The following is a 144,179-nucleotide window of genomic DNA, read 5'->3' on the forward strand; positions in this document are numbered from 1 at the left end:
GCTCTGCGGTTTTTGGTATACACCAGTTTTGTATATGATGTGTTGCTGTTGCTTAAAACCTGACATACGTTTGAACCGTGGATGCTTGTGTTACAGTGTGTGGGGTCTGTCATATTCCATCTATCAGACCTGCGTCTGACATTACCTGCATTCTGAATAATTTCTCATTTGAATCAGTGTGTAGCGGTTTTGGACGGCCATACAGCTCCAGCAAAGTGTATCAGTGCAAGCATTGATAATTGGTTGAACTGCTACCTGATGTATACCTCGATGGGGAAATCCGAATATGGCTTGTATTGCGTGAAGGCGTGGATGAAATGGATAGATATATCGATGTTTGCATTAGATTGAGTGGCCTTCATTCTCTGGTAAATGTATTTCAGGTCGCCCGGGGAGTTTCTTTGCAAAATGAGCCCACTTGTTCCCATACTGTTCATGCAATTGAATCAGCAGGCACTCCTCTTCTAGGCTCCATCCTTCTCGCTTAATGTCAGGCTCAAATGTCGATACCAGGTTGTAAATGCTTCGTTGAACAGTTTGAGAATACCTCCGAAACTGGTTGCACAAATAATAGTCGCAGACCCACTGTATTCAATATGTTTTAAATATGGAATAAGCACCTCTTCGCTCGTGTTTTGGTTCCTCCGCGCCCTGAATATAACCACATCACATTCCAAATCAGGTTTTCTTCCTTCTCTTAATCGGATTATTCAAGAGAAAGAAATCAGATTATTCTCTTAATCTCTTATTTAGGAGTTCGATCAACGGCAGCAATAAAATGCAAGCAAAACAGATCCCCATTTGAACAGCGCACCATAACAGCATTCACACTCCATTTTTGGTGCCCTTACACCATCAGTTTCAAATTCTTGTGCGGCGCTTTCTGCTTTAAAAATCTTTGGAATCACGTTTACAATTTGTTTGCTTTTAAAAGCTCAGACATGGTATCTGGTTCCGTTGCCCACATTCCAGTTGACATAATTAAATGTTGTGTTGAATGGTAGCGCACCGGAGGTGTGATATGAACGATTGAATTTATTGTGCGGTGTTACATTGAACGCTTCCTCTGCTTTTCTCTGATCTCCCATGCGGTGGTAGACTGGTGTATTGTGTGATTATTGAATGTGTGGAGCGCTCCTTTTTGAACACTGCCTACTCTGTCTGAAGGGTTGCTGATTCTCATGTAAAGGAAAGAACATCCACCTATCTGCCTAACAGGACAGGTCCCGAGCTCCTTTGTTTGCATTATATGTGTTCTGAATGCATCCACCATATTGCCACCAACATCGTCGCGATAGAGGCGATTGATGAGAACGTCGCCTCGAATCAAGAGATTTACACTTTCCACAATATCAAGAAAAACCTCATTCTTTTTGTAAACTAGGCCTTCCCGCCGCCAACCGATAGCACCTGTAACTTGCAATGTAGCATTGGGTACGGGTTTGTCCGGTTGCTTGGATGAGAAAGGAGACCGAACCCCTTCTTGTGTGATGTAAAGCTTCAAAATCTCAGGAGAAAGATTTTGTGGGTAGCCAAAGTCCATGATCTCATCAAGAAGCTCGTAAATTAGCACAAAATTATTCCGGATGGCATCTTCATCGAATGCACCAAGAAAGTAGGATTTGAACAACGCCACTGCCTCAACCACAAACTTTAAGGCACAGGCTTCATTAGCATTGCTACTGACAACAATCACAATATAGACATTGCTGATTACAATAGGAGCAAAGGAGTTCCGGATGCCTGGAAGACCGAATTCCTCATCATTTTAGGAGGCTGAGATTTATTGGGGATCATTTGTACCACTGCTAAAAGATCAAGGGTGCATTCAGTAAGGACAAGTCCAAGCCTTTCATTCATTAAAATAATGTTAAATTGAATATTAAAACATGGTTACATAGTTTCATTGAATTTTGGTCATATATGAATGATGTTTATTGGGTTGATGAGCATCTGAATGATTTGAGTCATTGGGTTTAAGAAGTTATGAATTTTCCTATTGAGATAATTCCATATATGATGGCTTTTAATGAACGTAAGAAATCAATGGTGAATGATTTTGAACCACATGAAAGATAAGCTTCCGCATGCAAATGGTACAGTTGTGAAATTTCCAGCTATTGAGGTTTTAGATTTGGGTAAAAAGCTGAGATGCATGTTACTAGTCCGTTTTAAAGAACCTGGATTCTGGGAACTTGTTGCTGATGCTGATTTGAAAGTGAAGGAGTACTTGAAGGATCCAAGCAAGTCTGCAGTTGCTGTTGCCCCAATTGTGGCATTGTATTTAAAACCCATTATAGTGTCTGTCTACATATATTGATTCCCTGATTCATTTGCTACACATTTATACAAGATATTGCTGTGTACTATTACTTTTCTGCATAAAGTAATAATTGTGATCAGTTTTTAAGGTGTAAATCAGACATTGAAGAAAAAATGGCCAGAACCAGTGAAGTATTACAGTTCCTTAAAACTCTGATATTATCTACTGTTGATGACACATTACAAATCAGCAAAGGCTCTCTCTTAGAAATTCAGACATGTCTACAATATGCACAAGAGAAAATTGATTTTTTGCAGCTTGAAACACAGCTATAGCAAGAAGAATTACAACAGTGCAGTCATCATTCTGAACCTGTTTCTGTTCAGAACAATGAAACAGACTCCCATAAACAGCAAGACAATAATGTTACTGTTCATTCAAATAAAGCAGCAGTTTGTATATGCAGATGCAGAAACTCAGTCTGCACTTCCCAAGCCCATCATCAGACCTTGGGAACAGCTTGTCCACAACAAGCACAGAACTAGTCTTGGATATGACAAGGACTTGTTCTTTCATATTCCAGACTACTCAAAGCCCATTCAGTTTCAAAGTGCTGGATTCATTCATGACAGTTCACTTGCTCCTCATGACAGTTCACCTCCAGCTGTTCCAGACTCTGCCCCCCTTCCACAGCAACAACAACAACAACAACAACAGATCGTGAAATGCCAACACTATGACCGAGTTGGCCATTTGAAAGATCACTGTTTTGATCTTCATCCATGTAAGCACTGTCATAAAACCAGCCATTCTTCACACAGCTGCTTCAGAAATAAACGTCCTGCAAGAACAAAGATTCATCTTGGATGGATCGCTTCTTGGCAATGGGCATCAACAGCCAAGAAGATATTCCAAACACATGTCAGAACTTGTTCCAGAGTATTGAACAGTCTTGCAGTTGAGTTTTCTCCATCTTCTCACCTTGTACCTGACAGGGGGGGAAATGATGGTCATCTACAAGCTTCAAAGTCACATCAAGCGAGCCTGAGCCACAACCTGCCACACCAGTTTCAGAGTTGTAGCCAGAGACAAAGATGCCCCTGAGCATGCCTTCAGTTGGCAATCTAGGACACTTCCTCTAGCAGAAGACTTCATCTTCTTGCCAGTTTTGGAAGAGTTCCAGGAACAAAATTGAGAACACTTCCTCTAGCAGAAGACACCAGCTTCTTGCGAGCTTTGGAAGAGTTCCAGGAATTACATTAAGCATTCCAGAGTTTTTGGTTATCCTTAAACCATCACAGGTTGAGACTTCCCTTTTTAGGTTGAAGTTTTACCTTTGATGTGGGGTGAGACCTCCCTTTTATGGTTGAAGGTTTCCCTCCTTAAAACAATAGGATCACTTCCTCTAGCAGAAAACTTCAGTTTCTTGCCAGTTTTGGAAGAGTTCCAGGAACTGCACTAAGCATTCCAGTGTTGGTGGTCATCCTTAAACCACCGCCCTTTTTACCAACATTTCATAGAGCACATTCAGCCTAGTGCTGCCATGCATTTTTTGCACATTTTGTATTACAGCTCTCTTCTTGGACTCATACATAACCCTTCGGATTTAGGGGGGAATGTTGGACACCTAATCCTAAATGGGTTAGTGTGGAAGCCGAATAGACCAAAGCAGTCCAAGAGACCTTGGGATCTGAAACCCAAGAGTCATATGTTGTACTATATGATTTATCTTTCATATTATCTTTGCTTTCCATGTGTGTTTAACAGTTTAATGTTAATCCTAGGGCCTAATGTTATTCCCATGGGTTTTAGTATTAAACCTAAGATTTATAATATTAGTCATACAATTTATATTCCTAAGGTTGAATACTAATCCTAGGGTCTAATGTTATTCCCTTGGGTTTATAATCCCTTGTATTTTTAATATTAATCTAATGTGTTTATTAACCTCTTGGGTTTAATATTAATCATATGGTTTATAATATTAATGTTAGTGTTTAGTATTAATCCATTAAGTTTATTAAGCTTATGGTTTATGTTCCTAGGATTTAATATTAATCCTAAGGTTTATAATATTAATCTTAGGGTTTAATGTTTATTTTAGGGTTTATATCCCTTTAGTTTATAACATGAATTCCTTGTGTTTAATATTATTCCCATGGGTTTATAATCCATTGGTTTATTGCATTTATGATATCAATATGTTTGGTTTATTAACCTAAGGGTTCATATTCCTAGGGTATAATATTATTCAAATGACTTATAATAGTAATCCTTGGGTCTAATTTAAATCTATAGGGTTTATAAACCATTGGGTTTATAATATAGATTCCTTGTGTTTATTAATCCCTTGGTTTAGAATATTAGATTAATGTTATACTTTGAAATATAACTATTAATATAATATTATATAAAAACATAGTATTATATTAACATATAGTATAATATTTATACAGGCTTTTGTGATCCATGATGAATTAAGAAAAGTCTTTCGATAGAAATCACATAAAAAAAAAATTTGGCCGACACATTTCGAACCAACAAGTGTGGTTCATCATGACGACCAGATGAAGAGGCAGACCATGGCAAAGGCTTTAAAACTTAAATAGAGAGCAATGTAAAGACAAAAAAATTTCAAGTAACGACTATAATTGAACAATAATATTTAAATTATGATCAGATGTGGTATGATCGTTTATGAAATTGGTATTCCATATATGGATAAACGGTATCAAGCTGCTGAATTAGCGCTATTACAAAATACATGTATAAGAATGTGTATGCCGATACCACGAATTGTAGAGAAACCAGACAATTCGAATCAGATACGACGTATGCGCGAGCTACAACCCGACTTAGCCATCACCGGAATGGCTCATGCTAACCTGTTAGGGGCGAGAGGAATTGGTACTAAATGGTCAGTTGAATTTACTTTTGCCCAGATTCATGGATTTGCCAATGCGAGAGATGTACTCGAATTAATTTATTAATATATTAAAAACAAATATTATTAAGTAACGGCTATATTAAATGGTTAGTTTTTGAAAAATAATATTTATATTATGATATTAGTTTATTAATTTATTAAAAACAAATATTAATAAGTAACGTCAATATCATTTATATCATTATTAACAATTACAAATATTTAATTTTTAATAACTACTTACATTGTTTAGTAATCTTCGGCAAAATCACATAATCAATCTTTTGTCGACGTGTTTCGAACCAACCAGTGTGGTTCATCGTCAGGACAAGTTGAAGAACTGATCTGGCTAAGCTTGATTAAATAGAGTGTGCAGAGACCCCAACGGCTATAAAATTATTAGTTTGACTATGATCATCAGGTCAAAATTAGCCGTTGCTTTATAGCCGTTGGGGTCTCTGCACACTCTATTTAATCAAGCTTAGCCAGATCAGTTCTTCAACTTGTCCTGATGATGAACTACACTGGTTGGTTCGAAACGCGTCGACAAAAGATTCATTATGTGATTTTGCCGAATATTACTAAACAATGTTATGGATCACAGAAGTCTAAATTCTTTAATACTTTTACATTATATACCAAATAATTATTAATGCTTTTAATATAAACTTATGAAATTTATCAACCACATTTATTAATCTAGTTATAAGTATACTTTAATATACACCTATCTAAATATATCAATTACATTAATAAATATAATTATACTAATATATCTGACAACCATATTCTAATAATTAATTATAATTAATAACTGTACTAATATATATAACAACCCTATTCTAATAATTAATTATAATAATTATATTGTACAAGTAACTCTTTGGAACCTTTAAACTACATTTCGCCATCACACATGGCATGGCATGCGTGCATGTAGCACTCTACATTACGCTATTGCGTGAGTCGAAGGCAGGAACGAGTTACGGAAAAATTGTGGCGTTGAAGTTTGAGTCATTTTCAAACTTAACCCACCGTTTGAAGTATAAGTTTATTTAGTTGAGAGTCAGCAGAGCAAACGACGAAAAGTTTAGTCAGCGCAACGCCATGTTCAAACTTACGTCCATCATTTATGAAAGCTTTATATAGGAAAATACCATCTGTCTCCCTATATAAATACGCTCGGTTTACCTATGTACTATGTGGGATCGCCAATAACACACAACTACCACGTAGAAAATATGGCTAGTTGTTTTTACAGACATTTTTATTATAATAGACAAGTGATGCTTTTGTGGATGGAAGGTTATATGGTAGTTGCTTTTTCACAGATATTATTATTTTTTGAATCCGAGAGGAATTCAACAGTAGTAAATCTCAGTTTAAATCTCAGTTTTCGTAATGGCTAAATCTTTAGTTGTTTAGGTATTTTTACTTTAGCTTTTTTATAAATAGATCGTAACTTGTTTACAATGAACTTTAGATTTCTTAAAATTTTCAAATTTTATATTATTTTCATCACTAATTGAATTGCTCTTAAAATTATAGAGTTATCTTTAATATTAAAACACAAATAAATAATTGAACTAGAAAAAATATATAATAATAAATTTTATAAATATTATATACATTATAACTTATAAATATTATACTAAAAATAATTATAGTTTTTTAAATAATTCAATTAAGTTTAACATTTTTAAATTTGCTGCCCCTCTCTCTGTTCAGATCTCCCATTGTCATAAACGTTTAAAAAGGGCATTTTTTGCACCTGCGCCTTTATTGATTATTCTGTGCTCAGATGTGAAATAATCTGCCTCTGCCTTATTCCAGCACTGCCTCATAACGCATCTGTCCATTCTCAGAAGCGCTGTACATTAAATTTCTTCATAAATAGCGCTGGTTCATGACTGACAATGCTGAGTGGTGTATGATGAATCTGCGTTGAAATGGTACTTGAAACACTGACATGTTGAATGATGAGTCGTTTTGATGAACGTCCAGAATCCGCTCCTGTTGAGTGCGTTACGTCCAAAGTTGAATGCGTTGAATACTTTGAATGGGCTCTGCGGTTTTTGGTATACACCAGTTTTGTATATGATGTGCTGCTGTTGCTTAAAACCTGACATACGTTTGAACCGTGGACGCTTGTGTTACAGTGTGTGGGGTCTGTCATATTCCATTTATCAGACCTGCGTCTGACATTACCTGCATTCTGAATAATTTCTCATTTGAATCAGTGTGTAGCGGTTTTGGATGGCCATACAGCTCCAGCAAAGTGTATCAGTGCAAGCATTGATGATTTGTTGAACTGCTACCTGATGTATACCTCGATGGGGAAATCCGAATATGGCTTGTATTGCGTGAAGGCGTGGATGAAATGGATAGATATATCGATGTTTGCATTAGATTGAGTGGCCTTCATTCTCTGGTAAATGTATTTCAGGTCGCCCGGGGAGTTTCTTTGCAAAATGAGCCCACTTGTTCCCATATTGTTCATGCAATTGAATCAGCAGGCACTCCTCTTCTAGGCTCCATCCTTCTCGCTTAATGTCAGGCTCAAATGTCGATACCAGGTTGTAAATGCTTCGTTGAACAGTTTGAGAATACCTCCGAAACTTGTCGCACAAATAATAACTGCAGACCCACTGTATTCAATATGTTTTAAATATGGAATAAGCACCTCTTCGCTCGTGTTTTGGTTCCTCCGTGCCTTGAATATAACCACATCGCATTCCAAATCAGGTTTTCGTCCTTCTCTTAATCGGATTATTCAGGAGAAAGAAATTGGATTATTCTCTTAATCTCTTATTGAGGAGTTCGATCAACGACAGCAATAAAATGCAAGCAAAACAGATCCCCATTTGAACAGCGCACCATAACAGCATTCACACTCCATTTTTGGTGCCCTTACACCATCAGTTTCAAATTCTTGTGCGGTGATTTCTGCTTTAAAAATCTTTGGAATCACGTTTATGCAGTTAAGTCTCGTGTAAAGTAAATTGATGACCACAATTTGTCTGCTTTTAAAAGCTCAGACATGGTATCTGGTTCCGTTGCCCACATTCCAGTTGACATAATTAAATGTTGTGTTGAATGGTAGCGCAGCGGAGGTGTGATATGAACGCTTGAATTTACTGTGCGGTGTTACATTGAACGCTTCCTCTGCTTTTCTCTTATCTCCCATGCGGTGGTACACTGGTGTATTGTGTGATTATTGAATGTGTGGAGCGCTCCTTTTTGAACGCTGCCTACTCTGTCTGAAGGGTTGTTGATTCTCATGTAAAGGAAAGAACATCCACCTATCTGCCTAACAGGACAGGTCCCGAGCTCCTTTGTTTGCATTATATGTGTTCTGAATGCATCCACCATATTGCCACCGACATCGTCGCGATAGAGGCGATTGATGAGAACGTCGCCTCGAATCAAGAGATTTACACTTTCCACAATATCAAGAAAAACCTCATTCTTTTTGTAAACTAGGCCTTCCCGCCGCCAACCGACAACACCTGTAACTTGCAATGTAGCATTGGGTACGAGTTTGTCTGGTTGCTTGGATGAGAAAGGAGACCGAACCCCTTCTTGTGTGATGTAAAGCTTCAAAATCTCAGGAGAAAGATTTTGTGGGTAGCCAAAGTCCATGATCTCATCAAGAAGCTCGTAAATTAGCACAAAATTATTCAGGATGGCATCTTCATCGAATGCACCACCAAAGTAGGATTTGAACAACGCCACTACCTCAACCACAAACTTTAAGGCACAGGCTGCATTAGCATTGCTACTAACAACAATCACAATATAGACATTGCTGATTACAATAGGAGCAAAGGAGTTCCGGATGCGTGGAAGACCGAATTCCTCATCATTTTAGGAGGCTGCGATTTATTGGGGATCATTTGTACCACTGCTAAAAGATCAAGGGTGCATTCAGTAAGGACAAGTCCAAGCCTTTCATTCATTAAAATAATGTTAAATTGAATATTAAAACATGGTTACATTGTTTCATTGAATTTTGGTCATATATGAATGATGTTTATTAGGTTGATGAGCATCTGAATGATTTGAGTCATTGGGTTTAAGAAGTTATGAATTTTCCTATTGAGATAATTCCATATATGATGGCTTTTAATGAAAGTAGGAAATCAATGGTGAATGATTTTGAACCACATGAAAGATAAGCTTCGGCATGCAAATGGTATAGTTTTGAAATTGCCAGCTATTGAGGTTTTAGATTTGGGTAAAAAGGTGAGATGCATGTTACTAGTCCGTTTTAAAGAACCTGGATTCTGGGAACTTGTTGCTGATGCTGATTTGAAAGTGAAGGAGTACTTGAAAGATCCAAGCAAGTTTGCAGTTGTTGTTGTCCCAATTGTGGCATTGTATTTAAAACCCATTATAGTGTCTGTCTACATATATTGATTCCTTGATTCATTTGCTACACGTTTATACAAGATATTGCTGTGTACTATTACTTTTCTGCATAAAGTAATAATTGTGATCAGTTTTTAAGGTGTAAATTAGACATTGAAGAAAAAATGGCCAGAACCAGTGAAGTATTACAGTTCCTTAAAACTCTGATATTATCTACTGTTGATGACACATTACAAATCAGCAAAGGCTCTCTCTTAGAAATTCAGACATGTCTACAATATGCACAAGAGAAAATTGATTTTTTGCAGCTTGAAACGCAGCTACAGCAAGAAGAATTACAGCAGTGGAGTCATCATTCTGAACCTGTTTCTGTTCAGAACAATGAAACAGACTCCCATAAACAGCAAGACAATAATGTTACTATTCATTCAAATAAAGCAGCAGTTGTATATGCAGATGCAGAAACTCAGTATGCACTTCCCAAGCCCATCATCAGACCTTGGGAACAGCTTGTCCACAACAAGCACAAAACTGGTCTTGGATATGACAAGGACTTGTTCTTTCATATTCCAGACTACTCAAAGCCCATTCAGTTTCAGAGTGCTGGATTCATTCATGACAGTTCACTTGCTCCTCATGACAGTTCACCTCCAGCTGTTCCAGACTCTGCCCCTCTTCCACAGCAGCAACAACAACAACAACAGATCGTGAAATGCCAACACTGTGACCGAGTTGGCCATTTGAAAGATCAATGTTTTGATCTTCATCCATGTAAGCACTATCATAAAACCAGCCATTCTTCACACAGATGCTTCAGAAATAAACGTCCTGCAAGAACAAAGATTCATCTTGGATGGATCGCTTCTTGGCAATGGGCATCAACAGCCAAGAAGATATTCCAAACACATGTTAGAACTTGTTCCAGAGTATTGAACAGTCTTGCAGTTGATTTTTCTCCATCTTCTCACCTTGTACCTGACAGGGGGGGAAATGATGGTCATCCACAAGCTTCAAAGTCACATCAAGCGAGCCTAAGCCATAACCTGCCACACCAGTTTCAGAGTTGTAGCCAGAGACAAAGATGCCCCTGAGCATGCCTTCAGTTGGCAATCTGGGACACTTCCTCTAGCAGAAGACTTCAGCTTCTTGCCAGTTTTGGAAGAGTTCCAGGAACAAAATTGAGAACACTTCCTCTAGCAGAAGACCCCAGCTTCTTGCCAGCTTTGGAAGAGTTCCAGGAATTGCATTAAGCATTCCAGAGTTGTTGGTTATCCTTAAACCATCACAGGTTGAGACTTCCCTTTTCAGGTTGAAGTTTTACCTTTTATGTGGGGTGAGACCTCCCTTTTATGGTTGAAGGTTTCCCTCTTTAAAACAATAGGATCACTTCCTCTAGCAAAAAACTTCAGTTTCTTGCCAGTTTTGGAAGAGTTCCGGGAACTGCACTAAGCATTCTAGTGTTGGTGGTCATCCTTAAACCACCGCCCTTTTTACCAACATTTCATAGAGCACATTCAGCCTAGTGCTGCCATGCATTTTTTGCACATTTTGTATTACAACTCTCTTCTTGGACTCATACATAACCCTTCAGATTTAGGGGGGGAATGTTGGACACCTAATCCTAAATGGGTTAGTGTGGAAGCCGAATAGACCAAAGCAGTCCAAGAGACCTTGGGATCTGAAACCCAAGAGTCATATGTTGTACTATAAATGTATATCTCTTGTTAATAAAAAGTACTACATGATTTATCTTTCATATTATCTTTGCTTTCCATGTGTGTTTAACAGTTTAATGTTAATCCTAGGGCCTAATGTTATTCCCATGGGTTTTAGTATTAAACCTAAGATTTATAATATTAGTCATACAATTTATATTCCTAAGGTTGAATACTACTCCTAGGGTCTAATGTTATTCCCTTGGGTTTATAATCCCTTGTGTTTTTAATATTAATCTAATGTGTTTATTAACCTCTTGGGTTTAATATTAATCATATGGTTTATAATATTAATCTTAGTGTTTAGTATTAATCCATTAAGTTTATTAAGCTTATGGTTTATGTTCCTAGGATTTAATATTAATCCTAAGGTTTATAATATTAATCTTAGTGTTTAATGTTTATTTTAGGGTTTATATCCCTTTAGTTTATAACATGAATTCCTTGTGTTTAATATTATTCCCATGGGTTTATAATCCATTGGTTTATTTCATTTATGATATCAATATGTTTGGTTTATTATCCTAAGGGTTCATATTCCTAGGGTATAATATTATTCAAAAGACTTATAATAGTAATCCTTGGGTCTAATTTAAATCTATAGGGTTTATAAACCATTGGGTTTATAATACAGATTCCTTGGGTTTATTAATCCCTTGGTTTAGAATATTAGGTTAATGTTATACTTTGAAATATAACTATTAATATAATATTATATAAAAACATAGTATTATATTAACATATAGTATAATATTTTGTGATCCATAATGAATTAAGAAAAGTCTTTCGATAGAAATCACATAAAAAAAAATTTGGCCGACACATTTCGAACCAACAAGTGTGGTTCATCATGACGACCAGATGAAGAGGCAGACGATGGCAAATGCTTTAAAACTTAAATAGAGAGCAATGTAGAGACAAAAAAATTTCAAGTAACGACTATAATTGAACAGACCATGGCAAAGGCTTTAAAACTTAAATAGAGAGCAATGTAGAGACAAAAAAATTTCAAGTAACGACTATAATTGAACAATAATATTTAAATTATGATCAGATGTGGTATGATCGTTTATGAAATTGGTATTCCATATATGGATAAACGGTATCAAGCTGTTGAATTAGCGCTATTACAAAATACATGTATAAGAATGTGTATGCCCATACCACGAATTGTAGAGAAACAAGACAATTCGAATCAGATACGACGTATGCGCGAGCTACAACCCGACTTGGCCATCACCGGAATGGCTCATGCTAACCTGTTAGGGGCGAGAGGAATTGGTACTAAATGGTCAGTAGAATTTACTTTTGCCCAGATTCATGGATTTGCCAATGCGAGAGATGTACTCGAATTAATTTATTAATATATTAAAAACAAATATTATTAAGTAACGGCTATATTAAATGGTTAGTTTTAGTTTATTAATTTATTAAAAACAAATATTAATAAGTAACGTCAATATCATTTATATCATTATTAACAATTACAAATATTTAATTTTTAATAACTACTTTTACATTATATACCAAATAATTATTAATGCCTTTAATATAAACTTATGAAATTTATCAACCACATTTACTAATCTAGTTGTAAGTATACTTTAATATACACCTATCTAAATATATCAATTACATTAATAAATATAATTATACTAATATATCTGACAACCGTATTCTAATAATTAATTATAATTAATAACTGTACTAATATATATAACAACCCTATTCTAATAATTAATTATAATAATTATATTGTACAAGTAACTCTTTGGAACCTTTAAACTACATTTCGCCATCACACATGGCATGGCATGCGTGCATGTAGCACTGTACATTACGCTATGACGTAGTCTTTAACGCGACTTTTTGAAAGCCTTTCCGGCGATTTTTTCCGGTGAAAATCCGGCAGTAATTTATTGAAAACCGTCCCAGGGGTTTTTCAGGGTGCTGAATCCGAATATGCAGTTAAAAAACCATTTTACCTGCAACAAATCATGATTTCATCTCAATTTCTTCCGCCGGATTCCGTCACCGGAATCTCAAAAAGTCGCATTATAGACAACTCCTTACGCTATTGCGTGAGTCGAAGGCAGGAACGAGTTACGGAAAAATTGTGGCGTTGAAGTTTGAGTCATTTTCAAACTTAACCCACCGTTTGAAGTATAAGTTTATTTAGTTGAGAGTCAGCAGAGCAAACGACGAAAAGTTTAGTCAGCGCAACGCCATGTTCAAACTTACGTCCATCATTTATGAAAGCTTTATATAGGAAAATACCATCTGTCTCCCTATATAAATACGCTCGGTTTACCTATGTACTATGTGGGATCGCCAATAACACACAACTACCACGTAGAAAATATGGCTACTTGTTTTTACATACATTTTTATTATAATAGACAAGTGATGCTTTGTGGATGGAAGGTTATATGGTAGTTGTTTTTTCACAGATATTATTATTTTTTGAATCCGAGAGGAATTCAACAGTAGTAAATCTCAGTTTAAATCTCAGTTTTCGTAATTGCTAAATCTTTAGTTGTTTAGGTATTTTTACTTTACCTTTTTTATAAATAGATCGTAACTTGTTTACAATGAACTTTTGATTTCTTAAAATTTTCAAATTTTATATTATTTTCATCACAAATTGAATTGCTCTTAAAATTATAGAGTTATCTTTAATATTAAAAAACAAATAAATAATTGAACTAGAAAAAATATATAATAATAAATTTTATAAATATTATATACATTATAACTTATAAATATTATTCTAAAAATAATTATAATTTTTAAATAATTCAATTAAGTTTAACATTTTATTTTTATGATTAGATTACTTGCTTGACTAAAAAGTTAATATGTATTTACTCTTGTGAGTATCCCCCGATATAATGCATTATCAAAACCACCAATACTTAATGTATACTTTCTATTACTTTTTTCTATTTCAAAATTGATATACTTAATTTAAACTATCTAAATTGTTTTATATATATATATATATATATATATATATATATATATATATATATATATATATATATATATATATATCATTTATTTTTAATTTTAGTAAATTATATTATTTTTTCTCCAAAATAATGTTGCTATGAATAATTTATTTATTTGATTATGGGAATAGACCTATATTTAAAAGTTGAATAAAAAATTATAAAAATAAGCGAGAGTAATTTATTTATTTGATGATGGGGATAGACATATATATTTAAAATTTGAATCAAAAATTATAAAAATATGTGAAATAATAATGTCCTTTTATTATCCCCTTCAATTTTGATAATTTTAAATTTCGTTTTGATAATTTTAAATTCTCACGAAATTTGATAATAGTGATTAAACTCTTGTACATGGCATATGACACTGAACTTGCAAACCACAAATGAAGTCGCCCAACACTGCATGTAAACCTACGTAATCCCTGAGGAATAATATAAAAAAATAATTGTTAATCTTTATAAACACAACCCACTTTGTTTCCTCCTTTACTGCCCGTTGTTCCTATGTTTTTTGCCACGAAAATTCACAACTGCGACTGCCAACATAGTCAATATGGACATTGACGGTAGTTTAATAGAAGAAAGGAGGATCGAATGATTCGTGACCATCTGTTTTGGAGGATCGAATGATGGTTTATAACAGATTTCACATCACCTTAATTAACCCAGCCTGGCCAACATTGATCGATGAAGTAGCATGGTGTAAATAATGCATATCAGCCAGCTATTATTTAAAGTGGTCGTGCCACTCTAATTCTCCAACCATCTCTGAGAAGTCCAGGCAAAGTATTGACCATGGAGGGGTGTCTGAAAGTTTGTATTGTAACATATCTCTATTGTCTTGGCATTCTGTGAACCAAAGTTAACGTACGCAAAGCCTATGGCCACAACTCTGTACGTATTTGGAGATTCCACTGTAGATCCTGGTAATAACAATGGGTTTGCAACGATTGTGAAGGCCAACTTTCGTCCCTATGGCAGAGATTTCGTCGGCAGAAAACCAACTGGTCGATTTACGGATGGAAAATTAGTGACAGATATAATTTGTACTTCTACTCCATCTTTCTTTTTTCTTTACATAGTGAAGTAGAATGAAAACATATCGTCGCTTGGTTTGCAGAGATCGATTTAGAAACTAACAGTTAAATAAACACAATTCTAATATAGTTGTTATTCTTGAGTAGCAACGCTTATGTCTAAGTTTTCAAATTATAGTATTGTTATCATCCCTGGGAAATAATATTCATGTTTAGCTTTTCCAATTGTATAAAGCTGGATTGTTAGGCCTACCTGATACAGTTCCCGCATATTTGGAACCTGAATTCCGAGGGCCACGGATTCTTAAAGGCGCCAGCCTTGCTTCTTCTGCTTCTGGATACGATGATTCTACCTCATTCTCTGTTGTTAGTACACTGTTTACACGTGATGGTATTGAGGATATAGGGATTTAGATATTTAGAAAGGCGTTTCGTAGCCCAGATATAATTTGTGCTTGATTTCGTGCAGAATGTTCTAACTGTGAGGCAGCAGCTGGAGAAATTGAAGCTTTATCGAAAGCAAATTGTGAATATGGTAGGCGCGGAGAATTCCAGCAAGAAAATATCGGAGCCTTGTTTACGATAATTGCGGGTACCAATGATTTTGTCAATATTTATTTTCTCAATCCCCTTACTCGTGCACAGTATACTGTTACCGAGTTCCAAGATCTTCTTCTCCGCTCTCTCTCGGAATTTATGAGGGTAATCATATGGTCTCTGCGTTGAGAGTGACGTTTCATGCTTCCTGATTTATCAATATTTTAGTATATGAAGCATTATAAGGAATTGGTTGAATTGTTTTTCCCAAATTGACAATTACATGGTTGAATTGTTAGGAGAAAAAAATGGTAAGTTGGCAAATTTCTTTTGATTATAAGAATATTGGATGAAGATAACAGAATTTTATTGGGTGGTAAAAGGAAGGATGGGAGTTCAAAATAAAATGATTGTTATTCAGATAAATTTTGTTGTAATGACTTCAGACTTTGTTGTAATGAATTTCAAACCTTGTTGTAATGAATATTATAGTATATGAAGCATTATAAGGAATTGGTTGAATTGTTTTCAACAAATTGACAATTACATGGTTTAATCCATAGTTACCAAGTTCCAATTCGAATTCGGATTCGGATTCGATACGATACGATAAGATAAAAATTCGATTGGAAAAATTTCAATTCAGAAAAAATTCGAAAGTATATATCCTAAACATTTAAATATATATACTCTTTTTCTTGTAACAACAATGCGTTCAATTTTTCCCCATATCTTTTTCTTGTAACAACAATGCGTTCAATTTTTCCCCATTCATTTTGAAATTTAAATAATTTTTAATAATTTTAATCAATGTAGACAATTTTAAAATTAGAGTTTACTTACTAAAACTATAACCGCATTTGTCTTAGCTCCAAGATCTCTCTTCGTTTCAAAATTCAAAACTTAAGTTCAAATCTTATTTAAAAATATTTTATGATTAATATTTATTTAAAAATTAAATATTCTAAACTCAGAACTATTTTTCTTTAATTTTATCTAAAATCTTTTATAATTAATACATATTTAAAAATTAATCATCCAAAAATATGTTTATAACATTTCTCTTAATATAAATATATTATATTTAGAAAATCAATTAATTATTATAAAATTTACTTTCAAAATTTTGCTTCTTTCTTTTATTATCTAAACCCTTTAAAGCAATACTCAATTTAAAAAAGGAAATTTTCTCTACTCAAAATTTGTTTCCATTTCCTACTACAATCTTGTGGCCTTTTCATTTCTTACTGCAATAAGGCACCTATCTATTTTATGATTAAGGATTACTACTTTACTATTCTCAAAAACACAAATTAACAAAGATCACTGAACTTACTATTATGTGAGAGACATATTAACAAATCCTTACAATAAACTATAAATAGTGAATTCTCTGTTATCCAAGCTAAGTTACTATGAACCGAATCGAATTTTCATCGAATTATTCGATGTTCGAATCGAATTGCCGGTATTTATTTCTTTGATACGGGCGTATTTGGTAGCTATGATTTAATCGTTATGAGAAAAAATGAGCCAATTTCTTTTGATTATAAGAATATTTGATGACAATAATAAAATTTTATTGGGTGGTTAAAAAGAATGACTATGTTTATTTTGCACAGTTAAAAATGATGGTTTTTTCTTTAATTATTATTTTTAATTTCAAAATTTTCGTCAAAATTTTGTTAGATGGGAAAGAAATGATTATTATCTTCCTTATATGAAATAAACTTTGTTGTAATGACTTTTAAACGTTGTGATGGATTATACCTTGTTATCTATTATTGTCGATTAGAATTATCGATTATTCTAATAAAATTGTAATTGGAAATGACGATCTTTGTGGCAGACCATTTACGAGGAAGGTGCCACCTTATTTGCCCTCGTCCGTCTGCCTCCTTTCGGCTGTTTTCCTTCATAAATCACTCTGCACAACTTGACCAGTAAATCTTGCGTTGACGAATTTAATGACATTGCCATGTCGTTTAATCACAAGACTGTATCATTACTAGAGGCATTGTACCCATCAGCTCCTGGACTTAAGCTTGCTTATATTACCGTATATGATAAGGTGCTGGACTTCATAAACAATCCCAGAAGGTATGGTAATATTCTCTTTCCTTTTGATTCGTTCACGCTTTAATAAGTTTAACCGCTTTTATGTGCAGAAACGCAGAGGTTGCTAACCATTGGTAACTTATGAATAAATGTGTGGAAGGCTTTGAAGTAGTAAAGAGAGGTTGCTGCGGAACGGGTTTGCTGGAGACAGGTATACTGTGCAACCCACGACTCCGGTGTGCCGCGATCCATGCAAATACGTATTTTGGGAATCTTTTCATCCAACGGGCAAAGCTTACAATATCCTGGCGCAAGACTGTCAGAGAACACACTAAACACTCAAAGCTGGCTCCTTTTATTACTAAAGATTGTAATTTATATACATTTTTAGCTACAGACGTACAATAACTCTGCCCAATGATATTTATTATCTGTTGACTCTAGCCGACTATGTTGACTACTTAACATTGATTGGAGTCATCTAAACAGTGAGCGGCGTGGTTAGTGATTAATACCCTGACACCTCCCTTTAATCGCAACCTACATGTTAACTGCCTTGCTTGTCTAAGTCTCAGCTAGGGTTACAACATCACAACTTACTTCTACACATTTCAAATTTAGCCTTTCCAAAAGGCTTGGTGAATATGTGAGCCACATTTTCATTTGTATTACAATATGATAAGTCAATTTCTTTTGATTGCACTTTTTCCCTTACAAAATGATGTTGTGTGTCAATGTGTTTTTTCCTTGCATGATATAAAGGATTGTTTGCCAACTTTATGGTGCTTTGACTATCATATCTAATTACTTTAAGTGCTTGTTGTGTTTCTCCAACATCTTCAAATATCCTTCTAAGCCATATTGCTTCACATGTAGCATTGCATAATTATTTATACTCAACCGATATTGAACACGTATCGAGTAGTAGATTTCATGTCATCTAGATTTGTAGCCAAGTCAGAATTAGAATAACCTCCCAACTTAACATCAAATTCATCAATATACATAATACCCGAATTAACTGTTACTTTCAGATATCAAAGGACTTTCTTAGCTGCTCTCTAGTGGCTTTCACAAGGCTTAGACATGAAGTGACTAAGTATGTTGACAGAATATGCTATATCCGGCCTAGTAGTGGTGAGATAGTTCAAACTTCCGACTAGTTGACAATACAAGGTTCCATTCACCTATTTGGTTCCATCATCACTGCACAATTTGACATTATGTTATAAAGGAGTAGATATTGCCTTACATTCAATCATTTTGAACCATTTAAGGATTTCCCTTGTATATTTTCTTTGTGTGATTAGTGTCTTACCAAATTCCCTCCAAACTTCAAGACCTAAACAGTAATGCGATTCACCAAGATCCTCCATCACAAATACATGTGACAATTGAATTTTAATTTCTTCAATCAACTTGCATGCATTCCCTATTATGATAAGATCATCAACATATACAAATATCAAAGCAACATTCCCACCTTCATCTTCCTTGATGTACAAGTTAGGATAATTTTTGCTTCTCATAAAAGAAAGAATCAATTTTCACATACCAAGATCTTGGTGCTTGTTTCAAACCATATAAAGCTTTCTTTAACATGCAAACCAGATGCTTATGTCCTTGTTTTACAAACCCTTCAGGCTGAACCAAATAAACTTCTTCTTTTAACTAACCATTCAAAAATGCAGATTTGAGATCTAGCAGATGCATTTTCTAATTATATTTTGTAGCTAATGCAATCATGATTCTAATTGTGTTCAACTCAGATACAGGTGCAAAAGTATCTTTATAACCAATTCCCTCCTTTTGTGAATATCCTTTTGCAACCAATCTAGCTTTATTATTATCAATACTTCCATCAACATTAATCTTGGATTTATACAGCCATTTGCATCCTATGGGAACTTTGTTTTTAGGCAATTCTGTTAATTCCCATGTGTCATTCTTCATTATAGAGTTATATTCTTCATTCATTGCATCTCTCCATTCTTCATATTATTTAGCTTCCTCATAGCTTGAAGGTTTTACAATATTCATAACAAGAGATATTAATACATAATCTTTATAACTTATAGGTACTTGACTCTGACGTGATGACCTTCTTGGAGTTTTACTTCTTTCATCTTTCTTTCTGCTTTGTGAAGTCTCCTCTCCCCTTCTTGGAGTGTCATGACTGCTTGATGCTCCTTGCTCTTGAACTTGTACATGTTCCTGATTCTTGTTTCTATTCTTGTTCAACACATGTATCTAATTTGACATAATCATCAATATCATGCCATACACGAGTATTATTCATTTTATCACCTTCATTTGCATTCTCATGAAACACCACATCCCTATTTGCAAGAAATCTATGAGTATTGCGATCAAACAACTTGTATGCCTTTTTATCATCACAATAACCAATAAAGATGCACTTAATTGACATTGCGTCAAGTTTTCTTCTTTCATCTTTTGGAATATGAGCAAATGCCTTGCAACCAAAAACTCTTAAATGACTCACTTTTGATTTGTATCCATAAAATGCTTAAAAAAGTGTTTTAAGCTCTAAACTTTTGGTTGGACTCCTATTTTTCAAATAAACAACAGTTTTAATAGCCTCAACCCAAAAACCATTAGAAATGTTTTTACCTATACTACGTGCACATTCAACTAGTGTTATGTTTTTCCTCTCAGCAACTCCATTTTGCTGAGGTGTATGTGGCACTATAAATTTCTGTAGAATCCCATTGTTTTTATAATATTGATTAAATTCTCTTGATTTATATTCTCCCCCTAATTAGATCTCAGAATTTTGATGCAATTACCAGTTTGTTTTTGCATCGTACTCTTAAACTCTTTAAAGTACTAAAAAACATCACTCTTCTTTCTTATTAAATAAACCCATGTATACGTAGATCTATCATCCACAAAAATAAGAAAATATCATGCTCCACCAATATATCTAGTTTGCATAGGCCCACATACATAAGTATGAATTAGTTTAAGTATTTCCTTTTTCCTTTTTCCTCCATGTATAGGAAATTCCTCCCTATGTTGCTTGTCAAGTACACATGATTCACGTTCAACATGATCATTATTCAATACATGAAGACCTTCAACCATTGTTTTCCTTTGAAGCAATATTAAATCATTGTGAATTAGATGTCCATACCTTTCATTCCATAACTCTATTGTTGATATTGTTGTAGATTCCAACACTTGATGACTTTTCGTGGTCACATCCAACATATACAAGCCTCCAACTCTGGTATTTGTGGCAATAACCTTGTAGTGATCTTGAATGTCTTTCACTACACACTGTGATTTAACAAATTCTTCATTCAAGTCTTGGTCAGCAATAGTAGAAACATAAATGAAATTCTTTTTGATACCAGGAACATACATCACATTATGGATTTGTCTCTCTTGTCGATTAGGAAAATTCACACCTATTACTCCATAACCTTGAACTTTAAGTGATCTGTTATCTCTTAGATAAACATATGTTCCATCAATTTTTTCATAATATTCATCAAAGCACTCCTTATTACAAGACATATGGAGTGATGCACCAAAATCAATGAACCAAACATTCACATCATCGTTTTCCACAAACAATGCACCATCAGAGACAAAAAATTTAAAATTTTTAAATCCGTCATTGATTGAGGTGCTTTTGTCCACAAAATTTCCATTGTGCCTTTTGTTGCTTTGCCTAGACCCATTATATTTCCTTTTATAGGAATATTTAGAATGATGCCCAAGTTTTCCACAATAATAACAATCATCATTTCTCTTATCATGGATTGGAAATTTAGATTATGTCATACCTTTCTGTTTTTCTTGAAACTTGCCTCCTCTGTTCTTGTCCCATGGCATCCCTCTGTATGGATGTGTACCCTTGGCTACCAATGCCAAATCTGAACAACTCGAGCCCAAATTAAAGCTCTTCATCCTCTCCACCTCTTGTAGAATAATTCTTGTCAATTCATCAAATGTAGGGGGCTTCAATCTAGCTGAAAGACTTGAAACAAAATTTTGATAATCTTGGACTAAGCGATTTAATGTGATGGTGACTAAGTTAGTATTAGACACATTTTCACCAATATCTCCTAACTTATCACTTAAATATTTGACACAAGATATGAAATTGCTTATATTTTCATTTTCTTCCATTTTTTAGAGATAAAAGCTTAGTCTTCAAAACAAGATCTGGTTTGTATTTGTTGTTTTATGCAAAGCCTTCAACACATCCCATGTTTCCTTTGATGTTTTCAATCTCTGATGTGAGGAAGAATGTTCTCCTTTACGGACATACACAACAACACCCTTTGATTTTGTCTCCCTTTTCTCCCAATATGGAATAGAAACTAAAAAAGTGGGTTTAGGCTCATCCCCACTCACAATCGACCACAAACTATAACCTTCTAAAATAGTAAGCAACTTGAATTTCCAATTCACATAATTTACTCCATCAAGTTTCGTGGATTCATTCAAATAAGTATCAGCTAACAAATTTGGCATGATAACAAAAAAAATCTTTCTTCAATCACCAAAATGCAATCAAATCCACCAGATCTAAAGCCAAATGTGCCCAAATTCACCAAATCTCAAAAAACTTTCGTGAGACATGCACCATAAAAATCTTTACTAACTCCTTTTCACTATTAAAAGTTTTCACCAACACTCCTTTTTTTTAAAAGACCTTTCACCACTTTAAATAAAAGAGACAAATACTTAAAAACCTTATCACTCCTTATGAATATCTTCACATTAAAAAAAAAGACACCAAATTTTTAAAGTAAAACAACGGAAGGCACAATGCTCCAACGAATTACTGCCATAACCATAGAAGGCCCAATGTTGTCAAACTAGAACACAACTACTTCAGGTTTAAGCAGAACAACTACAAAAAAATTACAAGTAACTACACTTCTACCACACATCAATACCCACCTCAAGAATCACGCTTTGCACAGTAGACTCTCTCCACAAAGCTCTTTCACACAATAGTATCCACCTCAGGAATCATGCCCTCAACAACAGAAAAGCACATAACAAAGCCTTCACCACACTTTTGATGCAACTTTCACAACAATGACAACCTCACTTCTGCAACCCTCAAATCTCAATCAGACTTCACACTTCTTCACTATTGCAACCTCTACACTAGCAAGCCCTCACACTCTCGCTCTGATACCATATTAGAGAACACAATCAACACTCAAATCTTGCTCCTTTCATTACTAAACATTGAAATTTATACACATCTTCAGCTACAGGCGAACAATAACTACCCCGAATGATATTTATTATCTACTGACTCTAGCCAACTATGTTGGCTACTGAACAGTGATCAACATCGTCTGAACAGTGAGTGGCGTCGTTTGTGATTAATATCCTGAAAAAAGACATGTTCTCAAAGGTTTATTTGAGTCTTTTCGAGTAATACAACTGTGAGCAATTCATGAAAAAAGACAAATTGTGATAAGTCAATACGAGATAAGAATCCAGTCCAATAAAAGTGGAAGTCAGAAAAGAATCACTGTGTAATTAGCTCCGCATTACTATTAGGTACTATATAATTGTAATCGGGGGAATTTCTGAATATACATTTACAAATTTTCTCATTACGATCTAGTATTTGTATCAAGGGAGAAATAACAATCCAATATATGATCTTCCGTAGAATAATTCCACAACAATGGGTCTGTGAGATCTATTCTAAGATATTGCAGGGAGAGAACTTCGCTAATTGAGTTTTATTTCCCAATTAATTGTCCATAATGGCCAAACACAGAGAAAATGTGTGTTGGGAGAATTGGACAACACCATAATGAGGTCCATGTGATATAAAGGCCAGTGAGTTGACATGCCAATCTATGAGAATGAACTCCCAAAAAAGTTGGATAAATTCAAGCTCACTATGGGTACCAACGTAAAACAGTCTTCCGAAATGGAAAAAGTTGATTTCTGTTGAGGTTTAAAATTGGGTTTAGTCTAACAAGGTGTTTTTTTCCAAAGAAAACTTCTCTAGGTTGCTTCGAATTTAATCACTATATTTTCGGGGAGAGGGTGTTTTATTATTTAAATTGTATTTATTTTTTGGTTCTAAATTTAATTACTGTAATTATTGTATTACTATAACATACATGGGTTTTAAGATAATATTCGAGACAATTTTAAGGAGATTTTAAAACAATATTTAAGACAATTTTTAGGTAAATTGTCATAACTTCAAACAAAAAACACTTTTGTATAATCTTAAATATTGTCTTTATGGTAGTCTCTTACATTATTGTCTTAAAATTTGTCTCTATCAAGACAAGAGCCACATGGTGGCATGTCACTGTATTTTTGTATAAATGAATTTTGTGTATATTTACTTTTTAAATACAATGACATTGTACACTATTCCAAAAAAAAAAGTCACGTCAAATTGGAAATAAATGTATTATTCAAATAAATGAATTATTCAAGATGAGCATCTATAACAATGATCACTGGATTAAAACTTTATGGATCCATGTATTGAGCACTTAATTGTCCTTAAGGCAAACATAGATAAGAAAATGAAGGAATTATTGAAGGGAAGCACATACAACTAGGATCCATGTAGTTTTTATCACAAAATTTCTACATTTAAAATTAATGGATCCATGTATTAAGTATTTAATTGCTGCCACCAATGCCCACAAAGAAAAATTTTCATAATAGGAAAAAATAGGAATAATTGACATAAAATAGTAATAAATGAAAGATAGATAGTTGATTACTAAGCAGGATTGGATTGTGCACAAATCAATTCCATTAATAAGCAAGGAAATGTGAAACTCGATGTAGCTTCTTTAGTGCAAGTAGTGGATAACATTTATGCAAATTTTGCAAAACAAGTACATGTAATCATATATGTTAGTTGCAGAATATGCAGACACAAAATGCCGCATGTATTTCCCCAATAGCCAAGAAGATGGCTGAAATCAAAGAAGTTGGGATTGCGTTAGGAAAAACTGTATGATATAACATTGAGTTGTGTGAACCGTATTGAACCTTGTTGATATAATTGCAACACAAGGATTATTTTGCTATGATGAAAGCATTGGATGGTTTTTTCAGGAAGTTCCAAAACAACTAGAATTCCTTGATACAAATATCTACAAGAGACAACTCAATAATGAAAATGAACATATATAACTATATCAAAAAATGATTTGAAATTTATACAAATAGTGCAAAAGGAAAATTCAGTACCCCAAATACTCTAGTAGAAAATAAAGCTCTAGTAGTTTTCGCAACTACTTTAAATCGTAGTAATTAGTTTCTCGATTGCAATAGCTAAAATTATTGAAATTATGTAGTGTTATATATGTTAAAGCAATGTAATACTGAAAACAAAACCAACAATTGAACCAATTTTTATAGCTATAAAACATAATTATACCTTTTCAACCAAAGGTGAATCCACCAAGAACCATTGGTTGATTTGTGCCAAAATTGAATGTTGGTTCAACAACTTCTCTACTGGCAGGTATCTTATGGCCATCATCATCTTCTAACCAATAATTTTCAAGAATTTCTACTTATTTCTCATAAATTTCATTATTAATATTGAGCATTTGCCGAGGAGTAGTACTATTTTGGTTGGAAGTAGTGTTTGATCAATATTTACAGATTGTCCCAACTCCCAAAGAGTTGAGATTTTCATCACATATTCTTCCAAACGCATCTTTAGGAATGAAGATGGAACATGCTTCCTTTCCAAGGCATGGCTGCCCAAAAAAAAACTGAGTTAGCAGACCTGAAGTTTTCTCCTTGAAATCAAGATCATGTAACAAATGATTACCTCATGTAAATAACTTTAAACATGTACCTTCTCTACAATGGAATTTGAATTCACTATGTGGTAAGAGACCTTAATGGAAATTTCACAAAACCCACTTGGCTTTTGGAAGTTTGCGAAGGTTATCAATGATATGTGTTCCCCGGAGGAGCATTGGAGCCGAAACTAGCAATGCCAATGTGTTTTGTTATTGAGACATATGAGTGCAGAATTTGTAAATATAACTTGCAGTGAATGAAATTCTAAGGGGATCACCACCAAATCCTTCGAGAAGTACTAATGTGTTATTTGTTGGATACATCCATGAGCTACAATTATTGTGTTTGGACACACTTGAATATCACATAAAGGCTTAATGCATTCCTGATTCAAAATATATTTGTAAACAAAATCAAGAATCATTATTTTGTCTGATTGCATCAATTGACACAAGTTCTTGAATATCTACATCACACTGGTTGTTATCATCAAACACATCCCATTATATCTCATCTTGTAAGTTGACCTCTTTGTTAGATAACTCATTTTAGCAATGTTTGTGTTGATAATATATATTCATTAAAGACATATTTGATTTGATCATGTGTACCAAAAAAAGTAGCATTAGATATAGTCCATGTTGTTCCTTTCTTGCTATCAAACTCAATAGTTTGCAACAATTGTACAAGATTAGGAATGATGTATACATTGATCACATTCTGTAAACCAATGCAAAATCAGGATACATGAACTTAGACAACATCTTATAAGTAATAATATATTCAATGAAATGTTTTTTTTAACTATAAAGCAGTAGGTAAGGAACATGTATTTGATATTTGTCTTCTGCATTTATGTTTCAGATGGTTCAAGATGCTTCCTTCTTGATACCTTTCTTATGATTATGGGTCAATAGTGCTAAGAGGCAGGGATGTGCCTACTTGTGAACATAATTTAACAAATAAAACATAAGCATTCATCTCCAATTACAGTATTTTTGAGAGGGCAAAGTGTAGGGATAAGAATAGATGGAGATGGATGGATCTAGACGCAAAAGATGTAGAATTGAAATTTTCAAGTTCCTTATAGAAAAATAATAGCAATGGAAAACCTGTAATGTTTATGTAAAGACACAAATCTAAAAATAATAGAACACATTCTTAACCATAACATTAATGTCCAACGTAAAATAAATCTCTCTACAACATTAACAATAGGTAGAAATTCAAAATTGTTCATCAACTTTTGACTATTTATGCTTATTGTAGAATCTCAATCATTCTTCGATAAACAATAGCCTCAATCGCAGTGTGAATATTATCATATGTTCGGTCAGAAATATAAGACAAAGCCAAACAATAATTTGTTAAGACTTGTTCATCATTCAAATGAATCAGATATTCAAGTGCTAGTAATGTTGGCTTTGTCGGGAAGAAAATGATTTATGAAAATTTTAGCCCTGTAGAATGTATTTCTATGGACAAGGATGACAAATTCATAGAAATAGAAAATAAAAACTATTTAAAAAATCAACAGTAAAAATTTCCTACCTAGTCGAATGCATCTTGTGTCTTTCCTTGACATAAATTAAACAAGATACAAGTGTCATTTTTCAACATAGAAGTCTTAGGGTGCTCATTCAGTTGGGCAAGGAGTGGCACTATGACAACATGGATGAGAACTATATATATGCATTTGGGAGAGTCACTGGTCAAATTTCCCAATGCCCGAACAACCTATTAATGTAAAAGGACAAGATATTAAACAAAAATGGAATTATAGGCCCAAATGTAGAGACGAAAACATGGACTAAATTTCTTGGAAAAATGCTCTACTGTAGAACATAAATATTAGATAAAAACTTTGTATCATAAACAAAGTAAACAAAGATTAAAAAAGAGTTGTCTAACATGCTGACAAACATAATTACTTGGCGAACCTAGTAGTTGTAGAAATATTGGCATAGCTCCATAGTCAATGACAACTCGTGTATGCTATGATGTTCCTAAATATATGTTTGTGAAGGCCTATGCTACTTCAAACTATAATCAAGAAGGAAAAAAACTACAAATCCACTTTCATACCACCGAAACATTATTTCCTATAGGAGAAATAAAAAAGAATTTCTCAACTGTCTCATGAAATAATTGGTCAAGTACATTGCTCCTTTCTATCATGTATAGAAAAACAATTAGGGCCTTCACCTGTAGTTGTGGAAAATCATGTCTCGCTTGTACTTCAACAAGGCAAGGAATAATGCTTTCATAAATAACTTTTTGTATAGGAGGTGTACACTCTGTCAAAAGAACAAAACAAAAGGTGAGCTACCTGATGAACAAAATAGACACAAACAAAATGACAGTTCATTGACAATTAATACATAAGATTTGATGTAAATATCAATTAAAAGCAACTTTTAGAAATGGATTGTTTCTTCAAGTTGGAGGTTAGGTTCATCAAACCATATTCTTGCAACCATAGAAAGAAGACTCTCCAACTGCAAAAATAGAAAGAAAAATAAAAGTAATCAAGAAAGGAAACAAAACTGTCAAATAAGGTCATAGATGCCACGATATAGTGGTATATATTCCTCTAGGTACAAACTTTTTAGGTTCATTTATGTAATGGTATGAGAAAAAAGTCTAAATTAACACAATACGAAGATCTGTGGGGATACTAATCCCAAATCTTTCATTTACCCCCTAATCACAATATGCTTGACCATTTTGAAGATTCAATGTTGACAAATAGGACTATAACTTTAAGAGTAGATATCACAATCTAGGGGTACAAATTCCATTGAGATTTAATCCTTAAAACAAACTACCTAGACTAATTTAACTAGAGTTATCACAAGATATCACAACAACTGAATAGGGTGTCTCACAAAAATTGGACGTATTAACAAAACAACATATTCTAAGGGGGATTGGTGTTGGTTTACCATTTTACCATATCCAGTTTGGCTATCCATCAACAACTAAACTTGGTGTATCATAGAAAATGGATACACTAATAAAACAACACATTCCAAGGAGGATTGGTGTCGATTTATCACTTCATCACATCCAACTAGACCATGTTGGGTTCAAAACAAGATTTAATATATGGAATAAATCATCTAAACTTATTAAACTAGATTTATCACAACATATTGTAACATTTTAACTAGGCATATTACAACAATTGGCTACATTAGTAAAAGAACATTCTAATGGGGTTTTGTCTCGATTTACCACTTGACCACATGAAGCTTGACCATCTTGGCTTCAAGACAACTAAGTGGTATCATGATAAAATTCATTTACTAGGAAAGAAACATGCCAACCAAACTCGATTTCACAAATTTAATCAAGGTGGAGTCACTGTCATGAAAATACCTAGAGAAACATATTGAATGAGATGGAATTAGCGATAACTAGCAGCATGAATTTCAGATTTTTTTGACTTAGCATGTTAACAATGATTAATGCTACAAAGAAAAGTTTAAGAAACTATTAATAATATTATTAATCGGCTAGAGAATGACTAAGGAATGCTTGACACATTTATTCTTGAATCCTGGATGCATAGGGCATATGTAGATTTATTCCAAGCATAAAGAATTGAATTTCCATTCTAAGAGATTCTGATGCATGGAGATCCAAAATGTCAGAACTGTGAAACATGGAATGGAAATTTGAAAGCAAAAGATTTGAGAAAGAGGTTTACCACATAGGAGCTCCTAGTAATTGATGATTTTGATGAGCCTGTTGGGACAAATTTTTGCATGTGGTGCCAAATAAAAATGCTTGTAAATTCTCCTCTACAAAATTGCACAAAATTACCAAGAGGAAGTGCTCTCTTGGTTTCAATATTCCTTTTTGTACTTGATCAACAATTTTAACGCGGATGTTTCTTGAAAAATTCTAAATGCAAAGTCCAACCCCAACATTGCAACATTTAGATGACTCAAACATTTTACCATATTAAGTCCAAAATTTTTAGGATACAAAGATGTTTCTATTAAATTGTATAGTGAATGCCATATTTGCAATTACAACAAGAAGTAGCCTGAATAGCCTAGTAATTTCGAAATGTAGACATTTTATTCAAGTTATGTTTGCTGAAAGTTTTTTTTGTTCATTTAAACGAGTACAATGGTCATGAAACTAAGTTACAAAAAAGATTAGCACTATACTAAATGACCATAAAGGAATAATGTCATATTGTCAGCTTTCGCACTGAAAGTATAAAATTTGGAATGCCAACAAAGATCAGAAAATCACATTTAAAAGTCTTTGATTCGAGGCTTCTATGATTCATGATTTAAGAAAAATCTTCTGAAAAAATCACATTGACAAATTAGGGTCGACATGTTTCACTGTCACTAAGTTAAATATTATAAAATGAAAAATAGAACGTTATAGGATTCTAGAATTAATTAAAACAAACAAATTTTAATTTAATGAATTAATAATCTAATTTTTGACAATTCCTAATTTATTTATTAATTTTTTTCTATTTTTAATTATCTAATATTAATTACTATGGTTATTTAATAAAATAATAGCTATTCATAACTCAAATTTTAATATAATAATAAAATTCAACAATAATCAAAATTAACTAATAAATAAAATATATAAGTAATGATATATATATATATATATATATATATATATATATATTAAAATCAAATTAGATACTAGCATGGAGAAAATGGAAAAATGAATTACTAGAAAATGAATAACCATGACAAGACAAGGATAAAAAACAAAAGAGGATTAGGAACAAAGGGAAGGGACCCAAGAACCATTAATACTCCATCCATCATCCTTATTAAGAGTATGAACTATCTTCTCAATTTTGATGCCTTCCCTTAATTTACAGTGATGGAAATGGTCGCGAGGACCTTGGAGTCCTCTAAACAAATATGGTGTTTAGTATTTTGGGCATGTTCCTCTAAAGCAGAGGAGTGAGGATTACAATATCTAGGGTTAGTTGCGTTCTCTTGAGTCCTCTAATATATGTAACGACCCCTCTATCCAATAGGGGGTTCCACAGGAGCATGGAATCAAATAAAAACTCTTCATGTCTTCACGATCCACATGGCCTTTGACCAATATTAAATATCCACAAATAGTTTTTAAGGGTCTAAAGTTGGAAACGACCTTATGCCTACTGAGAATGCTGGAAATATTGTCCATAGTCCCTTGGATAAAGGGAAGCTTGACAGTAGAGGCCACCTCAATTAACGTTGACCCTAAGTTGTCAATGTGATTTTTTCAGAAGATTTTTCTTAAAGCATTTAAAAGTGTCAAGACAAAAGCATTTAAATGACTATGGATCTTATCTATTGTAAGAAGAAATGTTATAGTTTATAAAAAGGAAGACGAACAATGGGAAAATAAGTTTCAGGTACATATGGTGCTTGAGCTCTTTCTTTTGCAAGTTGCTTTTTGTAGGGAGGAAAATCATTAACATTGTGAACAATCAAGGAATTTTTTCTCTATTGACAAGTCAATCAATATAAAAAATTTCAAATGAAATTAGAGAACTACAAAGAGATAATGATATGCTATTGGCTATTGTTACAACTAAAGCATATAGCCTGAGATCACACATGTCATTAACTATTTAATAAGATAAGCATAGAATATTTCACAATAGAAAAATTATCTTTATCTAAAAGCTGACAATTGTGTATTAAGTGATAGTAGCTATTGTGTACTAGGGAAACAATTGTATGGTGTACCTAATAACATTTTTATTTTAAGAAACAAGAGACCTACATTTTGGAAGTATTCACAAAGAAACTTGAATTGGATACTCTAGGTCCAGGTGTTACACTAAGTACACAATGCATTTATCCTTATGCAATTATGAACTGAATAAATAAAGGAAATAGAACATTTAGTTATATAGACACTTCATTGGTTGTTTGTCATTTTTCATAGTGGAACTTATTTTTCAAATATATTTTGCTTTCCATTATTTGAAATTGAGATATTTTTTTAACAAAAACTCACAATTTTTTAAGTTGGAGTGAGGTGAATCTTGTGGGACATGTGATTATGGGGATTTTTATGTCTAGCTATACATAATGTAATGTGACGTGAACCTTGTGTTTTTGTGCTAAATTTTCACATATCTAAGGTTGGATGACATTCTAACCAAGAAATCAAAGTTTCAAGACTTAAGCAGAGAATGGGAGTGAGCTTGGCTCCTATTATGCACAGAATGGGAGTGAGCCTGCGTCCTATTATGTTCACATAATAATAGTGTCCTAGGATCACAGATTCAAACTTGTAGAGTATAATCTCACATAGAAAAAGTTTCCTTCTTGCCAATATAGTAGGAAAGAATTATGTGTTCGACTGGAGCTTGTGCATTGTCACTTCAAACTACCTAAGTAGACTACCATGATAAGAAAGAGAGAATCAATATTGAAACAATGTATTGTTGTTATAGTAAGCCCTATATTACTTACTTCAAGGGGTTTATAGATGTTACAATTGTGATTCTACTAACAGGGGGCAAGGTGGCACAGATTAAATTTCCTAGATTTAGATATTCAATTTAGATGCTTATGATTAAGGAAAGTTGTTGAATAACTTCAGCAGTAGAAGCAGAGTTGTTGGATCCTGTCGTAGTAGCAGGTGAACTGTTGCATTTATGCTAACTTACTTGTTAACTATTTTCATAAAATCAAGAGAAAACATTCATTTATACAAAGATCTCAACAATCATTTGTTTTTTCTTATAATAGGACTTTCTGTTCAATAGATACTCTATTTCCTATTATTCAAATTTAACACTAATTGTTATCCTAATATTGACATTGCATTTCTTGGGATTATCAAGGTCATTTATACTTACAATCGGTTCTAGAGGGCTTGGAACATTAAAGTCTTTTGCCCCCACTACAACATAGACAGGTGCAGTCTCATCTATACCTTCAATACAATTTGTTTTTTTAACATAAAATACACATATTTTAAGCATGAGAGGGATGAATCTCTTGGGACATGGCATCCTAGATATTCTTAGGTATAGTCATGTAGAATTCACTGTGAATTGAACCTTATTCCATTATGATAAATTTTGATAGCTCCAAGGGTGGATCACATTCCAATCAATAAACCAAAATTAGAAGTTTTAAGGAGAAAATTGCAGTAGGATTTTTCCCTATAGCACATGGTCATGGCCCCCCAGGGCCATAGATTCAAACTCATTGAATATGATCTCACACATAAAAAATATATTTTCATGGTAATATAAGACAAAAGAATTGTGCACATTTGTTAGCTATTATAGGGGATTTTATATATGACAGTTGTAGTGATACTAAGAGAAACCAAGATTACAATGGTCAAATTTTCTAGATCTACATATCCATTGTAGATGCCTATGATTAAGGGAAGTTGTTGAATTACTTAAGCAGTAGTAGGGCAACTATTGCACCTTATAGAGGCTAGTCAACGGTTGCATTTATTCTCACCTTCCTTTCAACTACTTTCATAAAACCAAGGGAAAATATTTATGTATATATAGTTCTTGGTACTGGTGTGTCCTTGGAGATAAGAGGACTTGTTGTACAATAAATATTCTATTTTTCACTATTCAAATTTTGCACTGGTTCTTTTTCTAATATTTCCATCTAAATTCTTTGGGCATCAGTATGGGAATGTATAGCCACAACAACTTCTAGAGGGCTTGTGACATTAAAGTATTGTGTGCCTAGTACAAGTTTCCTAGGTGTAGTGTTATCTAGTTTTTCAATACCTATGGGAAGGCCTATAGTGCCTATATCGAGGTATAATTGTGATCATCAAAATCATTGTGTAGACCATTCACACCTAAAAAATCATCTCGTACTCTAAGCCTAAGCCAGAGCAGTTATTTTCCTACTGTCCTCCTTTTTTCTATTAGAAAAATATCCTACATGATCTGTAGAAACTTACAAGGCTCTTGAGAAAATTAATTGTCCACAAAACTGCAATTATCCTAGTTTGCATTGGTACATGGGTAATGAATAATATATCATCTACATTATTTTGTGGGAATATCCCTCTTTGTTTAAAAACATGCACAAAGTGAAAGCATTGGTTTACACAACTCTGATTTCATTGATGTAACATTCTGCAATTTTTTCCAAAAGACTTTTTCTTAGATGATGGTAGAACATTTTGGCTGTCTCTCAATTCTACCTCGAATTGTTAACAAGGGTTGCTTTTAACAATTGAAAAGCTCCCATGCTTAATGAATTTATTCTTCACTTTGATTCTAGTTTACATATTATAAATGCATTCTTCCCGAGAAGTATTTTTTACCTACTGACCTTTCTCTATCCATACAACTTCTGGTCCTTTCACTTTTGAATTTCAAGCATTCATACAATGTATCTTCAAGGAAACGAAATCTATGAAAATATAGTTGTCTCAACTTTGGCTTCGAAAAGTGATTCTTAATATATTGGAATACTAAAAGAAATGTTATCTTGCATGCCAATTAGTACCCTAGTGTATTGCTTCACCTACATCAATGTTTCCTACTAGATGGCTAGTATAAAAATGGAAAATCTTGCTCAAATCATCAATAGTATATCCTCTACATTATTTTGTAGTAATAGCCCTCTTTGTTTCAAAGCATGTATAAAGTGAAAGAATTGGCTTAGACAACTAATTTTAGCATGGACATCTTGTTCAACAACAATTTTCATTGGTTTCTTTGGCCCCACTCTTGCTACTGAAAGGCAACTGGCATTGCACATGTTAAACAATTGGGTCAACAATTGTGTACAATGAGACATGTCCTTTCTCAACACAGTGAACACTATTCTAAAATGTTTCTATGTGAAAAATTATCTATTGATCATAAAAATTACCTCTCAGTGACATTTAACACAAGCATGCAACAAATGTACTTTTATCGAAGAGTTTGTTTAGTCAACGATAACTTTTACTGTTACACTATTATTTCTAATTAAAAAAAAAAAACTCTTATGCTTATATTTCTCATTAGCACGTGGTATGCTTTTTTTTCTCATTTTTATTAGATGCTTGTTGTTATAGTTTGTTAAACATTTCTCCTTGGTTCATCAATTATATCTCATAGAAAACCAATATGTTAAGCCCGTGTCAGATCCTTGATCATCATTACAACATAATGTTTGTACTTCAATGATTGTGATTCTTTCTCTTTTCCAAACAATATAATTTTTTAGTCTCTACTTTCCAAATGAAAATCAACTCATATCTGAATGAAACAGCCTCAAGAACTGAACAATCCTTAAGCATGCCCTTTGAAACAAAAGTAATTCAAACTATAACAACTTGGAAAGAAATTCAGAGGTAGCTACATGCATGAAAATAGTAGAAGCATTATAATCTATTTATCAACATTGCCCTGAAACACAATATCATGAATAAAAGAGTTGTTGTTATGAGACTCGTTTCTTTCATAACCAAAGGACAATGATAATATATAAAATATGTCTATCATCTGTATATTTGTTTTGAATTATGCATATTTGTGAAATAGACTTCCAATGGATGAATTGTCCATCCACTGTTGGACATCCACACATGAATGCCATCTCAAGTTAATTCAATAAAGTAACAAAGGAGTAATGGGCATGAAAACAATTGTCTCTCAAATCACAAGCAAGTTGTAACAACACAACTCTTGTAAATATTAGACAACTCAACAAGAAAACACAATCATCACCTTAATGACTCAAGATCAATACTTAATGACTCAAGCTCCCTTGCTCAATGACTCTATTCTTCACCTTGATTTTTGTTGTCATCTGCCTTCTCTTAGAATGACTATGATTGTAATATGTAAAACTCCGTGCAGCAAGTAATGTAGCACTTATTATAACAATAAAAACCTAGTTTGTTGTTGCTTTGGCTTTGCAAACCATCAACATAGTAAACTCAATAGCATGGGAAAAATACACAGAAATATTTGTGCATCCCACACCTCATGGGGCCTTAACCCTTAAGCTCTTAAGATACATAAATTAGCACTGAAGTTTTTTTTTAACATAAGAATCACATAGTAAAACACAATATAACTTATAATATCAAATAAAACACATTGAAAATACTGCAATGGGAAGAAACTAAGGTGACAATATTAAATTTCAAATCGTACACATAATAGGTAAATCCCAAGTAAAAACAGTGATAGATTTATTCCCATTGATTCCTTAGTTATACTACTCGCTTTAATAGAGCTTCTATGAGTTAAATACTTATGGATATTGTATTGTGATAATAAGGATATGCAAGCTTATTATCTTTGTTTGATATTAGGGGAATTTTGAGGTCTAAAATGGGCCTCCTAAGAAAAATGTACAACCAAAATAAACTTTATAAGAATGAATCGGATTCAATATGATGACATCAACCATGGAGGATGATTTTACAATTTTTGGAGTAAAAAAGTAAAAAGAATAAAAAATAATAAAACTAGATTTTCAACTTATATCCCTAAGGTTTTACTCAAATTTCGAGTGGGAGTATTCGTTGGATGAAAAATGTGATTCCTCATCCAAGAAGTACCCATGTTACATACTTTTGATGGACCTTGTTACACAAAAAATGAGGAAACATGAAAACACATGATTGCAATCAAGTTTTTCATGTATTTCTCAATTTTATTGTAGCGGGGTCCATCAAAAGTACGCAAGATGGGTACTCTTTGAATGAGGAATCAAATTATGTATCCAATGATTTTTTCCGCTTGAAATTTGAGTAAACCCATAGGGAGATAAGTTGAAAAAATAGTTTTTTCTTTTTTTCACTCTAAAATTTGATGATATAATCTAATCTTATTTTATTATTTCCACTATTATTTTATAATTTCCTTAGGAGGCCCATTTTAGACCTCAAAATTCCCCTAATGGTAAGCTCTCTACAATCACTAGTATATTTTATCTTATCATGTTGTTCCAATGAGCTATTAACATTGAATCCTATGATTAGTGATCTTCCTTTATTATGGCATTGATAATGTGGAATTATTTACAATAAGGTTTATACAATCCAATCATGTATGTGTAATACAAAACTTAGTAATTACAACTAGTATTATTACCCTTAATTCTTGTGATTAATAAGGTAATGAAACCACCAATGATGATTACTAAACTTCATATGCCCATATCTATGCTAATCACCTAAGTAATAAGAAATCACATTACTCCATATAGTTAAGAAGAGCAATACAAAAAAACAGGGACATGCCACCAATACATCAATGACCCTTTACAATTCCCTATGACAGCCTTAGACACGAGCTTCAAATACCTTGGTTTTTTACTGAAGGCCAATCTATACCTCAAATTTAATTGGTAATGGATTAATGTCAAAACAGAGAAAAAATTAAACACTCCATGCAATAGGTGGCTCTCCTAGGGTTCACACTTGGCCCTGGTTAAGTTTTATCCTCGAGGCCAGTTGAGTCCAGTTGAATATAATTTATTTTGAATGAAATCACTTAGATGATTTTCACACAATATTCCATCAACAAATTTTGTTCAGTGGATGCTTGTTTACTTATAGAGCACATAAATTCCTATGCGTGTACTCATACTTACGAAAAAAAACATATGTTCACTTTAAGATTATTTTTGAAGTTTTTTGTTATCCATGGAGGATAAGGCAAGCACTCAACAAAGTGAAACTAAATTAGAAATAGTAGTTAAAGACAATTTATTTTAGGGCTCAGAGGAGAACAAATATTTTTGTTGAGAAAAAGGCTTCAGTGAATCACGACACAAAAAACACTTTCTAGGTAATGGCCTTTGAGTGCAAGGCTTGTAGAAAACAAATATTTTTGTTGAAGAAAAACATTTAATTCATTTATAGTTATAGGTCTAGAAAGGAAAAGAAAGGTGTGAGGAAAAAAAAAGGAGTTCCATTGGCACCCTTGAAAAGGCTCACCATAGCCCTGTAAACTACAAGACACTAATGATCAACTAAATATATGAAAAGCCTACTATGAATTAATTGTAGACTAACTTAACAAGTATACTAGCTTCGCCTTGTCCATCTAATTTAATTAGAACCTAAGGAGCATCAGACTGTGTTGCCATTTGGAGGGGATTGGCTCTCTGGAACAAACCGTAGACAATGTTTCCATTTGGAGGGTTTTTGGGGGAGCCAGTGGAAGAAATTCACTAGGCTACCTAGAAGAAGGCCCCAATCCATCACCTAGGCCTGAAAACATGACACAAAACTCAACTACAATCTCGTACTCTTGTTCCCAAAAGCAAACAAAATCCCCATACCACAGAAGAAAACTTCCCTCCACGACTCTCGAAGAATCCCAATCACCCGACAAAGAATTCAAAAATGAAATTATTGTTATGACTATAAACAAATAGGAATAACGAAAATTACAAATATAGTTTTTTTTAATTATACTTCGAAACCATTCAATTGTGAAACTCTTAATTTCCACATACTCGTAATTTCTGGCTTGAGTACCTTTTATGTTCAACAACAATTTTTGGCGCAGATTGGCCGCTTTTAGCCAATTCAATTTGTGAAATGGAAAATTTTTAATTCCTGAAGTCGAGAAGACTCAATAAGTACCTTTCCATCAACCCTACTAGATCACCTAAGAAACAATGTTAACATGCTCCTTTCCATTGCACTCAACGCAAGTCATCTACTCAAAAAAATAAGCACCGACTATTTATGAAGTCTTCACAAATACGAAAAGAGACACATTTCGTGTTTTTGATAGTTTTCACAGAAGGTTTGTTTTTCTTTTTTCAAGAAAAAAGACCCTAGGAAAATACTTCCCTAATGTCACATACCCCCTTAACAACTTAAAAAAAAAACACATACTCTTGGGACATACCTCCTTGTTACTATAATAATAACCACATAATATGTTCCTTCACTAAATTTAATTTTGATTAAATTTATATTCAATAGTTATCCCATGCATCCGTCTATAATCATCCCATAAAAAAGTTAACACAGGCAACTATACACATATGCTGAGAGATTCAACAACATAAAAATTAAGAGGTCAACATACAAAATATCCATGCCATTAAACCATATTAACTACAAGGACTGTCACTTGGAAAACCGAGCACCACCACCCAACCTAGAACTGACTTCCTCCAGTTCACCCCCGAGCCGAGAGTTCTTTCCATGGATTAACTGCCTCTTGTTGATCTCTTCAATGGGTATTTAATAACCTCTTTCATGATATGGTTTCCATTAGTGGCGTCTCACTTTTATGGATTTTTTTTATCCATTTACCTATGCTTTTCCTAGAAAATCTCCCCTTTATCTCCCACAAGGCTTATGCTCATAAAAGATTTCCTTTATCTCCCCTAAGGATTTTATGTTTTTTCTTAACTTAGCATCTTTCTCTAGCTAAGTAGCTTAATGGATATTTATCTCCAAATCCATTAAGATTATCTAGATTTGGACGTAGAAGTCTTCTCATGGAAGAATTATCCATTCCCATTCACCAATGGGATTTGGTAGGAATCTCATCTCTTGGTGCCTTGCTTCTCGAGGTGATTAAATTATTTTATTTAATAATAAAGTATTTACTTTCATTGTTACATATCAAACCTAGATTTTCTTAGCTTAGGTCAATAGAGTGTTACATACAAAGAAGGGGTGTTACATACTCCCCCATTTAAATTTACATCGTCCTTGGTGTATTACAACATCTTGCAATTTATTTCCTCATCCACAGGTAGTTGTTTCTGATTTTTCAGGTTCTTGTGGCCTTGCCTCCTCAATCAGATCTTCTGATACATCCGTTATAAAGGAGTTCTACCAACAATTTCCTTCCATCGCTACCTATACATTTGTTTCAATCAATTTGGTGAGAGATTTTCATATGAAAAAAACTCATTTTTGTTTGTTACATAAGCAACCATGGGTTAATGTTTCCCACCCTTTATCTATGATTCCTTAGTTTCGAGCTTATTTAAATAATAATAAGAAATGCATGTTCCTCCAATGCATTTGTGTTCTTGCTGAACACTTGCTTCCTGTCATTTCCCTGCATTAGTCACAACAAGTCAAACTAGCACATTTGACAAATCAACATGTATAAAATATCATAACAGGTTAGCTCACACATAACCATCAAAATCATAACCCTTATGTAACCACCATAAATCAGGATCATATGTCATATGTATACTAAGACTGAAATAAAATATTGATACTTATCCTTAGTTTCCACCTTTTTCTTTCCTTTGTACGCACTCTAGATCGATTTCCACACCAGGCAATCATCCAGTGACTTCTCCTCAACCATGTGCACCTACACATGGTGTGCATGACACACATATGCAATACATGTCATATATGATCTTGCACTTCATGCATTCGTACCAGTACCATATGTATCATTTGTATACAATACCACCTGTACAGCTGTACCCAATACCAAATTCCCATAACATCACCTGCACAACATATACTTCATCCACATGCTTTCAACCATGTTAGTATTATGCTAAAAATTTCTGTAATTTTTCATTCACACTACTTTTAGGTAAGTCCAATCAAACCATGTTTGGTTTGTCGATTGGAGAATAAGGAATTCATGGACTCGTTCGACTTCTTTTATTTAGCTAATATTTTTCATGTATCTTGTGGTTGCAAGAAATTTTTAGCAAATGATAACATGGATGCATAATACAATTTTACAAAACCAATAACCTTGAGTTTTTGGGATTGAATCTGTCCCATAGACAAGGATTTAATAAAAGCAGAATATGACCTTCGCTTGATCATAAGGCAAATTATTGACTATGATAGTTACTCTAGTATGGAATTCAATGTTATATTTGAGTCTCGTAACCTTACCATTGTCTTTATCCAAGAAAATAATCATTTGGTACACAAAAGTACTCCACATATAAATTGGTTATGTCATATGATTTCATGTTTTCTCTTTTTAACACCACTTCCAACACCTTGTTGGTTGTGACTAACTCAATGTATATTAAAAATCAATCGAACAATTAGTATGTAAATACACACACGTCTTATAAAATAGTTATGACTGAAGGTTATAATGCTTTCACATTCCCCAATCTCTTACTTCCCACGGTAATTTGTATATCACGGTGTAATCTTGAGCCCTTATCATGTTGATACCCCACCTTAACACTAGATCCTGACTTGCTAGAATGAAATTCATTTCTTGGAAACAAAGTCAATTGTTAAATTCCATAAATCAAATTGTTTATGCAATAATTTTTATATTGTCCTATTCAAACCTAGACAACACTATCAATACAATCTAACAAGTAGAATTTTCCCATATTGCTTGTTTTCAAATTGACAATTGCTAGATATCACTTTATTGAAATCAATTATCTTTGTACAACACATTCTTGTTTACGAATACCACTTAGCCATCCAATATGGTTAAAGCATCCTAATGATTTAACAATGAGTTGTTGCATGGTTTATTATTGTCTCTCTTCTAGAACCTTTTATATGTCACACATTATCTGGTGCATGTATTATTTTATTACTAGCATAAGATCCTTAGATCATCATAATATGTATTAATGTGAAACATTTTCAGTTTATCAATAATTTGTCTATTAATTCATACAATCATGTTCTGAATCTATTGCATAATTCTCGTTATTCATTAGGCTTCTCTGAATTTCTCTATTTCTACTTCAACTGCATTTAGCACCACCACATTAAATTTGTTTATCATTTCATAAAGAATGTATAGTTTGTTTATATATAGTTGAAACAAATACATCAGTTTAATCTTATCAATTACCATAAGAAGTACATTTTCAATATCTAAAATCCTTCTACAGATTTGAAAGGTTCCTATTTGTGAGGTATTAACAAAACCCCATCTATATCTCGATGGATATGTACATTAAGGTACACCTTAAGTTGCAAAATTTCACCCATTAGAATTTGAATGAGTTGTTGGGATGGTACTCTTAAACTTAATACTGTCTTTCTGCTTGTTGTGGCCACAACCACGACCCTATCAAAACCTACCTTGGTAGAAATTTTGAATCGGTCCCCTAAAGTTGATCTCTCACCTCTTCGAATGATCTGTTTTATCCCAGAGACTTTAACTCGTTGCTAAGTCAAATTGTCAATTCCTAATGGTTGAGCCCCCCTCTTTGAATATCTGCTGCATGATTCATCTCTAACCCTTCCTAACCCTCCATTCATTTCCTCCATTTGAACCTTTCGAATCCTCAAAAACCTTCTATCGCATGTTATTCCCATTATAACCCTTTACAATGGAAACGCTTCACAAATATGCATAAATCACCCCTTTTTGGCCTATCGCAATCAACATTGTGCACTTCTCTCTTCCAGACCCGACGGCGTCATCAACCCAAATTTATATATTCCAGGTCTAGAGCCATATCGTACATCACTATCGACAGGTCCGGGGCTTATATAAAAGGCGTGCCAGTATACTTCGGGCCCAATGGCATTATTAACCATAGTTCATATATATCGGGTCCGAAGCCATATCGCATATCACTATCGGTGGGGTCCGAGGTCTATATACAAGGAACACCGCTATCATCCAGACGCAGCGATGATTATAGATCCAGGCATATAATATTTCAACTTTGGCCTAATGGCTAAACACGGGTTTTTCCATATATTCTTTTATTTTTCAAAAAACGTTGAAGTCCCAATTTTTAAAAGGCAAGCCTGTTATTGCGGACCCGTCGGTAGTATTAACACACACACACACACACATAGATATATATATATATATATATATATATATATATAGACACATGGGGTTCAGAGCCCTATCATGTATCGTAATCATCGGGTTCCAGGGCTTGTATATAAGGTAGACCACTACATACCAGACCTGCCGATAACTATCAATGCGGGTGCATAAATTTTCAAGTTCGGCCCTTAGGGTCCGGCCATTGTTTTCCTATGTTTTCTTGTGCATTCGATAATATGTTGTTTGCTGAGGTTTTCGAAAGGGAAAGCTTATGTTGCAGATCTGAAGGGATTATTAAATGGGGCTCATAAAATTTGAAGTCTAGCTGCATGGCCTAGCCATGGGGTTTTCTGTGTTTTCCTATGTCAAGTCCCTCCACCGTTGATCTATCCTTCGTGGATCCAGCAGTCCATTCGTATTTTGGGTGAACAAGTTGCTTGAGGAATACCCACCTAAAAAGTGGTATCCTCTTTAATCATAGCTGCCACGTGTCACTTGAAGAATGGAATCGAAGGATTCCTCGCAATACCGGTTACCACTTAGACCCCTTCTGAAATACCACTTGGGGTACGAGAAACCACTTCCTCCCTACGTCGTTAATCTTTTGCTTTTCGTTAGATTTACTCTTAAACACTAGTCTCTCTACTCTTCACTGAAGTAATGTGTTGCCTAGAATATTTCAAGTCCAGGTTTCAGATCCAGTTATGTGTTATGCAATGGTTTTCAGTGTAAATTGGATTTTCTCTTGCGGGACTTAATCAATGCATGAGTTAAAAACTAGGGGGCGATTCTTTCACGCTTGTTCCTTTTGATGTTATAAAGGCTTAATGAAGGCAAGATCTGTGTTTTTTAAGCATTTTTGTCACATTCACATAATCATAGCTGATATTAATTATTTATGTAGGTAAATTCAAGCAAACCCAGTAACGGATAAATGTAAGCTATATCTAGATGACACCTTCGCACCACCAGTGTCGATATTGAAAACACACTTTGCAAAAGGGAATACAGACTGCCATAGTGAATAATGGAGGAACAGATGGCGCGGGTGCAGACGTTAGGGATAACTTCCCGAATCTGGCGACAATCTCTTCAATGTCCAGGTTAGCTTCTCTTTCAGGTTTTCTATGCATGTCAGTCATTAACTGATAGCTTCATTTATTCTTCTGGACCCACAAATCTTGCTTAATTATAAAAACATTGGCTTTATTCCACTTGGGTTGTAATTCTAAAAGAATTATGCCAAAATACTATAGGAGGCCTTAAGGAGAGATTATATATCCAAACCACTCTATCGACGGCTTTATCCACACAGTAATTCTTAAAAGAATTGCTTTATAATACCATCGGAGCAGTAATTCCAAAGGAATTACTTTAAAACATTATTGGTTCTTTATATTGTCCCTTTCCTTTTTTCGCCGATGTGATATCGCATCGGCGATAGCTATCGGCGGAATCTATGGTGCAAGGCCTCTGAAAGGCCGCGGACCCGATGCCTCTTATACTCCCCTCTATATTGAATTCAGGTCTGATGTATATCGGCGGTTCCCCTTTCGGCAGTTCGCTAATGTAATGGGCCTTGCGGACCCGACGACCCCCTTCAACTGCTATGCATAAAATTTCGGCTCCGTTTATGGGCGTACAATCCTAACCCTTGCAGACCCGATATGCATGAAACTCCAGTCTATTGTATTTCAGCTCCGGATTTCGGAGCTCGCCCACTTGGTCGTGTTACGGGTTCCTTTCGGACCCGAAACTCTTATATGCCATGTTCTATAATAATTCGGCTCCGATATTTCGAAACTTGCACAGTCCACTGTTATAAAGCCTTCCGATGCGATGCCATATTGGTTCGGACCCAATAAGGGTAAGAACCAATATTGATAATAATTCCCGTCTGCTACAGTGGCGCTTAAAGAAAAATTGCATGAATTCTTAATGTAAACAGAAGTATATGCGGAAATTGTAAAATATGATTGAAAGTCTGTGGATGCATAAATGAAAGGGGAACGACTCTAATGTTTAATTACACAGTGTAGGCATCATGCGGAAAACAGTAAAACGATTCAACACGGTAAATGCACAAGATAATAAGATATGCATGCATATTATCAGAAACCAATGGATTATAAATGCAGAGAGAAACGTTTCGAATAATAATGCTTTGGCACTCGCTCCTCTCTTCTCTGATAAGAGTATCGCTGTCTCTTTATTTATAGTTAAAGGATAGGCCCTCTCGGTCCTTATCCGTTACAAAAGCATGCTTTATAGGAATGATTTAAAGCATGAAAGCTTTACTATAGCATGTTTTATTTCTTGAATTTATTCTATCTTTAACTAAAAAAACATGGAAATTGCAGGCTAAAGGACCCCACTCCCTTGCCTGTAGATTTTTTTGGATTTTTCGAATAAGTTGGAAGAATTTTTCCCTCTGAGTCACATGCTCCTGCATCAGACTCCTGAGGACAAAATTCTTCAAGGGCTTTTGTCCATGAGTTCGTCTACAGATTTGCCCAGTTTCTGTAGAACGTCTTCTGTAACCCAAGTAGCTTCAGCGATTGGCTGTCCCTTCCATTTTACTAGATACTGGAAGTACTCTCGTCCCCTTGTCTTCTTATGCACTTTCTTGTCCAGAATTCTTTTTGGCTGTAAATTCTTTGCTGTAGGTAACTGTTTTACCCAGTTAATTTTTGGAGTCCCCTGATCCTGTGCTGTATCATCTGCAGTTTCATTCTCATACTTATACAATTCTGCAACATTAAAAATTGGTGATATTCCCACATCAGGTGGTAATTCAATCTCATAAGCATTTGCAGAGAATTTCCTCAGTATTCTGCATGGTCCAATTTTCTTGGATTTTAACTTATTATACTCCCCCTTTGGAAATCTTTCCTTTCTGAGATGTGCTAAAACCAGATCCCCAACTTCAAAGTTTACTTCTCTTCTCCTCATATCTGCTCTAGTTTTATACCTGGTGTTGCTATCCTGCAGCTGTTGTTTCACCTGTTCATGTATCGCCTGCATTATTGAAGCAAAGTCTTCACCCTCTACACTTCTCATTTCTTCTTTTACCAAATTCCTTAATTCAGATATTCCCCTTGGATGCATTCCATAAACAATATGGAATGGGCTCTATCCTGTGCTCCTGTGGTGAGTCATTATAGGCATATTCAACTTGTGGTAACACTTGATCCCATTGTTTTGGATGTTCTACAGTAAGGCTCCTCAAAAGATTGCCTAAACTTCTGTTCACAACTTCAGTCTGTCCATCAGTTTGTGAATGATAGGCAGAACTGAAATTTAATTTAGTTCCCAGCTTCTTCCATAGTTTTCTCCAGAAATGTCCAACGAACTTTGAATCCCTATTTGAAACAATGCTTTTGGGCAATCCATGCAATCTTACAATTTCTTTAAAAAACAAATTAGCAATGTGAGAAGCATCACTAGTTTTATAACATGGAATAAAGTGTGCCATTTTTGAAAATCTGTCCACTACAACAAAAATTGAATCATAACCTCTTTGAGTCTTTGGTAATCCCAGTACAAAATCCATACTTACCATATCCCAAGGCCAATCTGGAATTGGCAATGGAATATACAACCCCGTGTTCTGGCTCCTTCCTTTTGCATATTGGCAGACTTTACAATTTCTTACATACTTCTCCACTTCAGATTTCATTTTCGGCCAGAAATAAAATCTGTTGAGTTGCTCAAAAGTCTTTTCTGTACCAAAATGTCCTGCAAGTCCTCCACTGTGTTTCTCTTTGATTAAATTCTCTCTCATTGAATAGTTTGGTATGCACAGCTGATTTTTCTTAAATAACAGTCCATCTTGTAGGAAATAGTCCAGCCACTTGCTCCTATCTGCTAGAACAGGATTTTTACAAGCCTCAAATGCCTCTTTAAAATCTGAATCGGTCTCATATAATTCCTTAAAAAAATCAAAACCCAACACTTGGATTTGACTTTCTTGAAGCAATACATTTCTTCTACTTAAGGCATCTACAACTTTGTTTGACTGCCCTGTTATATGCTTCAGCAAAAAATGAAAACCTTGAAGATATTCTACCCATTTAGCATGTCTCCGACTGAGTTTTGGTTGTTGCATTATAAACTACAATGCATGGTTATCTGTATAAAGAATGAATTCTTTTGACATTAAATAATGCCTCCATTTCTTTAATTCCTGTACAACTACGTAAAACTCCTTATCATAAGAAGAATACTTCTTTTTTGCATCATTTAGCTTTTCGCCGAAATAAGCTATTGGTCTATCTTCTTGGCTTAAAACTCCTCCAAATGCTTCTGCGCTGACATCACACTTAACTTGAAAAGTTTTGTTAAAATCAGGAAGAACCAAAACAAGCTTTTCAGTTATTTTCTTCTTTAACAGCTGAAAATTTTTCTCTGCTTCGGCAGTCCATTTAAATGGTTGTTTATCCTTATTTATGGTCTCAATAATAAGTGCATTAATCTTACTAAAATTCTTAATGAATTTTCTGTAAAAACTAGCAAGACCATGAAAACTCCTTACCTGAAAAACACTTTTGGGTGAAGGCCACTCCATAATTGCTTTGATCTTTTCTGGATCCATCTTCAACCCTTCAGCTGAAATAACAAATCCCAAGTACACCAGCTCCTCTTTCATGAATAAACACTTCTTCAAATTCAGTAATAGTTTTTCTTGTTGTAGCTTCTGTAAGCATAATTTAAGTGCCTCAAGTGCTCCTCCTTGGACCTGCTATAGACTAATATATCGTCCAGATATACTATTACAAATTTACCAATGAATTCTTTAATAACTTCATTCATAAGCCTCATGAATGTAGTTGGTGCATTTGACAACCCAAAAGGCATCACTCTCCATTCATATAATCCTTCATTGGTCTTAAAAGCGGTTTTCCATTTATCCCCCTCTCTTATCCTTATCTGATGATACCCACTTTTAAGATCCAATTTTGAGAAATATTTTGCTCCAGACAAGCAATCCATTAAATCTTCAATTCTGGGTAACGGAAATCTGTACTTGATTGTGATTTTATTGACATCTCTCGAATCTGTGCACATTCTCCAGCCTCCACCTTTCTTTGGGCTCAGCACTGTTGGCACTGCGCAAGGACTCAGGGTTTCTCTGATCAGTCCCTTGTCACTTCTTCATTTTCTACAGGAGTCATCCTATATGCTGCTTTGTTAGGTAGGCTTGCTCCAAGAATAAAATCTATATGATGACTGATTCTTCGAAGTGGCGGTAATTCATTAGGCAAATCATCAACAATAATATCACAATATTTCTCCAGCATTTCTTGAATTTCAATGGGTAAATCAAAAACTTTAGTAGAAGACATTATTACCTTGGGCTTGCAAATTACAGCAAAATTTACCTCATTTTCTTCAATCTGCTTCAAGTATTCCTTTCCTCCACGTAACAGAGTTTTTGGATCAGTCTTCTGTCCCGGTACATCTTCTTCTTGCAGAGGAAACAACGTATGATTAACACCATCCTTTCCAAACTTGTAGGTGTTTCTTTTCCTATCATGTATAGCTCCTCTATCATATTGCCAAGGTCTTCCAAGCAATATGTGACACACGTCCATTGGCATCACATCACAAACAATTTTATCTTTATACTTGCCCACTTGAAATTCCACTTCACACTGTTCACTTACTAATAGTTGATGTCCCTTTTGCAACCATGAAACTTTATAAGGTGTTGGATGCTTCATTGTCTTCAGCCTCAATTTCTCCACTACTTTTGTAGAGACCAAATTATCAGTGCTGCCACTATCAATGATCATCTGGAAACATTTCCCTTGGACTTTACATATTGTCCTAAATAAAGTCTTCCTTTGTGGTGGTTCAGCCACCTCCTTTGCTGGCTTAAGTAGAACTTTGTTAACTACTAGAGATTCTCCTCTTTCTGGTGTATTTTCTTCTTCCGCTACTGCTGCCACTAGTACTTCTCCCTCAGCTTAAGCAACAATTTCATTCCTATGCTTTGTTTCTTCATTCTCTAGGCACTCGAAAGCTCTATGTCCCAGCTTGTTACATCTGTAACATCTTATTTCTCAGCCTCTTCCTCTGCCTCCTCTTCCTCTAGAAAAACTCCCTTTGCCTCTTGCGTCACCTCCTGTGGGTGCATGCTGGGTTGAGCTATTGCTAGCTCCATCTTTAGGTGTTGTAGATCTTCCTCTACCACCTTGACTTCCTTTTCCTCTGGAAGTCCCTCTCCCTCTGGCAGACTGCTTCCTCATGAGTTTTTCTTCAGCTTTCAGTGCTATCTGATAAGCTTCCTCTAGTGTTTTAGGAGACAACAAACTTATCTCATCTTGAATGTCCATCTAGAGACCATTCATATATCTGGCCACCTTCTCATCTGTATCTTGGGCTTCTCCAGCTCTTATGCTGACTTTATAGAACTCTTCTCTATATTCTTTTACTGTCAAAGATCTCTGTCCTAGATTTTGCATTTGTATAAACAATGTTTGCTGATAATTACTTGGCAAAAACTTACCTCTTAACTTTGTTACCATTCTGCTCTAGTTCTTGATTGGTTGCTTGCTAAGTCTCTTCCTTTCTGCCTGCACACCATCCCACCAGAGCGCTGCATGGCCTTTTAACTTGGTGACAACAAACTTCACTTTCTTCTCATATTCTGTTTCTTCATAATCGAAGAATTTATCCATGCTATTAATCGAGTCTATCAATTCTTCTAGATTCAGTCCTCCTTGGTATACCGGTACCTCAGTCTTTGGCCTGGTTGTGGATTTCAACACTGACTGAAAGAACCTCATCTCAGGAGTAACCTGTACAGCTTCCTCCTCTTCTGTAGCTTCAACCTCGGGTTCACTAACATCTCCATCGTCTATGTTTCTATCTGAAGTTAACGCATCCAATCTAGTTTGCAGCTCTTCTACTGTTTCCATTAATTCAGCGTTTGTAACAGGTCGTCCTCTTCCACCACGTCCTCGTCCTCTTCCAACTCTAAAAGGCATCCTTCTCCTGCTCCTGAGATTCAATTCAATGTCAGTTGATGGCTCTGATACCACTGATGATGGCGCGGGTGTAGACGTTAGGGATAACTTTCTGAATCTGGCCACAATCTCTTCAATGTCTGGGTCAGCTTCTCTTTCAGGTTCTCTATGCATGTCAGTCATTAACTGATAGCTTCATTTATTCTTCTGGACCCACAAATCTTGCTTAATTATAGAAACAGTGGCTTTATTCCCCTTGGGCTGTAATTCTAAAAGAATTACGCCAAAATACTATAGGAGGCCTTAAGGAGGGATTATATATCCAAACCCCTCTATCAGCGGCTTTATCCACGCAGTAATTCTTAAAATAATTGCTTTATAATACCATCGGAGCAGTAATTCCAAAGGAATTACTTTAAAACATTATCGGCGCTTTATATTGTCCCTTTCCTTTTTTCCCCGATGCAATATCACATCGGCAATAGCTATCGGCGGAATCTATGGTTCAAGGCCTCTGAAAGGCTGCGGATCCGATGCCTCTTATACTCCCCTCTATATTGAATTCGGGTCTGATTTATATCGGCGGTTCCCCTTTCGGCAGTTTGCTAATGTAATGGGCTTTGCGGACCCGACAACCCTTCAACTGCTATGCATAAAATTTCAGCTCCATTTATGGGCGTACAGTCCTAACCCTTGCGGACCCGATATGCATTAAACTCCAGTCTATTGTATTTCGGCTCCGGATTTCGGAGCTCACCCACTTGGTCGTGTTACGGGTTCCTTTCGGACCCGAAACTCTTATATGCCGTGTTCTATAATAATTCGGCTCCAATATTTCGGAGCTTGCACACTCCACTGTTATAAAGCCTTCCGATGCGATGCGATATTGGTTCGGACCCGATAAGGGTAAGAACCAATATTGATAATAATTCACGTCCGCTACAGTGCCGCTTAAAGAAAAATTGCATGAATTCTTAATGTAAACAGAAGTATATGCGGAAATTGTAAAATATGATTGAAAGCCTGTGGATGCATAAATGAAAGGGAAACGACTCCAATGTTTAATTACACAGTGTAGGCATCATGCGGAAAACAGTAAAACGATTCAACACTGTCAATGCACAGGATAATAAGCTATGCATGCATATTATCAGAAACCATTGGATTAGAAACGCCGAGAGAAAAGTTTCAAATAATAATGCTTTGGCACTCGCTCCTCTCTTCTCTGATAAGAGTATCGCTGCCTTTTTATTTATAATTAAAGGATAGGCCCTCTCGGTCCTTATCCATTACAAAAGCATGCTTTACAGGAATGATTTAAAGCGTGAAAGCTTTACTATAGCATGTTTTATTTCTAGAATGTATTCTATCTTTAACTAAAAAAAACATGGATATTGTAGGCTAAAGGACCCCACTCCCTTGCCTGTAGATTTTTTTGGATTTTGCGAATAAGTTGGAAGATTTTTCCCTCTGAGTCACATGCTCCCGCATCAGGAACTCCCTCAGTTCAGTAGAAGCACACATGACAGCGCTGATCTATCAATATGTCATCACTTCCAGATACATCACAAAGCATGCCAGATGTGGGATGATGAGTGCAGCATCTTTAGTTTCCTTCAGGAATAGATAGAGAATAATAGCCACTCCACATGGGTCCAAAGAAATGATACACAGTCTTTCTCCATTCCAAAGGCATCCATTCATTCCCCTAGGAAGTAGAATGCTCCACCAAAGTTGACCTTGATGTGTCAGCAATTTCACCGACCGTTCTCATATGTATATGTTGATCTGTGTAATGAAAAGAGGGGAAATGAAAGGTCATGGAAGACTAAGGGTCATTCCCTATTGCATAAGTATTACCTCTGAATAGGAGAGTAGGGATTTTTGTTTGGAGAAAAAAACTTTGATTTATTATGAATAAAGAGGATTGTTTGGTTCAAGAATGAGCCAGTTGTTTCAGATTTATTTCCCTTTTCTCTCATATGTTTAGAATCAATGTGTTGTTGCTAGTACAAAGACAAATTTGATTTTCTTTGTGCATATTGATAACTAGCAGTTCATGGTTATTCCTGGTTATTTGAATGTAATTCAATAGCATTGATAATTCATGAAAGGTTGCTGATTCCAGACTTTGTTAAACATCAATTGTAAGTGTTATTTGTATGGAAAGGAATGTATATTCCTGTATAAGTAATTGGATTGTGATTAGGATTTAATACAACCTTGTTCTTATGTGGACCAGTAATTGATTCATTTGGACTTGGGATTTATATATGATATTTAACCTCTTCTTTTGCTCCTGTAGGATAGATTAGGATAGTTAGGACTAGATTAGAGTATCTTAAGTAGTTTAGATAGGATTTGATACATATAGGTTAGTTGTTTCCTTTTGTTGATTTAATTGAAGTCTTCCTCCAGGAAGCAATCTCTCAACATCTATAACAGTTCACGGGGTCCTTTAAAACCCGTTGGAATTATCCACTCCAAACGAAAGCAGATCTAATTGGGGTCTGTGATCAGGTTAGTTCCCCTTGTTGGTATAGTAAAAATTCGCCATGTCAACAAGTTGGTGCTAGAAGGAGGCCCTGAACCACCGTCCACAACATTTTATGATTTCATCTATAAATGTTGTGCATGGACTCGAAAAGATTAATGCATGGATCATGAAGGTTGAAAAGACCCTTCCTCTCATTTGTAAAAGACTCATTTCGAAGAAGAGACACTATGGGAGTATCCTGTCACTCAGGAACAACCAGTCAGAATACTTACTCGGGCTTACGCTCGTTCCCTCTCTCAACTCCCCATCTTTGATTTTTTACCTCTGACAACTAAAAGAAAGCCAAGGATCTGTTCCATAAATGAAAAGACATCTGTAGCCCCGTCTCTTGAAGATATTGTTCTTGAATCCTTGCAAAGTATTGACACTCCCTGGGAAGAAATTCCTGAAGATCCACTCTTTGAAGGTAATCCCTAGCCCAATTTAGGAAATCCTAATAAAGAATGTCTCAAGTAAACCTTCAACCAAAACAACACTATCCACAATATGGCTAACATTCCTCTTCCAGGTGGGAATCAACTTCAATCGGGTGGAAACCAACTCCCACCTCCTCTGGGAGCACTCCCTCCCTGGCTCGCTGAAGATGCTGTAGCAGTACCTGGGTAGTAGCATCCCTTTGTTATGAAACTAGCTCAAAAAAAGATAGAATGGATAGATCAACGCCTTAGAATTCAACCTCTTTAAGGGTGTAACCTCCTTTACATTACATAAATGAACAATTCTTGGATGATTCAAATGACAAAACCTCCTTTCTATATATAGGAGTCTAAGGAGTCACAATATAACCCAGCCGACCTAACAATAATAATATAAAGCCACAAAAATAAAAATAGAGGGATTCTATGGGGCACAGTAATAACAATATGGGAATGATAAGGGCACAACTACAATAGTAATGGGTAATCACTAGTATTATAGGGACCTAACATGCCCCTCTCCTTCAAAAAAGTGTTGTCCTCAACACTTGAGTTGTTTTGGATGCTTCTGTATAAAATTTTCATCCTCCCATGTGGAATCTTCAGCGGATAAGTTCTTCCACTTGATAAGATACTTTGAAATTGATCGATTTCGTAGCTATCGATTCCTTGTTTCTGTGATGGCTTCCGATTCCAATATAACTTTTCCTTCCTCATCAAGTTCTGGCAATATTGTTTGAACTGGGAGCTTGTCCCCTATAACCTTCTTTAAACATGAAACCTGGAAAAATCGATGCAATCGAGAAGTTGCAGGAAGCTCCAATTTGTAAGCCATATTACCAGTATTTTGCAACACCTTGTACAGACCATAACACTTTGGCGATAATTTATTATCCTTCTTAGCTTGCTTGAGGGACATTTTCTTATATGGTTGTATCCATAGGAATACCCAATCACCTACATCAAAACTTCTTTCGCTGTGATGTTGATCTGCCTGTTGTTTCATTCTATTATGTGCCAACACGAGGTTATCCTTTAAGAGTTGGAGGACTTGTTGTTGACGTTCGATGTGATGTTCCACTGAACCTTAGAATTTTCTCTTAAATATGATGTGATGGATGGTGGCTGATATCCATAAAGTGCCATAAATGGGGTCTTTTTGTTGTTGTATGGAAGGAAGTGTTATACCACCATTTAGCAAGAGGCAAACATTTGATGCTTTGTGTCTGTTTATCAGATACAAATCAATGAAGATATCCTTCCAAACATTTGTTTACTATCTCAGTTTGCCCATCAGATTGAGGATGATAAGATGAGCTATGAGCTAACTGAGTACCAAGACAAGAAAAAAATTATGTCCGAAAATTTCCAGTAAATATGGGATCTCTGTCACTTACAATAATCTTTGGGTTTCCATGTAGCTTTTGAATTGTTTCCATAAATGCAGTAGAAACTGTACTGGATTTAAATGGATGTGATGATGCACAAAAGTGTGCATACTTGGTAAGTTTGTCAACTACCACCATGATGACACTCTTTCCCTCAGACTTGGGCAAACCTATGATAAAATCCATTGGAACCTCCTCCCAACGTTGGCTTGGAATAGATAGAAGTTGTAATAGACCCGGTATCTTAATTGTTGGATAGAAGTTGTAATAGACCCAGTATCTTAATTGTTTCAACTTTATTTTGTTGGCAAACCAAAAATTCCGCCACAAAATTTTGAATATCCGATTTAAGGCCATCCAAAAAAAAATCCCTCTTAACCCTGTGGTAAGTTTTTAAAAATCTTGAGTGCCCTCCTAAGGGAGAAGTGTGCAATTCCATAAGAATCTTTTGTTTTAGTTGGGAATTCTTACAAAGGTATAAGCAATCTTTATACCATAATGAATCATTTTGCCAGCTAAATGTATCAGATGTACGGGAGTCTTGTTGTAAGTTTCGAATAAGTGCCCACACTTCTTCATCATTCTTCCATTCCTCCCTTGCTTCTTTTATCCAATCTGGTTGGTTAATAGAAATGGCGCACAACAATGCTTCCACATCATCATCCTTTCTTGAGAGTGCATCTGCCACCACATTTTGCTTCCCTTTTTTGTAGATGATTTCAAAGTCATAACCCAACATCTTTGTGACCCACTTTTGTTGCTCTTCAGATGATAATCTTGGTTCTAAAAAGTGTTTAAGGCTATCATGATCCGTTTTTACCTTGAAGTGTCTCCCCATTAGGTAGGGTCGCCATTTCTTAAGTGCATGGAGTATTGCCAACATTTCCTTCTCATAAATAGCTTTGTGTAAAAACTTTCCCTTGATTGGACGACTTTCAAAAGCAATGGGTCTTTCATCTTGCATTAAAACAACACCAATTCCATTTCCTGAAGAATCACATTCCGCAATAAAGGTTTTTGTGAAGTTCGGTGTAGCTAAGACCGGTGCTTGGCACATTGTTGTGGGGAAAAATGCCTATTTAGGACGATCCTATCCACCTAAGGTGTGACAACGCCTTAGCAACAAACGAATACAGTTATTATGATTTCTTCCTTTATGAAATGTGAAAGAGGGGAGATTGGCAGACTTACCGTTGTCTTCCGGTTGTCCCTCGATCTAGATCCTCTTCCCCTTTGTGTGTCTATAGCTACTCGCCTCCTCGCTTGCTCAAGAGAACAGCTACTTGAATCCCACGAGGTCACAAGAGAACAGCTACCTATGACAAGAGAACAGCTACTTGAGACAAGAGGAGAACACAATACAAAGGCACATATACATATTCATAAATGATTCAGGATTAGAAGTAAATCAAATACACTAATGCAATCATACAAAATACACCAGCATATAGGAAAGAATCAAGATAGCTTTATTGAAAGTAACAGGGTTCAGGAAGAGATACAACCCATGGGGCTCCAATCCAGCATCTCCTTCCCAGCAGAATAGAATTCCCTCTTCAGCTCCCTTCAAAGCATAAACACCCAATGTATCCAGCCACAAACCAACAACAATTCTTTACATTCACAAAATTCCAGCCTCCCTGACCTCATGGAGAGAGATCTATATATAGGGATATTGGAGAGAGGATGAGTCAGCTTGAGACTGGTCTGAGACTGACTAGTGTCCTCTCTCACTTCAGTTCTTGAGTCCACTTGGAGGTTCTTGCTTCCACTTGGAGATTTGGAACCTCTTACTCATCACCAGTCGAATTCCTTGATCCAAGTGTCATTTTGGAAGCTTCCTGGGCATTGACACCTTGAGGAATGACTTTGCCACTTGTCCAAACTCGCTCAGCACAGGTAGCCTTCTTTGCAGTTGACATTCAACGTAGGTAGACAGTGGAGTAGTTGACATTCAGCGCAGATGCTCAGTGGTGCAGTTGACATGATCCAGAATTGCCTTGTTTTTGAGTGTTTTCAGGTGGAGAACTTTTGTGAATTGCTGTGGTTACTTGGCCTTGTTCCTCTAGGGGTAGGAACAACATGTTTAGGGACTTTAGATCCCTTGATTATTGATATTTCATGCTCAGTGATGCCAGGCACAAAAATGTCTATAACAGTTGCCCCCTAAAGTATGAGGCCGTTTATCGGGTGAAATGCTTTATCCAGGAGGGTCCGAAGTTCATCCATCTGCTGGGAGGAGACCTGTAATAAAATACAATACAATACATTATGATTCATACTGCTTTCATGATCTAGCTGAGGCGGGCATTCCCATGCTCAGCTTTATAAATTCATTTTTGTACATAGAACAGAGGATCGTCTGATGGTAGACTGATAATTTTGGTGAAAATTATCATCCTTTGAGTAGGATGATCATCTGCTGCAATGATGTACATGTCAAATGTCTTTATTTTTCCTGAATATATATCGCAGCCCGGATGGATGAAACTAGATCCGGGGTCTTCATACTCGTTCGATCTTCACTCTAAGTACAAGTCGATCCATGTGAGAATTGCGCTGAAGTCGAACATGGAAAGACATCGCTTGATTACCGGTCAATGATGTAAACCGTTAACAAGCGCGAGAGGAATCACCGATAATGATAATGACCCTCAAGGTACTGTAGTACAATTCACGTGGTGTGAATAAAGGACTTGGCGTTGAACACCACGCAAAATCTTCTGGTCGAAGGTCATTGATGTATACCTGTCGCCGGAAGTGAGAAACTTGCCATTGAGGCATGCAAGCTTCAAAGTACTGAAGGGGGTGTTCCTAGATCAACTTCTTGGATAATGAGCTGATGTCGACAAGAAGCGATCTGTCACAGGAGGGCCTTAATGAATCCCACCAGTGACACGGAACGGAGCTAATGACTTTAATGGAGGTGAAAACAATCTGAGACATATGATTCAGGGTGGCGGTCATGAATGGATGAAGGATAATGTATGGCAGTGGATGGGACCCGGTTGACTCTTTCCGAACGACTTCTCTTGAACATATGGAGACACTGATGCGATGGATTGGTAGCATTACCCCAAATATGGATGGTATGGCAAGACCATGGTGATGTGACTAGTGAATGAAACAACCCAACCCGATTGTGGTACGGAGGAAAAGTGTCATGTTCAAGAGTGACCTGCTACCATCAAAGTTTTCTTGATTTTTCCCAATTTTTCCCCAGTCATTGCTGACCAGTACCTTTTTATTTTTGTCAAGCTTGAGGAGGATAACATATGCTTGTTCTATAACCTGCCCTTCGGGCAAGCCCATCGCTATGTTTTAACGAGCCTAGCGATAGGGAAACTCGTTCTCGTCTAAAGACAAGTTTGTCGCTATTTAATAATTTTAACGAGTCTAACGACAAGGATAACTCGGTTCTTTTTATTTTTAGAGAGTCTGAAAAGATACATAAAGTCAACTCCAAAATTCCTTTTTCGTCATCTAATCCCTTAAGTCCGAAAAAGTATAAAACAATACAGAAGGGATGAGTTTTCGATAACTTTAACGAGCCGAATAAAACAAGCGCTCGACCTTTTTGTGCAATAATCCCTCAGGTCCAAAAAGATTAAAATCTAGAGGAGGGATAGCTCTTCCTGTCCTTTTAACGAGCTGGAAGGCCAAAACTCGGCAATCTTTTCATATTTTACAAGTCAGTTGAAAAGAGCTTAAAGAAGACTCGTCTTTTGAGGAACGAGTGATAAACAGGGATAGCAACTGATTCCAGGTACAGGTTGGAATTTTCCAATCATGGCAGTGTCACAAGGATGGCTAGGTGAAATCACTCTTCGCAGCTGTTCCTCAAAATGGGTAAACAATCATATGGGGGTGAATGATCGGCCAAATGAAAGATGGAGGTGGCAGGTGCAAACACGACCAAGGTTTTTATGGCTGATAAATTTACGATCACAGTGGTTATTTACCGGGATAGGTTCATTTTTTAGATAAAAATGAGCTTAAACTCTGGAGGAAACATTGCTCACTGCTTATATTTATTTTTTAACGAGCATGAAGACCGCGTTAAAACTGCTCGGATCTTGCGTTTATTTTTTAACGAGCATGAACTTTATGCTAAAACTGCTCGATTACCCAGTCATAAGATAAGAGTGTCTCATGAAAGATCCCATTTTTTATAGAGCTTGCGCCTTACCAAAGCTATGCTCACTCTCCTTTCTTTATGCAAGTTAGGAAACGGCTAATCCAAAAAACAGATAAATAACTGCTCTTTGCTTGCACTCCAAAAGGTTTGCATGCCCCCAGGTATAAAATATGATTTCAAGGTTACCCCTCAATTTGCAGATAAAACATTTGTTTTACCGGGAGAGACCTACCTCTTTCAGGCTACCCAAAGATTGTTCTGTTATTCTTTCAATGGAACACTTCCTCGGCAATGTCTACCGAAATAGACAAGGGTGAATGACCATTGTCAAACACGTAACCTTGACAAAAGAATCTTATTCTAAAACAACCCTTCTTCCACCCACGGACGGGGTACGGACTAGTCATATTCTCCCGCGGAAACCTACCCTATACCCAAAGTTTCCCTGCCGAAGCAGGCCAGGATGCATGCCCCCTGGGTTCCGGTCATATCCTCCCGGATTACTCGCGCTCATCAGGAGGATGGACCGTGGGTTGAGACACTTCTTGCATGAATAGACCATTTAGGGATGGCACATGACTATTTGCGATGCGTGATCCGGGAAACGAAAGTTGGTCTACGAGCTTGACCATTCTTCCTTCATGCAGAAAACACATTACTCTAAAGAGTGAGGAGACTACAGCTCCCATGCAATATATATAGTCTCGTCCAAGGAGTAGGTTATAATCCAAGGGTCCTTGAACAACCATCACGTTCATTTGAACGGTCTTCCCTTTCAATGTTATAGGCACATTGGGGAGGATCCCTAAAGGTCGACTGGTTCCTTTATCAAAACCTGATAGATTTCTCATCTCAGGTAAGAGCGCTGGCGAACCAAGTGCTCTCCAAGCAATAGAGGAAAGGATACTCACAGATGCCCCCTCATCAATGATAGTGCCAGCCATTACCATTCTATATATTTGACAAATAATTTTGAATGGTATACTGGCTGGCAACCGGGGTCTGCCTAGTTGGTTCCAATCAAAGGACACAACCAGGTTGCTTGGTGGTGGGACCGAATATACGGCCGGATAGCGCTCTGATGAACTTCCTTCCTGCGATAAAGGAATGGTGGCATTGCCCCCTTGATCATCAAAGTCAGTGCTGATGAAGAGAATCTGGACGGTGTCATCTTGATTCTCCTCTGTGATGGTGTCATTCGAAGATGGAGCCTCTGAAGGCAAAACCGGGTCAACTGCCGTATCAACCTTTTGACTTTCGTCAGGCATGGATCCAGACGGTTCATCTTCAATGACAGGTGCTTCGGCCGACCATCTAAGTGGCTCAGCCGGATTCTCAACTAGTGAGGGACTTGGCAGGAGTATTTGATATCCAGGAGGAAGATTCGCTCGTAAAATCGGGCGCTCTTCCAGAACTCTTTTCTCCTCGTCTAAGAAGGGACAACGGTGGATGGCGTGATCGCCTCCACACAGTCTGCAGGGAAATTTAGCTTTCCCGCTTTGTCCTGGAGCTTCACTCCCACTAGTTGACATTGAGCAGTCGACATGGCTATCAGAGGTCGACGCTACCGAATTGTGCAGACGGGGGGACCAGTCTCTTAGTATCCGCGGGATACAGGGACAATCTCTATGGAAGTGGTCTCCCCTGCATATGACGCATGGTGATTTAGGCCTTACGAGTGCGGTGTGTGGATTTTTGTTAGATGACACTTGTTTGCCCCCAGTCGCTTTAGGCTCCTTCTTCTTCTTTTCTTTCTTCTTCTTCTCCTTCTTCTCCTGACGAACCCAATTTTTTGATCGACCAGTTCCGTCAAGCGAAGAGGAAGGAGGGGAGGAAGATGAAGTGGAAGGCTGGGAGGCAACTCTTGTCTGATCTAACTGTTGACTCGACTGTTCAGGAGTGGTGGTATTCTGAACGACGTTGGTCGAAAAGAGCCAAACTGGTAGGCCAATTGTCAGTCCTGGAAGCGACAATGTGGCCATGTGGGGCGCACCAACATCTCCCGAAGAGGAGAAGGGACTAGGATTTCCACCCAAGGGAACTCCTTGGTTGGTGTGCTCCATATTTTCGACCTAAAGATCAACGCAGGATTAAAGGGTGATTGTTCTGTTTAAAATAAATTGTTAACGATGCTTTTTAGACACAACTTGCTTTTTCAGTTTTAAAGAGTCGAGAAAAAGCTAAAGATGACTCTAGTCTCCTTCGATGTTTTAACGAGCCTGAAGTGACAAATGCTCGGATGGACTTTTTCTGTTATAGAGTCTGAAAAAGGCCAAAAGAAACTGCTCTGGAGATCTAGGCAGAGGGTGTGCCAAACTTTTCGCAAAACCACAGAATACGTTTTACGGTACGGGTGGTCGATCTTCGTGAATGCTGTGTTCACTGCATTGCGATCAGTAGGGCGGCCGACACGGTTTCCTAAGGATAAAAGATATATGCCTATAGGGGTCTCCCAATATATACGCGACGGTACGTGGGAGCACAAATCCGTATTAGCGCTACTGTCTCTTAGGAGGAATCACCCACCTTCTTAGAGATCGACAGTCACTATGTTTAACGACGCCGGAACATGTCTCTAGCCTAGACCTCTATGTTGTGCGTTATGTTACAAAGCGTTGTTAGGTTCATTTAGTTTATTTTAGGTTGATCTTTTTAAATTTTGCCTTTCAAGGTTCACCACGAGATGTATGATACAAATTCCTAAATGCAGTCTAAGATGATAAGCAAGCTTTACAATCTTTCAACTTTGAAAATCCTAGCTACTAAGGGAAAAGAGAGCGACTATCTTTTCTCAAAGAGAAATCAGCACACTCTAATGCACTTTCCCTAAATCCAACATGCAAACTATCAAATGCAAAATGCACAATGCAGGTGTTTGTTTTCACTTTCTTAGTATAAATGCCTACAAAGAAAGCTTTTTGCACAACTTTGAATTTGCTTTTACAATGATCAAAATAAACAAGTTCACTTTCTTCGAAATCAACAAGGGTAGAAGAGATTACAATCACTTTGTGATTTTCGAAATAAAGACTTGTTTTGATACTTTGAAAGAGACAAATTCAAACCAATAAGCAAAAGTAAAACTATAATCAATCTGAACAAACAGCCAATGAACTCTCTTCTAAGATCACTCTCAATCAGATCCGAATCAAAGGCTACAGAAAGACTACTTTACTTATGCAAAGGAAGACTGTAAATGACACCACAAACACATAAAAACATTCACAATCTTTTTGTACAAAAATGGGGCGGAATTCAGGCAAAGAAAAGGGTTATCAGGCTAGTACCTATGCTGGTTAAAGGCTGCAAAAAACAGAGATCAAAACAGGGCAACAAAGGACAAAGAACCCCAGCTGCTCAAGGCCACACTGGTTCAGCGCAGGTCCAACACTGTCAGTTTGACATTCAGCGCAGGTAGCCCCTTCGGGACCTGCGTTGAAATGCAGACTGCCTTCACAGTGCCTGCGCTGAAGAGAGAAACTCTCGTTTCTCTTGGTTTCTGGGTCACAAAATGCTCAAAAATCAACTGTTTCAGGCCAAATCAGAAACACAAGCAAGGTATAAACAGAGGGATGCTTTGATAGGGTACTAAAGACTATCACAAGGATCAATCAAATCATTTGTGGATCTAGTTTAGATCATAGACAAGTCCAACATACTGGATCAAAGCAACAACTTTTACTTTGCATCCGGGAAAAATGCAGTTCAAGAATTGTTGTCAAGTCTATGAAGTAAACAAATGACGGAAACACAAATGAAATGAATAAACAAGTTCTTCCCCAGCGGAGTCGCCAATTTGTTGTGGGGAAAAATGCCTATTTAGGACGATCCTATCCACCTAAGGTGTGACAGCGCCTTAGCAACAAACGAATACAGCTATTATGATTTCTTCCTTTATGAAATGTGAAAGAGGGGAGATTGGCAGACTTACCGTTGTCTTCCGGTTGTCCCTCGATCTAGATCCTCTTCCCCTTTGTGTGTCTACAGCTACTTGCCTCCTCGCTTGCTCAAGAGAACAGCTACTTGAATCCCACGAGGTCACAAGAGAACAGCTACCTGTGACAAGAGAACAGCTACTTGCGACAAGAGAAGAACACAATACAAAGGCACATATACATATTCATAAATGATTCAGGATTAGAAGTAAATCAAATAGACTAATGCAATCATACAAAATACACCAGCATATAGGAAAGAATCAAGATAGCTTTATTGAAAGTAACAGGGTTCAGGAAGAGATACAACCCATGGGGCTCCAATCCAGCATCTCCTTCCCAGCAGAATAGAATTCCCTCTTCAGCTCCCTTCAAAGCATAAACACCCAATGTATCCAGCCACAAACCAACAACAATTCTTTACATTCACAAAATTCCAGCCTCCCTGACCTCATGGAGAGATATCTATATATAGGGATATTGGAGAGAGGATGAGTCAGCTTGAGACTGGTCTGAGACTGACTAGTGTCCTCTCTCACTTCAGTTCTTGAGTCCACTTGGAGGTTCTTGCTTCCACTTGGAGATTTGGAAACTCTTACTCATCACCAGTCGAATTCCTTGATCCAAGTGTCATTTTGGAAGCTTCCTGGGCATTGACACCTTGAGGAATGACTTTGCCACTTGTCCAAACTCGCTCAGTGCAGGTAGCCTTCTTTGCAGTTGACATTCAACATAGGTAGACAGTGGAGTAGTTGACATTCAGCGCAGATGCTCAGTGGAGCAGTTGACATGATCCAGAATTTCCTTGTTTTTGAGTGTTTTCAGGTGGAGAACTTTTGTGAATTGCTGTGGTTACTTGGCCTTGTTCCTCTAGGGGTAGGAACAACATGTTTAGGGACTTTGGATCCCTTGATTATTGATATTTCATGCTCAGTGATGCCAGGCACAAAAATGTCTATAACACACATTACCTCTTTAATATGTTTGAAGGCCTTTGTTGCTTCTGGAGTCCATGAAAATGCATCTTTTTTCAATAATGTTGTTAGAGGTGTTCTTATTTTCCCATAATTCTTAACAAACTTCCGATAATACCCTGTCAACCCGAGAAATCCTTGCAGATGCTTTATGGATGTGGGGATTTTCCGTTCCTTAATGGCTTTAATTTTGCTAGGGTCTACCTTAACTCCTTCATGAGATACAATATGACCCAGATATTCCACCTCTTGTACTCCAAAGAAGCATTTGGTTCTTTTTGCATATAATTGTTTCTCCTCCAATAGTTGTAGCACCCTGTCAACATGTTCAACGTGATCCTTCCAAGACTTGTTGTAGATTAGTATATCATCAAAAAATACTAACACAAATTTTCTAAGGAAGGGTTTAAAAATGGAATTCAACAAACCTTGAAATGTAGAAGGTGCATTGGTAGGGCCAAAAGGCATGACCAAGAATTCATAATGAACCTCATGAGTTCTAAATGTTGTTTTCAGAATGTCTTCAGTCTTCATTCTGACTTGATGATATCCTGAATGAAGATCCAACTTGGTGAAGTAAATTGATCCATGCAATTCATCTAGTAATTCATCAATGGTAGGAACGTGAAACTTATCTTTAATAGTGCGCTGGTTCAGCTCCCTATAATCCAGACACATGAGTCATGATCAATCCTTCTTGTGCACCAATACTACTGGAGTAGAGAAAGAACTTTGACTAGGTTGAATTATACCTTCCTTTAGCATTTCTGCAATCATACATTCAATTTCACTCTTTTGGGCATAGGGATATTTGTACGGCCTGATGTTTGGAGGAACACTTCCTGGAATCAGATGAATAGCATGATCATGATCACGAATAGGTGGGAGATATTTTGGAGTCTCAAATACCTTTGAACGATTGTCCCAGACTTTTTGGAGATCTGGAGAAATATATGATTCCAATGTGGAAACATCTAGCGAACATAATTGTGCAATTACACCTCTTTGTTCCTTTTTTAGAAGATTTGTCATACCGTTAGAGCTGATTACCTTTCCTGGTTTCCCTCCAATACCCCTTAATTCAATTTCCTTTCCTTCCACAAAAAATTTCATGAAAGGTTCTTGAAAATTAAAAGCTATTACACCCCAGGATCATAGCCATTGCACTCCTAGTACAACATCAACACCTCCCATTGGAATGGAAAGCATTGGGCTATTCAATACATATTCTCCCATGGATAGATTGATATTATGGAAATTTCCAGAGAAATTTATTGTTCCTCCATTTGGAACCATCACTTGACACTCTAGTGTTGGATATAAGAAGCAATTCAATTCTTTTGCTATCTTACAACGAATGAAATTGTCGGTACTTCCTGAATCAATCAACACTATTACATTTTTCTTCTTGATTTTTTCTTTTATCTTGATGGTTTGAGGAGTGGTAATTCTAGCCAATGCATTACAAGATATGGTCGGATTCATTTCTTCTTTATCTATGCTTTGTTCCTGGAGTATATCCTCTTCTTTTGACCTTTCTTTCTCCTTTTCTTCTTCCTCTTCACAATTGATGTAGAATAATTTCTTCTCAGCACACTTATGACCTTTAGTGTATTTTCTATCACAAATGTAACAAAGCCCTTTTGCTCTTTTTTCTTCCAATTGCTGTGGTGTCAAGCTTATAGGTTGTGGAAGACTAGGGGCAACAAAACTTCCATCTTTATAGTTGTGAGTGGTATGCTTCCTGGTTGCCATATTTTTGCTTTCCATTTTTCTTGCTAACATGAATGCCTTCTCTAATGAATCAGGTTACCAAAGGTGAACATCATGTTGGATATTATCCTTTAAAGTCCCTATGAACACATCAATCCTATGATCCTTTGGAATATTTTTTACCCTTATGTTCAATTTTTGGAACTCCTCAATGTGCTCCATTATTGAACCATTTTGTTTGAGACTTATCAATTAGCTAAAAAAAGTGTTTCTTTTTGTATCCTCATAATGTGCTGTCAATTCTTCCATAAAAATTTCCCAAGTGATAACTTGTTTACGAGAGCAAAGCCCTTGATACCATACAAACTGATTTGATTCCAAATATAAAGTTGCAATATGTACCTTTCGTGTGTTTTGTACATTATTGAGATCGAAAAATTGCTCCATTTGTAATATCCATGTTGCAGGATCCTTGCCATCAAACTTCCTCATATCAGTTTTTGGAATATGGTGGGTCTTCAGTCCAACATTAGATTCTATGAAATCATGACTAACATTTCTTTTGTTCTCATCATGAGTTTCCTTTACAACCCTTTCACCATTAGTAAGAATTTCTTGTTAAAAATTTGTCAAATCTATCTTCAAATCTGTCTTCAAATCTTCCATGCCTGTCTTCAAATCTATCTTCAAATCGTCCATCTTAGCTTCCATGCCATTCATCTTAGCTTCCAAGCCTTTTATCTTAGATTCCACGTGATTTATCTTAGATTATGTTAACTTTTGTGAGAGTGACAGTTGTTGCACTTGGTCTTGTAATTTTGATACATCATGTAGCATTTCTTCCTCTTCTTCATGAGTCATGCTAGGGCTTTCAGGTTGCTTGCTAGGTGTTTGCATTTTCTTTCCTTGGGGCATCAGCTACCAATCATAATGCTCTACCATGCCCTTTGAATTCTTCAAAATAATTTTTCAAACCAAGCATAAGAAAAAATTTAAAAAAAATATACACACCTTTTTTCACTTTGTAGGAGCTCAATATTGCCTCTGACATGTCTCTGTAATTTCAGATCATCTAGTTCTAAAATTGCAACCTACAGTAGTCCTCTATGTCCTCTTTCCAATGCCACTAGTCTGATCCAAATTGGATTCTCCAAGGAAGAGTTCTGCCAAATCTCCCACAGTGACCTGATTATAGACTAGTTCAGTAGTGCGAAATTGTACGATGTTCCACAAGTCACTGTTCAGACCTTTTTCTCTGAAAAATATATATACAAGAAACTACAGTCTGTCCTATTTATGTACCTTCTTATGAAATTTCAATCCAATGCTCAGAGAGAAAGTTATGAAGATTTTCCCCAGGTCACCTGTTTGGAATGTAATTCAGGAGTCTGCAAAAGGACCAACTTCCTCACATCATATCTCCTTAAATATAGCACGAAAAGCTCTGAAATTCGGAGCCGAGGTTCAGTGCGATTTCTTCTCAAATTGGTTTTTGTTTTAGCTTCTGAAACATTGCAGAAAAAAAGTTATAGTGAAAATTCCATGATCACCTATTTGGAGCAGCCAAACCCTAGAATCCAAAGCTCTGATACCAAATGTTATGAAACCAACTCAAAAAAAGATAGAATTGATAGATCAACGCCTTAGAATTCAGCCTCTTCAAGGGGGAAACCTCCTTTACATTACATAAATGAACAATTCTTGGATGATTCAAATGAAAAAACCTCCTTTCTATATATAGGAGTCTAAGGAGTCACAATATAGCCTAGCCGACCTAACAATAATAATATAAAGCCACAAAAATAACAAAGAGGGATTCTATGGGGCACAGTAATAACAATATGGGGACAATAGGGGCACAACAATATTAATAAGGGATACAACTAAAATAGTAATGGGGTAATCACTAGTATTATAGGGACCTAAGACCCTTACCCAAGAATGCAGAAAGAGTACTGCCTAAATTCGACCCTAAGAAGGGAGACACCGCTGATAACCATATTCACTCTTTCTTCTTGGTTGTGCACATGTAGGGGGTAGCCAGTGAAGATATAGTATGTCGCCTATTCCCTTTTACTCTAATTGGTGCAGTCTCCACATTGTACTTTAGCTTGAGAAAGGAATCGATCACCTCATGGGCTGCCTTTCAACAGGCCTTCTTAGACAAGTATGGCAATGACAAAACACTTGCGGCCTTAGTTTTAGAACTATCCCATTTGAAAATGGAAACCAAAGAAAAGGTTAAGGATTTTAACATTTGGTTCAACACCCTGTTGAACAGAATCCCGGATAATGCTAGACCTACTGAGTAGGTGCTCATGGAATTCTACATCACTGCTCTCCCTGTCCCTACTATGATGTGGGTCAAAAGGAGTAACGCACAAACCTTACAGGGTGCTATCAATGAAGCAATCAAATTCGAGAATGAAATGATTAGTCTCATAGCATTTCATCATACAACCGGAGAAAAGAAAGCCTCTCAGTCATCAAAGAAGAATAATGCGAGTGATAACAAAGTGGCTGAGGGCAAAGAAAGGGACACCACAGATGTGGAAGGTTTGCATCAAATCATTAACAAGTTGACAAACACAATCATCGATATGAAAAGGAATTCTGGAGATAGTACAAGCGGGAGAGGAGGAGAGTATAACGAGAAAAAATCTTTCAAACCTTTCTATCGTAAGAAGACAGAAGGTGGTCATGCTCCACTTGCGTTACCTGCTCCACCCAATGAAGGGAATTTAAATACAGAAGAGTTGGATCTTATTGGATTGCTCCTTAACCAAGAAGAACCTATAGTGGAGCTAGAGCCAGAACAAGAAAATGAGGAAGAATACCAAGTAGAAGAACACTTGGATGAAGAATCTCAAATCAATGTATTTTGGGATTTTTACACAAATGAGAACAATGACGACGAAGGAGATAGTATGGCAGAAATCCACACTAATGAAATCCATACATGAATTAAAGGGCCACTTTTAGGTGTGATTAGGCTTGTAGACTAGACAAAGAAATATGTTCACCCTTTGAAGGCACCCTCTCCCAAAGTTCCTATTGAGAAGGGTAGACCTAGTGGTCAATCTTGGAATACCCCAGTGCTAAACCATCCAGAGAAAGATAATACACCTCCCCCCGTGACGAAGGCGACTCAAAATGGTAAAATCCCACCTAAGAACAACAAAACTGGTATGTTTACTCTTCCCTATCCTATTTATAACATTGATTTTAAGAAATCTAGGGCTAATATCACATACTTTGATTTACTAAAATTAATGCACCAAAGAGATTTGCTCTTGAAAGCTATGAATGAGTGGAACTGCAAAATTCCCACCATCCCAAGCAGCCAAACCAAGAAGTCAGTGTCCAGACCTATCAACACCTCCATTACAGCCCAAATGCCATCAGCTATGGAAGCCACTCTGTCCAAAATGAATCGAAACCCCCAAGATGTCAGTGCAGCCATGATAGGGAAAAAATCAAAATCCATGACTCCACCTTTCCTTATCACATTTGAAATCCTCAACATGAACGTACACAATTGCTTAGTATATTCCAGTGCCTCGTCCAATGTGATGCCTTATGCTATTGCTAAAAGACTGCATGCAATACCCAAGAAATTGGGACTTGAATTATGCAACTAGACAGGACAAATGTGAAAGTAATTGGGGAACTGAAAGCTGTGTTTATTCAGATGGCTGCTAAACCAAAATACACAAAAGTCATTGATATAGTGGTAGTCGATATACCCGAGGCTTATGGAATGCTACTTAGTAGGGACTGGTCAGCAAAAATCAATGGATATTTCTCAACTAATTGGTCCCATCTCTTGCTGCCTCAGAAGGGAAAGGTTGATATGCTAAGAGTTGATCATGAAAGATACATGAAGTATGTGGTGATGGAATTAAATGGCTCCAATGAACCTGTAATGTTTACCAACTCTATCCTTGGGAATTAAAGTTTCAACGTTTGTGCCACAGAAACCTATTTTGGAGAATTCGATGCAGAAACAGTTGAAGAAACTGCAATAAACACATGGCTGGAAGCTCTCCCCCATAGTCCAACTGACAAATCACCCTGTAATATAGTAGATGATAGAATTAGTCTTGTAGGAAGAAATTCAGTTGATGTAACATTAGACACTATATTTTGGACACTCTATTTTAATGGCTCTAATTGCCTTAAAGGTGCAGGTGCTGGGAGCATTCTTATTGACCCATAAAGGAACCAACATCTAATGGCCAGCTGGTTGGAGCTCATGTGCACCGACAACATGGCAGAATGTGAAGGCTTGCTGCAGGGCCTGAAAAAAGCCATTGATCTTAAGGTAAATTTTTTTAATGTTTTTGGTGATTCACATATAATTGTGGACCAGGTAAGGAAAAGGATACACTGCAATGTGCCACACCTGGTAAGGTACTAGCATGAGGTATGGAGCTTAACTGACAGTCTTGATTCTTTTAATATCACATACATACCTCGAGAGAAAAACCAAGATGCTGACCTAATGGCTGGTATGGCTGCAAAACATTTGCCTGATTTTAGATTAAAGAAGAATAAATGTTATGTTGAATTGATTTTTAGACCTTCCGTACCTAATAACATCTGAAATTGGCAGGCATTTGAAGGTGACAAGAAGATCCTTAAGCTCCTGCATTGCGAGAGGACATTCAAAAATGCACTCATTGATGAAAAAGAGCATGACATGCCTGTGAATGAGAATGAAGACAAGGTAATATCTTTCATGGAGAAATTTATCGTCAACAGGTTTGGCATCCCTGACATTCTCATGTTTGATAACGCTTCTTATTTCTCATCAATAAGTTGACTGAATTTGCTATCGATAAATCAATTCACATAAGGCATGGATCAAGCTATTACCTCAGGGAAATGGAGTTGTAGAGTCCTCAAATAAAAACCTCATCCGCGTAATCCATGGATTTCTTGCTGACAACCAGAGGAAGTGGCTCAATGCTCTAACAAATTCTCTCTGGGCTGATAGGGTCACCCTAAGGGGTAAGCACGCAAAACTTCAACACTTATTGTTGGGCCAGTTCCAAGTTGAGGAAAAAATTGGTCCTGGAACTTACAGTTCAAAAGATTTACAGGGAGACACTGAGAAACTCCCTGTTAATGACAAACCTCTTAAGAAATACTTCCAAGAGGCACCACATGGTGGTTACCTCCTGAGTGCTAGAATTCATTTTTCTTTTGCTGTTAGTTTAGTTACATTTCCATCTTGTCCTTTTTGGTTTTTCTGCAAAGTTTATTTTCCCTTCTATTTTGAATTGCAGTCCTTTTCAACCAACTGATTTCGGTCCTCCAATCTCATTTTACCTTTTTCAAATTGCCCCCATTCAACACCTTCAGCTTTTGCCTTCCACATTAACCTGCTGATGAGTCTGCTCATTCTAAATCCATTGTTGCCTTGCAAATCAAACAAATTTTGAATCAGCCCATGAGAACTTGAAAATTAGCTGTGGAATTCAAATCAAATCCACTAATTGACATCTGTTGGGAACTGGGTAAGATCTGTTGATAACTTGGATATCTGGAGCGTGGAGGGGCATCTTTATAAAACAAAAAATATATAACTACAGCTAGATTGGCATGGAGGAACACTGCATTTTGAATAAATCCCACTCAGACCTAGCCTATACTTTCCTGTGAGGTTTGCAGTCATTCTCCATTGGTCCCATCCACCACACTAAATTATCCAATACCTGTTATCTACAAGTAAATTTCCTTTCATGCACTAAACTCACTATCATATACCATGTGGCAAATCCAATTGTGCTCTAGTCCTTGTGCCTGAAATTGGAAGGACTTATGTAAAACAAAATGAAATGTCAAGTACTTGTGCCAATCTAGAAGGATTGGTTGTTTGGGAAGCTGGTTAGAGTAAGGACTATTGCTGGGCTTAGAGTACCGGTTGACAGAACAAGCCAAACCTTGCTTAAGAAGTTTAAAAATATGGCATGATCCATGACTGTGCCCCATTCAATCATATGAAAATATAGCACTGAAATTCTCATATAAAGTGCAGATAAACATATCTACATCAAGTTTGATGAGCAATAAAGAGTTGAGGTACACACCTAAACAGGTATTGACAGACCAATGATGGTCCCAAAAGGACTTTTGAAAGTAAGAAACAGGTAAAGGAAAGTTAGTAAATCCCATAATACTACGATTGGAGAATGCCTATCAAAACCCTATCAGTAAGTAGAAGCTATTTGTCTCTATCCCACCTAAAGCAATTAATGTTGAAGTGGAACCCATGCCTGTCCATCTATATAGTTTGCATTTCAAGTTTATCTTAACACCCTGATGTTCTAGTGATCCAAGGTTTATTTGGAAACAAAGATAACTAGTTCGCCCAACGCTTCACCATTTGTTGTGGCCACAACCACCACCCTATCAAAACCTACCTTCGTAGCAATTTTGAATGGGTCCCCTAAAGTTGATCTTTCACCTCTCCAAATGATCTGTTTTATCCCAGAGACTTTAACTCATTGCCAAGTCAAATCGTTAATTCCTAATGATTGAGCCCCCCACTGTGAATATCTGCCGCATGGTTCATCTCTAGCCCTTCCTAACCCTCCATTCATTTCCTCCATCAGATCCTTTCCAACCCTCAAAAACCTTATATTGCACCTTATTCCCATTATAACCCTTTACCATGGAAACACTTCACAAATATGCATAAATCATCCCTCTTGGCCTATCGCAGTCAACACTGCACACTGCTCTCTTCTGGACCCAACGATGTTGTCAACCCAAGTTTATATTTCACGTTGAGAGCCATATTGCACATTGCTATCGGCGGGTCCGGGGCTTATATAAAAGGCACGCCATTATAATTTGGACTCGATGGCATTATTGACCATATTTCATATACATTAGGTTTGAAGCCATATCGCATATCATTATCGGTGGGGTCCGAGGTCTATATATAAGGCACACCGCTATCACCCGGACCTGCCGATGATTATAGATCCGGGCATATAATATTTCACGTCCAGCCTAATGGCTGCATGTGGGTTTTTTTGTATATTCTTTTGTTTTTCAAAAAACATTGAAGTCCCGGTTTTTCAAAGGCAAGCCTATTATTGCGGACCCATCGGCGATATTAACGCACACACGCACACACACACACATATATATACGTCGGGTCTAGAGCACTATCGCTTATCACAATCGGTGGGTTCCGAGGCTCGTATATAAGGCAAACCACTACATACCAGACCCGCCGATAACTATCAATGTGGGTGCATAAATTTTCAAGTCTAGCCCTTAGGGTCCGGCCGCTATTTTCCCATGTTTTCCTGTGCATTCTGTAATATGTTGTGGCCAGCGTTTTCAAAAGGGAAAGCTTATGTTGCAAATCCGAGGGGATTATTAAACGCGACTCATAAGATTTGAAGTCCAGCTGAACGGCCCGGCCATGGGGTTTTTCGTGTTTTCTTGTGTCAAGTCCCTCCATCATTGATCTATCCTTCATGGATTCAGTGGTCCACATGGATTTTGGGTGAACAAGTTGCTTGAGGAATACCCACCCGAAAAGCGGTATCCTCTTTCATCATAGCTGCTACGTGTCGCTTGAATAGTGGAATCAAAGGCCTTCCTCACAATACCGGTTACCACTTAGACCCCTTCTGAAATACCACTTGGGGTATGGGAAACCACTTCCTCCCTACACGGTTGATATTTTTCTTTTCATTGGATTTACTCTTAAACACCATTCTCTCTGATCTTCGCTGAAGCAATGTGTCGCCTAGAATATTTCAAGTCTGGGTTTCGGATCCAGTTATGTGTTATGCAATGGTTTTCAGTGTAAATCAGATTTTCACTTGCGGGACTTAATCAATGCATGGGTTAAAAACCAGTAGGTGATTGTTTCACGCTTGTTCCTTTTGATGCTATAAATTCTTAATGAAGGCAAGATCTGTGTTTTTTAAGAATTTTTGTCACATTTGCATAATCATAGCTGATATGAATTATTTCTGTAGGAAAATTCAAGCAAACCCGGTAACGGATAAATGTAAGTTATATCAAGATGAAACCTCCGCACCACCAGTGTCTTTTACACAAAATATTGTCACGATGACTATTTGCAGTCAGTATGGATCTATCATCACTTATACTATCCTCCTAAGCAAGTCTCAGACCTCAGCTCTTCATGTCAAGCTTTGAAAATGAGAGAAAGACCTTAAAAAACATTAAAGTTCTGGTTTCACACTTTCTCTCACAGTTGCCTACTGTCCCGCACCCCCTGTTCACATTACCTGCGGACCTGCCCGCTCTGTCTCTAAAGGAGTGGGTGCGGACCCCTGTGAAAGTAAAAAAGGTGCAAGTTTATTCTAAAAAACTCACTTTGGGTTAATTCTAGATGATTCTAGAAGGAATTTTGACGTGGATGGTTCGCTCTTTGGTGGTTCATGCATCCCAAAAGAGAAGGAGCTAATCCCTTGATGAGAGGAGCTATCCCTTTGAAGTAGGGCTTTATCCCTTTGAAGGTGGACCTAATAACTTCCCTCCATTGCACTATAAATTAAGGCATTGGGCTGGTTGCTAGAGAGGTTAGAAGCTGAACATTTTTTAGGGTAAATGCTGGTGGAATTGAGACTTCCTAGTTGAGCTTGAGAGGAGAGATCGCAGACCTTTTGGCTTCATTGGGAAGAGAGTGAAACTTGTCAAAGTAGAGGAGACTTCTTGTTGGACCCTGGGAGGAGCTTGTACAGCATCAGGGCACAGGTTGTAAAGTTCTTCTTTGATTTGAATTAATACAATCAGATTCATTTTTCTCAACAAATTGTCTTATGTCATTTGTTTCATGAATTCCTTGATCATCATGATAAGTATGCTTTATGATATTGGCTTTTCAGGTGCTATTTAATTTGTGTGCTTGTTTGTGTTTGTAGATTCGCTACAAGGGAGCTCATTTGGAAAAGGAGCGAGGCTTCCACAAACTTGCATTGGACCCAAGGTAGGCCTAAAACACTTGTTTGCCTTTGTTTATAAATTGCATATTTAGAGAAAGATAGAGTTTGATTGGCTTGCTTGTCACTAGATATAATTAGATATTAGGGAGGTCAATCTTATCCGCAAGAACGACTCATTCCGTGTGACACAATGGTGACTCCGCTGGGGACTTGATTTCTTGATTTTCTTTACTTTGACTTGAGAAACTGTGTTTTGGTTTCTTTTTTTGGCTTGTTGTGTGTGGAATTGAGTAGATTTAGTAGATCTTGGATTATTTTTTGTTTTTCATAACTTTGGGAGAGGATCGCACCCTCGGCTTGCAACACAGTGCGGACCTATCCCCACTTTTGCTTTTAACACAGAGCGGTACCGCACCTGTGTGAACTGTGGGCCTGCGGACCCTGTCAAAATTTTGGAAAACTTGAGATTTTCTCTTTCATTCAGCTTAGTTTTTGTTTAGATGTTGTTATCCCCTGTCCAGACCTGTGTGTGACTTGTCAGGAACTTTTCTTAGGTTAATTCCATTGGTGTTAGGGTTTTAGGTGAAATTCATAGAAGTTTTGGTTACCGGACTTGATTTTCATTTTGGTCTTGTAGTAGCTCAAAGCTTAGAAGCCTTAGAAGCCTCATATCACCTTGGTTTTTACTGGCCTTCTTATGAGTCTGACCATTTGCAAAATCTACCTTTCTTGAGGAATCCATATTGTGTTTTCTCTTTGCGAAACTTCGAAAGACTTGTGTTAAAAGTTCGCATTTCATTTTTAGAAAAGAAAAAAAAATTGGTTGTTTTTTGACTGATTTGTGATTCTGGACAAATTAGTCCTTAGTTTGCTTATAGCTAAGTAAAACATCCTTGAAAAGAAATCTTGTAAGCTTTTACTTCAAATAGTTCTTAGAATTTATAGATCTCAAGATTAGATTTTTCCATAGTTTTGAGTGTTTTATAAAAATAAAAAAAATCTCTTTTGGAAAAAGTTTGTTTTTGTAGTATTCGATTGTTTGAAAGAAAAGGGAAATTTTTGTGAGCATAACTAGTTGTCTCGTTTTGAGTGCATTGGAAAAGACACAAAAAGCTCTTCTTTTGATTTGTTTGTTAAGGAAAAGATTTGTTTTTACAAGCATTTGCATTCTCAACTCTTTCCTAGCTAGAAATTCATTGAAGGGAAAAGATTGCTTATCATCTTAAGTGCATTTTTTAGTGATTTCGAGTCGAGTCTTCACACCATAAGTTTCATCTCCGCACCTCTTGACTTAAAGAAAAAACAATAAAAATAACGCTAGAAGTAAAATCTATCTAGTAATATTTTTATTTCTAGGGCTCTATTACACCAATATAGCTTAGGCTAGTATCTTGGAGTAGGGAGTAATTAACTCTCCAAGACAGTAAAACAAACAAGTAGCTGTATCTTGCGGTAGGAGAAAAATCCAATTGTTACATCTAGGCTCTGGGAAAACTCCTCTTAAAGGAGAAGCACGAGATCGTGTCTGAACCAATGTGGGAATCAATCCTTCCTCATTGGGAATGACACCAGATATTCACGTATTAAAAATGGTAAACCTCGGATTAACCATTGTCGAGGAGCCTGGGGTCACTTGTTGGTAAACCTTGGATTATGTCAAGGAGCCTTCAAGGGGATTGAGCTTGTTACTCTGCCCTTGTGTGCGTATCAGATCGTAGACTGTTCCCCCAGGTATATTTGTTTCCGTTGGTAACCATAGTGACCATATTCTATAGGATTCTTTCCTAAGGTGACGATGGCAGGAAGATCCCACTGTACCTGGAGCAGACGTCGGCTAGACTCACTTGGATTTTCTAGGGGGTTCTCTTCACTCGAGATGGTTTAGTGGAGAAACTTGTGCCAGTCTATTCATTATGCAGGTTTCCGGGTAACTGTTCCAACCGCCATTTCTATATTGAACTCTGCGACGTTGGATTTCATCACCAACTAGTGTTTTTAGTACGGAAAGTTACTATTTGTGTGTGGTTTGATCTCCTAGATTCTTTAGGCGTGTGATTCAAAATGTGTTTGGTTCTTTAGAGGCTTTAGGTAGTTTTCATTGAGATTTTTCTTTGTTTGCTTGTGAAGTAGTTAAAATATTTAATCGTGGCTGAATTACCGAGGAAGTCCCATAGACTTCGGGGCCAACCTCTTGAGTTTTCACCAAGCCAGCCTGAAGGGTTACGAGCCCTTGTAACTCCTAGAGACAGTAGAGTTGGATCACCTGAAGAAGGAGAGTCTTCTTTAGTGGTACATCCAGATTATCAAGCTTTAGTAGCAAATTGTAATCCACAATCTGTTTCTGTTTCCAAATTTACTGGTATTTTTTCATCTACTAGTGATTTAGGTGAGGAACCTGAAATATCTGAACCTGAAACTGAATTTGCTGCTACTCCAACATCGGGATTTACCTCTCCAACTTCTAGTGGTCCTGGTTCACCCAGGGTAGAAAGAATAATTACCCAAAATCTTCCTTCTGGACTTATAGCTATTGAAGAACTTGCTACTCCGGAAGAAGAAGGTATCCCTATCCCTGAAAATCAACCTGTTATAGAACTTAGGGAGCGTGAATCGATCTTTTATAGTCCACCTAGGAGCAGTGCTTGGTATCTTTTGTTGACCAATTTTTTGGAAAACCCGGGACTATGTTTTTCACCACCTCGCATTCCTTTTCACCCAAAACCTACGGGTTACTATCCTCCGTTAAATATGTCAAGACAGTCGTCCATGTTTTCTCAATCTCTAGAAACCTTTTTATAAGGCGGTCCTTTTGTCCCTCTAGGTATCAGTCACTTACTGGTACTTTTTCGGGAGCATCTTCTCAACCTATTGAACAAGGGTTATTAACTGGAAATAATGGAACTAAGCCGTTGAGTGTAGAAGATATTCTCATGATGTCAGGTACTATTCTTAATCCTCAACCTCAAGGTGGCCAGTTACTGCCTGGGGGAAACCTCAAGGTACCCAATTTGCGCCTGGGGGGCAACCTCAAGGATAGTACATACCTACGGGACAGTATGTTCCTCAAGGTCAACCCCAGACTCAATATGGACCTCAAGGTCAACCCCAGAATCAATATGTACCTCAAGGTCAACCCCAGTATCAGTACGTGCCTCAAGGTTATCAACCTCAAGGTCAGTACTCAAACCAAGGTTTCCAACCACCTTCCGGTACATCATATGTCCAAGGAGCTGGAAATGTACCGTTGAATTATCAACCCTACCCTCAACTCGGTTATGGTCCTCAATATTCTCAACCTGTTATGGGTCCATACCCCGAAATGAACTTAGTGTGGGATCCATCTCAAACTCAACAGGTCTTGCAACCGAATGTATAGTTGTCATCTCAAACTGGACAACCCTTGGTTTTTGGTTCACCCCAGCAACTTGTCCAGTCTACTCTTCAAACTTCTGCACCTTCTATAGTTTCTCAGTCTGGGCCTAGTACACCTCGTACTCCGCCTCAAACGGCTGCTGCAACTACTGCAACATCTGTTCAATCTACCCCACCTACTTCTGGAGTATCGACACCTCCAGTTTCTACTGTCCTTGTATCAACTCCTCAGACATCTTTACCTCATTCTGGATCCACAGTTCAAACTTCGGTTCAGATGCTTGTAGGACAACCTGGTCTAAGTACGGTTGTCACAAGTCAACCTCAATTTACTTATCAACCGTACCAGGGACAATACCAATTCGGTCCTGCTGTGCAGCAACCAGTCTATCAGTATCAACTATACCCTGGGTATACGTATCAGCAACCTCAACAACCCCAGTACAGTCCATTTAATCCTAGTTTTCGGGGAGGATATAATAACCCAAATGAAATTCCAATTCCTAGTTATCCTGGATATCCTCCTCCTGGAACTGGTCTCATGACCCAGGGTTTTAGGGACCCTAATCGTCAGTTACTATTTATCGCAACTTTGGATTTTCCTTACTTGTCGCGCCTTACGAACGATCCAATTAACTATCTTCCGTTTTGGCCACCAATGCCGAATAAGTTGCCTAGTGATATTCCTAAGTTTGAAGGCAAATCAGGAGAGGACCCATCGAACCATGTGATGACTTATCACCTCTGGTGTGCATCTAATTCCATTTCAGATGATTCAATCTATTTAAGGCCTTTCCAGCACACTCTAATTGGTCTTGTGGCCAAGTGGTACATTGAGTTACTGCGAGCCACTTTTTATAATTTTAGTCAACTAGCTACTTTGTTTTTAACTCATTTATAGTTTCCAGTCAGATATGACAATGGCACGGAATTATTAACTTCATTAAAGTAGTCAATGCCCACCTACATTTCAGATCGCATTCATGAATGGAGACGTCGACGACGTTTAGTGAAGCATTTTATCCCGGATCAAATCTTAGCTGAATGGTTTGTAAAATCTTTGTTAACGAAGATCACTGAAGATGTAGCTAAGGCCGGAGTCGTCACTGAGGAGCAAGTAATTGCTCAAGCTCAGTACCTTGACTTAGTTTATACGCAGTCAAGTACGTTACAAGAGAAAATCCTTGATCTTCCTAAACAAAATCAGATAACTGTAGCTCCTTCAATGTCTCATGCCACTGATGGTATGGTTGGTATGATTAATACCAAAAGTAAGAAGAAATCTTCCAAGAATTCTTCTCCTATCATAACTTTACCAGATTCCCCAACAGGAGATTCTGCCACAAAAATTTCCGCCGATATTAATGTTGTAGAGTCATCTATAGCTAAATAAAAATCCAGCGGTAAGGAGAAAGGGAAGAAGAAAAATAAAACAGATAAAAATTCGAAAGAGAAACTAGAAAAAGTGGAATCAAATGATGAGAAACGCAAACCTCGTTATCCTTGTCTCATTTGTGACGAAGAGAATTTTACAAGAGATTGCCCTCATCGTGCAGAGGATGCGAAAATTGTCAAAGGTTCCTAAATGCCTGCTGTTTTGAAGGATCCTTTTCCAAGTCAAGACAGTAAGATGATAGGTTATTCCTCAAATGCCTCCGAGGAACCCATAATGATGATGTCCCATGTTAGGATTGCAACTCGATCGCGTGATTATGGAAGTAAAAGTCCTGTTGATGGTAAGGAAGCAGAATCGTCTCATTCGAACCCATGAACCTCAGCTCCCGGTTCCGATCCGCTACAGATCGAGAAACCTAACCCAGACTTAGTAATCAAACCGCCCGCCAAGGGTATACTTTGAAAGTCACCTTTCAATCCATATGCGAGAGCGGCTCAGAACTATAACATTGTTGAAGATTTGGTTGTTTCACCTTCAGCAATGTCAGCTTTGGAAGTGCTGCAATCATGCCCAGCACAGCGTAAATTACTATTGTCAGCTATAGGAGCTGTTGACGTTCAGGACTCGAACCTTATAATTTTCGATCTAGAAAATAGTACACTGTGCTTACCTCATCAAATGGCTTTCCAGATCCCAGTGTTAGTCAAAAACAGACCTTGTTATTGGACTGTGATTGATGAGGGAGCCTCAACGTGTATTATGTCGATACAGTGTTGAAGATCGCTTAGTTCTCCTTCGCTAAATCAATCCCCGACGATTCTAAAGGCCTTTGATGGTCGTGGGTTTCATCCTTTTGGTATTCTATAGGATTTACCTATAGGGGTTGAAGGCAAAACTGTTAATCTAGATGTGGAGGTGGTTGATGCCCCTCTAGATTACAACCTTCTCTTGGGTCGTAATTGGTCTTACGCTATGACAGCTGTCGTTTCATCGGTCTTTCAGCTTATAAAGTTCCCTCATAATGGAAGTATCATAACTATAGACCAGCTAACTTACTTTTCATCCGACCCTGCCTCTTCTGAATGTATTCAGCATGTCGACAAAACAACTATCCCGTATAAGGATGTTGGAGTAGGACTAGTTAAAGATTCTGGTTCACTGAGAACTTTTCCTTTTCCTCCTATCAACGCATCGTCTTCTACTGCAACCATTCATATGATTTCGTCAGACACTATCTTTTATGATGATCCTTGGATCGTATCTTCCGAATCTGAGATAGACTCATTTGGTGATGTTATGCCTTTGAGTCCATATGAAATTGCATATCAGACCGGGCAGTCGTTTACCGACCCATCTTCAACCAAAATTGACTTAATGAATGTGGTCCATGACGAATCACTTTCAACGTCAAACTCGGATTCAACAACATTTTCCAAACTTGTTCACACTGATGAGCAAATTCGTGAAATCCTATGTATCGATGATTTACCATGGGAAGATCTTCATCATAGATCTTCGTTTTTTCCTGAGAGTGATCGTTTTGAAAATGATTTTTCATCTCTTTTTACGACTGAATATGTCAAGGAACCTCAGAATCCAATGAAAAATCCTGATTCAGAGTTAAATTTGGGAAACATTTCTAGAACTATTCCTATTGATACTTCGGTTAAGCCTGGAATTGTTGAAAACATTCATATAGGTGCCTCTTGTATGGAAGATGAAATTCAAACATATAAGGCCCTATTTCAAGAATTCTGTGACGTGTATGCCTGGTCATATGAAGAAATGCCAGGAATTGACCCAGCAATTGTTGTTCATGAAATCAAAACTTACCCGGATGCTAAACCTATCCGGCAACGTTTGTGTCAGATCCACCCACGAAAAGCTGCTGCTATTAAAGCAGAAGTTGAAAAATTACTCAAAGCAGGTTTCATTTATCCGATTCCATTAACGGATTGGGTATCAAATATTGTTCCTGTTAAAAAAAAGAAAGGGACAATAAGAATATGTATCGATTATAGGGACATTAATCGAGCCTGTCCAAAAGACAATTACCCAACTCCCTATATCGATCAAATCATTGATGATTGTGCCGGCAGTGAAATATTTTCCTTCATGGATGGCTTTTCCGGATACAATCAAATCAATATTCTACTTGCTGATTGATGAGCCCCAAATTTGGTAACTTGTTGGGCTCATTTGGCCTAATTATCCTTGTTCAGTCCCTGTTCAATCCTTCATTTTTCATAGCTTATGCATTATTTTTCAGTATGTTTATGTCATTTGTATGAATAAGGGTAGTCACTCTTTCTAGGTGGCTAACACGTGCTCATTTCAGGTTTTTTGACACATGTTGGAGCAAAACCAAGCAATCATGGGCTAGAAGATAGCCAAGATTGAGGTGAGGATTCGTAGGGTGTTGTCTATGGCATTAAATATCCCTTCCTCGGGATCTTCACCCCCAACTCCAAGCTCCAAAATCCACCAAAACCGGATCTAGAAGGCATCCAAGCAGATTTTGGAAGGGGCTGTCTACTCACAGTTTGGACAGCCAAGTCCCATAGATCTAGGAGGCCAGCTAAGGCCCTCGGGGTGTATAAATGTTAAGGCCTCAGCCTTCGTAAGGGACTTTTGAAACCACTACATATTTTTCACTATAGTGTTTTTAGCTTTACTTTGTTCTCTTGTAGCCCTTTTGGCATAACTCTTGACGTATGACTATTTTTTGATAATGAGAAGCATTCTCATTTTATATCAACTCTGAGTTTTCTATAGGAGCCATATCTCTCAGGGTTGGGCCCAACCTAAGAGCATAGGGCTTCCTTTTTGTGCTATTACCTTTCCCTTATGCATCGTTGTTTTCCTTTTATGCATTTGAAACATATTTCTGTTGGGCAAATTTAGTTGTGTTGGTTAAATAGGTCACTGTTTATGAATAGAATTGCTTCAGATGTTTAAAATAGATTGGTAGGATAATAAAAGGAAAAAAGCTCCAAGAAAAGGGTCAACAACACTCTCAGTTTCACCTCATCCTTATTGGATCAGGGGCTGGAATTGAAGAAACAGTGATGCCCCAACAAAAAGCACTAGTTTGCTTGACCATGCAATCCTTAGTGTACTGTTTTCATTTGTAGAGGTTAGTTATGGGTTCAGATCTCTGAAATGTTTCTTTGCATGATTGATTTACATGGTCTTCTTTCCAAATAAGGCCGTTGTTCATTCGTTTTATTGACGACTAGATTAGATTAGCTAGGACTTTGATTAGTTGTAAGACTTTGTTGATTCGGTTAAATGTACACCATGCAGGGCATCTCTACCACTCTCTCATCTACCTAAGCTTCATCAAAGCCAGCTGTTCCATCTCCTAGCTAGGTTCCTCATCTCACACCTGTCCTTTTGCTCATGTAACCCTACCTTCTTGCTCCATCATTGTCTTAGCCTTCTTTAAGCCAAGTCAGCCTTCTACACCCTCTCACCACTCCATCCACCAGTCCCTGGGTCACTCCAAGCCCCTACCCTACCTCCCTATCCATTCATGCATCTTCCCTCGCTCACCCATCCTCTAAAATCAACTTTTTAAACATTCTGTAGAAATTTCTGAACATCCTGTAGAAATCTCTGAACATCTTGTAGAACCCCTGCAGACTTCCTCTAGAAGCTCACAAATGAGGTTTCTTGATAGCCAAACTTTGTGAAACTCTCTAGAAGGGTGTTAGGGACTCCTTAGACCCTCTCTGAACCTTCCCAACCTTTTCCAAGCATTTCTCCTCCTTGATCCACCCTTGCATAGTAAAAAGCCAGTTAAAAGCACATGCATGATAATTCTAATAACTTATTCAAAAGTACAAAAAGATGTTTTCTTCAGGTAGAGGTAGTTTAGACACATGTATTTTACCTTCATAGAAGTAATGGCATCCCTTCCAGTAGTTTGCATTCTCTCCTTTGCATCAGTAGGACTAGCTGGTAGAATTAGGGTTTGCTAGGGTTTGCGTTAATTTTTGGCTTTCAGTTTCTTTCCGCAAGTAGATTAGCTTCCTTTGAGTTAGCTTTCATCCATTAGTTAAAAAGCTTCTTCTAAGAGCTCATAGAAGTTGGCTTAAGCCCCTAGCGGACTTGTGCCAGCTGACCAAGTGACAGCTGTGGCAAGAGCTAGTACTTGTGCATACAGCACCGTCGCTTCCAAGTTTTTTACGAACTACCAGGTTGATAAAAGTAAAGAAGGGAGTCCCAGGAGTTGCAGCATTATTGCTGCAATACTGGAGCCCACCATATTTTTGGTGTCGTTTCCGGGGAAGCATCAGAGTATTGGTGATTGTTGCTTTTCTTCTATTTTCTCCTACAACCTTCCGCTAAGTAGTTTATTTCATTTCATTTCTGCAAAAGTAGAGTAGATATTTCCCGCTTTCATAGATTAGCATTTCAATTCCGCAATTTCAATTCTGCAAGCGTAGATTAGCATTTCAATTCAGCAAGCATAGACTAGCATTTAATTCCTGCAATTTCATTTGAGCAAAATAGATTAGTCCTTTCGTGCTTTCATTTCAATTCCGCATTTTCATTTCAGCAAGATAGTTAGTTGCAGTTCAATCTATTTTAGTTTTGCAGGTACTAGAAGAAAAAAAACAAAAGCAATCAAAAGTCTTTCCATTTCATGCCTCGTAGTAACAGAGATAAAACAGGCAAATTCTTACTCAACACCCCCACCACATCACTGAGTCAACCTTCTCTCTTCTCTGGTGACAGTGAGCTAGAAGAACCTATAGGTGAACTTCCTAAGATATACGAATATCCTATAACAGAAGAAGAGTTAGAGAACACTCCATATAAAGACATGGATGAAAATTGAAACAGTAGAAGAGAAGATGAGAGAATAGAAGGTGCCTTTCCCATCCGAGAGACCAATGGAGACATGAAAACGAAAAACATAAGCCCCTCTACTTTACCTCACTTCCATGGATTGACTACTGAAGACCCTGATACCTTCCTATTTGAGTTTGTTGTCCTTTGTTGAACTTATGACTATGCTGAGGATGAGCAAAATTTGAAACTCTTTCCCTCTACCCTCAAGGACGTAGCATTACGCTAGTTCATGGGGTTACCTGGAAACAGTATCACCACTTGGGCTCAAATGCAACAAGCTTTCAATACCAAATACCGGGACTACTGTAGATCCAAGGAAACTAAGGGAGAAATCTTTCAGATGACCATGGGAAGCGATGAATCTTTAGAAGACTACGAGGAAAGTTTCCAACTGAGTTATAAACGGGCCAGGTGCACACTTGACCCGAAATCTCTGAAGCTGGTTTTACTCTGAGGAGTCCCTGAAGACCTTCTGGACACCCTTAACATGTTGACTGGAGGAGACATCTACCAACTACCTTATGAGGACATAAAGACCATGTTTAGAAACCATTCTAGGGCAGCCCGGAGGAGAGGTAGGGGGAATCATCTTTCAGCTAGTACCACCTTCTCCAAGCATGAGTTTGCTAACCAAATGGAAGACCTCAAGAGTGAGATGAGATAGACTATTGCCATGCAACTTGATACCTTCCGAATTCAGCAAAAGAAAGAGGAAGCTGAGAGGGCTTTGGCCATTTTTTGTCCTAGATGCACGAGGAAGCATCCCAAGAATGAGTGCCCATTGCACTCAGTAGAGGTATGTTTCGTTTGTGAGGAAGACCACCCCACCAACCAATGCCCTACCTTGCCTGGATTTAAAGCCATGTATCTAGGGGCTGAGGTGGCTACTGAACCTCTCTACTTCCTCAACCAGAGGAGGCCACATGGACCCAGACCTTACTAGCAGGGGATGCAAGGGACATCCCAAGCTTATTATAACGCCAACCAATCCAATCAGATACCTTCTTGGGGCCCCCCTCCTCATCCTTCCTGGTCCACACCTCCTTCGTGGTCTTATCCATCTCCATACCATACTCAACCTCCTTCTCATTCGTTTCACTCACATGCCCAGCCACAACCTCAGTGGAATGCACCTCAACTGGGGTGGAGGCCCCAGTACAACACTCCTCCCGCCATTTTTCCTCCACCACTGGCTCAACCACAACCATTACCTCCTGCTCCTCCAAGACAACCCCAGATGCCTGCTCAACTGAACCCGAACCCAAACAACAGATAGGCCCAACAGGTATATACTGGGGAGAAAACATGCCCTACCTATGCTATGGAGATCCAGGAGATCAACCTGCGATCTGGGAAGGTCCTTCCAGAGCGCCAACCTCCTCCCCTAGAGGAGGAGGAAGAGAAACAGGAAAGTGAACCCCAAGCCATTCCACCCTTTCTTGAGCGACTCACAGTAACCACACAACCAAACCCAGAAGAGAATGAGCTTCTGGGAGAACTCAAGCAGTTGTGTGTGAAAATACCACTTCTCCAGGCCATAAAAGATGTATGATATACAACAGCTTGATTAAGGAGAAGTGTTTCAGGCACCCAGGCAGGCGAAAGAGAGATGCCTCGACCATCAATGTCATAGGACAACTGTCCGATCTCATGTTGGGGCAACTAATCTGTCCAAATTATTTGGACCCTGGGAGTCTTGTAGTTGATGTTCACATCAATGGCACCATCATATCCCACACCTTGATTGATCTAGGGGCCACCATTAATGTGATGACCAAGGACACCATGCTTAAGCTCAACCTTCAGAGTTCCTTAAGGAAGACCTCGACAGTGCTGCAATTGGCAAGCCGCTCCACCGTGACTCCCGAAGGGATTGTGGAAGATGTCTTGGTCTCTGTTGACTCCTAGGAGTACCCTGTGGACATTTTGGTCCTTTAGCCGAAGGCAAAACTCACGGGATATCCCGTCATTTTGGGAAGGCATTGGCTGGCTACTGCAGATGCTTACATCTGTTATCGAGCAGGAAGCATGACCATCAAAAATGGGCCTATGTCCAAACAGTTGGTCCTATACCCTCCTGCCCAACCTCTGTTAGAACATGACTTACCCCTAAGGTTGGAAGAAGGAGAAGAGGATGAGGTCTACTCTGCACCATTATGCACAGTAGAGGCCACCAGGGGAGGTCCTCAAAGCGAGGATGATTTGATTGAGAACTTAATCCAAAATCCTCCCCATGGTGCACTATCCTTGGAAGAGTTGGTGGAAGATACCCAAGCCAATGCTTTAGTGGACCTATGTGCGACTGATCCGACCACTCCTAGAGTTAAGAATGTGGAGTTTGGCCCTGAAAGAGCTATAAAGATTAGCTCCTCTCTCTCTCCCTCTCAGGAAAAGGATCTATGTAGCCTCTTGACCCACCATTTGGAGGCTTTTGCCTGGAGCTACAAGGAAATGAAAGGAATCCATCCCTCGGTCTGTACCCATCATATTTACATTAAGGAGGACTGCAAACCAGTCAGGCAACCTCAGAGGAGAATGAATCCAGCCCTTAAGGACATTGTTAAAGAAGAAGTGCAAAAATTGTTGGATGCAGGATTCATCTACCCCATATCGGACAGCGAATGGGTTTCCCCTCTGGTGTTGGTACCCAAGAAAAATGGGAAGTGGAGAATCTGTGTGGACTATACAGAACTGAACAAAGCCACCAAGAAAGACCACATCCGTCTGCCTTTCATAGATCAAGTGTTCGATGGACTGGCAGGAAAGAAGTTTTTCTCTTTCGTAGATGGGTTTAGCGGGTATAATCAGATCCAAATTAGCCCGGAGGACCAAGATAACACCACCTTCACTTGTCCATGGGGTACCTTTGCCTACCGAGTCCTTACCTTTGGGCTATGCAATGCCCCTGCCACTTTCCAGAGAGCTGTATTGAGGATCTTTGCTGAGTTGGTTCATGACTCGATGGAAATCTATATGGATGACTTTACTCCTTACGGGTCTAGCTTCCAAGAAGCCTTGTCCAACCTGGGAAAAGTTTTAAGCAAATTCATTGAGATGAACCTATCCCTTTGCCCTTAAAAACGTGAATTCCTAATGACTGAAGGGACTGTGTTAGGTCATACCATTTCTCGCCAAGGATTAAGGTGGATCCTAATAAAATTGCTATCATGAAAAAGGTTCCACCTCCTCAGAAGGTAAGAGATGTTCGGAGTTTCTTAGGATTAGCGGGATATTATAGAAGATTCATTAAAGACTTCAGTAAGCTAGCCTCGCCATTGTTTGGCCTCTTAGCAAAATATGTTGAGTTTAAATGGACTGATGACTGTCAGAGGGCTCTGAATAAATTAAAGGATAAGTTGGTGTCCGCCCCAATTTTGAGAGGCCACTGGGCCCTACCTTTCCACATCCACACTGATGCCTCGAACAAAGCCATAGGGGCAGCCTTAGGACAAGTTGAAGAAAAACTTCCATATGCCATATACTTTGTCAACAAAAACTTATCCAAGGCAGAAATGAATTATACTGTAACTGAGAAAGAGTTCCTGGTCGTGGTCCATTCCCGGAACAAGTTCTGACACTACATCACTGGCTATCAAACATTTGTACATATTGACCATGCTACAATTAGATATTTAATGAATAATCCTGATGTGAATGCTCGTATTATTAGATGGTTACTTTTGTTGCAGCAGTTTGATTTGACTATCGTTGACAAACCAGGTAAAGAAAATGTTGTTGCTGACTTCTTGTCTAGATTGGATTTGCTTGCAGGTGAAGAAGGAACAGTGGATGACCAGATGCCAGATGAAAATCTGTTTGCTATCTCAGTACTCTCTTCGTGGTTTGCTGATATAGCAAACTATCTGGTCACAGCACAATTCCCTCCGCATCTATCCTCAAAGGAGAAGAGAAGAATTGTGAGGAAGAGTGCCTCATTCACTTGGATCGGGGGCAACCTGTTCAAACTTGGCCCCAATAAGATCTTAAGGCATTGTGTAAGGGAGGAGGAAGTCTTTCACATCCTCCTAACCTGTCACGATGGGCCTTGTGGATGACATTTTGCAGCCAAGAGGACTACCTCCAAAATTCTACAGGGAGGCTACTATTGGCCCACTCTTCATCAAGATGTTAGAAGATATATCAACAAATGTGACCGATGCCAAAGGATGGGGAAACCGACTCCAAGGGAAGAAATGCCTCTCCAACCTCAAGTGACTCTTGAGCCATTTGAGAAGTGGGGTATGGATTTTGTGGGTCCTATCAACCCTCCTTCAAGGTAGAGGTTTTACATCATTGTGTGCATAGACTATCAGACAAAGTGGGTGGAAACCAAGGCAATCAAAGCAGCAACAAAAGAAAAGGTGGCTGAGTTCTTAAGAGAAAACATCTTCTACAAATTTGGCTACCCAAGAGAGTTAGTAACCGATCAAGGAAGCCACTTCACCTCCAACTTAATTAAAGACTTGCTCCCTCATCACAAGACAAAGCATACGACTTCCACCCCATATCATCCTCAAGCAAATGGGCAGGTGGAAGTCACCAATAGAGCATTAGAAGGGATTTTGAATAAGGTGGTGAGCAGCAACAGAAAGGATTGGGAAGATCGCCTGGTTGAGGCCACTTGGGCCTACAACACCACTTGGAAGACCACAACCAGTTTCACACCTTATGAGCTGGTCTGTGGGAAGAGAGCTTTGCTGTCAATCGAGTTTGAGTACAACACATTAAGGATGGCAACTCAGCTGGACCTAGATCTCAGCCATGCTCAACAAGAAAGGTTATTGCAGCTGAATGGGTTAGATGAACACCGAATCCAGGCCCTCCTCCACTCAGAAGTGGTTCAACTTCAGAGGAAGATATGGCATGACTGGCAAACAATTCCAGCTGAGAGATTGGGTGCTGCCGTATGATTCCAGACATAAGGATTTCAAGGGGAAGCTGAGGAAAAGATGGCTAGGACCATATGCAGTGGAGACGTGTAATGACAATGGTTCTGTCCTTTTTCGGACCATTGATGAAGAAGCCATCCCCATGCTCGTCAATGGGCATCGACTAAAGATCTACAAGAAACCTCTTTCGAGGCAAGAGTTCATCAAAACTGTGGAAAAATTAGTGCTGGTCATAGAGAAGGGTTCTGCCTCTGTTTTGGGCACACCCTGAGCATCATTATATATATATATATATATATATATGAAATAAAAAAAAATCCTTGGGTGAAAACTTTTCTGAGGCACCCAAGGCAGATGGTAGGGGTGAAAACCTCATTGAGGCGCCCCTGCTGTCTCTATGAAAAAAGAATCGGAATAAAAAGATCCTTGGCTGAAAACCTCTCTGAGGCGCCTAAGGCAGACAGTAGGGGTGAAAACCTCATTGAGGCACCCCTGCTGTCTCTTAAAAAAAAAAAACAAAAAGAAAGAAAAGGAAAAAAGAAGAAGAAGGAAGAAAAAAAAAAAAAAAAGTTTAATCTCTGGAAATTGTTGCAGGTTGCAGGAACACAATGCAGAAAGGAGGCCTCTTAACTCAAGGACAAGGGTCCCTACCAAGCTACCAGGCAACCTCACATACACTCCCTCCATGAACACTCATTTTTTCCAAGGTTTGGACACAATCTAGTCATGGTTTAGCCTTCTACAGGAAGCTACAGGACTTTCTACAGGAAGTTCTGTACTTCTACAGGAAACATCCTGTAGAGCCTTCGGGCAGTCCAGGATCGATTTTGGAGAAGGATTTGAAGCTTGAAGTCCGTTGAGGAGGCATGCAACCACTCTTTTCTTCCATCCTCCACTTGTTTCACCACCTTTCACCACCATTGCTGCAATTTGGTCGAATATACCTGCACAGTCATACCAGAACCCTGTTTTCTCAAATATTTTTTTTTAAAGTGGGAAATAAAGCATGCAGAGGCTCACACACTCTACCTATCAAGGCAACCTCAGGACCCTACACCTGTGAACGCAACTCATTTATTTCGGCATGCACCCCAAGAGGAGAAACGGCTACAGGATGTCCTACAAGAATCCTGTAGTAGCTGATCCGGTTGGAGCACATACCATCGAGACACCAGCAGCTCATGAAGCTAGTGCATGCAGCATTCACCACCAGGAAATTGGGTCTGAAGGTCTCGTAGCCAGTAGCAGCCAATGAAGAGGACCTCCAGCACCCGTGCACGAAGCAACAGCAAGTAGATCCAGCATTCCTCGTCCCGAAACCTGAAAAAACCACGTCCACGGCCGCACAGGTAAGTGCCTAACCTTATTTCATCAAATTACATAAGCTATACTCTAAATGTGCATGACTGTGAGAATGGACGGATTGAACAAGTCTGGTAGCCATTCAACTGGCCACCACAACCAGTCAGACGACCTCGTAGGATCCGAATGGGCTTGGTTATATAGAAGCGATGGGCAATTGACACATGGGAAGTGTCCAGTCGGGGAGAAGCGGCAGTATGACAGGAATGGCGACGGTGAATGCAGAGGGAAGAATTCGGTGGTCAGGGACATGTCAAGGAATGATGGCTATGACGTCGGCCAACGGATCGACTGGGATAGCTCAACCCCGCGACATGAATTCCGCAGTAATTCAAAATCGGCCAGTCGTATAACTTATGATACACTGCAGTCATTTACACTCACAACCGTTTTGGAGCCAAGTACACGTCCTCCTCCTCTGCAAGTTGTTAGCCCGAGTTGTTAGTCTGTTCCAACGTCCTGCTGCTGCTCAGACTTGTCCAGAACCACTGTAACATCCTCCATAAGCTGTGCACAATTTCTATAGGAAGCTGCGCTACAAGGAGCTCGGCATTACGAAGAAGGTTGGATTGTTCACGTCGAGGGTAGCAATTCTCAGTGAGGTAGGCCTCAACATAACTTTCCCATGCAAATAATTCAAAAGGTGGTGAATTCAACATGTTTAGGGGGTAGGGAAAATGTGAATGCAAGTCTGTCTATGAATTAAAAAGCCGTTTTCTTATCGCTGCATGAAATTTTCTTCGTAGTCTGCATGCGAGATTTTCTCCAAGGTCTTGAAATAAAATCCCTCCTGTAGAAAAATTGAGACACTATCAAGGCTCACCGGTGAAAAATTGTGAATTTTATATGACTATGTGCATAACGGAGACGTAGCTCTGCACTCTGTGTAGAGAAATCCCGAAGTCCTCCTTCTGTACACGAGCAAGCAAGTTCACAACAACAAAAACAGAGTTTTCGACCATGCCGGCAGGGTTCATTAGAAAAGAACCTTCGGACTCCAAGAAATTACGGGAAACCCCTGAGGTGGTGGACTTGTTTTCCCGTGCACACTGGATGTCATTCTGTGACAAGCTTCAAGGTCACGATGACGAAATTACAGAAGAATTCCTAAGGTCCTTGAAGCCAAATTCAAAGACATTGGTCATTGTCAACTTCAGAGGATTGACCCTCAGACTCACCCCACAGCTCATTAGCAGAGTAACTGATCTACTGATGGGGGTACCCTGGGATAAGGAGGAGAGAAAATTGGGTCAGAAAGCTAAAAAAGAGTTCTTCTTGCCAGAGGAACAATTTTCAGAGGACAAGAATGGAGTTCAAAGAACTAGCCTACAACCATTCTGGAGTGAAGTCAGCCTCCAAATTATGAAGTATATTACATGTGAGGGGCGATTTAGCATCGTGTATGGCTATCATTTCCAGTTGCTCACAAAACTCAGGCACCAAATGGACCTACCCTCAGAACAAAAATTGAGCATTCCTTACTTCCTCCTGCAATCCATGATTGAGTGTGCCACCAAACTGAGAGAGGGGACACCAGACCAGCTAGCCCATCATGGGCTTATCAAGCTCCTCATGGAAGATGCACTCCACACTTACACTGTCCCTCTCTCCTGGGAAATTTTTCGGAATATGTCTAAGGATGATGACATCCGAATTTTGGCCGAGGAGTTCACTTCCTCCAGTAGCGAGGAGAAGGAGCACACTCATGCAGAGAAGAAAGCTAAAGGACAAGAAACCCCAGGCAAAACACCAAAGAAAGAACAGCAAGCAACACAAGAAAAAGGCCAAGCTGCCAAAACAGGGGGTGGTAAAATTACACCAACACCCAGGGAGAAAAGACTACAGAGCAGGGTAGAAAGGACTGAGAAAGTCCAAGCTAGTGAGGGCACCCCTAAGGCAGCCTCACCCAAGCTATAGGAAAAAGAACCCTCATCCAAGCAGGCTAAAACGGTGCCATTTGCTTCTACAGGAAACCAAAAGGCTATTTCTATAAGAAGTTTAAAAACAGCTTCTACAGGAAGCCAGAAACTAGCCACTACAGGAAGTTCTACAGGAAGTCCGGAAAAAGGACAACAGAAGGAGAAATCAGCCGAAATTCTAGCTAGGGAGGCAGTAGCTGTGCTGGCCACCCTAGGTACCTCTCGCAAGCCAAAGGAAAAACAAAAGAGGGAGACTCCTCTGTATTTTAAATCAAGAAGGAGTGTGAGAATTAAGACTGGTAGACCCCAGCCTCCATCAAAAGAGCCAATCACAATTGTGGATACCCCTACCACTCCAAGGGATAGGTCCCCCTCCAAGGCATTCATTACTTATGAGCAGGGGAGCCCGAAAACATCCTCATGGAGGGAAAGGATGGAGAAATTGAACTCGGAAGCCTCTCTACAGGATGCCAAGGCGGTTCTATAAGAAACTTTGGCTAGGCTGAAGGAAACTGAGCAGATGGAGGAAAGAGCATCCAAGTCACCACAGGAGGAGGAGAAGACCGATGTCATCATGGAACCAAGCCCCCAGCCCAGCCTGGGCTCTTATTATAACTTTTTGGAGGCTGGCAAAATTATTCCTCAAAAATTCACAGTGCCACTGTTTCTAGCACTAGAGGAAGAAAGAGTATGAACCCACACTTGGATGAGGATCGCTAAATCCAAGGGGGTAGCAGATATAGGGCCTCTAGAGGAAAGGCTCAAGGAAACACAAAGGGAGTTGGCAAGAGTACAGCAAGTGGAAATCTCCCAACAGGCCAAGCTAAGAGAAGAGAATGATCTGCTTAGGCAGCAACTACAGCTACAGGGAAAGAGGAAAGAAGAGGACACAACAGCTAAGGACACCACAACAGAACCTCAAGAAAAAGAAGGAATGCAAGCTGATCTTGAGGAACTAAACCGGCAACTACAGGAAAGGGAATTACAGGCAGGCATAGAGATACAATCTCTAAAATAGCAAATGCAAGAAAAGGAGGCACAACTGGCTTGCATGGCTAGTTGGGCAATGGAAGCTCTGCAATGTAGGCAGCTGGCCAAATCCTATGGCCAAATCCAAAACCCCCAGTAGTTCATGGATTTATGTAACAACAGTTCATCTGAAGATAAGGCTAAGCTTTCATAGTTTTACCTTCATAGTTTGGCCCTTCCAAACATAACCTCGTGGGACCCCAACACAGTAGTAAGGGACATGCAGCTGATGGCAATGACCTCATGGTTAAACCACGAAGAAAAGAGAGCGACAGAGGTCAGAAATGTCATGAACTGAGAACTACATGAACCACTGTTGATTAGAGCAGAGCTAGGGGACCCCATAGCATTGATATCTGCTCACCAGCACCTAGCAACCAACTCTCAGGCTTTATTAGAGTACATGGATCGGCAGGCTCAGGCCATAGCACACTTCAAGGATATGGAGCGATTATTAGGGGACAATTGTGTTCATGCTTGCACCCGTAGGTGGAACACATTGTCCCACAGCCTCAAAATTAGGGAATATCACACTCCAACTAGAATGAGGGAGGCCTTGGCATGAGTGCCTCTCTACAAGAAGTCTATGCAGAACCTCCAGGCTAGCTGGATAGGCCTCAAGCTAAGTCCACCTTTGCTTTTGGGATTGTTAGAAGGAGGCACAGAGGAAGAAGAGCATAAGCAGTGGGAAGAGGTGGAAAGGAAGGCCAGATTCCATGACAGTGAGGACGATACTACTTTAGAAGCCTGGGATATGAGGGTGGCGATTAAAGCAATGAAAGACGAGGAGTTGGACTAGTTGCTCAGAGGATGAGAAACCCTTTTAGCAGGGGGGTGATGATGAGCCCCGTTGGTAACTTCTTGGGCTCATTTGGCCTAATTATCCTTGTTCAGTCCTTGTTCAATCCTTCATTTTTCATAGCTTATGCATTATTTTTCAGTATGTTTATGTCATTTGTACGAATAAGGGTAGTCACCCTTCCTAGGTGGCTAACACGTGCTCATTTCAGGTTTTTTGACACATGTTGGAGCAAAACCGAGCAATCATGGGCTAGAAGATAGCCAAGCTTGAGGTGAGGATTTGTAGGGGGGTTGTCTATGGCATTAAAGAGCCCTTCCTCAGGATCTTCACCCCTAACTTCGAGCTCTAAAGGCCACCAAAACCGGATCTAGAAGGCAGCCAAGCATATTTTGGAAGGGGTTGTCTACTCACAGTTTGGACAGCCAAGTCCCATAGATCTAGGAGGCCAGCTAGGGCCCTCGAGGTGTATAAATGTTAAGGCCTCGGCCTCCGTACGGGACTTTTGAAACCATTTCATATTTTGCACTACAGTGCTGTTAGCTTTACTTTGTTCTCTTGTAGCCCTTTTGGCATAACTCTTGACGTATGACTATTTTTTGATAATGAGAAGTAGTCTGATTTTATATGAACTCTGAGTTTTCTATAGGAGCCATAGCTCTCAGGGTTGGGCCCAACCTGAGAGCCTAGGGCTTCCTTTTTGTACTGTTACCTTTCCCTTATGCATCGTTGTTTTCCTTTTATGCATTTGAAATGTATTTCTGTTGGGCAGATTTAGTTGTGTTGGTTAAATAGGTCACTGTTTATGAATAGAATTGCTTCAGATGTTTAAAATAGATTGGTAGGATAATAACAGGAAACAAGCTCCAATAAAAGGGTCAACAACACTCTCAGTTTCACCTCATTCTTATTGGATCAGGGGCTGGAATTGAAGAAACAGTGCTACCCCAACAAAAAACACTAGTTTGCTTAACCATGCAATCCTTAGTGTACTGTTTTCATTTGCAGAAGTTAGTTATGGGTTCAGATCTCTGAAATGTTTCTTTGCATGATTGGTGTGCATGGTCTTCTTTCCAAATAAAGCCACTGTTCATTTGTTTTATTGACAGTTAGATTATATTAGCTAGGATTTTGATTATTTGTAAGACTTTGTTGATTCGGTTAAATGTACATTGTGCAGGGCATCTCTACCACTCTCTCATCCGCCTAAGCTTCATCAGAGCCAACTGTTCCATCGCCTAGATAGGTTCCTTGTCTCACACCTATCCTTTTGCCCACGTAACCCTACCTTCTTGCTCCATCATTGTCTTAGCCTTCTTTAAGCCAAGTCAGCCTTCTACACCCTCTCACCACTCCATCCACCAGTGCCTGGGTCAATCCAGGCCCCTATCCTACCTCCCTATCCATTCATGCATCTTCCCTCACTCACCCATCCTCTAAAATCCACTTTTTAAACATCCTGTAGAAATTTCTGAACATCCTGTAGAAATCTCTGAACATCCTCTAGAACCCCTGCAGACTTCCTATAGAAGCTCACAAATGAGGTTTCTTGATAGCCAAACTTTGTGAAACTCTCCGAAAGGGTGTTAGGGACTCCTTAGATGCTCTCTGAACCTTCCCAACCTTTTCCAAGCATTTCTCCTCCTAGATCCACCCCTGCATAGTAAAAATCCAGTTAAAAGCACATGCATGATAATTCTAATAACTTATTCAAAAATACAAAAAGATGTTTTCTTCAGGTAGAGGTAGTCTAGACACATGTATTTTTCCTTCATAGAAGTAATGGCATCCCTTCCAGTAGTTTGCGTTCTCTCCTTTGCATCAGTAGGACTAGCTGGTAGAATTAGGGTTTTCTAGGGTTTGCGTTACTTTTTGGCTTTCAGTTTCTTTCCGCAAGTAGATTAGCTTCCTTTGAGTTAGCTTTCATCCATGAGTTAAAAAAATTCTTCTAAGAGCTCATAGAAGTTGGCTTAAGCCCCTAGTGGGCTTGTGCCAGCTGACCAAGTGACAGCTACGGCAAGAGCTAGTACTTGTGCACACAACACCGTCACTTCCAAGTTTGTTATGAACTACTGGGTTGATAAAAGTAAAGAAGGGAGTCCCAGGAGTTGCAGCATTATTGCTGCAATATTGGAGCCCACCACTGATCAACCAAAAATGGCTTTCATTTGTCCATGGGGGACATTTGCTTATTGAAAATTACCTTTTGGGCTCAAGAACGCTGGGGCAACTTTTCAAAGGGCCATGTCTTACGTGTTTCATGACATCTAGCACATTGTGCAACCCTATCTCGATGATTTACCTGCTCATTCATTACATCGAGCTGATCATCTCATCCATTTACGAGCAATCTTTATGAAGTGTAGGCATTATCAGATTAGGTTGAATATGCACAAGTGTGTTTTCTGTATAGAAACGGGTCGGTTACTGGGGTTTTTTGTTTAAAAAACCGACATTCACATCGATCCCTCGAAGGTTGAAGCTATTGTCAAATTGCCTCCTCCTTCGAGTCTTTGCCAACTCCAAAGTTTGCAAGGGAAAGCAAACTTTTTACGTCGATTCATTCCTAACTACGCTGAGATCACAAAGGGTTTTACTAGGTTGTTGAAACAGAATATTCCATTCTTTTGGGATGAGATAGCTGATAAATCTTTTGATGCACTAAAGCACGCGTTGACCCATGCACCATTATTGCATCCTCCCAACTACAACCAGGACTACTTCTTGTATCTCGCCGCCTCCCATTCCACCATTGGAATGGTGTTAGTTCAAAAAGACGAATTCGGTACTGAACATGTGATATATTACCTTAGTTGAACTTTAAATCCAACTGAGCTAAAATACTCACATGTGGAGAAATTGGCATTGGTAGCTGTTCAAGTTGTCCAACGTTTTCGTCATTACATTTTACTACGTAAAACTACAGTAATTTCTGATTGCAACCCTATGATCTATATTTTAACCAAGCAATTGCTAGGGGTCAAGTACTCCAAATGGATTGTGATCCTGCAGGAGTTCGACCTGGAATTTGAAAAGTCTAAGTCGAAGAAATCTTTGGTTTTTGTGGAGTTAATGTGTGACTTTTGGCATGCTGACACAGAAACTGTGGCGGAGGAGCCCATTGTGGACGAATCCTTGTTTCTAATCACCACTTTAGATCCATGGTATGGGGATATCATCATTTATCTCCAGACTCAATCCTTTCGGCCAGAAATTTCAAGGTCAGAACGTCGAAAAATATGATTCCAATCCCAAGAATTCAGAATTATTGGAGATACTCTTTATCGCCGTGCGGCAGACTCTGTTTTTCGACATTGTTTAACTCATGAGGAAGCTGAAAGGGTTCTGAATGACTGTCACTCTGGAGCGTGTGGTGGTCATATGTTTGGGTTTGCCATAGCCCAAAAGATATTGCGCGCTATCTACTTCTGGTCATCTTTGTTTAAAGATTGTATTAATGCGGTCCAAAAATGCCACAACTGCCAAATTTTTGATCGAAAGATGCGCGCTCCACCTGCTCCTCTCCACCCTATAATTGCCGTAAGTCCGTTTGCAAAATGGGGTATCAATTTTATTACATGTAAACCTCACTTGGCCGGGGGGCATGCGTATATCATCCTTGCGGTAGATTATTTTACCAAGTGGGTCGAGGCGATGCCTACATTTGAGGCAGAGGGAAAAACAGTTGCGATTTTCGTGTTCAATCATATAATTGCTAGGTTTGGCGTTCCACAAGCGATTATCACTAATCATGGGCATCATTTTCGAAACGTTATGATGACTGAACTTACAGGCCAGCGTGGCTTGTGTCACGATAGTTCAACTCCATATTATCCACAAGCTAATGGTCTGGTTGAAGCCATCAACAAAGTTCTAGTCATCATGATCTGAAGAATCATTGGGATTCATAGTTCGAATTGGGATAACATGCTATTTTCAGTGCTTTGGGCGTATCGAACCTCAGTAAAAACGTCAATAGGGTTCACTCCTTTCCAACTAGTTTATGGTCTGGAAGTTGTGTTACCCATTGAATGCGAAGTCCCGTCATTGCAAATGGCCATCGAGTTACTTCCAGCCACTTCCGAAGAGGAAAAAAATTTGTTATACTTGGCTCAGCTAGATGAGAATCGACGTAATGCTGCATTAGCGATCGAAACTCATGCCAAATGTATTAAAGCTCAGTATGATCGAAATGTTACCCCTCGAAATTTTTCGGAAGGGGACCTAGTCTTATTGTACGATCAAGCAAATGATAAATTAGGTGCTGGAAAATTCATACTTATGTGGCATGGTCCTTATGTTGTCAAGTGAAAGCTGGCAAAAGGAGCCTATGAATTGGTAGACTTTGACGGGGTCTCTTTAGGTAAACCTAGAAATGGACTTTACCTGAAGAGGTATTATGCTTAAAATATGGGTGTGGAGATTTTTAGTTAGGTTAGTTTTCTTTCTAGCTGGTGTGTTTTAGTTTAAAAAGTGTGCTTAGCTTAGAGAGTGTTTTTTGTCATTATCCCTGCTTATCTTGGTTTTACTCTTGATATTGTAGATGTCAACACCTCTCCAAACATACATTGGTTTTTCTGATGGTGCTTGTCGTAATACACGGAACATTTCTTCTGCAGCTTGGGTTATTTATTCGCCCTCTGACGAGTTGGTATCTATGCATGGGGTAAGCCTCGGTCAAACAACGAACAACATTGCAGAGTATAGTGCAGTGATTGAGTTATTATCTGAATCTATTTCATTTGGGATTCAGAGTTTGATAATGAGGTTAGATTCTGAACTCGTTGTATTACAGCTTAATAGAGTATATGCCATTAGAAATCCAGTGTTATTGAGATTATTTTTGAGAGTGCATCTCTTGGAACGTGAATTTGATTATATATCAGCATATTCCAAGATATTTAAATACATTAGCAGATGCAATTGCTTCTTGAATGTTAAGTAGACATTTGCAATAATCATACAAGTAAATTTAAAAACATTCCATAACATGTTTTACACGATAAGCCGGTAGTGATATAGTATAATATAGGAGTGTGTCAAAATATACATCGTCCTCGATCATAGGTTGAAAAGCACCTTATGATCGGCAAAAATGATAGTGCAAAAAGCAAAAAATGTCATATGTGTCTACAATAGGCGATCATCCTATCACTGGTGATGATCTCGATAAGAAACCACTGTATGGGCCACCTTACAAAGGAACCTCCTGAAAGGTCCTGGGACCCCAATCACATAGCGCTGTAGTCGAAGAGGAATGTCATCTATGACGGTCCCCGAAATGTCTCCTGTCAAACGCTCTAGATGGCTATCCAATTCGGCCAAGGTCTCTGCTGATTCATCTTGTGGGGTTGGTGCTATTGCAGCTAGTTGTTTCCTCTCATAAGGCCGGAGAGCGGCTGGTCGCTGTGGACCTACATCTGCATTTGAAACTTTTACTATCAATTTTGGGATGAGATAAAAACAAAAAAAAAAATAATTAGGAAAATGTTGAAAATGATTTTACTTGAGTCATCCCATTGCTCTCCTAGTGGAAGAGCCATGTCTGGGTCACCGCGAAAATCTACCCCAGCGTTAGGACAGTCTTGAATAACAAAAACCTGGTTTTCCAACCAATGGAAATACTCAGGAGTGAATCTAATGACCTCTGTCCCCTCCTCAGGATGACAGGCCATAACTGCAACCCATCGCATCAGTTTGGGCTCTCGAGGAAGTCCAGCTCCAACAGTGAGGTGCTGTGGGACCAACATTGGGACCCTCTCCAGACCAAAGCTCATGACTAAAGCACCATATCCAAAGGTCTTCAGTTGTCTATTCTTGGCTCTAGTCAGTTGGCCTTTTATATTAGCCAACACAGCATCGCAACAGTTGAAGATGGTGCCTCGAAAGAAGTCAACTCCCATACGCAACTGGGATCTAGTGGCTACATGTAGTGCTGCACTCCTGCAAAGCCTGGTAACAGTAAACGCTATTACCATGAGTTGAGGAAGGGATACGGTTTTGATATCTATCCCTTTGTCTCTAGTCTGGTTATTACAGAATTCTAGCCGGAGGCTATCGAAAGACTGGCCACCTGGCCTAGTCCCGAATAGAGTCAAGTGTTCACCTCTCTTAGGCAAACCAGTCAAAAAGTAAAAGTATGCTAGCTCCATCTCGAGCTGGTGACCACCAATGAAGAAGCATTGGTTCTGTATGCTCCACCTGTCTACCAGCCACTGTAGAAAGTCCACTTGGGCCCTCATGCCAGGTATGGCCCAGAATTTGTATAAGCCGCATGCCTTCAATGCATCAATCGAAGGTTGATGATTTATTGTGGCAAGATCTACGTCCTCATGCTCCCGTTCTAGCCAATCAAGCATGATGTATACTCTACATTCAACAAAAAAGGCGAATTAGAATATGTAAAATTGAAATTTTTCGGTGAAATTTGAGTTGGTTATGTTTAAAAAACCTTTGTGCGGGGTACAAACCCTCTCTGTTAGAGACAGTGCATGGGTCCGCACGTTGCCTTAAGGGTAGGTGTAGACCCCCGACTTTTTTCCTTGTGCGAAAATGTCAGGGTCAGCGTGTCCCCTGTGTTATACCTATGGACCCCTGCGCACAGGTTTTTTGACCTAAAAGCTCCTAAAAAATGAAATGAAACCCTAAAAATCAATTTGAAACGGATGAAATTAAAGAGTAGGATGATGTAGATTACCTAGAGGAGACAGCACTCGATTCCAACGGACGGATTTTCCGCAATCTTCACGGGAAGTTTCTGACTAAAAGCTCTATTTCTCACCCAAAACTCAAATGGTAAAAATGAATTTACGAAAGCCCTTTTTATAAGTTTTTTGAATAAATGAGTTGTTAATTTGTTTATGTTTCACTTTAGAAAGGTAAATTTTGCAGCATTTTTATCCATTTTAAACAGGTATGAGTAATGTTTGAGTTTTTCTTCAGGATAACGGATTTTTCAGGCGAAATCGGTCATTTTCGACGAAAAAATATTAGAGTCACCTTTAAGCTCTTTTCTGACTCCTAAAACATGAAAAGATCGCTGAGTTTTTCTTTTTAAGCTCGTTAAAACAGAACTAAAAAGACGGTCCACTTACTGCTCTTTTTCTGACCGTAAAAGCATGAAAAGATTGCCGGATTTTTGTCGTTTCAAATTCGATATTGGTTATAAAATGACTTGTCATTGACCGCTTTTTTACTTTTTTGGATCAGAGGCACTAATTACGAAAAGTACTCCTTGGTTGTAATGATCAAGTGGTTCTCTCAAGTATTATTTTATAATTTTTCGGGCCTGGGAGACACAAATTTACGAAAAAGGTCAACCATGGAGTCTTCTTAGGTTTTTTCAGACTCTCTAAAATTGAAAAACACCGAGTTTCTCCTATATTGGACTCGTTAAAATTTAACAGTAAAGGGCCTGTTCAATTACAAACAGGAATGGACCACTCCTTCTTAGGGCTCGAATTTAAACTAAGTTGGACTCATCCGAAGGATGAGCTTATAATCAAGCAAATGTTATCCTCCTCAAGCTTGTAAAAAATAAAGAGGTACTTGCCAGAAATGGTGGGGGTAAAGAGAGAAAAATGAACCTGTTTTTCATACTTTGTAACCACTCTTGAACACGGCACTTTTATTCACCTGGGTTGGGAAATCCTTTGCCTAACAGTTGACCAAACCATATTGAAAGTCTTCAGCCGGTTTCTGGGTATTAACTTTGGGTCAATTGTCACCAAACCATCTGTTGTTTCGTTATGTGTTCAAGAGATCAGTGCAAATAAGCCATTCATCTGCAAAATATCTGTCATCCATCTTGACCATCCCTGAGTCAGTCCTTGAAACTAAATTTCATCAAACACTATCTATGATTTCGTGTTGTGAGCTTGCCTACGACGGATCGCTTTCTATCGACTTCAGCTCATTATCTAGAAATATGATCTAGAAATTGTCAGTACCTTTGGATCTGCATGCCTCAATGGCAGGTTTCTCGCCTTCGACGATAGGTTGCATCATTGACCTTCGATCAAAGGATTCCGTGACATGTTCGACATCAACACATCCATTCACATCTCATGGATTGTACTGATTACTTTGAGAGCCATTGATATTACTGGTGGTTTCTCTCACACTTGTTAACAGTTTACATCATTGACTGGTAATCAAGTGGTTTCTACCATGTTCTACTTCAACACATTCATTCGCATGGATAGAATCGTACTGTTTCGGGAAGTAGAAATGAAGACCCCGGATCTAGTTTCCGCCATCCAGGCTGCAAGAAATTTTGTTTTCATTATACTGTGGACTATTCATAAACAGATGGCTGCATCCATACTATGTCTACATGTGTCTATACTTGTGACGTATTACAAGATCATTCCTATATCAGAGCAGTAGTTAGTTTTCTAGTCAGTTTTGATCTGAGTATGGGAATGCCTACCTCAGCGATGATATGATCTCATATATATATTTTGCATTGAATGTTTTTACAGGTTCCAACCAGGCTCTCCACAAGATGATCCTCGAAATGATAAAGTACTTCACTCTTCCTAGATGATAAATGAAATCCTCATCTACTACAGACTTCGCACTTTAGGGGGCAATATGTTACACAAAATATTGTCACCATGAATATTTGCAGTCAGTATGGGTCTATCATCACTTATACTGTCCTCCTAAGCAAGTCTCAGACCTCAGCTCTTCATGTCAAGCTTTGAAAATGAGAGAAAGACCTTAAAAAACACTAAAGTTTTGGTTTCTCACTTTCTCTCACTGTTGCCTGCGGTCTCGCACCCCCTGTTCACATTACCTACGGACCTGCCCGCTTTGTCTTTAAAGGAGTGGGTGCGGACCCCTGTGAAAGTCAAAAAGGCGCAAGTTTATTCTAAAAAACTCACTTTGGGTTAATTCTAGATGATTCTAGAAGGAATTTTAATGTGGATGGTTCGCTCTTAGGTGGTTCATGCATCCCAAAAGAGAAGGAGCTAATCCCTTGATGAGAGGAGCTGTCCCTTTGAAGGAGGGATTTATCCCTTTGAAGGTGCGCCTAGTAACTTCCCTCCATTGCACTATAAATTAAGGCAATGGGCTGGTTGCTAGAGAGGTTAGAAGCTGAACATTTTGTAGGGTAAATGCTGGTGGAATTGAGACTTCCTACTTGAGCTTGAGAGGAGAGATCACATACCTTTTGATAGAGAATAATAGCCTCTCCACACAAGTGCAAAGAAATGATATGCAGTCTTTCTCTGTTCCAAATGCATCCATTCATTCCCCCAGGAAGTAGAACACTCCACCAAAGGTGACCTCGACGTGTCAGTAGTTTCACCAACCGTTCTCATCTGTATATGCTAGTCTATGTAATGAAAAGAGGGGAAATGAAATTTCATGGAAGACCGAGGGTCATTCCCTGCTGCATAAGTATTACCTCCAGATAAGAGAGTAGAACTTTTTGTTTGGAGAAAACAGCTTTGATTTATTGTGAATAAATAGAACTGTTTGGTTCAAGAAGGAGTTGGTTGTTTCAGATTTATTTCCCTTTTCTCTCATATGTTTAGAATTAGTGTGTTGTTGCTGGTACAAAGACAAATGTGATTTGCTTTGTGCATATTGATAACTTGCAGTTCATGGTTATTCCTGGTTATTTGAATGTAATTCAATAGCATTGATAATTCATGAAAGGTCGCTGATTCCAGACATTGTTAAACATCAGTTGTAACTATTATTTTTATGGAAAGGAATGTATATTCGTGTATAAGTAATTGGATTGTGATTAGGATTTAATACAACCTTGTTCTTATGTGGACCAATAATTGATTCATTTGGACTTGGGATTTATATATGATGTTTGACCTCCTTTTCTTTTGCTGCTTCAAGATAGATTAGGATAGTTAGGACTAGATTAGAGTAGCTTAAGTATTTTTGATAGGATTTGATACATATAGGTTAGCTATTACCTTTTGTTGATTTAATTGAAGTCTTCCTCCAGGAAGCAATCTCTCAACATCTATAATAGTTCACGGGTTCCTCTAGAACCCATTGGAACTAGCCACTCCAAACAAAAGCAGATCTAATTGGGGTTTGTGATCGGGTTAGTTCCCCTTGTTGGTATAGCGAAAATTCGCCATGTCAACACTGCTATTAGTCAAAATGCACTAGGAGCTTCATTCACACTTCCATTCTCTATTGACACTAGATGTACTTTTGGTGTCAGTCCCATTGACCTTCTTATTAGAGTCATAACTTATTAAGGTACGATGTCTTCTCCAACATGCATGTATTTGTTGATTTGGGGTAGCATTGAATGCTCTCTAGCCATGAAAATTGGTCAAGAGGCTAAAGCACATGAGATCTCCAAGACCCAAACATGGTTTGGACAGATTGTACCCGGTTTGGGAGATATTAAAATAATTATATTTTTAATGGAGTTCCTAAGTCTAAACTTAGGAAGAATAAAATATTAATGGGTATTAATATAAAACTAGGTTAGAAGGTTTCAAAAGTCATGGATCAAGACAAATATAATCTTAGACGTTGATTAGAGATTTAATCTCGGGCGTTGAAGGACCAACAGGAAAAGAATAAGAAGAGGCTTGAGGGTCAGTTGGAAGATACACCAGAGTGATCAGTCATTCAATATACTAGAGTGAGGTTTGCTAATTAAAGTTGAATGAGTGATCAACAACAAGGGGCAGTGAGTACTAGATAGAGAAGCAGAGATAATGCCGAGAGACCAACACAAAAGCATAGAGGTAGACTCAGAAGCGAGCACAGGCCACGCAAAGCCCAACAGAGATAGCTCGGAGGCCAGAGAGCCTACATCATCCACACAGAGGGTAGAAGGAGTGATGTATAGGGTCCCAGAAGCTGCGCAGTGCATCGAAGGTCTGACATAGAGGGTTCTGAGGCTGACACAAAGGCCAGAAGGGCTAGCATAGTGCTTCATAGTTGCTAGTGAGGGTTTCGTGGAACAGGTTTTCTGAATACCTGTTTCCAAATAGAGGGGTATTACTGCCGATTGTTTTTCTCTATCAGGTGAGCTAGTTTGGCACATAGTTTTACTCAAGGAAATACTCCATAATAATATAACCCTTATAATTGCTGTGCCGATTTTCCTGCATTAGGTTTTTCCGCAGACGAGTTGTCCAAAAATAACTGTGTCACTTGTGTGTTTGTTTTCTTTGAGATGTTGATATGTAGATGTTGAGATTGCATTGTGTTTATTTCATTATTTCTATGTTTAAAATAAATTGTTTAGAATTAACAAGTAGAAGAAATAAACCAGAGGAATACAAATTAAATTTTTAACGGATAGACTTAGAAATTTCAACATTGTATCAGAGCATGGTTGCAGATCACAGGAGAGCTAAAGGCATCATCTGAAGCAAAGAATTTGCAGTAGAATCAGTTGTTGCAAGAGATAGAAGCTGATCCTTGCATAAAGCAGTCGAAGAAGGGTTGACGCAGAGGGACTACGTCATGAGTCCGGGCCAGAGAGAGGCGAGCATAGTGGCTGAGGAGGGCAGAAAAGGCTCATGTAGAGCCACGAATAGACCATGAGGGTTGATGTAGTTGGCTGAGGGAGCATTTTTTCCAGTGCTGGGATTGCGCAAAGCCTACAGGCTCAGTCCTTCAGTTGTTGGGGCATAGGAAGTTGTGGGCACTTTGTGGGAGCGAAGATGGTGGGGTACTGTGGGCGGAACAGTACCTAACAAGGCAAAAACAAGGTAGAGGGAGTTGCTACCGAGGTAGATTTTGAGCCAAGGAATCTGGATCTCTGTTGTAGGCACACAGAAGATTGGAGAGGTGTAACTTGACTATTGCCAGGAGGATTTCCAGAAGGGAAATTGAGACTCAAAGGGAGTCGAGCAGAGAACTTCCAGGCTAGAAGTAGAGAGACTCAACAATATTCGAAGAGAGAACATCCAAAGGGAAGTAGAGAGACTCGGAGGAGTCGACAAGAAGACTAGAGAGATGGCCATGAATGGGCTGAGGGATTAGGACAGGCTGGATGGGACGTCCAACTTTGTGGTCTGGAAGGCTAGGATCCTATCCATTCTAGATAGACATCACATCAAAAAGTTCACCTTGAGAGCAATGGTGATCCCAATTGAACCAGCTGATAATGAAAAGTACGAGGAGGCAATGGCCAAGGCAAAACGCATCATCCTTGATGGGGTCAAGAATCATATGGTCCAACATATTGTCGAGAAGGAGACGGCAAAGGAAATGTGGGATGCCTTGGAGGACTTGTACCATCATACTTCCATGCAAAGGAATATGTTACTTGAGAATCAGTTGCAGTCATACCATATGCAAAAGGGGGAGCAGATAGATCACTTCCTCGGTCGGTTGAAGGAGATCCGGGACCAACTAACTTCCATAGGGGCCACACCGAATGAGGAGATGTTGGTGAGAACCATACTTAACGCAGTCTCTGAGGAGCGGGAGACATTTCTCCAGAGCATATTGGGTAGGGTAGATCTTCCATATTGGGAAGAATTGTTGGCGGCTCTTCACCAAGAGGAGATCACAAGGTTGAGCAAGACGGGAAGTAGCATCAAAGGAGCCCAGCTCAAGAAGGAAGAGGAAGAGGATGCAACTCTAGCATCTATGGGAAAAATGGAGAAGAGGAAGAAAAAGGACCTCTCCAAGCTCAAATGCTTCAACTATGGAGAACTGGGTCATTATGTGAACCAATGTACAAAGAAGAAGAGTAAGGGAGATGCGGACTCTAAGGTAGCGCCAATGAAGGTGGAGAAGGAGGTTGAGGAGGATAATGATTTTTCCATGAGTGCTCATATACCTCTAGAGAAGAGGTTGTGAGACATCGATCTGTAGTCAGGAAGACTACAGGCGATGAGGGGCAGGATCCTTGAGGTACTCAATCTCTTAGATTATACCTTGCTACGAGAGCCTCGAAGAGAGAGTAGCAAGATTGGCGAAGGTCAGTAGAGATGGATGCAGATGAAGTGACAAAGAGTGCTACAGTGTAGGAGTCCCTGAGCAGTGCGAGGCTAGCGAGCTGCAATAGTGCGAGAGGCACGGAGAGTGTTGCAACAATGCAAGATGGCACAGAGAGGTTTGTAGTGGTGCGAGATGAATGGAGTTATTGTAGGAGCACAGATGTCAGTAGAGGGAGCATTTGTTAGTGGTAGAGAGAGATTCAACATCGAGAATGTTTCTAGCCTGACAGGCATGTTAGTTGTTGGTTGGATCAGTTACTTACTTCTTGGTAACTAAGTTGCAGTGCGGTAGCAGTCGGCAGTATCACGATGCAGCATGATGAGAGGGGGTTGCAGTGCAGATGCAGCGTTGGGAGAAAGGACCAGCAACAACATGGATGTAGAGGGAGCTACCATACAGATGCAGTAGTGGCAGTGGCAGAGCCATGGGCAACAATACAGGATGCAACAGTGTAGAGGATGTTCGACGGGGAATCCTAACATCAGCACATGTACTAGTGCCATATAATTAGAGTAATGCTCAGTGAGGAGTACTACTAGATTGCAGTCCTCGCTAAGTGGGAGTGTTGATTTGGGGTAGAATCAGATGTGCTCCAGCCATGAAAATTGGTGGAGAGGCGAAAGCACAGATATCTCCAAGGCCCCGAAATTGTTCGGACAGATTGTACCCAATTTGGGAGATATTAGAAGAATTCATATTTTTGATGGAGTTCCTAAGTCTAAACTTAGGAAAAATAAAATATTAATGGATATTAATATAAAATTTGGTTAGAAGGTTTCAAAAGTCATGTATCAAGGAAAATCTAATCTTAGACGTTGATTAGAGATTTAATCTCGGTTTTTGAATGACCAACATGAAAAGTATAAGAAGAGGCTTGAGGTTGAGATGGAAAATACACCCAAGTGATCAGGCATTTGATTTACTAGAGTGGGGTTTGCTAAGTAAATTTGAATCAGTGATTAGGAGTGAGGGGCAGTGAGTATTGGATAGAGGGGCAGAGATAGTGTCGAGAGACCAGTGCAGAAGCAGAGAGGTAGGTGCAGAAGCTAGAGCAGGCCACAGAGAGCCCAATAGAGATAGTGCAAAGGCCAGAGGGCCTGTGTCATCCATGTAGAGGGAAGCAAGAGTGAGACAAAGGGTCCCAGAGGCTGCGCAGTGCCTCAGAGGGCTGATGTAGAGGGTTCTGAGGCTTACATAGAGGCCATAAGGGCCAGCGCAGTGCTTCAGATTTTCTGGAGAGGGTTTCGTGGGATAGGTTTTCTGAATTCCTATTTCCGAATAGAGAGGTATTACTGCCAATTGTTTTTCTCTGTCGGGTGAGCTAGTTTGGCACCCATTTGTACTCAAGGAAATACCGCATAAGAATATAACCCTCATAATTGTTGCGGCGGTTTTCCCGCATTGGGTTTTTCTGGGGACGAGTTGTCTAAAAATAACGATGTCACTTGTGTGCTTGTTTTCTTTCAGTTGTTGATCTCTAGATATTGAGACTGTATTGTGTTTATTTCGTTATTTATATTTTTTAAATAACTTGTTTAGAATTAACAAGTAGAAGAAACAAACTAGAACAATACAGATTAAATTTCTAATTGATAGACTTAGAAATTTCAACAATAGTGACTTGTATTACATTTGTGCATTTCCTTCACAACTCTGACCCTAGTTGCATTTATATTGGAATCTAATTTGTACCTATTATCAGATTTAGTTACTATTATCTTGAGATTTTCTTTACTCAAAAGAAACTTATAAGTTCCAAACTATGCATGTCAAATTTCATACTGAATAATAACCTAGTAAGACTTAGTTCCATTCAATAGTGTATATTTGAAGCATTTTCGCAATAAAGTGAATTAATGGCTCAACCAGTGGAAAAACAACATTCCAAAATTCATTGCGTTATTAATCAACACAACCATATTAAATCGATAGACAAATTTTAAAAATACTTAGTCTCATCAAAATAAACTTTTGTTCATGTCGATACTATGTCATGAACCTCTTTCACAACTACAAGCAATATGATCATACATGCCGATGGAGGGCTTCAACCACACATGCATACCCTCTCTACATGACGTTGGAATGTAGGGTTTGAATTTTGCAGTTGACTGTAGATTTTGTTAGTAGACTGCAGATTTTAGCAGTTGGCCATAGGATTCTAAATCAGGGTTTTGATTATTAGCATTGTTGTGTCCATCTCTTGGATGACGATTAGTTGATTTTACTAGATAGTTTTATGGTTGAAGGTATGGATCATTTTACTCTCTCTTCACTGAACATTTTATGACAATCTAATAAGAATAAGAATTTGAAAGGCTTTTTCCCATAGTGGGTTTTTCCCTAGCCTCTGACCAATCCTGTTGTCTCTATGTTTGAATGCTTTTCTTCTATTGTTCCTTCAAATTCCACTGCAATTATGATGATATTGTTCTTTCTATATAATTTCATATGTTGTTGAATAATGTGGTAAAATTGAATAACGTTATGATGTTGTGGGGTAAACCTAATATGCAAATGAAGAAATGAAATTATCTAAATAAAGGAGCAATAAAGCCCTAAGAATAATTAACATGGTTTTAGAGCTGGGCTGAAGAAAAGTCATTGAAGATCACCCTTATGAAGACATCATTGATGGAAGAAACAAAAAATGGAGGAGAGCTAAAAGAAGACTAGGGTTTGAAGGAAACCCTCAGAAATTTTTTTATTAGGGTTTGACGGATATTATGAGGTTAGAGTTTGGAAGAAACCCTCGATTATGGAAAAGATTTGAGATATGTTCGAATATGTTCAAGCACTTTTGATAGGTTTAATGTAGCACTAGATGGGATAGTCTCAATTAGGCCTGGTTGCTGATGAAGTTAGTTGAAATATAATAAAGGTAACAATGTTATATGGACAATGGATAGTCATGACTCTTGAATGTTGGTTCCAGAGGGAGATTATCACCTCTTATTGAAGATAAGTAGTTTTTCACTTTATGTTACTTCTTTATGTCTTTACTTCTGTCTAGATTTATTGATTTGACTATTGACTATACTTCCTACATGTATATTTGGGTATTTGTATACATCTAACCTCTTGATCATATGTGATGTGGATCCTTCTTAAGGATCATCCGAGGTGCAGGAAAAGATATCTAGTGCGGGAAGAGAAGAGCTACATTTTCCCATGATAAGTAAGTGATACAAAGTGAAAATGTATCTGAATGTTATAATGTATGTATAGTATATTTGTTTAGCTACAATATTGGATGACAAGGTAAGCCCTAAGAAATGATGGGAATAAACCCTTCATGAATGACTCATATATGCATTTTTTATTTATGGTACATGTCATATATTGGTGGACCTGATATTTGACAAGTATCTTATATTTTAAACATGATGTATTTCTTGATTTTATGAAGCAAGCTAGATACATTATTTTTTTTATATATGATGACTTGATACTATTGTTAATGGTTGTGATAAGATTCATAACCTTGATGATACAAGTGTAGCAATAAGATGGATACTCGATACCTTCTTGTTAGGTTTTGAAAAGTTTATAAATTATGAATGGATGCCTTGACTTTAAGAAGTGATGTAGTCATTATGATCCTTGATGTATGATGATACACTTGTCAATTTTCCTACTTATATGACACTAAACATTGATGAAAGTTTGATGTCATATTCATATGTGATGATAAATCAGTTGATGATAACATGTTATGACCATGATGAATATATGTTTTAGAACCTGATATAGTTTGATTTCATGATCTAACAATTTTGTTGATGCATGACAATATTATGATAAATAGGTTGAATACTGTCCCTTTTCCATTTGGAGGAAGGATTTTAGACATGAGTGAACATTCGATGTTGTGAAAAAATGTTTTTAAAGGTTTTGATTTTAGCAGACAAGGGTTCTCCTAGTCTAAGTCCTAACCGCACAGAAGAAATCTTAATGGTGTAGATGTATGTCTCCCAATCGCATGGTGCGGTTGTGCTTGTAGGACACAAAAACTGAATCCTTATGCATGAGATCAGGAGCACACCAGGAGTATGGCAATCCTATAGATATTGGAGAAGAAAATAGAAAGTCCTATGAGTGAGGAATTTTGAATGTTTAACTTACTATAGAGAATGTGAATGTGTTGATTAAACTTGTATTTGTAGGGAACTAGAATATTCATATCAATATGTTATTTTGATTTGATCATTGAAGCTAGTATATGATAATATTTTATAATAGTTGCAAGCGTTTGACAAGATTTGACTTATCAGGTTAATATGTATGAGTAGTATTATAATTTTGACATGTTGCTTGATAATTCATAGATATGTTTTGGCTTATGGGTTGATTGAATTCACAGTGATAAAATAGTAGGATTTTGATTTGATAATTGATGAGTTGCCTTGATGATAGTATATATGGGAATAATGGCTTTCATGACTAATATTGGTATTCAATAATGATTTAGTATTGGCATCATTCTCTTTGGCACATTGGTTGGAGTATAAATAGTTGTGATTCAGTATGCAGTGATCTCACAATGAATGCATGAAACTTATATGACTTATACTTGATGTATAATGCCAAAAAAAATTCATATTATGATTATGTGAATGGCCTCATGGAGTTTGATCATGATTAATAACAATTTGTTGACATGACAATAGATAAATTCATAACTTGGTATTTGAATGTAAGCTCTACTTGACACTTGGTTTGAAGAGTTTATCACAATGATATTTGTAGAAACCTTTATGACTTTGATATTAGTTTTGATTTGGAATCCAAGGCTTGATAAACTAACTTAGTTTATTTGATTGCATAGTATTGATTTGTGTATGGCTGATTATGTTGGTTTGAGCAATATAATGTTTACAGATAGCATTGTATGGTTTGAAGCAAGCTTCTTGAGCCTGGTATGTCTACATTGAGAGTTACCTAGTGAAGCTGGGAAGATGTGCTGATCCAAACCTCTACTTGAAAGTGGTCCAAGGTATTCCTTTGATTTTTGGTTTTATATGTTGACAATCTATTCTTGATAGGTAATGAGACTCTTATGATCAAAGGAAGAGGGAGATGGCCTCTGAAGTTTGAAATGAAGAAATTGAAATGATGAAGTTTGGAAGAGGGAAATGTATCATGAAGCTATTTAAGAAATTTTGGAGAGTGGGAATGAAAATCCTTGGACACCCTAATGGAATTGAATTTAAAAAAGTTATGTAGAGATATTGTTGGACTTGACTTGGCAACTGTTACTTTATTGAAGCATTGAGGTTCCTTTTAACATCCATCTAGATATATGCTTTGTAGAGAACAGCCTAAGTCAGGTCATGATTAAGTTGATTCACACACATTGGGTTGCCAACAAGAAATTTTCGAGATATTTACATGGGATGATAAATTGTTGGTCTGAGATACTCTTCCTATGATATATGTCTGCATGGATGCACTATTGTTGTTATTGACAAGCTGAACAAATATGGGTTCTTATTTTGTATGATATATGCCATGACATTTTGGATGAGAATTTTGTAGCTTTAATCGTACATGAGGTTGAGTACGATGTTGATATCTGAAAGGAAGGTTGAAAAAATTATTTGAGAACTATTTTGAATAGGTTTTGGATGTGATAGTGATACATTATGATTATAAAGAGCGGGATCTGATTGGAAAAAAATTGCATATCGATTATTGGGAATGAAATATCTTCATATATTGAGATAGTGTTGTTGTACAAGACAAGCTTAGGTTTGTGGTTTCTTCCTTCATGAGAGGGAGGATGAATAAGCTATCATTTTACAATTATATCAGTTATATAATATTTGATTTGATTTCCTCCATGAACATGAGATTGTTGCTACTGAGACATTATGATTGAACTCTTCAGTGAGTTTTTTAAGCTAGTACCAGATATGAGCATGTTGATATGTTTCTGATATATAGGTAGAAGGAGTGATCGAGTATACTGAGCCGTCTCTTCCCCCTTGTCTAAGATCCTAGGGTGTAGAATTGATATAGAGGACTCCTGGGATTGAAGGATATCTTGACAATAGGGTATTACCCCCATATGTTACCCATACGGTGGAAGATGTTGGTCCGCTATCTTGGCCTATGAAGAGTATACCCATTTTGGCATTATACCCAAAATTTAGGCTTGTTAAGATTATGCCTCCCCGTCTGGCCAACAGGTTGAGGGAGATCTTGGGGGTGTGTACTCCTTACCTTTAGTAAGTTGGGTATCTCACCCAAGTTGATTATGATACAGGTGTTCTACCACATGACTCCTCAGGGTCATTGGTCAGAATATCAACAAGAAATAAGATGGTTGTGATCCTTACTTCATATGGAAAGTGGTATCTCACCCATTTATCGCACAAAGGGATGTGATCCTTACTTGGTAATTTGTATCTCACTTATTGATCAATGAGATAAATTGGGTGAGAGTGTCCCATAATACCTTCCCCACTCTCATAGACATTAGGTGAGAGTATGCCATAGGACATTCCGCATTGTCATTGGATTGCAGGTTGAGTATGGCTCCCTGATGATAAGCTCCCTAATGTTTCCTGGGTATTACCATTGGGCTCCCCACCGACAGTGATTTTAAGTGGTAACAGTGGCTCCTCGATGAATAGTGGGTGGTAGCTTAGGGTCCACTCCGATGTCAAATTCTTCTTCTTTTAGATTTGAGAATATTCAACATATGGCAAAAGATAACGAAGAGATAAGCAAAGATGAGTGGATATGAGTAGTGATGACATTTGATGACAAGATACTTGATATAGAATATGATTTGATGACAAGATTCTTGTGCTGATTACATGATGTAGTAGGAATTTATTCCTAGCTAAGAGGGAGGGTTAATTTGGAAGCTTAGTGACAAATTCCAATCATGGGTCAAGATTCCTCTATTCGAGAGGATAAATTTTGACTTTTGAAGAACTTGATTTGGACAAGAGAAAGGGTACTTTTGAATTGAATCCCACATGTGCACCAAAGGATAGGTCAGACCAAAAGAGAAATTGGACATCTTCGGATGGTTATAAATAAAAGTCAAGTGACCGTCATTTGGACATGATCATGATCATTCTTCTTTCTTTTGTTTGGATCGCCCATGTCTGAGATGGTTCATGGAAGTTCGCTTGCACAGGTCCAAAATTGCAAGGTCTGAAGCGTGCATGTGAGATCTATGGTTTTGGTTTCTAGCTGCAGGGATGCTACAAGGTATTTCAGGTCACAACCACAAGCACGTATGTTCATGCATGCGGTCGAAGGGATTCAACCACATGTACATATTTCTTTGCATGCGGTCAAAGGGATTCAACTGCATGTACATATTTATTTGCATGTGGTTGGAAACTAGGGTTTGAATTTTGTAGTTGATCAGAGATTTCGTCAATTGACCACAAATTTTGATAGTTAACCATGGGATTTTGAATGAGGGTTTTGATTATTTGCATTTTTGTGTCCATCTCTTGGATGTTTATTAGTTGACCTTGATGGATATTTTTGTGGTTGAAAATATGGATAATTCTACTCTCTCTCTTTGTTGAACATTTTATGACAATCTAATAAGAAGAAGAATTTGAAAGGGTTTTCCCATAGCATTAGGGGAATTTTTAGGTCTAAAATGGGCCTCCTAAGGAAATTATAAAATAATAGTGAAAATAATAAAATAAGATTACATTATATCATCAAATTTTAGAGAAAAAAACAAAACTATTTTTTCAACTTATCTCCCTATGGGTTTACTCAAATTTCGAGCAGAAACACAAGTTGGTTGCAAAATTTGAGTCTGCATCCAAGGAGTACCCATGTTCCATAATTTTTATGGACCTTGCTACACGAAAAATGAGAAATACATGAAAAACATGTTTGGAATCACGATTTTTCATGTATTTCACATTTTTTGTGTAGTAGGGTACATCAAACATATGCAACATGGGTACTCCTTGGATGAGGAATTAAATTTTGCATCCAATGAATACGCTCGCTCGAAATTTTAGTAAAACCTTAGGCATATAAGTTGAAAATACGAATTGAAAAAGTAGTTCTATTATTTTATTATTTTTAATCTTTTTACTTTTCAACTCCAAAAATGGTGAATCATCCCCCATGGTTCACATCATCATCTTGAATCCTATTGGTTCTTATAAAGTTTATTTTGGTTGTACATTTTTCTTAGGAGGCCCATTTTAGACCTCAAGATTCCCCTAATGTGGTGTTTTCCATGGTCTCCCACCAATTTTGGTGTCTCTATGTGTGAATGTTTCTCTTCTATTGTTCCTTCATGTTCTCTTGCATTGATGATGATATTGTTATTTCTATATAATTGCATACGTTGATGAATAATGTGGTAAAACTAAGCAATGTTATGATTTTATAGGGTGAATTTAATATGTAAATGAAAAAATGCAATTATCTTAAGCAGAGAACAATATAGCCCTAAGAAAACTTAACAATTTGTATTGTGGAGGAAACTTGGAGATCTGAGAGAAGGGTGAAGGACCCTATCACTTACATGTTTATAAGGAGAATAATGCAAAGGATTCTACACTTATATTAGTGGAAAATCAAGTCTCCTCACAAGAAGAAGATGAAAGCACCACTTACTCATAAGATGAAGATAAAAGCACCAGTGATAACAATAATGGATCAAACATTGAACTAGAGGGACAACAAGAAGATATCATAGTGCAAAATGAAGCATTGGCAAGGTTGGAACAGTAGTTGAAGATAATGGCCCTCGAAGCGAAAATTAAAAGACTCATAGCTGAGAATAAAGATCAATGAATACTATTGCAAACTTTTGATGAAAAGGAATGTGCCTATAAAGAAGAAATTTCATAATTGAAAACCCATCTAGAAGAAGGAAATAAAATTAAGGAAGGAATGGGGAAGCAATATGAAGAGAAGGCATTTCATTATGAAAATTTCGAAGTGGAAGTGGTTTCATTGAAATGTGAGATAGAGAAGAAAGGCACTTAGGTATGTCAAGAAAATAGCACTCAAATAGATTCCATCTTACATAAAGGAGAAACCAATTCAGAAGGTAGAAAGAAAGAAATCAAGAACAAGGGACTCAACTGACAACCAAGGAAGAAGAAAAGGAATGTTAAATCCTCTCAATAAAAGGAGAATCCAAATGAGAAGAAACCTCATGCATGCATGCTAAGTAGATCTCATTCATCACAAAGTTCATCAATGGTTAGTTATAATAGTCATTTTTGCGGTTATTGTTAATCATTCAATGATTTTGGCCACAAGTCTATTGACTACAGAGCATATGCAAGGAGTAGAAATTAGATTAACAAAATATATTAGTATATTCCTCATTTCCTTGGTCACATAAGGTGTTGTGTGAGTGACAATATTGGTCATAAGTCCAAGGATTGCAATTTTCCCATGTATTACAAGCAATATAGTCAAAGAGAGAAGAAAATGCAAGGCCAACCACATAAGAAGAAGGAAGGTGACGTACATGTCAAATATCAACGTATCAAAGTCTGGAGGAGAAAGGAGAAACAAGAGAATAATACCAAAAAATGAGGTCTGCATGGTCTCAGGGGGACCGTATGGTCATATCTTGAGTTGCATGAAGACCATTGCAGGGGCGTCCATATTGGAAAGATTGCATGAAGACAAATATGCATATTATAAGAAAGATGGATGTGTTCAGGGGGAGTTCATGAGGTTTGAAGTGTTATTTTTATTTGTTATCTATTCTAATTTCTAGATTATATTAGTTGAATCAACCATATTTGTCACTAATGTCTTTAGGAACAATTGTTGTTGAGTTTCCATTGATATTTTTTTAATATATGTTAGTCATGCGTTGCTCCTATGTTTATGGTTAGGGTGTGATGGAGGATCACACATTCAGGGGGAGCATTTTTGCTTCCTAATGGACTTGCAAACTGTTGGCATCGTGTTAATGGTGGAGGAACATGTTATGTGCTTACTTGGCATGAGTTTATTGAAGAAAAATTGTTGATTTAGGGTCTGTTGTTGCTCCCACATATTGCTGGTAAGATGAGAAAGTATGCTTGCATGGAAAAGTTATATGGTTCTAGAATTCATATTCCTTGAAAACATCTATGTCATGTATTTCCATGCATATGAAGTTGCCATGGAAATCATATGATGGTTTTTTGAAGTTAGCTCATCTAGAGTATATGTAATGCCCCCTAATAATAATAAAAAGAATAATAATAAATAAATAAAATAATATAATATTAAAATATAACAAAATAAATAATAAACAAAAAAATAAAATATAATGATAGTAAATAAATAGAAAACAATAAAATAAAGATAATAATAGTAAATAATAAAGAAAATATAATAATAGTAAAAAAATAATAAATAATGAAGAGAATATAATAACAATAAATAAATAAAATAGTAAACAATAAACTGGATTTCTACATATATATGTATAAAAGTAAACCATAAAAATAGTAAAAATAAGTAAAGTTAACAAAAAGTAAAAAGGAATAAAATAGGAAAGAGTTAAATTAAGAGAAATATTAAATTAAGTAAAACCTAAAATAAAAATAAAAATAAAAAGTTTGCATGTTGACACATGGAGTGTGTGCATGCGGATCCCTTTGCATTTTTTGGTTTATTTAATGTATGATAGTTGTCTATTCCTTCATCCATTCTCTTGGGAGGAAAGTGTTGTGAGACAAAGGATTCCCTGGCAGTAGTACGTTGATTGAGGGCTCAGAGGTGGAGCTAAGCCTACGATTGGGTGGATATTCGTCCGCAAAACATTGTTGCAGTTAGTTGGATTCAGATAATGTTCAACTCCAAAATCACAAGTAAGGAAGTGATGATTGACGCTATGTGATTCATTTCACTAGTTTCAATCCCACTTCTTGACCCCTATGAGCATCACCCAATGAAATGAGTGCTAAGAGAACTATTCAAAAATCATGAGAAATTAGTCAATTACGACTACCTCTCATGGAAATGGTCATACGTGAATGACTTACTTAACGCAGTTGAATCCCAAAAAATGATATCTAATATAATGCACTGTGTAAACCCCCATACTTAAATTCAAAAAGAGTGAAGGGATCTCTACTTGAATGGTTCATGAGGCACAATACTTGCTAAGGTTTTGCAAATGGGTTAGCAAGCTAACTGGGCTTGATTGTGGAGAAAACTCCACAGTTAAGCGCGCTTGAGCCAGAGGCGATCTGGGATGGGTGACCTCCAGGGAAGTCCTGGTTAGTGGGTGCAAGCCCAGAAGTGATGATTGACGCTATGTGATTCATTTCACTAGTTTCAATCCCACTTCTTCACCCCTGTGAGCATCACCCGATGCAATGAGTGCTAAGTGAACTATTCAAAAATCATGAGAAATTAGTCAGTTACGACTACGTCAAATGGAAATGGTCATACGTGAATGACTTGCTTAATGCAGTTGAATCCCAAAAAATGATATCTAAAAGGGAATATCATCGTTATAGGTAAGTTTTCTCTACTCATATTTATTTAAATTCTATGCTAATTAGTTGAATAATTGTGTCTTGATTATTAATCGCATAAATCGATGATTAGTTGCATATTTAATTTCGGGTTGTTATTATATATATATTATTATTCGTCTTCTACTTCTAGATGTTAGATGCATGCTGATGTTGAGATATTGTGCATTCATATGGCTAAGTCATGATGAGTTCATGCACTTGTGAGCTGGATTGGAGGAATATTGTCTTTCATGCATGGAGAGAATTGTCTACTGCATGGGAGTTATTGGGATATGTATAATTCCTATGCAATATACATATACCCATCTTATATCTATATTATCAGTTGTTGGTTATAATAATTCTTTTGCTTGAGACCTATGTCTCATTGTATGAGGATATTATGATTTTATGTGTTGTTGATGGTGCTATATTGCAAGATATTTTATTGTTGTTGTCGTTTCAGAGATTAGTTCTTTGTTATTGCCTCTAAGATGCATTGCTTATTTGGCCACGTATTGATGATGTTGGAGAGATTGCTTGTATTGGTTCATATGTTTCTATTGATGTTGTTAATACCTTCTTATTTGTTGTCCGAAGCTATAATTGATGCTACAATACTATGCTTTTATATTTGATGATCCTCATGGATGATTTGTGATGATGAAAATTTATATGTTGCTATTCTTAGGTCATAACATTCATATTGTTCCTATCAGATGATTATCTTGTAGATGCCTATGTGGAGCTTGGTGGTTGTTGGTGGCTATCATGGTCTTGCTACAAAGATTTAATTTTTGGTATTAATGAGAGTTACCCGCATGTTGATGGCGATATACTTGTTTATGGTTGAGGTGTTGAGAGTAGCCATACACTACCATATGCTATGTATAGTACTTATATTATTGTTGCTACATATAGAGCTTATGTCATTTCTCATGTTAATATTTCATTTGATGCACATGTCACATATTGTATCTTCATTGTTGTTGTTGTATGGAGCATATATTGTTGCTCATTAATGCCATGCACTTATGTTATATCATTGTATTGTGCGTGCATAGAGGAGAACACAATTGTGTCCAGATGTAAAAGACATGTATCATTATTGTTTTATCTCACCACTTTATTGCTCATGGAGAAACCCATGGTGTCTAGCATGTAATGTAAAGTTTATCAAATTAGCTATGTATGGGCTAATGGGTGTCCAAGTCAGGTCTTAATATATCGCTGAAGTAGCTCTATTACATTGGGTGAATGATGTAATATTGGGTCCTTAGAGTCATTGGTTAGTGATATCTATGTTTCTAGTGGAATCATAAGTTAGTCTTATGTACTTATCACAACCATGTATTTTCTCCTTTAAGCCTTGTATATGTATGGCACTTCATTGTATATCATTTCTCAAATTCATTTGGAGTCCTCATTCATGAGGAGTAGTCTTTTGCACTTGGAAAGGAGCTTTATTGAAAAGAAGCAGATGTGTTACTACATAAACAAAGAGAGTGTGTTTGTAGCTCCATTACATGCTTAGGGGGAACATGTTAAGTATGTGATGTTGAATGGTTTTGGCTAGAGAAATGTTTGCAGATGATTTCCTTTTTTTACATGATTACCTTACACGAATGACATCCTTGGTTCGTCCCATCCCTGTATCATCATGGTGTTCAATATGATAGCGGGGGGTCATTCTCTCATGTGGCACATTATTGTCATTGTTCTTTAGTGTTGGTATTTCCATTTTCCATTAATGTCAAAGAGGGAGAGAATTTGGATTGTATGGAAATCAACTTCATATTTGCAAAGAGTGTGTGGAGATCCACCTCAGAGGTTGGAGATTAGGTTGAAGTTGACATCAATGCCAAAGGGGGATCTTGCTGACATTATAGTATTGGAACTAATATCAAAACAACCTTAGTACTTTCTATCATATGCTTGATGTCAAATTGATGATGGTAGTATTCATGATTGTGATGAGTGTTCATTGATTTTCCTCATGATTGTGGTGAGTGTTCATTGGTTTGCTGCATTGGTGTTTTGATGCGGAAGTGTTGTTTCATGCCAAGGAAGTTGTACAATGGGGTAGTCATGTTTCCAATTAGGTATTCAAGTGATGACATGATGCAAAGGTGTTTTTTGTGTTCTTGATCACGCATAACAGTTGGAAAAGCATTTACAGTTGTTGGAGTTAGTTGGACAAGTGCTAGAGATGTTTGATTTTTTATTATGTTATTATATATGTATAGTAGTTAAATGACATGTTACTGATTTTTTGAAGGTTGTATAGGTGCTAGAGAAGTTGTGGAGTAGTTTGGAAAATGTTTGGGCTGAAGGAGTTGACTTCCCTTATGCTCTGACACACCTACTGGGATAGAGTGTCCTCAATGCGTCTATATCTTTTCATCCAAAAATTGCTAGTATAGTCCCTGCAACTGTGGCCTAAACTAGAAATTTTATGCATTCCTCCTGCATATTAGGTATTTTGTTGCTGTTTCTGATTGTATTGTTCGGGACTTTTCATTAGAAGGTTATAAACATGTTAAATAACTTCTAGAAGATGGTTGAAGGGAAGAATATATCTCATTAAGTGAAGTTAGTGGAAAGATCAAGTCAAGGGGATGAATTCAGATCAATTCAACTGTATGAACATAGTTGTTGAGTGAAGCGACCTCAATCTTCAGCGAATATATCCATTGGAAGCAATATCACCGGGAGATCACATTGACTCCTAGGAATCTATGTAATTTTATCCAACAAAATTAATATGATCTGCTTAACTTTACAAAAAAAAAACATAGTTGTTGAGTGCTCCAACACTAGTAGAATTTAATAATTTAATCATCTTAGAAAAATTATAAATAGGAGGATGCTATGAGGTTATTAGGTTGTTATCGTGTGTGTGTCAAATCATGCCACTAAGAGGGCATTCAGAGAGAAATGATATAGCTAAAGCTACTCAAATAGAATATGAGAGATATATCAAAGTGTTTTATGCAAGAACGAGTGTTGTGGGGAAAAATGCCTATGCAGGATGATCCTATCTACCTAATGTGTGACAGTGCCTTAGCAACAAACAGAGACAGCTATTCTAGTATTCTTCCTTTATGAATTAAGAATGAAGAGAGATAGATGGACTAACCGGTGTCTTCCGTTTGTCCCTCGATCTGGTCTCTCTTCTCTTTGCGGGTTCCCAGCTACTTGCCTTCTCGCTCGCCCAACTTCAAGAGGTTTCTGCAAGATCACAAGAAGAGAACACTACACAAGACATGGATTCATATTCATAACTAGTTCAGGATTAGAAATAAACTAAACATACTAATGCAATCATACATCAAAGATACATCAGTATATAGGAGAAACCAAGATAGCTTTATTGATGAATAACAAGGTTCAGGAAGAGATACAACCCAGAGGGCTCCAATCCAGCATTTCCTTCCCAACAAATGGAATTCCTATCTTCACCCCCTTCAAAGCATTAAGCACCCCGTGATTCCAATCTCAAACCAGCAGCAATTCTTTGCAATAACAAAATTCCAGCCTTCTAGATCTCATGGAGGAGAGATCCATATATAGATGTTTGGAGAGAGGATGAGTCAGCTTGAGATCTGACTAGTGTCCTCTTCCTCTGTCAGTTCTTGATTCCACTTGGAGGTTCTTGCTTCCACTTGGAGATTTGGAACCTCTTACTCATCACCAGTCGAATTCCTTGAGGCAAGTGTCATTGAGGACGATTTTGGAAGCTTCTTGGGTCTTGACACCTCGTGGAATGAGCTTGCCACATGTCAACTCTCGCTCAGCGCAGGTAGCCAGTGTTGCCTTTGACATTCAGTGCAGGTAGCCAGTGTTGGCTTTGACATTCAGCGCAGACAGCTAGTGGAGCCACTGAATTGATCCTGAATTGACTTGTTTTTGAGCAGTTTTTGGTGGAGAACTTCTGTGAATTGCTATGGTTTGTTAGCCTTGTTCCTCTAGGGGTAGGAACAACATGTTTAGGGACTTTGGATCCCTTAGATTATGGACATTTCATGCTCAATGCTGTAAGGCACAAAAATGTCTATAACAACGAGCAATCAAATTTCATGTCGAATAAAAAGAGGCTAGTACAAAGGATGATTAGAGGGAGTTTCAGTATAGTAGAGAGAAACATGATAGTGTAGCTACTTGTTTTCATTACTGATGCATTTGGAATTGTAGTTGCATAATTTCATTTGAGTTTATATATGTTGATGATAAGTTTGTGATCAAATTGGTTATTATAGTGAGATTTTTTTGGAGGGTGTGGTTCAGTGATTTATGTATTGAATGAGGTTGTGATTCAGATTGTGGTATTGCTTTTCGAGTTTTGATTTCGTGCTTTGAATTTTTGTTCTGATGTCCATGTTGAGTAGTTCAATGGTTCAAGTCTAAAATCCTTTGAAATGAGAGCCACATGGATAAGAAGAGTTGGTGGAGTCTCGCAAAATCAGTATAGGGAGTAGTTTTCTCCATCGTCCAGTAGTAGTTCAGCGAGGCTTATTGGTTGTGGATGATTCCAGCAGATAGTTCTACACAAAGTCGTGAGTTGAGAAAGAGACTTACTTACTAGTAATAGCTAGCTGATATTTCTATGTAATGAATTTGCATGCAAAATAATAAGATATTTTGAGCAAATGCAATAGCAACAAGCGTGTTTTTTGACCCAAAGGGGGTTTTCTACCATAAATATTTGTATCTCATGTGTTCAATGTTTTATGGTTTTGTGCTTATATTTGATACTCCAATATCTCCTTATGTGCTTCAGTTTTGGAATGTTTAAGGGATTATTTAATTGGTGAAAAAATTATATCAACCTTCACTACTTATTCACTCCCCACCCTCCTCAATAGTGCTCTACATTTCTAACACCTAAATTTCATGTGTAAGAAAATCCTTGTACAAGATACAATGATTTTCTATCTTTAAAAAGAAAAAATTGTCTCATTGTAGTATTATTATTTATACAACCCTATTCCTTGGAGAAAGGGTTGGAAATCCTTTTAAATTCAAGAAAACTAATATTTTTAATCATAGTTGTAGTCAAAGTTTTGGAGACCTTGGGATTCGATTTAGAATACATCACTATTCACAGTGTACAATATGCTTTTACAATTTCTTTATATGCATTTATGGTTCCATTTATGCAATATTTCATTCTTCTAATCATTTCCTAAACATGTATTGAAATGTGTTTTATTCCTTTTCCATTGAAACGATTAGCATAGCGATTTACTGAGTTATTTAGAGTATTATATTTATTTTCAGCCTTCAAGTAAAACAGATTTTCATTTTTAATATTCGCATGATAGCTTACAGACTCTCTCTCATTCCTGAAATAGTTTCACTTTTCTTCCACGGTAGAAGAGAACATTGCATCTAAATAACTTAAAAAAATAAAACAATATATAATCAGTGAAAATGTATCTTAACACGAGCACAAAATTTTGAAGCAGCTCACTAAGCCCAGATATTAGTCAGGAAAATTACTACCCCTAACAACTGTTGAACATTTTAAGGACTGCATTTGGGTAATCCCCCCCTTGTTGATTGGATTATATAATCCGACCTAAAACCACAATAGTTCGTATAAATTTGTTCGTATTTTCTTGTAATTTTTTTTTATGTCATACATTCTCCCTAGTTTAGATTAGTTTTAATCATTTCTTTAGGATAGATTAGTATAGGAAACCATGCCCATATTCATGTGAGTATTTTCATACCGAACAAAAGTGTATTTCATATCTTGATTAGGTGATATCTCCCTTCTTGCGGCAGGATTTTTTCCTCATTTCAAGAGGAAGAAGTAAAAAGTTCGCTTTAATGTAACATATTGACGCAGATTTGGTAGGTAGCATCGATGATAGGAAGAGCACAAGTGGTGCATAGTTCTTCTTGGGGAATTATTTGGTGTCCTGGGTAAGAAAGAAGCAAAACTCTATTTCTTTATCTACAGATGAAGTTGATTATATACCAATAACTACAAAATACAGATGAAGTTGATTATATACCAATAACTACTTGTTGTAGTGAGATCCTCTGGATGAAGAAAACACTCAAGGACATGAAGGTTTAATTTGGTGATCCTATTCCCATCATGTGTGATAATACTAGTCTATTAAGTATTTCCAAGAACCCTTTTATGCATTAGTAAATGAAGCACATTCAAATTAAGTATCACCTTTTGAGATATTAAGTTGTTTACCATGTCGTTATACTTGAATATATTGGCAGGAGAAAAACGATGAAATATAGAGCTTTGTATCATGTCATGGGAAGTTGCACGTTTCAATGATATGAAGCATTAAGGGGGAGCTTTTTGATTTTTAATCTATCTGGGATTTCAGTAGAAGACTTAGATTGCAATATCCAACCATGTTTCACGGGACCAAAGCCTATTACAATTTACTATGCATTGAAAAAGATACATGGTTCCTATGTCTGCCCCTATTTGTTTTTATTTTGTGCAATTTTGATTTTAGGGGAAGAATGATCAAAACGGTGGATTAAACATACATTGGAATTCATAACCAATCGTCTAGTGCTCAATTCATATAATTCTAGTACACAACACAAAAGGGAGAGAAGTGAACAAAGATCGGAGAAAATGGTAAATGTTCAAAGGGGGAGTGTGATTATCCATTAGCTTCTCAAAAGAATAGGGAGAAAGTGAACAAGAAGTTGCACTAAAGAGTGAGCAACTTCCACATCATATTAGGAGGAGTGTTTCTACATGATCGTATTGCCATCAATGACCTACAATATTTGGTCATATTTCCAATGATGCCAAGAGGAGGGGGGTGGGAGGCGGGGGCGGGATTACTGAGAAAATTACATGTTGTTTTCATTGATGTCATGCCTAATGATTGATGTCAAGGGAATACAAGATCAGGGGGAGTTTTTTGGTGTTGTTAATTATGTTCTTTTGGTATTTGAATTTTTTTTTTTGTGGTTATTATTTGTTGGATATATAGACTAATAACCTATCTTTGTAGGAATTTTGTCTAGAGTTGACTCATTCAAATTGTCTTGCAAGGTGTTTGGTTGGATATTCCTCTTAGATACCTTTCAAACAGTGTAAGGCACTTGGTATAACTCTTAAGGGATAAGGAGTTATCCTGCTTTGAAGTTTGAGCAAAGTTCCAAGGTTCATAGTTCCACCTAGCCATGTCAATGCATAAACAACAGTAATGGGTGACAAGTGGTGATGTGTTAGTAGTGACAGGTGGTAGACTTTGAGTGGTTGATGATTATGCTTTGGCAGTAGAGCTTCCAAGCTAGGTGGGGATAGGTAGAAGTGAAATGACAAGGTCTTGTTTTTTGTTTTGGTTCTTGTGTGCAAAAAATGAGAAAAATCAGAACGCCCCTTCATTATTCAATGTATAGGCAGGAGCCTGGAGGGCCCTAGGATAAATATAAATTGTTCAATTTGGAAGAATGATGATATTTCATGAGAACACTTATATATCTGAAAACTTCAAAGGGACTATCAAAATAAATATGATATATTTTCAGTATTGTAATGTTGATAAGTATGTTTATTTTGGAATAAGGTTTTTAAGATTTTTTTTAATTATCAATAATTATTAAGTGAATTGTAATACCCAATGAATGGTAAATATTCTAATTTATTTTTGTGAAGTTATTTGGAAAAGTGGAGCCATGGTGAAGGCTTGGTATGAATAAGTGATAAAAATAAATGTTTAACTTAATTTTGTAAAAATAAATGACCATGCTGAAGGATTGGTATGAAGAAGTGATAAACATAAATGTTTACTTTTCTAAATTTATTTACTAAATATTGTATATGGTCATCCATGAAAATTACAGCCGAAAATATGTTAAATGAGAGTTTCACATAGCAAACAATAACCTCCCTTAGGGAAAATGGATCCAAGAGGGTGAGAGGGAAAATGTTTGTGGCAACCGTGTGAACTTAGAGCCTAGCTGGAGGGGAACAAAGGGAAGAAAAAAAAACTTGTTTAGCTTGATTCCCTGGAGATAGGACATTGTCTAGAGAAGCATGACTTTCTTGAGCTGGTTGGAAAGTGGAATTTGGAACTAAACCTCGTGTGGCCAGTGTAACTATAGGATGGACCTAGCGTTGTCAAAGAAGCCATAAGTGGACTTGGTAAGCTCTATGTAAAAAAAAATTGTTCTAGAAATGAAACTAGCTTGGGAGGAGTTTCGTTAGAGGTTACTGGTTCTCATTGGTTGGTCGGAGCATTCTTTTTTCCGGTGTGATTTATGTGTATTTTTTCTAATATGTAAATTGTTTCTTTCCCGTTGTTTCCCTAATTTATTGTAATGTGTAAAGTTGTTTCTCTAATTTATTGTAATGTATTGTATTGTTGTGAGTAATGTAATGTATTGTTGTGAATAAACGTAAAAATCGTGAAAATGTATTGGTGTGAATAAACGTAAAACTGTATGGTTAGAATCTTTATCCTTAACTATGAGTGATGTTAGCCTCCCGACCAAGTTGGGCAAATGCCAACAGCCCAGTGACACTCTTGAGCCTGAAATGAAGGTATGGAGAGGGCAGGTAGGTCATGAAGGTATGGAGAAGCCAAGTAGGTCCTGAAAAGAGGAGGAGGCCCCACTGAGAGTTTCCCTACCAAGTAAAATATTTAAGGATTATCTTTAAAGAAAATATGAAGAATGTTTTAAATTGTTTAATAATTATATGCGCATGTAATGTAATGTAAGACTATTCTATACCTACGTATGTGTATGTAAAGAAACATAAGATTTGAATATATATATATATATTAAAAAACTGTGAACCAAAATGTCTTTCCAGAAAAGAAAAATATGGAAGAAGTCTCTGTAGAAAAATGATATTATATAATCCGTAAAAATGCAAGGCAAAGATTAAAAATATCATGCACTGTCTAATACTCTAATACATAGTTGCAGCTTAAACAACCAAGTGGAATAACACATCAGAATAACCAGCAAATAATAGATATTGAGATAATTCATAGGCTCATAGGGTTTGTAAAATTGAACGAGTATACAATAACCAGAGGTACCGTAAGGGATTAATACGAAAAACTATATATAAACATTAACAATCCAAATGAAATATATAAATATATATACACGCATTATAAAATTCGGCATTAACGTGCAACATGCACGGTGAAGAAGTTTATAAGCTAAAAATCTAACAATAGAATGTATGCTCTCAATTCATAACCCTGTATTCATATACGGTAAGCCTTTTCGAGTCCCAAAACCGTAACGACTTTACCAGATGCAGAAGGAAAAGTTGGTAACAGATAAAAACAAGGGTTTCACCCGTAGCGCAATGGAACCCTTGTGACCTCTCGGTGAATCCCTGGAGGCAAATATGAAATTATAGTTAGCAAGAACCTGGACAATAGAAAATTTAAGTTCCAACGAGTTGCTCAGCAAACCCAACAAGTGGACACTGTGCAAACCCTAACCCACGAAACATTCGACAACAAAAAGGAAACCTTAAAACCCTGTATGCTGTAAAAGGTCAAGAAAATTCGGACGCTCCGAACGAAGAGAAGTAAAGGAAACAAAATGTGTACCTATAGACTTCAGGGTTGGAATTTGACGGGCAAAATGCCCGTCAGAAGGCACTTTGACCGTAAAATACGTTTAATAATTTTACATTAGCGTTTCACAGGATGTGTTTTGAAATTTACAGAACGTTATTTTGACAGTTTAAATTTTTTCAAAAACGTCTTTATACCTAGTCACCTATTTACCAATATTTTCCCATAGCTGTCCTCTCACGCTCTGGCAGGCTCCAACTCTTCGATGTAATTAATGATTTCCCCCATTTACATTCAATTCCACCATTCAGCAGTCGGTAGCGATGCAAGTCGGTCACTGTGTTGTGTTGTATCTAATGAATTAATTAGACAGGCGAGTGACGCCATCATAGCACTTGAGATAATGGATTTGAACAGTCTAACTATTCTTTGGCTCATGTATCTTCGGGTTATTACATGTGCATTTATTACCAAATAAAAACCATTCAAACCATTATTCATTGTCATTTAACTAAAAAATTAACCAATAAAAATATCGAAATCTGGGAGCAATGAAAATTAAATCAAAACAAGTGAAGTAAACAAATCAAAACGACGGAACTAGCAAAGTGGGTTGTGTTTAGGTTAGGAAGTTTTATAAAGGGTGACCTTTCGATTGTTTAGATAAATTTTTGTACATTTCGGCCGGAAACATCTTGTGTATTTTTACTTTTGTTGCCGTATCTTTTATTAGTATCCTTTTATTAGATTTTTGTGTTTTTTGGTCCGAAATATCTTATATATTTTTACTTTTGCTCAGTGTATTTTTATTATAAATATTTTGCAAATTATTATTTATTTTTATTATTAAAAATAAAAAATAAATCTCATAAGTTACATTTAATTATGGTGTTTATTAAGTACAAATGGAACCGTTACTTCATTTTTTAATACTACAAAGAAATCTATGTTCTTTTTTCATTCTTCCTTCTAAATTATATTTTTAACCATTAAAATTTTTAACATTTTTTTAATTGTGTTTACATAAAAAGTAAGTATAGTTTATTATAACGTGTTTTGAAGTGCTAATTATAAGGTAAAGTAACATCTTTTTAATTGTGTTGAAATGAAGTATGGTTTATTATAACATTGTCGTGAAGTGCCAATTAGGAGGAGATGATTAACTTCCAATTATGAGGAGATGATTAAGTTCGCCTGATTTATTATAATGGTGTGATTAAATCCCAATTGAGGTGATAAGTTTCACTAGCCTTTGGTTTTTATTTTTATGTTAATTGTTTAATTTAAAATTTATTAAACATTTCATAATAAATTTTGGACAAAAATAAAAATAATTTTAGTTTTAATTAATATTTCTTTGCCAAGAAATTCTCAATTAAATTTAGTCTCAATTTGATATGAATTGTAATTATCACTAAGAAATAACTAAATGAAATAAAGGAGTTGAAAGTGTTATTCAAATGTAAGAGAAGGAAAATGAGTGAAAATGTGTTGGAGCAATAGAGTATAAAGTGTATATTATGGCATTTTATGAGATATAAGTTTACATAAAAATCACAAGTAAAAAAGAATTCTAACATCCCAAATATGTTAAAAATTTACGACGTAAAATGAGATAAATTTACATAAGTTGCATTTTAGAGGAAGTATATCAATTTGTGCTCTAAAATGATGCTAAATTGACGCATAAAACAAAGAAAGAAAAGGAGTTAGTTTAAAATGATAAGAAATTAGCACACAAAACAAACAAAAAAAAGGGAGTTAGTTTGAGGATGAGACATTAGGAGTGGAGTAGAGGCAAACCTTATAATTTCACATGAAAATTATAATATGTGCACCATGAGATGACTAAAATTACATGAGCGTGACACGATAGACATGCCCAAGGTAAAGGGTAAGGATACTTTAAAAGATGAGGAAGAGGATAGAGTATTTATTGACTATAGATTTACTATTTAATATATGGGAAAGAGGGACATAAATGATTAGAGAATCTATAAACTTGTAATGTAGGATGGAAATCGAAAATGTAATTTAATCAACTTTGCATTGTACTAGCTCTTTCGGGGGGGGAGTTTAAAATGTAATTTAATCAATTTTAGGGTTGTTTTCACTCAACTAGTTTTTGCTACAAGTTAATGATGTATGAATCATTTGTAATTGTATATCTATGTTAATAGTTTCACTAGCTGCAGTTTGGAAAGCGATATAATGGGATAAAACTTATTTTCAAAAGGGTTGTGCAATAGGATGCAACATTATTTTCAAAAGGCGTTGATTTCTTTAGTTGAGTGGAGTCCTCATGGTAGCCCTCATGAGGGTTGGGATTTGACAATTTAGGTAAATAATGATACTTAATTGAGTCTAATTGGAAGTAATAATAACAATTGTGTACAAATAATAATATGCCTATGTACAAAAATAAAAAATAATATGGTGAAGTATAAATTAAATAAACAATAAATGGTTGTCTAAAAATGTCCAAAATACCAAAAATTCACTTATGAAGAACTATATAATTTTGTGCATGAGAGTTACAATGAAGTACTTTTATTTTAATTTTTAACAATTAATTTGATTTTCAATTTGGTTCTTGAGAAATTTTGATATAAAAAGATATTTTAAAATAAAAAATATTTTCTCATTATTAATTGTATGGAAATAATCAGATTCAAAAACTCATTTGTGTTATGGTCATTTTGTATTTTTCTTTATGATAAATATGTGAAATTTTTAACATAATTGTGTTATAGAAAGGTAATCTTTGACTTATTTTTTTGGTGAATGCTTAATTTATTATCCAAGCATCACTAGTGAAGGGTAAAATTTTAACATAATGTTCTTTGAAGGGTACTATAAAGATCTAAAATGTCAAAAAAAAATTGTTGGACTGGTAAAGAGTTATCCAAATTCCAACCCTGCCTGTAGTTGTAACAACATCCTATAAAAAAAAATTGGAAACATGACATCCTAAAAAAAATAAAAAAAAAGAGTTTAGCAACATGAAGCTGAAAGGAAAATATTAATGCCAAATCAAGCAATAGGGAAATATATCCCCTTAGAGTATTTAGTGATGAGGAAGCTCAACATTTCAAATTACCTATGTGACAGTTTGTGCGCCAAATCCTAAAGAGGGTTGGCTGGTCTTCAGAGAGATGCGTTGGGACGACTATAACTCACTAACTTCTGTAAAGGAAAATCCTGGGAGATAAATTGCAGTCGAATGTGAGAAAAAATTCTAAGAATAGAGAGGAAAACACCTCAAAAAGGATATGTGGTTGGTGTATAAGGTGATGAGTGAATTACCTGTATTTCCTCTGCAAAATTGTCGGCAGAATGGGAATAACAGAGCAAATTTAATTAGGGTTAGTCGCAGGGGTTGCAGAGCTCGTCCAAGAGGCCGAGAGGCACAACTAGGAGCGGTCAAAAGCCTAACATCTTCACCGTTGATCGGATGCCAGCTCATGGCATGAAAACCAATGATCATTAAGTCCAGAGCCATCGAAAATATCAACCCGAGACATGTAAACATTTCCAAGGTTGATTAATGTGGCCACCCGAGGATCCTTTAATTTTGCAAGGAAGGGGCCTATATTTATAGGGAAATATATGGCATATATAACGTTAAAACTATAGTAGATAATTTAAATTGACGATATAATGACTAAATGGTCATACAATATTATAATGTTTCATACCATGACCCAAAGGGTTTAGAACCTCCCAAACAAAGAATTTAAGTCGCCATATTGAGTGTATAAGTGTGTGAGCCTCATTAAAGACCTACATTTAAATCCACTATATATGGACTAAATAGTCATAGAATATTATAATGTTTCATACCATGACCCCAAAAGGTTTAGAACCTCCCAAACCAAGAATTTAAGTCACCATATTGAATGTATAAGTGTGTCAGCCTCGTTAAAGCCCTATCTTTAAATCGACAATATATGGACTAAATGGTCATAGAATATTATAATGTTCAATACCATGACCCCAAAGGGTTTAGAACCTCCAAACCAACAATTTAAGTCACCATATCGAGTGTATAAGTGGGTGAGCCTCGTTAAATACCTATATTTAAATCGACGATATATCGACTAAATAGTCATAGAATATTATAGTGTTTCGTACCTTGACACCAAAGGGTTTAGAACCTCCCGAACCAAGAATTTAAGTCACCATAGTGAGTGTATAAGTGTGTGAGCCTCGTGAAAGACCTATATTTATACATATTACCTTAGAGTTTAAGAACTACTCTATAAATATTTTATTAGGTAAAGAAGGATAGGAAACAGGGATTTATTATTAAGATTTAGTAATTGATAGTAAATGTTTCATCACTAAAAAAGATTGAGTAAGGTGGAAAATATGTTATACGAATGATAAATGTTAACCTATACGAAGTATTTTAGAATATTTGTAATAATAATTACATATTAAAAGTTGATAGTTTATCTTAAAACTAGTTATGTTTTGTCTACCTTATATCATTTAAATGGATTAATTAAAAAAAATTATGTGGCTTAAAAAAGTGTCATATGAAATAAGTTATGGTTTGTTGGACATGTAGTATTGATAAATCATGATATTGGCCCATATTATCATAACAAAGTCTATGCATAGTAAAGTGACATGAATCTTTATGGTTAAATTTATTTTTCCATGTCTTTTTAAGTGCATATATGTTTAATTCATATATTAATTAGTTTTATAATAATAAAATAAAAAACTTATAATTTAATTAATTTTTATGATTTTTATTAATCTTAACCAGATAAACTGTATACCAAAATAATTATTTTGATTTTTGTTATACATTAATTATTATAAATAAAATTCACCAACAATTTGATGATTTAATTATATGATTATACTAATTTTATGATTTCTTTTAATTTTAATTTTATTTTTATTAATATAAAATATATCCTGATGTTTCTCATAAAATTGATATTTACTGACCATTTAATAGATACCGCAACCCTATTCTAATAATTATATTGTACAAGTAACTCTTTGGAACCTTTAAACTACATTTACCCACCACACATGGCATGCAAGGCGTGCATGCAGCACTCTACCTTGCGTGAGTGGAACGGAGGAACGAGTTAAATAAAACTGTTACGTGGAAGTTAGTGTAAGTCATTTTCAAACTTTACTCGCCGTTGAAGCAGAAATTTATTTAATTGAGAGTCGCCAGAGCAAACGACCAAAAGTTTAGTCACCGCAATGCCGTCTTCAAACTTACGTCCTTCATTTATGAAAGCTTTATATAGGAAAATACCATCTGTCTACCTATGTACTATGTGAGATCAGAAAATATCGTTACTTGTTTTTACATACATTTTTATTATAATAGACAAGTGATGCTTTTGTGGATGGAAGGGCTAGTTGTTTTCTCATAGATATTACTACTTGTTTTGTCATAGATATTATTTTTTTGTTATAGATAGGATCGAATGACTCGTGACCATCAGTTTTGGAGGATCGAATGATGGTTTATAACAGATTTCACATCACCTTAATTAAGCTAGCCTGGCCAACATTTATCGATGAAGTAGCATGGTGTAAATAATTCATATCAGCCAGCTATTATTTAAAGTGGTCGTGCCACTCTAATTCTCCAACCATCTCTGAGAAGTCCAGGCAAAGTATTAACCATGGAGGGGCGTCTGAAAGTTTGTATTGTAACATATCTCTATATTGTCTTGGCATTCGGTGAACCAAAGTTAACGTACGCAAAGCCTAGGGCCACAGCCCTGTACGTATTTGGGGATTCCACTGTAGATTCTGGTAATAACAATGCGCTTGCAACCTTTGTGAAGGCCAACTTTCGTCCATATGGAAGAGATTTCGTCGGCAGAAAGCCCACTGGTCGATTTACGAACGGAAAATTAGTAACAGATATAATTTGTACTTCTACTCCATCTTTCTTTTTTCTTTACATAGTGAAGTAGAATGAAAAAATATCGTGGCTAGGTTTGCAGAGATTGAATTAGAAACTAACTGTAAAATAAACACAATTCTAATATAGTTGTTATTCATTAGTAGCAATGCTTATGTCTAAGTTTTCCCTGGGAAACAATATTCATGTTTAGCTTTTCCAATTGTATACAGCTGGATTATTAGGCCTTCCTGATACAGTTCCCGCATATTTGAATCCTCAAATCCGAGGGCCACGGATTCTTAAAGGGGCAAGCTTCGCTTCTTCTTCTTCTGGATATGATGATTCTACCTCACTCGCTACTGTTAGTATACGTTTTACACGTGATGGTATTAACGATATAGGGATTTAGATATAGAGAAAGGTATTTCATAGCCCAGATATAATTTCTGCTTTACTTCATGCAGAATGTTCTAACTGTGCGGAAGCAGCTGGACAATTTCAAGCTTTATCGAAAGGAAATTGTGAATACGGTAGGTACGGAGAATGCCAGCAAGATAATATCGGGAGCCTTGTTTACGATAAGTGCGGGTACCAATGATTATGTCGATAATTATTTTCTCAATCCCCTTACTCGTGCACAGTATACTGTTACCGAGTTCCAAGATCTTCTTCTATGCTCTCTCTCGGAATTTATACGGGTAATCATATGGTCTCTGCGTTGAGAGTGACGTTTCATGCTTCCTGAATTATCAATATTTTAGTATATGAAGCATTATAAGGAATTGGTTGAATTTTTTTTCCCATATTCACAATTACATGGTTGAATCGTTAGGAGAAAAAACGATAAGGAGTTCGCAAATTTCTTTTGATTATAAGAATATTTGATGAAGATAATAAAAATTTATTGGGGGTAAAAGGAATGATTGGATTTCAAAATAAAATGATTGTTATTCATATAAACTTTGTTGTGATGACTTCAAATGTTTGTTGTAATGACTTCAAACTTTGTTGTAATGAATTTCAAACCTTGTTGTAATTCATTAAACCTTGCGATGGATTATACCTTGTTATCTATTATTATCGATTATTCTAATAAAATTTTAATCCGAATTGACGATCTTTTTGACAGAGCATTTACCAGGAAGGTGCCACCTTATTTGCCCTCATCGGTCTGCCTCCTTTCGGCTGTTTGCCTTCTCAAATCACTCTGTACAATTTGACCGGTAAAGGATGCGTCGACGAGTTTAATGACATTGCCATCTCGTTTAATCAGAAGGCTGTATCATTACTAGAGGCATTGCAACCATCAGTTCCTGGAATTAAGCTTGCTTATATTAACGTGTATGACAAGCTGTTGGACTTCATCAAGAATCCTAGAAAATATGGTAATATTCTCTTTTCTTTTCATTCCTTCACGCTTTAATAAGTTTCAGTACAGCTTTATGTGCAGAAATGCAGAGGTTGCTAACCAGTGATAACTTATGAATAAATGTGTGGAAGGCTTTAAAGTAGTGAGGAAAGGTTGCTGCGGAACGGGCTTGCTGGAGACAGGTATACTATGCAACCCCACGACTCCGGTATGCCGCGATCCATACAAATACGTATTTTGGGACTCTTTTCATCCAACGGGCAAAGCGTACAATATCCTGGCGCAAGACATGTTCTCACAGGTTGCTCTGAGTCTTTTCTAGCAGTACAGCTGTGAGCAATTCATGGAAAACGACAAATTGTGATTAGTCAATAGTAGATACGAATCCAGTCAAATAAAAACGGAAGCGAGAATCGAATCAGCTCCGCATTACTATTAGGTACTATATAGTTGTAATCGTGGGAATTTCTGAACAGATTTTCTCATTAGGATCCAGTAACTGTATCAAGGAAAAAAATAACAATCTATTATATGAGCTTTCATAGATAAATTCCACAACAATGGGTCGCTGAGATCTATTTCTAAGATATTGCAGGGCGAGAACTTCGCGAATTGAGTTTTATTTCCCAACTAATTGTTCATAACGGTCAAACACGGAGAAAAAGTGTGTTGGGAGAATCGGAGAAGACCATAATGAGGTCCATGTGATATAAAGGCCACCGAGTTGACATGTCAATCTATGAGAATGAACTCCCTAAAAAGTTGGTAAATTCAAGCTCACTATGGGCACGAACGTAAAACAGACATGCGAAATGGAAAAAGTCGATTTGTGTCGAGGTTTAAAATTGGGTTTAGTGTAACCAGTTGTTTTTTTAACAGAGAAAACTTCACTCGGTTGTTTGAAATTGAATCACTATATTTTGGGAGGAGCGTGTTTTATTATTCAAATTATGTTTTTTTGCTTTTGAATTTAATTAGGGTCATTATTGTATTACTATAACATACAGGGGTTGTAAGACAATATTTGAGAGAATTTTAAAGAGATTTTAAGACAATATTTGACATTATGTTTAGGTAAATTGTGTTAACTTGAAAGAAAAAACGTTGTGTATAATTTTAAATATTATTTTTATGGGAGTGTCTTAAACTTATGGGAGTGTCTTAAACTAGCAATTGCACCGGATGTTGCAAAGGAAACCTCGTAAGATAGTAGCATTAAGTTGTTACTCTTCCATGATGAAAGTGAAAGTGTCACCATATTTCGCTAAAGAGTGTAAGTAGAATTTTGGATCTTAGTTAAAGAGGGGTGTCTCAAGAATTGCATCGTTGACATGACAAGAGTATCCACAGTATCAGGTTCTCTCTTTTTGGTTATTTAGTGTAGTTTCCAAAGAATGCATTGTATTGGTGGAAAATATATATATCCTTAGCAATTATTGAGCAGAAGACATTGATTTGGTCTTTTGGTTAAACATCCATATGTATTTGCATTGGCAACACTTCTTTGAAGTATTTTCCTATTTGAATGGTTGGAATTTATCCACACCCTATTTGTATATGCCAACTTTATTTGGGATTCATGATTCCTTTCAGTTCATATAGCAAGTATTTTCCTACTTGAATGGTTGGAATTTATCCACACCCTATTTGTATATGCCAACTTTATTTGGGATTCAAGATTTCTTGCAATTGATATAGCTCTCTTGGGTTTCATTCAGATCCATTTACATTGTTCCCCCAATTCAAACTCTAGGAAACATTTGTATCACTCTTTTTTATCAATCTTTGGACAGGATCATAGACCTACACCGAATGATTTTGGAAAAATTATAAGAAGATCAAATTGAAGCCAAAATATGGAACTTTTGAACTCAATTATGTTCAAAATATCAAATAATTACCATACAAGGATGGTAAATTTGAATAATGAAGATCAACACATTTGGTCTTTGAATCCTAGAAAGGACTATGAACTTGACTAGGATACCAAATCCCTTTTAATTAATGATATCAACAACCCACGAAAAAATGATTAAAGTTTCTTTGGAAATTCAAATGCGTGTCCAAATAAAATCTTCATGAATTCACTTTTAACTAATAAAGCTTTAACACAAAACATCCTTCAAAAAAGATACTAATTAGTTAGCTCATGCTCCTTGGTTCTAATTTTCTTTTCAAAGCGCTTAATATAAAAATAAAGGTACATTCAAAATTGTTGAATGAATTTAAAGAGAAACACTTCTTTGGAAGTTTTGATGAGATTTATAAAGGTGGACTTAGGCTTCCAATTTGTACAGGCAAGCTTATGAACCACTTTAGTGTTGTAACAATATATAATTGACACAAATACCAAGCTATCATTAATACTCTGTCTATCCAAAGAGACTGAGGAGTCGTTGATTCAATTTATTGAATGACTAAGCTCCTTTGACTTGTGAACATTTCCACTAGCATTATTACAATGGATCGCTACAGTTCCTTATTCATCCAACGGTGTAATAGTAATTTTGATTGATAATATCAACCAATACAAATCTGGAAACCATAATCTCTCACATCCAGCACTAAATAAGTTACAGGTTAAACTGCATCCCATATCAAAAGAATCACAGATTGACAAGCATGTGCGAAAGTTAATTTTTCAATGCAAGAGATACAAATTGATCAAGTAAAAGCAGCTCACTGTGAAGTTATATTGATTGATAAAGAAACATTATACAATCCCAGTCAAACTGTAAACCATTTTATACTCTTATCGAGTTTACTTAAAACAAGAAAACATGTGATTATTATAAAAATAAAAATAAAAACTGTATCTTGAATCTCTGTAAAAGTTGTTGCTTTAATAAAAAATAAATTTTTGAAGAAAATATGTGCATTTTTATTGTTTTATTACTTTAGGTTTAATAATTTATTCAATAAGAGGAGAGAATATATTTATCCTTCATAGTTTCTCTAAAATAATTTGTATTGTTTCTTATACCAGCATGGTTTGCATCCTCTTTTTCATTGTCATTGGTCAATGATTCCACAATATCCTTAGAAATAGAAAACCATTTTCACCCATCTCCCCATCGATACTTTGTAAGTGGAAGCAACGTATTGTTGTTTCTAATGTGAGACTAAATCTATTGAAGTTTATGATCTAAGACATGGGTCTCTTGTGGCAATTCTGAGCAAAAGATCCACCCATTGTTTTTGTTTGTGCCGTTCTATGATTCGTTTCTTATTTGTCTCTCAGCTTAACCTCTATGAAAGCCATGTGGCTGATAGGAGTCTGCATAATGGTTTGTAGGAGCTGAGGTCACCTGTCCTCCAGTTCGTTGGATTCTTGGGAAATAATCGTAGGACATACAGACCTTCGAATATGCTCAGACAGAACACACATTCTAATCCCTCTTTCAAACCTTACAACACCACAAATTTGTACATGGGGAGCATATCTATTACCAAACACTCGATGCCCAAGTTCCTTAGTGTAAAGATCCCCCATAATAAACCAACTAACAATGGATGGGTTGGCGATCGACCATTAAGCCTCTGTGTTGTACTCCTCTATTCGTGCACACTCCATGCTTCCTCATATACACAAGTAGGAGAAATGCAAGAGTGATTAGGGTCATTGGAAAAACTAAAGTCCCACCAGAATTCAGTAATCGCCTACATATGCGTGGTGGAGGTACAACGATATTCGCACGTAACGAAATAACTAGTCTCACCTGACTTTAGTAAATCACTTTAATAACCACCTAGATATGAGGAATTGATCTGACGATAGAGGATAGTTCTATCATATAACATAGAGAATGGGTGATCGATAACCACACAAAATGGCCACTAGGGGAGTTGTTTTCAAAGGGAAACACCTTATGAAGTAATTATTGGCTTAAAAATTTTTCTCTATCAAGACAAGAGGCACATGGTGCCATGTCGCTATATTTTTGTATAAATGAATTTTGTGCATATTTAATTTTAAAATAAAATGACATTATACACTGGTCCAAGAAAAGCAATAACGTCAACTTGGACATTATCTAAAATAGCATGGAAATATCTTTTATGTAATTTTTTTTGTTTTTAAAGATTTAGGGGAAATGAGATTTGCATAAGCCATAGATTTGAAAATAAATGAATTATTCAAGAGGATAATTTACAACAAGGATCACCATATTAAAACTTTCTAGATCCATGTATTGAGTAGTTAATTAGCCCTATTAATTGGCCTCAAGGCAAAACATAGATAAGCAAATGAAGGAATTATTCAAGGGAAGCACATACAGCTACGATCCATGTATTATTTATCACAAAATTTCTACATTTAAAATTGATGGATCCACGTATTAAGTATTTAATTGGTGCCACCAATGTTCACAAGGAAAATTTCATAATAGGAAAAAATAGGAATAATTGATATAAAATACTAATAAATAAAAGATAAATAGTTGATTACAAAGCATCCCTGAAATGTACACAAATCAATTCCATTAATAAACAAGGAACTGTGAGGGTGGATGGAGCTTCTTTAGTGCAAGTATTGTATAAAATTTATGCAAATTTTGCGAAACAAGTACATGTAATCATATATGCTAGTTGCAGAATATGCAGACACAAAATGTCGCATGTCTTTTCCCCATAACCATGAAGATGTTTGAAACCATAGAAGATGGCATTGGGTTAGGAAAAAATGTATGGGATAACATTGAGTTGTGCGGATCGGATTGAATCATGTTCATATAATTGCAGCAGAAGGCTTATTATGCTATGCTAAAAGCATTGGATGGTATTTCTAAGAAGTTCCAAAACAACTAAAATTCCTTGAGACAAATATTTGCAAAGATAACTCAATAATGAAAATGAATATATATAACTATACCAAAAAATGTTTTGAAATTGATAAAAATAGTGCAAAAGGAAAATTCGGTACCCCAAATACTCTAGTAGAAAAGAAAGCTCTATTAATTTTCACAGCTACTTCAAATCATAGTAATCAATTTTGTTGAATTCCAATAGCTAAAATTCTTGAAATCTGGTAGTGGTATGTATGTTAAACAAAAGTAATACTGAAAATAAAACCAACAATTGAACCAATATTATATGAGTAAAATATAATTATACCTTTTCAACCAAAGGTGAATCCACCAGGAGGAACCATTGGTTGATTTGTGCCAAAATTGAATGTTGCCTCGGTAGCTTCTCCAGTGGTAGGTAACTTTTGACCATATTCATCATCTTCTAGCCAAATAAGTTTCAAGAATATATGATGCTTTCTCATACATTTCATTATTACAATTGATCATTTTCCGAGGAGCAATATTATTTTGGTTTGCAACAATGCTTGATCAATATTTGCAGATTGTCCCAACTACCATAGACTTGAGATTGTCCTCACATAATCTTCCAAATGCATATTTGGGAACAAAGATGGAACATGCTTCCTTCCCAAGGCAGGGTTGCCCAAAAGAAACTGAATTAGGAGACATGAAGTTTTTTCCCTAAAATCAAGATCATGTAACAAATGATTACCTCATATGTAAAGAACTTTAAGCACGTACCTTATCTACAAAGGAAGTTGAATTCACCGTGCGGTAAGAGACCTTAATGGAAGTTTCACAAAACCCACTTGGATTTTGAAAGCTTGCAAATGTTATCAATGATATGTGTTTCCCTAAGGAGCATTAGAGCTGAAACTTTGGTAATTCCTATGTGTTTTGGTATTGAGACACATGAGTGCAGATTGTGTCAATATAACTTGTTCTGAATTAAATTCTAGAGGGATCACCACCAAATCCTTTGAGAAGTACTAATTTTTTATTTGTTGGTTACATACATGAGCTATAATTCTTGGGTTTGGACACACTAGAAGATCACATAAAGGCTTAATTCCATATTCACATAATATCTACAAACAAAAGTAGGTATTAGTAGTTTGTCTAATTGCATCAACTGACACAAGTTCTTGAACATCTACATCATGCTGATTCATATCAGGAAACACATCTCGTTATATCACATCTTATAAGTTGACCTCTTTGTTAGATAACTCATTTTGGAAATGCTTGTGTTGATCATATATATTCACTAAAGACATATATGATTTGATCATGTGTACTAGTAGAATTAGCATTAGATATAGTCGATGTTGCTTCTTTCTTGATATCAAACTCAACAGTTTGTAGTAGTTGTACAAGATTAGGAATGATGTATGCACTAATCATAGCACGTCAACCAATGCAAAATCAGGGTACATGAACTTAAACAACATTTTATAAGTAATAAGATATTCAATGAAATGTCATTTTAAACTATAAAGTAGGAGCTAAGGAATCTGTATTTTATCTTTGTTTTCTGTGGTTATGTTTTAGATGGTCTAGGATGCTTCCTTCTTGATACTTTTCTTATGATTATGGGTCAATAGTGGCAAGAGGCACGGAAGTTCCACATTGTGAACATAAATTAACAAATGAAACGTAAGTATTCATCTCCAGTTATAGTATTTCCCAGAGTGCAGAGTGCAGGGATACGAACATATGGAGATGGATGAATCTAGAGAGAAAACATGTAAAATTGAAATTTTCAAATGCCTTAAAGAAAAATGATAGAATTGGACAACTTGTAATGTTTCTAAATACAAAAATCTGAAACTAATAAAACAAATTCTTAACCATAACATTAATGTCGTTGTGAAAAATAAATATATCTACAACATTAACAATAGGTAGAAGTTTAAAAATGTTCATCAATTCTTTCAGTATTTATGCTTACATTAGAAGCTCAATCAATCTTCAATAAATACTAGCCTCAATCACAGCGTGAATTTTATCATATGTTTGATCAGAATGATAAGATAGAGACGAGCAAGAATTTTTTAAGACTTGTTCATCATTCGAGTGAATCAGATCCTTAAGTGCTAGTAGTGTTGGATTTGTCTACAAGAAAATTATTTATGAAAATTGCATCCCTATAAAATGTATTTCTATGGACAAGGATGACAAATTGATAGAACTAGCAAAGAAAAATTCTTTTAAAATCAACAATATAAATTTCCTACCTATTCGAATGCATCCTGTGTCTTTCCTCAACATAAATTAGACAAGGTTATAGAGTCTCCAAAATGTCTTCAAAATATCATCCACTTTCACCTTTGTTGTCACCATTTCGCTCACATGTCGCAACTCCATAGCCATATACCCTTTCATTAGCCTCCATTTTCATGATTACATGGGGTTACCTTTGCATTTTCCAAAATTTCATGATTTCTAGTATTATAAGTGAATTAAATGATTAAAACATAGAAAAATGACATATAGCCGCTAATAGTTAAAAGTGGTTTGAGTTTCATGACATGTGTAGGTTATTTGGAAGCTTCTAAGACACCCTTATGTGCCCTCCAATGCTCAAATTAGAATTCCCTCGAAGATATGGAAGACGATTTTGATAAAGGTCAAAGAGGATATGTGTCTCATGATTATCTATTTGAGTTGTAACTCTATGAGATTTTTAGGGATCTAGGGAGAGAATTGTTAGTGTTAGCCTTTGTAGCATTCCTCCAGTGACCAAATATGCTCTTACAAAGTGATTTTAAGGTGTCACGGTCAAATTTTGTCATTTGAAAGAGTCTTCAAGCAAAATTTGGTCACTAGGCTTTAGGTCTAGGGTTTGTTTTCACTCTTTTCAAAGTTTTGCAAATGGCAGTCCATGTCATCATTCAGATGAGTGTATCATCATTCAGAGGGTTGTCATCATCATGCCAGGTTCCAATGGGTCATTTTACACCTTGTTCATGCTTCAGTTGTGTCTAGGTAAGTTCATTTCCCTCTCCCAGGGTTTTGAAGGCAATTTCTCTTGAATGGCCAAATCATCAGAAAAACTTGCATCCTGATGTTCATACACCTTCCCCTATCCTTAATGTACCTTATTAAACACTTCCCATCACTGAGATCCCCCAAATTCTTCATTTTCGCACAAACCCTAGTTTCTTGCCACAACTTGGCAATTTTCTAGGCTAGGCCTGTGTTTTGCCCTTTTGGACCCCTTCCCCTCACTCGATCTCTGAGATTCCACTTTCCCCTGCTTCCTAACATCCCTCCCTACTTCCAAAAATTTCCCCAAGAATTTAGAAGCCCCTTATCCCCTTCATTTCGCTTCATTTCGACAAAATCCCTTGTTTCACACATCGGGATAGGTTTCACTCAAATGATGTTTCAGAGCAATAAATTATGAATTTTGGAAAACTGAGAGAGCGTTTGTTCATAGCATGCCAAGGAAGAAAAACCTCCTTCATTGTTTACACAGGTATAATGGTTTTTGAGAAATGTCAAGAATACCGTTGCCTCAGGAGAATTGATGCACCTGCTGGAAGTAGTGTTGGAAGATTTGATTTCTGACAAGGTAAATGAACTCCAAATTGAAAAATTCTACTTGGGTTGGAAATTAGACTCAAAGCCCTTTCCAACGAGCTATCACATGCCTAATTTGGACACCGGGAAGGCCTCCAAAAGCCTCCTGCAAAAGTGCACTGCTCATACAAGGTGTGCGCTGTGCATATAGAGGTGCGCTGCGCATTGGGCCTCACTGGCTAGTGTAAATTAACAAGGGCGCTATGCATATAGAGGTACATTGTGCATTAGGTTTGTGCACTGTGCATTGGGTTACAACACCAAGGAAACTTTTTTCATGCGACCAGATCTTGCCAAATCGACTCCAAAACTTGCAAGTAGGTTTTTCATCGCTGCTCAGTCGATTTTGAAAATGCTTATAGTGTGTTTAAAGTGGGGAAATTAATGTGTTGGGTATGGAGAGGTGACAACCTATGCTCATAAGCAGACTCATTCCTTAGGGTTTTAAAAACATGTTGATGGCTTTGTGAGGGTTTTCCCAGCTTGTATGGTTGATATATGTACCTATGCATCTATTGTCAAAGTGTCACTGCCCTCACGCTTTCAGTTTATCATTTTACCACTGCTGCCATTGCCATTGTATTACCACTGTTATTTCCTCTATTTTATTATGGTCATTATCACATCGTTTTCCCATCCTCCATTGATAAAATACAATCCCATACTCAATTTCCCCTTTGACAAATTTTAGCTAGCATAACAAAAGCTGCACATAACACGTTTTACTCATTTTTCAAATACCCTTGTGATCAAAACAGTCACTGTTTTATGCCAATCTACTTAAAAACAGCTATTACTACTGTGGCTTGTTTCCTATGATGCTTTGGTATACATGTAACATGTTTAGGTTTTGAGCATACATTGAACTTTTGATTTCACTACACCTATATCAACATACATATTGCAGACATCTTGTTTTCAAAGCCATGTCAGACACAGATTCAGTTTATGAAATGGAGGTAGAGGCTAACCGAGAGATTTGGTTTGAGAGGGTCAACATCCACTTAAAGAAGTTGCTGGAAAAGGCTAATAGAGACAAAGACATGCACCGTCACATGAAACATCATTATTGGGCTCGCATGCATGTCAACAAAGCAAAAATGAAGATTTTGAAAAGGAGGTTGAGCCAAGCACTAAAATGACGAAAGAGGCCGGATCCACTTCAAGTTTTGGCTGAGGCTTCACTGGTTGAGAAAAACACATGATAGAGGGTCTTCACTCCGAATTTGAGTGAATTCGAAGAAAATTTTGTCATTTTGAAAATTTTGGTCCCCAAAAACAGGTTTTTTGGTTGTACGCGCAGTGCGCATGCGCGCTCGCTTTTGATTAGGACACTTGCTGGAGGAAAACTTTATATTTTTGGGTTTGTCATGGTAAGTTACGCATGCTCAGCTATTGCCGAAGCATTTCATCAAGTTCTGGATGGTCAAAA

General features: G+C 37.1%; 2 protein-coding genes and 1 pseudogene across 2 annotated transcripts; 2 read left to right on the forward strand and 1 right to left on the reverse strand.

Annotated features, from left to right (window-relative positions):
- The first annotated feature begins 15,172 nt into the window (after nt 1-15,172).
- On the forward strand, nt 15,173-17,787 carry LOC149156286 (GDSL esterase/lipase At5g45960-like). The gene is made up of 4 exons (XM_089444710.1): nt 15,173-15,338; nt 15,577-15,714; nt 15,799-16,031; nt 17,716-17,787. The coding sequence occupies exons 1-4, from the start codon at nt 15,173-15,175 to the stop codon at nt 17,785-17,787; spliced, it is 609 nt and encodes a 202-aa protein (XP_089300836.1).
- A 9,200-nt stretch (nt 17,788-26,987) lies between these two features.
- Nucleotides 26,988-89,743, reverse strand: LOC149156287 (importin subunit alpha-1a-like; annotated as a pseudogene).
- A 43,010-nt stretch (nt 89,744-132,753) lies between these two features.
- On the forward strand, nt 132,754-134,806 carry LOC149156288 (GDSL esterase/lipase At5g45960-like). Its single transcript, XM_089445482.1, has 5 exons — nt 132,754-133,008; nt 133,213-133,343; nt 133,447-133,680; nt 134,112-134,367; nt 134,483-134,806. The coding sequence occupies exons 1-5, from the start codon at nt 132,756-132,758 to the stop codon at nt 134,671-134,673; spliced, it is 1,065 nt and encodes a 354-aa protein (XP_089301608.1). The 5' UTR covers nt 132,754-132,755; the 3' UTR covers nt 134,674-134,806.
- The last annotated feature ends 9,373 nt before the right edge of the window (nt 134,807-144,179 follow it).

This window comes from Pinus tabuliformis, chromosome 9 (genome assembly GCF_031772625.1).
Source record: "Pinus tabuliformis cultivar Carrire ecotype Pingquan chromosome 9, CPIR1, whole genome shotgun sequence".
NCBI lineage: Eukaryota > Viridiplantae > Streptophyta > Pinopsida > Pinales > Pinaceae > Pinus > Pinus tabuliformis.

Coding starts and splice junctions, on each gene's coding strand:
- LOC149156286 (XM_089444710.1), top strand. CDS start 15,173: ATGGCCACAACTCTGTACGTATTTGGAGATTCCACTGTAGATCCTGGT. Junction 15,339..15,576: donor ATTAGTGACAGATATAATTT/GTACTTCTACTC, acceptor CTGGATTGTTAG/GCCTACCTGATACAGTTCCC. Junction 16,032..17,715: donor CTCTCTCGGAATTTATGAGG/GTAATCATATGG, acceptor TCTTTGTGGCAG/ACCATTTACGAGGAAGGTGC.
- LOC149156288 (XM_089445482.1), top strand. CDS start 132,756: ATGGAGGGGCGTCTGAAAGTTTGTATTGTAACATATCTCTATATTGTC. Junction 133,009..133,212: donor ATTAGTAACAGATATAATTT/GTACTTCTACTC, acceptor AATTGTATACAG/CTGGATTATTAGGCCTTCCT. Junction 134,368..134,482: donor CAAGAATCCTAGAAAATATG/GTAATATTCTCT, acceptor AATGTGTGGAAG/GCTTTAAAGTAGTGAGGAAA.